At 47.0% G+C, this 132997-nt stretch overlaps 1 protein-coding gene, 1 long non-coding RNA gene and 1 pseudogene across 2 annotated transcripts; 1 reads left to right on the forward strand and 2 right to left on the reverse strand.

Moving 5' to 3' along the window:
• Positions 1-37637: 37637 nt before the first annotated feature.
• LOC146187591 (uncharacterized) lies at positions 37638-40215 on the reverse strand. The gene is made up of 2 exons (XR_014707945.1): positions 40039-40215; positions 37638-38322 (listed from the first exon to the last, which is right to left on the reverse strand). It is a non-coding gene; the product is annotated as an uncharacterized LOC146187591 (long non-coding RNA).
• A 5571-nt stretch (positions 40216-45786) lies between these two features.
• Positions 45787-120438, forward strand: LOC146187592 (uncharacterized). The gene is made up of 8 exons (XM_084607750.1): positions 45787-46247; positions 63452-63582; positions 85236-85325; positions 94609-94781; positions 101880-102063; positions 106773-106953; positions 107007-107189; positions 120248-120438. The coding sequence occupies exons 1-8, from the start codon at positions 45854-45856 to the stop codon at positions 120421-120423; spliced, it is 1512 nt and encodes a 503-aa protein (XP_084463876.1). The 5' UTR covers positions 45787-45853; the 3' UTR covers positions 120424-120438.
• On the reverse strand, positions 73232-74462 carry LOC146187593 (uncharacterized; annotated as a pseudogene).
• Positions 120439-132997: the final 12559 nt, after the last annotated feature.

Here is a 132997-nt window from a genome sequence, read left to right on the forward strand (position 1 = left end):
GAGCGTCCCGAGCGACATATGGGCCCCTAGCTGTTTCAGATTTTGAGGATCTTTACATCAACTACGTACTGCATGGCACACTGTCGCATTCAGAGTTTATCCTACATAGAAACGCGGTCACGGCGGCCGGGACCGAACTGGGTAGCCCTAACTACGGAACCAGCATGTGGACGCTGCAGCTTGTAATGCAAGCTAAAAGCTTGAATACCCATGAAGAAATTATAAACGCTGACGCCAATAACCTCCCACGAACAGAACAGATAGGTGTGCAGCGTGGTGATTTAAAGGAATAATGCAAGGATAAGCAAACCTGTACGGTGCCAAAGCACAGTGCCCTTGCTACTGTTGCCATGCTTACCAGCAACGCTCATTTGATGCTTGGTATGAAGAATCATCCGAGAATGCAATGATGTTTTGAGCGGAACACTTTCTACCTGGTTTACGTGTGCTGTTTACGAGCGACAAAAATCACATTCCACTTACCCGACTAAAAGTTGTTGTATGCACCCAAAGCTTTGCAATTCTCGACGCATTCCGCGGCTAATGTGCTGGGCAAATAGCAAATAGATATCAATCAACGCTGCTCATTTTCAAGGCAGCAACAACTTCGCTCGTGCGCTTTGAACGCGCTCTTGGTCTGGTACGGTGTGCAGGACAAGGCGATGCATGCTGTGTACGTGAAGTTTTTCCAAGTATTGCTTTTGTACTCACACAGCGCGTGCTCTTGGCAAGTATGGCAGTGGGGCGGCACCACAGTGCCGCTCCCGTGCTTTCCGCCTGCTCTGGGGCCATAGACGACTGCCGCGCCACTTTGATTGCTGTTTGTTTTAAACATGGCGGAGACCTATAGACACCTAATTTTTGGGTTCGTGTTTTATTAGCTGTAATGATGTGCAAAGTATTACTGTACAGAAAGCACCAGGTGATATCCACCTATGACCGCTACACAATTTATCATTGAATTTCTTTCCTCATCCGTTTCGATTTCAAAAGCCGTGTTATGGCTGTTACGCCAAAGTTAAGTCTAGGTCACGTGACGGGTGGAAAAAAATTGTGATATCCTGTGATGTTTAAATTCACTGCAACGCTGAAGCCAGCCTGCCTCAAGAACAGGAATCACAACAATTGAAGAGCTGGAGATTATACTGCGGCTCTTTCATGCTGTGCATGGCTTGGACTTGATTGTGATGTCACAGCCATCTCTCAGCTGCTGAAACCGAAACTGGCGAGAAAAGAAAATTGAACTGAAAATTATTTAGCAGTCGTAGGCAAAAACCACTTGGCGATCCGTATACAGGAATGTCTTACAAAAATGCCACCAAAATTTGGCGTCTATACTCCTTTAAGATGGTGGTCATGGGCAGAAAATATTTTTTCGCCAAAAACAAGCTGGGATAATATTCTTCATAGCAATACAATTTGCTATGATTTTTTAAAAAGAGATTCCCACAACCTGTATCAGTTGGTGTGGAATGAAACCGGCACCTTTACCTTAGCAGATCATGCTAGCCATAACAGCCTAGCATTATACTTGATGCATTAGCATGACAGGAAAAAAAAACAAACAGTGGTAGCATACCATATATACACCATCACAAAATCGAAGAACTTGAAGGTAAGCTGTCTAAAAATTGTAAAAACGTTTTTTTTTTTTGTGAAACTGCAGCAGCATCATACTTTGTACCGAAAAAAATTGTTGGCTTGACAAGCACTGGACCATATATATGCTGGTCTGCAAATATGAAACACCTTTGCCCACACGTACCAGCCACAGCTATCCAATGGAAACTAAGGCAGATTCAAAAGCACAGAAGAAAGCTGCAAGTTGCCTCCAAAGGATCCCTGTTTCAGCACACGCACCAAAGACAGGGAAGGACCTGGAAATCAGAACAATGCAATAAATGCCTACTCCTGGGAAAGGTAAGACGTGAAGGATTTTGTTACAACACAGAAAGTATAATGAATGAAAGTATGAATTCTGCAATTCATGGCAGTTGGTTGTGTCTATTATCTTTGCAAACATTTGTCGTCACTTCGAGTAAAGGATCCATTTCTCGTTCCTAATTCTGAGGCAGTTGCTGATTTGCTCCAAAATGAGAGCTTGATATACAGTGCTGGTTTTAGCGTAGATGTGGTTGATTTGTATAATCTCTTGCACACTCTCAACTCATCCAGTATGTTCAGCAATGTATTACGGAGGACAATGATGAATGCTGGTTCCAAAATGAATGTGGAACCTTAACCGGATCCTTTTTGGAAATGTTATCCTACTTCCTGAGTAACACGTTTGTTGAGTGAGATGGTCGACTTTATACGCAAAAATCTGGTGTGTGCATAGGTGCCAAGGTAGCTCCCATCCTCAGCGACATTTATCTAAGCAGGGTTGATATGAAAGTTGAGAATGATTTAGCCAGTTGTTGCATGCACATTTTCCGTTTCGTGGAGGATTTTCTGGTGCTAGCTAGCTCTGTGAATCCTGAATTTGTGTCAAATGTTCTTGATGTTTTTGCACGTAATGGGTCGGGACTAAGGCTCACGCATGAAGTCGCCCAAGAAACAGCCTTACAATTTCTCGATTTGTCTTTCCAACCCCACCATGTCTGTTGGCAGTATTAACCTAGGAGTGAAAAGCCCCTTCTGAATTACAGGTCATTCAAAGCTCGTAAAATGTAGTATTGTTACGGGATGCGTAGGCATGGCAGTGAAGAAATCTTGTCATCATAAAATGATGTCCAGTCTCTTAACTCAGGCGGACAAATGCAGGGAAGCTGGTTTCCTGAACTCAGTTCTCGTCTCGAGTGCAGACAAAGTCCTCTGCGCGCTAAAATTGTCTTCAAGCATGTGAGGGCGGGAAAGGGGTTCGGAGGAAGGAAGAAGAAAGGTAGTAGTCATGCCATATGTACACACGCTGTTGCACTGAATTAAAAGAGTAGGAAGCAAGCATAATGAAAACGTTCTGTTTCCTTCTCCTAACAAACTAGAAAGAGTGGGAACCGCGGTTCAAAGAATGAACGAGGGGCGCAGAAGAAATATGTGCAACATAAATCATGAAAATAGATATGTTCCTTGTAAGACTGGCATAGTATATCAAATGCCTCTGTCCTGTGGCCTTACCTACATAGGCCAGACTGTACAATGCATTAAAGTGCGGCTCATGGAGCACGCTAATTCGCTGAAAAAGAAAGAAACTAACCTAGCGAAGCACTGATCCACGTGCGAATGCACGTAATTTTTTGATGACAGGTTCATTCTTACCAGTGCACTACAGAAGTAGCGAAAGCTTTTCACATCAGTAAAAGTAAAGGGTGCGTGAGTACGCCTTTTGCCACATTATCTCCCCGGGAAATGAATATGCTGCACAGTGGGCAGCAGTTCTGCCGATGCACTCGTGCTTTTAAATGCTTTTATTTTTCCTTTTTACACCGGGGCCCGACACCGCCGCACCATGTTTACGGCCATCCTCCTGTTCCAGATGCTGACGTGCTGGCTGCCTTCCAGTGCGTGCCAATCCTCGGATTACCAGCCTTCAACTACCGCCTTCACCCTGAGTGGAGCTAAAAAGTGGAACCCGCCTTGGCTAGAACCCCCTCCAGTCACCGCGAACTCGAATCCAGCCCGAATACAGCACTTCGCCTGGCAACGTACCGCATCGCCAACGTCACCAGTCACAAGACCGGATCGGGCACTACTTAAGCAGAGCAGCTGCGCCAGCCACTTGGGGCCCGACACCGTTCGCCGCACCATGTTTACGGCCATCCTCCTGTTCCAGATGCTGACGTGCTGGCTGCCTTCCAGTGCGTGCCCATCCTCGGATTACCAGCCTTCAACTACCGCCTTCACCCTGAGTGGAGCTAAAAAGTGGAACCCGCCTTGGCTAGAACCCCCTCCAGTCACCGCGAACTCGAATCCAGCCCGAATACAGCACTTCGCCTGGCAACGTACCGCATCGCCAACGTCACCAGTCACAAGACCGGATCGGGCACTACTTAAGCAGAGCAGCTGCGCCAGCCACTTGGGGCCCGACACCGTTCGCCGCACCATGTTTACGGCCATCCTCCTGTTCCAGGTTGGTTACTTAAACCCTTGTAAAGAATGCCGAAGTAGCAACCGCTGCCTTGTCGCGGTGTCGTGCCCCAATTTTGTCGACTGGCGTGGTGTTATGCGTCTTAGTTGTGATATGCTGGCGCTTGGAATGTTGTCGCGATTATTACTCTTGCTGTCAGGCGATGTAGAACCTAACCCAGGCCCTCCCAAGAAGGATGATAAAGCTATCCTGGACGCTCTGCAGCGCCTTGAGGAACAACACGCAGCCTTCAGTACTGAGCTGAAACAGCTACATACTACCCAAATCACCCATGAAAAGTTAATATCCTCACTAACAAACCGCGTGCTTGCGCTGGAAACATCCCAACAGAACTTGAGCACACACACCAACCTGAACGAAACAGGCGAACTTAAACATGAGATAGCTGTCTTAAAGGCCGCAAGTATTGATACAAGTAATCGAATGCGACGAAACAATTTGCTCTTCCTAGGCCTTGAAGACACTGAAAATTAATCCTGGGCAGAATCTGAAACAAAAGTCTTGTCATTCTGTTCGAATGAACTTGACATCGAGATAGACCCAACCAGCATCGAGCGTGCCCACCGTTTAGGAAAATTTAATGCTGAAAAAAAACGTCCCATCATTGTTAAATTAGCACACTTTAAAACCAAAGACACGATCCTAGCCTGCGGTCCCAAACTGAAAGAAACAAGTTACGCCATCAGAGAAGATTTTGCTTTTGCCACACGTCTCGCTCGCTCTAAATTGATAAAATTTATTCGGCCAAAAAAATGCGCATTCAAGCTAAACGTTGACAAGCTTCATGTAGGGCATAAATGCTATGTGTACGACCCTGTGTCTGATAGCGTAATTGAGTCTGCAAAACAGCCAGCTGGTCGTGCTCAAGCCGAGCAGCTCTCCGACAAACCATCACAAAGCACCGATTGACACCCCGCAAAACATACTACGCCACTAAATCGCCCCGACCCTTCACGTTCCAAGCATCTCAATATCGTCTTCACTAACATACGGAGCATTTTACCAAAACGAGATAAACTGCACAGCCTTATCGACGACACTGGTGCTGACATTGTCCTACTAACAGAAACGTGGCTACACGAAGGCGTGAAAGATACTGAAATCCTCCCTTCAAACGGGAACTACGTTCTTTATCGTCGTGATAGGCGTGGACGGAGGGGCGGAGGAGTGCTTATCGCCATCCGAAACACCCTATCATCATCACTCATCTGTCACGACACCAAACTAGAACTAACCTGGGTATGCGTGCACAACTTCGGATTGAAAGAAATATTCGGCATTTGCTACAGGCCACCAGACAGCGATTCATCCTTCTGTGACTCCCTTCATGACGCATTAACGGCGATTAAAAACACATATTTGAATTCGAACATATATCTGTTCGGTGATTTTAACTATCCACATATAAACTGGGCTTCCCTCTCTGTATCTAGCCATTCACCTTCCAAAGAATCGAAACAATTTCTTGACTTAACACTGGACTTCAACCTGCATCAAGCCATCACACACCCCACAAGAGGTGCTCACACTCTTGACCTGTTACTGACATCTTGCCCTGACAACATTCACAGTGTAACTCTGCTTCCGGGCCTCAGCGATCACATGTTTCTGCACATTTGCACGTCATTACATTCAAATAGGCGATCACCTACGAAAAAATTAATCACTGACTATAAGCGAGGTAACTTCGACTCCATAAATAAGGAACTTTCATTTTTTTTCACCGACTTCCTAGGTTCTTATCTAATCAACACAGTTCACGAAAACTGGGAAAGTTACAAGTCAACAATGCTGCGACTAAAAAATAAGTACATCCCAACCATTGTCGTCAAATCGGATTCCAACAATATTTGGTTTGACAAAAACTTGAAGCACCTTCTTAGTAGGAAAAAACGGCTTTATCGTTCCGCTAAACTAAGCCAAAAACAAGAAGCATGGGACAGATACCACGCCTGCGCGAATAAATATTTAAATGAATTGAGTGCTGCGAAAGATAAATTTTTCTCTGTTGACTTGCTAACCATTCTCAGAACAAATCCCACCAAATTCTGGCGTATCCTCTCCCCTAAACATAATCTAATCGGTTCGATCTTGTAGGACCTGATGGCGAACCAGCAGATACTAATCGATGCGCAAAACTTTTAAATGACTACTTCTCATCTGTGTTTTCGCCTGTCAGCAATTCTACACCCACAGTCTTGCAAACCAATAGTCAAAAAGAAATGCCGGAAATTCAAATTAGCCCCGAAGGAATCTCCAAATTAATCAGTTCACTCAAGCTCTCATCATCTGCAGGATGTGACCAAATAAACAGTAAACTACTTAAAAACACTCTATCATTATCAAGCCAGATACTACACCTAATATTTACCCAATCTTTAGACACCGGAATCATTCCTGACGATTGGAAGATAGCCCAAATTGTTCCCATTTTCAAAACAGGTGATCGCGCATGCCCAGCTAACTATCGTCCAATATCCCTTACTAGCATATCTTCTAAACTTCTAGAGCACATTATATCATCAAGCTTAATGTCCCACCTTGATTCAATTAATTTCTTTTATCCTCATCAGCATGGCTTCAGGAAATCATTTTCATGCGAAACCCAGCTGGCAGAGTTCACCCAAGACATCCTTAAGGCCATAGACGATAACCTCCAAATAGATGCAATCTTCTTAGACTTCTCGAAGGCATTTGATCGCGTACCTCACAACCATCTGCTTGCGAAACTTTCGTTCCTGGGAATTCCTACTAATCTGATATGCTGGCTCGAACATTTTTTAAAAGGACGCTCGCAGTTCACATCCGCCAATAACATCCAGTCACCCTTAACAGATGTAACATCTGGTGTCCCTCAAGGGGCCGGGTTATCACCATTACTCTTCTTAATATATATCAACGACCTGCCCTCTAATATTCAATGCAAATTGCGACTCTTCGCGGACGATTGTGTCATCTATAATGCAATAAGTAGCCCAACCGATAACCTCACTTTGCAACAGGACCTTGACGTTATTGCATCATGGTGTGAAAAGTGGCAGATGCCTTTAAATCTTACTAAGTGCAAATCGTTGTCCTTCACTCACAAACACACCTTGACGAATCACACTTACAGCATTTCATCCGTCCCTATAACCGTTGCAAAATCTTATAAATATCTAGGTTTACATCTCACATCAACACTTTCTTGGGTCACCCACATTAGAACCATTTGCTCCGACACTTCACGCACACTTGGCTACCTGAGAAGAAATCTGAAATCTGCATCACCTAACATAAAACAACTCGCGTATGAAACATTTGTGCGGCCAAAATTAGAGTATGCATCATCCATCTGGCACCCATGGCAATCGTATCTCACCATCGAATTGGAATCAATCCAAAATCGTGCAGCTCGGTTCATCACTTCATGCTACTCAAGAGAAGCCAGTGTCACCGCCCTCAAGCAGTCCCTCCGTCTCTCAACACTAGAATCACGCCGAGTCGTTTCCCGCCTATGCTTACTTCATACATTTTATCATAACACAAGATCACGGCACGCTCTATTAACCGCCCCACTACGAACGTCCTCCCGGCTAAGTCACGGTAACCCGATAGCACGCATCAGTGGCCACACGTCTGCTTACAACAACTCATTTTTCCCCAACGCAATAGCACTATGGAATTCACTGCCTAACGACATCGCTGCATGCACTGATCACAAAACATTCCGCGAGAAAATAAAAATTCACCTCGCATAGATCTTGATCACTTCTTCGCTCTTTGTAGCGAGTATTGCTTGACATATCTTTAATAAATGATGTATCATTTGCTGGGAAACCCTGATATGACTACAACCCCCTTTATGTTTGTTTCTATGTTTGTTCTTTTTATTGTTTTGCACGTTCCCATCATCGCCGTTGTAAACCAATAAGCCCCCCCTTATGTAATGCCTTCGGGCCTTTAAGGGATCAATAAATGAAATGAAATGAAATGAAAAACTTGAGGTCGTTGACGTTGCGCATGTGCGCTGTTTCTCCGTGTGCGTATATATGATGTGATTCTTCCCAATAAAAAAAATCAGCTGTACGTTCAGCGCTGTTCGTGTGTCTCGTTTCGTTTATTTCTTGGTCTGTGTATGTTTTGCGCTGTTGAGCCACCATTAATTTCGATACTCTCCCGCTTTTTATTGCTTTGACTGTGGCGGTGCTGATCGAAATTCATGCCCTGGCCACATCAAAGTCATGCTGTGGGCTATCTTCATAAATAAAGTCAGTTTGATTCCATATATTAGCACCCTTGTGGAGCAACCGGATTTTGCCAGCACATATTTTTACAAGCGGGTGCACTCAAGTAAGTGCTACTCACCTTTTCATGAGGCACAAGGCATACCATCGGGAGAGGCCATGAGCAGAAGCTGCGACGAAGCCAAGATCTCACAATCGCCGTGCATCAAGATTATTTCGGTACACACTGAAGGGAAACAGAAATGGTTGCTCTTGCTGGGACAGGGCTAGCCGGGGCCAAACGGAGGCGTATTCGAAAATGAACTACAAAAGGAAAGCCCTTTCGTGCGAGCCGCCGGGACTGCTTTTAGGCGCACGAAAAAGGGCTCCCTAGTTCCTCTACACTTCACTTGAAGTCACTGATAAATAGACTCATAGCAAGATTACGAAAAAATAATTGAGATCGCTAAACAATAGCGCGTCGATGCAGAAAAAAAATTCCAAACAATTTGTAACGAGGGGGCAGCGGTGCAATGAGTTGGCGAGGCAAGTACGGAATGCAACACGTGCTTTGCGCTGTATTTCGCAGTACTCACGAAAGTTTGGAGAAAGCAGCAGGGATGCGTGCCACCCAATCTATTTTGCAGAATCCATTCCAGTCCGGTCAATCTGAAACAACGCGGCGCGAACAAGCCTCCTGCTTGCTTGTACTGCTTGTACCACTGCGCGCCAAAATTGAAAGGGGGAAAAAAAAAAGGCACCTGCGGAGGCGGCGATATAAAAAAAGCGTCTGGGTTCGAGAGTACACGCAAGCAAAAAACAAAAATAGGCAATTTATTACGTCACATCCGCCAGACTACAAACAACTCCTCCTCACCTACCTTCTTTCTTCTCGCGCATGCGCAGCTTATCAAGATCGCGCGGTGGCGACCGGCAGGTGTATATTCTAGACCGTTTTATCATGGCGCTGCCATTTTGTGTATGTGGCGCCATCTAGTGGCCGAGTTGTGAACAACCGCCATGCTGGTATGTGTGGTCCCATCCGCGGAACAGGCGACAATTAGCGGAAATTGGCATTTTGGAGCTTTCGTGTGCAAATTTTTGCTTTCTGAAAGTACCTAGATGAAAGAAAAAAAAAGTTTTCAGTAGCAGCGAAGCCATTCGGTCAGAAATGACAAAAAATTATGCTCCTGCATCAGGTCGGCTGAAGACTACAAGCCTGATTACAATTAGTGTGTAACGTTTATGCGGCACAGAGGCGGCGGCCCACCACTGGCAGTGATGGCAGCTTTCGATCTACTTTTTATTCTTAAATGATTTCTAGAGACGGCTTACCGTAACAATGTGAGGAAGAAAGAAAGCGAATATCTAGCCGTTTCATGTCACGGTCACGTTTAGGAGCAATGCTAATCGCGCTAGGTTTGTTGGGTCAACCGATCATTCATATACTCTTCACTGCTTGAGCGGCTACTGCGGAAGTTCCCACACCTCCACTTAGGTTCTATTCTTAAGTATCCGTCCATTTCGGATCCATTTACTCTACTCTGGCTACTTTTGTTGGGTGACAATAAGGCAGGGTGTTCAAGCGTCCACTACTAAGCAATCGGATTTCAGCATTACCTACATGATTCGACCACCTGTTTGCCAGTATGTGCGGTGAGTGGCGATGACAATTGTCAACAGCGGAAGCTGCTATCCTGCAATTTCTCTGACTGGACGTTAGTTGCGTTTGACTGACGCTGCCGTCATGCTGACATTGAAATACAAGATAAAATGGACAAATGTTACCTATGGAATAAAGACCCTAAATTATGTCCCATAATGACCTCATCCAAAGTTGCTTTTGTCAATAATTATATAGTCCATTTTTCGTCGCAAGGTTTGCTTACTGCAAGCAATCGCTGCTATTCCTATGATCATATTTCCATTTATTATCGGCAGCAAAATCTTACGAGATGCGTGTTTTCAAAAAAATATATATATTTTAGCGCTGTTTCACATAATAAGTTGACAACCAATTTATTAGTATATCGCTGTCTTCAAGTGGGACGGGTTCTTTCATATTTGCATTAACCTCAGGTGACTAAATCGAAATAGTTCTTCCTTACCTGGCGGCATCTCGTAAATATTTGCCGCAAGGAATATCATCCGCTTGTTGCCCAAAGTCTGCCGTTGTTGCACGGGTATTCAGTTTTTCCGGTCCCTACTCTACAAACACAGTGTTCGGAACTCGCACGAAAGGCTGCCAAAGCGAAACATTATCGGTTGGGGCTTGAATTCAGAAGCTGCTCGTCTTCGCCCAATTGAGTGAGTTGCAAGTGGAACAGTGTAGGGCAACACACGCGCATACCACCGCTGTTAATTTTTTATCTTCTGTTAATCATCTGATTTTGGTTGTTATTTTTTTTTTGGTAATGCAAACAACTGAGTAAAAAAAAAGATTTCGTTAACCGCGGCAGCTCTTAGCAGCTAAACTGCGGCCGGCGGAAATGAAACGATCAGGGAAATGAAGGAAAGAAAGGGGCGAAAGAAGAAAGAACAGGGAAAGAAAGCACATCACTCACATCAGCTAATCGGGTTAGATACTTTGCGGCTATTCAAGACACTCTGTGTGCAAAATACTGCAACGTGTGCCCTTTCTCCGTAGAATGCCCTGCCGCCCCCGCTGCTATCCTCGCGTCCCCACATTCCGGTTCGAGGGTATTTTCCTTAGCTTGTTATTAAAAGTAAAAGGATAACATTATATACACCTTGTATGGTTTTGTAAACGCAATAAAAAGGCAAATTATGAGCGCGTATGAAATAAAGGACGCTTGAGACAATCTGTAATGGGGGCAGAAGCGTGCAGCCGCGTGACGGCGCTAACTGCTTTCTTATTTCAAACCCTTTCTTCCCGTGGTAAGAAATCATTGGTCTGCGCGTTTATGATAACCCAGCCAATGTGAACCCAGCCATAGCCTCCTCTATTTTTTCATGCCCGCTCACTGAGGGGAGGAACAAAGCGCGCCGTCCGTACCGCCTAGTTCATGCGCTCGCCACCAGATCGCGCTGCCAGCCCATACCCTGTCCCAGTGCAGACGACGCTGCTTGCGCGCGCTCCTGGAGACACGTTTGGCGTTCGTATTTGACATAGAACTGTAAAATAAAATCGCACGTTGAATTGATGTTTGTACACAATGTGCATCGGAAGTAAGCAACACAAAACATGGTGTGGAAAGCCTGCCCTTCAACAGAAAGCGCCTAACTGTGAGATCATCGCTCACAGTTTGAGGCTCTTTCGTGACAGCGGTTTTATTTCAAATACTTTAGCAATGTCGTGTTTGTCTGTCGCCTTCATTGCAAAATTTGTGAATATTGGCCGAAAAAACTTTGTCAACAACAGCTGCAGCAGGTTCTCTTGGTGCCCTGACGTCGAGCACATCAAGATTTTGTGCTCGCGAAGTATTACAGCGGCATTATTCACAGCCTCCTTCAAAGGGTGATTCATGTGCCTTCTTCTTGCGAGAAGAACGCGGATAAATTTCTCCAATGCGTAGAGAGCCGCTAAAGGTTCTCCAGATGGGTAGATGAGTCCACCGCGGTCTTGGTGCTTTATCAGCGAATCCGAGGGCGCCGAAGCGTTTGGCTTTGTTAGCAGACTGACGCACTCCTCACAATCGATCTTTTCTTGTACAGCTCTTGCCAAGTAGCCGCCGACCATGGCCAATGCTGCGACATCTGGAGTAAGAAGCAGAGGCTGTTCTTGCTTGAGTCGCTCTGTGAGTTCTCTACATGCATCTGCGGGGAATTCCTCACTGGTTCCTTCCCTTCGGTTTTTCTGCTGCGGCAGCGTTGACAAGCAATCGCTGCCTTCTGCTGCCATTACGTTGCTCGTACTTGACGCCGACGCGATGCCAGTCTTCAGAGTCTTCTCAATACCTGAGAGAACAGCTCGAGCATCCGTTTGATCATTTGAACCGGCTGACTTCCTCAGCCAGCCAAAAAACGACTCGATTGGGTCAGACGACATTTTCCTCGTTAAAACAAAGTGAAAGCACATATCTTCAAGAAGATATCGAATGCACTCAACATTTGAGCGCGTTGTCATCACCAGGCCTTCGTAAGTCTCCTTGGTTAAGAAGTTCTTCACCAGGCACTGGCTTTTGAGATCGGCCAGGTAGTAGAGGAAGCTTGTTTCAAGCCAGATTAGCCGTTCATCGCTTGTGGATTCGAACTGCTTGCAGTCAGCATTATTCTGGTGTATGTGCTGGGTACAATTGCTCACGTCCATGAGCGTGAACCAGCGGTGCATGGTGTCCATGAATTCAACCGTCGGTCCGACACCGGCGAAACTTGCGTCGCATGTGTGGCCCGCTTGCTCTTGCAGGAGCTTCAGTGCAGCTGTCACGGCAGGAGACAAAACTTGAATTGCTCTTTTCACGTTCATTTTTTCAATATTTGTGGGGAATACGTGTTTTCTCGTTAGGAATCGAACTGGCTTTACAAGGCTGCCTTGCTGCATTTTGTACAGGCTCTTCAAGTGGCTCGCCGTTATTTCGCCGCCTCTTCCAATGTCACGCGACAAAAACTGCGATCGCACGTTTTTGATCAAGTGGCACTGATCGAATGCTAAGAAAAGCTTTCGATTCGGTGTTCCTGGGTGCTCAATGCAATGCGTGAGGGTTCCGGTGCACAGAAGTTGGAACGCTAAGACATTGATTTTGTGGTTGTCGGCGACAATGCGCACGACGAGAAATCCTATGTCTTCAACTTCCTTCAGGACGTGTCGCATGAGCGTGTGCAGCTCGCGGCCAGTGCAATTTCTCGTGAAAAAGTAGGCCACGGGTATCTTGAATGGAACTGAAAGGCCGTTGAGGACGAAGCACAGAAGTGAGTTGGCTAGCACAGGCTCATTTGTTGTTTCCTTAGGAAAGCTCCCACCATAGTCTACTTCGCCGATGAAGGCGTCCCTTTGTTTGTTGTAAAGTAGCCTCTGTTTCACGCGCATTTCGTCTACAATTAACGAGCACGCTCTGGCTTGCGATGAGGGATGAGAAGCGGGCTCGGATGACAGCCTTTGCTTCACGAGCTCCGTCACGCCGACTTCTCCACGTGATGAGCCCATGAAACGCTCCAAAGTACTTCGACTGGGCAGCTGGAGAATGCCTGTACTCCTTATATGCTCGTATGCGCGAGTCGAGATGTTCCGTAGAACCACAGCATGACGCACTGTCAGGTCAGACCACGTTGGTTTCGTTTTCCCGAAATTCTTAACTTGTTCCACTAATACTGATGCAGCCAAGTCTTTCTCCTGCGATTTCTCCACAACTTGGAGGAATGCATGAACAAAGCACTCTTCCCTGAGCATTTGCATTTCTTTTTTGCAATTGGCGACGGTGTTCTTGAGCCGCTGAATACGCGCGTTTAGATCTCGTTCTTTGCGTCTCCACTTTCGTTTCTCCACTGCCGAAACCGAGAATTGTGAGGACACCTGCACTGCTCTATCCATCTGCACAGTCGCGGTGATGCTGCGACCGCTAGCGCCATTTCTCACGGGTGGGAATGGTTCGGTAGCGGCGCAGTCCACATGAGACAAATCTTCAAAGGCGACGTCGACAGCCGGCAATTCGTCGAGCGGACGCGGACTCGACTGCGTTTGGTTGTCATCAATGACAGTTCGTCGCTTCGGCGGTGGTGGGTCGGCTAGCGCAGCAGCCTCGCGCTTTTTCACTGACGCGTTGCTTCTTTCTCTTTTTCTAGGAGGCTGCAAGTACGCCGGATACTCTTCAAAAATGCTGGGGATAGCGTCTTTCTTGAGTTTTCGAATTTTGCAACCTTCCTTGAAGTCAGAGGGGCTGAAGTGTCGGCTGCATACAGTCGAATAGCACGACGTCGTATTCGGCACCCAGTTTTCACGAGAAATGACTTTTAGCCATTTCGCGCTCAGTTCCGGATCGCTTGGTATTTCGTGAAACGATATGCCCGGTGTCCGTTGTTTACTGGATGAGTTGCAGCGTGGCACACAGCAGTACGGCATCTTGTCGGGCGCAGGGCACCACCACCGATTCCACACTGCATGCAGACAGAGAACAGATTGGGTACAGAAAGAAAGTAACACAAAGAAACGATAAGAACTATGCATCGTAAATCCCTGACTTTATAGTAGTAAAGCAGTATACGTTGCAACGACGCCAACAACTAACACGTGGTCCCGAAAATCTAGTAAACAAACGGTCGCTTCATTTGACACTGCTCACAATTCGGTCATGCATCCCTGATATTTGAAGAAAAAAATATAAACATGCTGCTGTCGCAAAACGCACACTCTTACCTGCAACCAACACGAGGAAAAAGACAGAACTCTGGCTTGACGGATCGTTTTGGGTGCTTCGATGGCCATCAACGCGTAGCTGTGTCTGGTATGCGAACGGGGTGCGGGGTAAACGGGGCATTAAAGCCCCTCTATCTCTGGAAAGTAGCGAAATTGTAAGATCTTTGCCGCCGTTTCCCTCTCCCTGCGCTTTCCTCCTCGCTCCTACACGCTCCCCTCTCCAAAGAGAGAGTGAGGGCGGGTTTTCTGGTTTGTCGTTGGCTGCCGGGCCCCCTGACGTGATAAACACGTCACCATACGTCATCAGCGCGCGCAAAATCTTGTTTTGCTTGTTTTTTATTTTCTCGCTGCCGCCATTAAACTGCCTCGTCGTACCGTTCCTGTGGCTTGCGCGCGTGCAGTTTCGTGCACGCGATGCCGTGCTGCTGCGCGTTTCAGTGTTTAAGTAGAACAGAAACAGAACATAGTATAGTAGAACAGAACGACTGCCGTGCTTCGCTGATTACCAACACGGCACCGGCAAGGTTAATTCAGTTGAAGAACTTTTCACAGTCTCATGTTACCGACGAACCCATCGCCAGCCGTAATAGAAATCGTAAAAATTGCTGAGAACTTTTTCCGCAGTAACAGAGACGGTCTCCTCAAAAATTCAATCAGCACTGCACAACTGCAGGCCCGGATAAAAGATAGCATTTCATTGGTATCTTGCTTCCCAGCCTGCCGCGATGTTGTAAAAGAGATTGTGAGTGTTTTCGTGAAAGTACGGATCCAGATTTTTGTCCGAGATGAAGCCTCCAAAATATCTCCAGTGACTAGTAGTAAATGCGGTAGCAAAAGCGTAGGCATGCGGGTCGCTGCAGCTCAGATTCGGTGACAGTATGCATTCGTGATTTCATGTTTTATTAATTTGAAACATTTGTGAAAATTGTGGTTTGAAAATCTGCATACAATTAATATTTTGCCTGTCGCCTGAATGAATCTGTAAATTGTTCAAAATTTCTGGTAACTGCTTGCATTTTTTAAAGATATTCTCGTGCATATCTGTAGCTTATAATCATCGAAATTAAAATTGGATTGTAGCGTGTGTGAAAAATGTTTCTACGAAAATTATTTGCTTGCACTTCGTTTTCATATCTTTTCATTTCGTTAAGGTTTCTCAGCATCTTCCAATTGTCTAACAGCGTTTTTCTGTGCATTTATTTTTATTTGAAAATGTGTGTTTTCAATTAATGTGCCTGCGCCAGTCTTAGGACCCTTTTCAAAGCGACCTGTGCTGTGTCAGTAAAATCAAAGATGCTACTTGGTTCCAATGTGCAACAGTGTTTACCGCTACATTTCTTCTGTATTTGGAACTGTGTATTTTGTATGCGCCACATCTTACGACCTTTAAAGCAAACCAGTATTGTGACAATAAAATAAGACCCTATTTTGCCTGAGTCACTTTGCCGATCAATTGATTTTGCGAAGAAATAAAAGCCACTTTTTTCACCTACACTGCCTCTGATTAGCAGCTGTAGGAACACTGCTTCATCGTTTTCTTACAGATGTGATTTGAAAATGAAAGCATACAACAATCGACGCTTTTGCTTGTAGGTTAGCCAGAAGCGATCGATGTTAGAATTCGCCGGTTTGCCGCTCACGCGCAAAGATGCAGATTTCTGAAGGGGCCATTCGCTCTCATTCAGGGTCATCTATCTGTCACCCAACACAGATGACACCATAATTGCCTGCTCAGTTTATTTCCCGTTCTTGATGCTTCAGAGTACCCGAGCGCGATGCTGAGTGAAAACATTTCTTGCCGTTTTGAGCGTGTCTTCTCCTTCCTTCTTTGTTATTGCGAACAATATGTGCCGCTAAAACCAAACATAACATTTTCAAATCGATTATTAGTTACCTGTGCAAAGCAGATTTAAAAGAACGCTTTAAAAGGCAGCACAAAAAGCCCCCGCCATTCACTATCATTGACCCTTCCGCGGCGCTCCTCGAGCGCAGGCAGGTTCAGCGTGCCGTGCGCAGCGGTCCCGCCGGTGGGAGAGTGAAATCAGAGGAGAATTGAGGAGGAAAGCAGCCGAAGGGAGGATAGTTTCGCTACTTTCCAGATAGAGGGGCTTTACGGGGCCACGGCCGGTCTCGAGGGAGAGGGCGCGCGCTCTTTCTTACGGCCTTCTCAATCGCCGCGGGAACAATGGGAACTTTTCTCCTTGAGTTGCGCTCTCCGCCACCGCAAGGGGCGCGACCTGCTCACTGTTCGCTCCGCGTCTGCTTCAGCGGTGGCGGGTGGTTTTTGCCTGGTTTCGCTTTGTCGCTCGCGAGTTTCGTGGTGAGTGCAGCCCCGAAATTAAAGAGCTCAGAAGGTAGATGCTGCAGCGGCATGTCGTTAACGTACCACACGTGAACGGATATGAAAAACACTGTCGTTCAGCAAGCGTTCGACAAGCATGGCATACATTGCGGCACGCTAACTACTTTTGTTCATTTTAATCCGAATTTTTCCCAAGCCTGTACACGAATGGGAACAAAACTGAATCAGCAGTGATCACATCTCAACTCGTCTGCAACAGCAAAACCGTCTTTCAGCGCTAGATGCGAAACCATTCATGTAGCACCGAAGATGAAAATAATTTCATAAAAATGTAATGTAAATTGCAAAACGCTTGCATGATATAAAGTATTAGTATAACAGTCAAAGTAAACGTTGTAGGCTTGAGTTTTAAGCGTTATTAGTATTCATATACTTGGCAATGTGGGGTATTATAAACATTATTTTAATTTTGCAAATAAACATTGTTTTAATAAAATTTTTGCGTGATATTGTACTTATTATGAAAACAAAAAATGATATTGATATTCATGACACCACTTGTGCTCGAAGTGGTAAAAAAAACCAATAAATGATGAAGGTGATACTCGATGCAGTGACTTACAAGAGTTCACCTGCTATATCGAAAGTATGCAAGAAACTTCTAAAGCGTTAAAGAAGGACACTCTCACTGAAGATTTCAAGCCTTATATAGTGACCCATTGAGGCTCTCTTCGGGAAAGTAAGGTTAATGTGCGGAAGGAAATGACATATACCAGATGCGAGGGCCGTAACAGCTAGCGGCACATGACATTGTCAAGACGGACGTTTCATCTGAGAGCAAAATGAAGGCACTGAAGGAAGTGATGGCATCTCCTACCATCCCATTTCCCACTGTCATATATTCCGGTTCACCTTACGTCGCTGGATATATCGTTTATTTAATGAACTTCGGGCGTGACGCTTGCGCTATTCTTCTTTAAACTAGCGAAAGAAGCAGCCCCATGTAGTACGCTCTTCTACAAGGACAATGCTCTAGTGGACTGCATTATCCGAAACCAGAGCTTGTTGCCCTATTGGACAAACTTCTTTTTTTTTTTCGAAAAAGCTGCCGTGCACCTACTACACACAAATGTTCTCTAAGTACTTAAGATCCTGATTCAGTCAGCATTTCAGAACTCAACACTGAGTTGCCAGAAAGGAATTGACAACAGCTATGTTATTAGGCCCGCTTCTCTGATATTTGAAACATTTCTCAGAATTCTTCTTCTCAATTAATTATACCAGGAAAGTGACAGAGAAGACCGAAAGGCCATTTCCTTATGTGCACAAGCCGTGCAGGAAGATTTTGAGCCTGAATTTTCTAGACGCAGGTCGCATTTTGATGAATTGATGAATATATAGTGCAATGTGTAACTTTGAAGGAAAATTTTTTTATTGTTTGCTGCTCTTTTCGATTCTGCTTAACTGTTTATGCCCATTTCTTTGATTAAAAGTAGTCGCGAGAATACATATACATCTTCGGTCTTTCAACCGACTGATATGTTTTGAAAGAAGCTAGAACAGCCCAGTCCACTAGACAAGTGAAATTTTTACTATATGAGTAAATTTTTGTTATTTACTGAATCTGAGACGCGCCATGAATTTTTGCCGGTGCCTCTTCTGATCTAAACGAAAACGGTAGCGGTTGACACAATCTCCACCCAGCGGTTCACCGTGCACTCACGTCAGGTTGTGCTACACCTGCTTAAAACATTCAAATGCAGATTGCATAGCCTGGTAAATTTATTTTTGTACAAAACTTAGAGGTAAAAAATGTTGAAGTGTACCTGAAGCTTCATTCGACCGTGCACGGCCGCACTGACGAAGGAGCGCGCGCGTGAGCGGATTGTTGACTATTTTATTCCTCGTACACGATAAATGTTCGATGTTGATGACGGACTTTGTATAAATCATAAGGGGCGAAATGTCAGGACCTGCCGGTTGCAACTGACGCGGGCGAAGCTAAAAGCGAGCGCGCGTTTCCCTTGCGCGTGAACGGCTGTAGCGGAGGAGCAACAGTGGGGCGGTGGCGACCCCACCGAGGCGCGGCGGGCGGTGGAAACAGACCCCATTGGAGAGGCCGTAAGAGAAGACAAGCGCTCTCTCCCTCGAGACCGGCCGTGACGGGGCATGGGGTGCGAGCGCCTCTCGCGGAGAGCCGAGGCGTAAATCGAGGAGGAAAGGAGAGGGCAACGGACGGTCTCCGCGGCGCCATTGCGCAGGCATGAAAAAATAGAGGGGGCTATGGTTGTACGGTGGCTAGATGGGACCTGAACTTGCAGAGAGCCGGCTCCGTGAATTGCGCATGCGCGCCCAGGACCAAAGTGGAAAGGAGGATATGTTGCTTTTATGGACGGATGTGACGTCAAATAGCTTTTAGTGCTTGTTTTTTTCTAGAAGTAAGCCTCAAACCCAGATGTTCACTGAGCCGCCCAAAGTATGGCCCAAACAAGGAAGGCTGGCGCGCTTTTCAGACAACGAGCATTTGCGCTTTGGGAGCCCTAGGCACCCTAGGTTGTCTTTCATGCGTCGGTCTGCTGCAGTTTGCGGGCCATCATCCCGGTAGATGCAAACTCGGTGAAATGCGGATTCAGTTCGTGGATTATAGCCTTAAATTCAAGGGCGCAGCCCTCGGTGCAGTCCTACTGACTGCGGTGAGTCGTACATACATGCCCGCGAACTCTAAGTAAAGTATTTGTCGTCTTTCTGCCATCGCCTTCCTTGCAGCTTCTTTAACGAGTTTTTGCACGGCAGCGCAAGCATGCGTTATCCTCAATTGACGTGGCGTAATCGCGCTATCGCACGACAGTCTCCGGGCGAAGGTGAGGAGACGACGAGACTGGCGTCCACGATCTCTTTTCATTGCGCTTGGAACAACTTCCATTCCTGCTGCTGTGCACCGATCGGTCGCCGGTTGCTGTTGTCTTCCGGATGCACTGGAGTATTGGGACATATGAGGCGACTAAAAGATAACGTAAAACTATTTCTGAGTTCGCTTATATTTGTTTGGGCAGTATAAGGCATTTTTGCGTGCGCCAGCGTGAACGCGCTGGTTTATAATCGGGGTTTTATTGCCTTCCTCGCAGCTTCAACCGATGGAGCGGCTCGGCCCATAGAAAATGTCGGGCTTCTTTCGGAAAACTGTTGGAAGGTAAGTGGCACTCATCTGTACAGACCATACGTGGTAGTGCTGCAATACATGAGTAATATCTGCGGACTGCTAAAAGGGGGGTTGCTGGCCAGCTGACAGAGTTTAAACGTAAGTAGGCCCTGTGCGGACTGAGCCTCGAAGTGCAACAAGCCTACTGCACAGCATGAAATGGCTACAAAAGTATGGTTATATACATGACCGAATTCATGTGCTTATTTGCTGAGACCTTCCACTGTCAAGTACTCACACTTATTTCCGTGTATGCAGCAATGAAAGTGACTTCATTACTCCTCAGCCAGCATAGGTTCATGCCTGTGACAATATCTGTCCTTTTACTGCCGAAATAACTGCATTGGTGGAACTCACTGAGCTTGTTTATATAGATTTAACACTTTGGATGCATGTTGCTACTGCAGAGTTCCCTAATATATATATATCTTTTGCCTGCTCCAACATAAATAGTTGGCAGTGCTTGGCTTCAAGCTGCTGCCAAGGCCATTGACAGCTTATTTGAAAAGAGAGCAATAATTAATCTGAGCTGGCATGTTTTGTGGGAGAGTGAGGCACCATTGCGAGTACCTCGTAATCCTGTCAAAGAGCTTGGCAGTTGCTGCTATAAGCGCTCTCCATTGCAGTTTCATGCAAGCCGCAGCATATTGGGCACTTAGTGCACAAGTGATTTAACTTAGTCTCTTTGTTGCTATTTCAGTGCTTTGTAAGTGTGCTAAATATTTGTATTTATGCTAGCATTGACAGCCAGTCTCGTTGCTACCTTTTTCCTTCTGCAGCAGGCACTCTCACTTGTTTTACTCGAACCAAATTCTATTGTGAGTGAGTTTGCTGAATTTATGCAAACTAAATGTAATTGCAGTATTACTCTCATTTATTTACATCTGCAGAGGCAACGAATTCTTGGTGGCGACGAACGAGTTCCCTCCGCCAGTTCGATTACACCTCCACCTCAGTTGTGCAGTGAGCTGCGACTGGTGTGACCAAATGGATACTCTCACTGCTTCCACAGGTTTAGAGCGTGCTCCCAGTTAAGTTTAAAACACCTTGCTTGCAATGTATTTAATCTTGTTGTGTAATATTGTCACCGTTGCTGATATGCTATTATTTGAAAATCATTCTGGGTGGTTTGGAACACATGATTTGCAATGGGGGGAGGTGGGAAGCACAAATGTGTGACTGCAATTTTTTGCCAGTCTAGCTTCTAGCCTTGCGAATTAAAGTAACAGATTAATACCTGAACAGGCCTGACATTTATTGGAGAATTTGTCATATAGAAGAAAACTTGATCCGGTGTGGAGGTAACACAGCTGTGGTTCTCCGAGAAAATGTTATCCGTGTGTGATGGTGTCTAAAACATGGCATTGTCTTAGGTAACTTGGCATGGAATCGGCCACTTCTTGTACTCTCTTGACAGCATCTATTGTACTATGTGCTAGGTGATATGCCTTCAGGGATAAGAGTAGATGGAGAATACCTCAGTAATCTGCAATTTGTTGATGACATTGCCCTGAAGCAGTCAGGATGACGGGCAGTAATGTGAGCAGGTTGTACGTCATGCTGGTCATGGAGGAAGTAAAAAAGCCTTAGAAGCAATGTAAAGTGTTCCGGAAATCGGCTGGTATGGATAGGCAACTGCAGATCTTTGAAGAGTGGTAGGGAGATTGTGCTAGAAAAACTCCTTGCTTTGTGTGTGTAGTGCCTCACGACCTCAAGCGTATTAAAATCTTGGAAGGATCCTAACAGTACCATAATCTATAAGAAAGGGGCTGTCAAGCACTTGCAAACTTAAACTGATCGGGTTACTGTCCATTGCCTACAAGATAATAGAATTGGGAAAATCTTGGACTTTCTATCAGCTGAAAGAGCAGCTGGCTTTCGTAAGGGCTGCCATGTTTTTTAATGTGTCTGCCCTGCCGCTGTTGTGTGCTGGATTGTAGCCTACATCCACATCGGATAGGAGGCTGTGCAAACAAACTGCTCTTTACAGAAGGAACATAATTTGAACTGCCCATATCATACAATGCAGCAGCAGTAGTGAAAAGTGCTCCACAAGAAGTGACTTATTGTAGAATGGTTGCTTTATTGCGGTAGCGTAAAAGGCGTCACCCTTGAGAAAAATCACAACCATGCCTTTGGCAGGTGACATGGCCATGCACTGATTGGTTGTCTGGTTCTGCGATGTCATGAGCCTACATGATATGGCCGAACTGGCTGGAGCTCATATTGTGGAAAAGCGCAAAAGAGACAAAGAATCGAGAAAAGAGAGGACGACGCTATCTGGAGCTGCTAACTCGGGCAGCTCCTTTGAGGTGAGAGGGTGAGGTGGAATAGAACCCTCCGAGACCCTTGGATCCAGTATCAGACGTGCTACTCCACATTCATACAGCTTGGTTAAAACAGAGCTTTATACCCATGTTGGGTGGTCTTAGGCACAATGTGGTAGATTATGGTTGTATGCTGATGATTATGTGTGAGATAATACCGGCACAAATTAAGGGATTAGGGCTTATACCTTTCAGGACCGCTTTAAGCCAATCGTTCATATCTGAATGATGGTTATCACACACTGGCAGACGTAAATTTTCGTGTTTGGAACATGTAGCCCCATTTAGGCAGATAGTATGACACAAGTAGTTATAGTAACTAGTTCACAGGGATGGAAAGGCACAGAATCTGTCACTTGTTTCTGTGGGCACCTGAACTGTGTCGTAAGGGAAGGGAGGAGGGAGTCAAAGTGGAAAGACAGAAATGGGTGCTGTAGTGGAGGTCTGTGGAGTAATTTTGACCACCTAGGGATCTTTAACGCGCGCTGACATCACATAGCACACGGGTGCCACTTCGTTTGCATCGAAAGCAGCCGCCAGCGGTCGGGTTCGGACATGGGTACTCCGGCACAATAATCTAGCATCTTAACCACTGCACTACCGCAGTGGGGCTATTGTGACAACCATAGTTTCTGTTTGTGTGCAGCTTGTTTATTTTTTTATTTTATTTTTTGTTCTTTCTGGCACAGTGTGACATTTAAAAAATTATTCGAAATAAAGAGGTCTTTGGTGCCATTCACACGATTCTGCTGCTTCTACTATAGTTTTCTTTTTATGAGAGCAGTAGCGAAGTCTCTTGAAGACAATTTTACTAGCTCTCACTTCAGCTCAGATGATGAATCAGTCAAATGCCAGCCTCGAACTTCAGCTAGTGGCCAAGAAAAGCTTAGTTTCAATCTCTAATCACTCTTGGTCAGTTACACGTGCTCATTTTGTGTTCTTACTGTTCTGTTTCCATTCGCTGGGTTTCAGCATCAATGAAAGCTTGGTACTGCTTGATATGGCTTCTCCAGAACTTCAAGTGTGGAACTTCTTCAAGCAAATCGAGTGGAGTTTGAACACCGAGCTCCTATTGCAGATTTTCAAATTTGATGGCAAACTCTCCCACCTTGTGGAAAACATATCACCAAATAATCCAGTCATAAATCCTGAAAGGTTTGGAAATGCCAATGCTATAAACTCTAAAATGAGTGAGTAGAGGAAGGCCGAGCTTAAAAATGGGTGTTTTCAGCAACTTAGCTATATTTCTGAGAGAACAGCACACCTTCAAAATGAACTTCAGAACGTAAATTATTACTTCCTTGGCAGTTGGGCTTCGCTGCATTTTGTTAGTGTGATGTGGAGAATAGGTACATGAGACTCTCAACAACTGCTGCAGGAAATCAAGAATGACTACTGTTTCCGAACAGCACTACGAAAAAAAGAAATCTGCCGATAGGTGCACCATATCTTTACTAGTAATAAAAGAGGCAGTGTAGCATACTTTTAGTATTCTGAATTATTTTTCTTGCTGGCTTATTTTGATATTCATGCCCCCTTTTCTTTCACTTTTTGGATTTTTTCTGCAAATTTCGGAGAAAAAGGTTTTTATGTTATGTATAAAGCCAAAACAAAAACATGGGCATTTATTTAATTGAGGATCAAAATACCTGCATTTTAGTATTATTTAATAGCAAGATTGTGTCAATATTTTATTTAATAAACAAATTACATGGTGCTGAAGGAGTTGAGGCAAAAAAAAAAAAAAAAGACTTCTTCATTTTCAAGCTGTAGTTTAAGAAATGAGCATTTTTCTGCCTTTTGTATATCCTCAAGATTTTATTACAATTTCTTGTTTTTATATTCATGTTTGACAATACTTTGTGAATATTTTACCCAGTGCTGAGAATTTATCTTATGTATTATGCTTATATTCACAATATTCACGTGTTTAGAGGGCATTTAAATAGCTGTATTTTAATTGGCTCATGTGCGTCATGTACAGAAGGTGTGATCAGAAATTGTCATCGAAAAACGTCCTTCATACTGGAACTTGCGTGTGAAGAGCTCTGGCAGGTGCGTGCTCTGTTGCCGCGTTGCAGAGAGGAGGAAAGGAGGCATCCTGGCTGTGCAAACCGCAGCAGAGAGGTGACAAAGAGGCTAATGGCAACCCTATGCATATTCGGGCCACTTATGCGCTTATACACAGGACCTCGGAGGATGGGCGTGTGGTATTCGATCTGTCATTTGACGTGTGTAACTAGAAGGCTGCATTCCCTGCACCGTACCTATTAGTCACATATTCTAATTCTGGTGCCGGGTTGTGTTCGCCTTAGCGATCTTAGAGCTCTTAAGCACTTCCTATATATATATTTTTTTTTTTTTTTTTTTTTTGTAGGTTGCAGCAAAGTTCTTTAAACACTTCATTTATAAAATAGCAAGGTGCATGTATGCGATCAAGGATCCACAAGGGAAGCTGCAGACGGGAGCTGTTGACGCTACCATGCTATACTCTTAAAGACAGATCTCAAGTGTCTCCTAAATTTTTATAACAAAACGAACATCCGCACAGTGTTTGCTGGAGATGCTTACAACCCTGCTGTCCTGTCCGAAGACAGGGGTACATGCATTACTGCCCGCCATATGCAAGGCCAGCCACAATTAAACATTCGTTACCAGAGTAACATGATTGCCTGGCTTTTTTGTGTGTGCACCTTTCCAATAAGTGGTCACGGGGTGTCACCATATTACCTGCTGGACTGCTTTGTGCATTTGGTGCTAGCACAGTGGAAGCAGATCCGGTTTGCAGCAGTCCAGAGAGGAGGAGCGAACAATATGGTGGCACCGAGTAACTTATTGGAAAGGTGTATATAGATTGCTTGTTCCTGCAAGATGAGAGTTAAACTGCTCTCATACGAACAGTTTCGATCCTCATTGAACTGGATCTACATTCAACTCATTGTAGATCGAGGTTGTCACATGGCAACTGTCAAGTGCAGTTGAGCTCGAGCCTGCTTGACTCAAGGTTGCTTCCTCAATCGCTCTCGAGATTTCAAGCACACTCAAAAGCAGTCATTGACACCCTCGTCATCAACGAGCTCTAAAACTTGAAAACGAATAAATGCAATAGAACTGCACATAATAACACATAAATGTATTAAAAGGCATGATAGAACATTCGTAGAACGGCTAATTTTATAATATTGACACCGTAGTCTACTGCCAGTGGAAGCTAAGGTGGCGTTCTCTTCGACTGCGTCAGCGAGGAAACTGTAGAGCGGAAGAGAAACTGCACTGTAGCACTTGACCGCTGGGAAGATAGGTTAGATGACCTGAGGCGCCAAAAGCGGAATGCTGCTGTGTACACTGAAATCGTGCAATCATTACCCCAATCTTAAATTTCCTTTTGAGACTCATTGCGACTGACAGCAGACGACGGACCACGTAGGAAATTTCTCAATGCTGACTGAAAACGCCCGTGTAGCACCGGATGCTTCAATCCTTCTTGAAAGCCTGAATGCAGATTGAGTTCAATGAGGATCGGAAGTGTTTGTGTGACAGAGGGATTAGTGTAGTGCAGCTAAAGCTTTGTGTTAGCTGGTGTGCACAAGTTGGGTGGCCGAGCTGTGTTAAATGGTATTACAATGCATATTTAGAAAACAAAACAGGGCACCCCAAACGGTTTATTCAACTTCTCAGATTATTTGGCATTACACACATTGTCTTGAAAGCAGTCCACAATATGGCCAGCACAACTTATGTCCTTGCTTATTTCAGATTGTTCATTTAAGAGAGCTAACATATTCAAGGGCTACTGACCAGGCTGACATTTTAACCAAGCCCGATAAGGCGTTGGACATGGTCTCTGCGAAATACTGCAGCGATGCACACACTGGAAAGCAACAGAATGCAAACCAAAGCTCTCATGGTCCTTTTAAAACAGCCAAACCTCCTCATCCTTTGCGCTGGCCATCGAACTTTGTCGATGAGGTACCAACAGATACTGCATCCATTGGTTTCTCTCTGACTGATGGGCGAGGGGTGTCACTTGGTCTGCTGATGTCACGCACTTATTTGTCTTGCATTTCGTTTTCACTCATGCATACACTCACACAAGAAAGAAGGCTTTTAGTTTCTTGCCCTTGTCTATGCATGCTTCAGCGTGTTCTGTGCACTGTGCTATTCATACACCAACGGCTGGACTCAAGTGGCAGCGGCGCGCACTTTCATACAGCCTGCACATTCGCCGCAGATATAATGGCAGCTCTTCTAGGCAAGCAGTGCTCTCTTCCCCGTGAAGTTAGTGCAGGATTTACCCAACCCTGGCCACTCGCTTCTGTGGCGGCGCCCGGTGTGCACCTGCGTTCGCGCCTTCAAGCGTTCAAGTGTTCAGTTTACGGAGTGAGCGAAATACTTGGAGAAATTATGTAGTCTCAATTTTGTGAGCGCAAAAGCGGTGCAGTGTAGGCTCAGGCAACAGTATTATTTAGCACATTTTGATCGTAGTAATACTTACTTTGTCTTATTTCTTACAGTGCGCAACATGTGCTAATTACCATCTGAATACAACAGTGATTTGGGTTATCAGTCTGCAGTAAGGCAAGTAGCAGCATACTATTGTAAAGTCAGTCCCATTATGCTGCACAAAAGCTGATTTTTTTCTTCCTGCTGTAACTTTGTTTCCTTCATGGTATGAGGGGAACTGTCAAAAATGCATTGACATGGCTACAGAAGCACGGAATTTATCACATGAACATTTTTGGCCTCTCGGGCCTGTTCTGCCAGGCCTGTTAAAATTAGTGGCCGAGCAAGGAGGAGTACCTGTTTTGCCTACATGCATTGTTTCAAATGATATGCCAGTGTGACGGCATCTTTTCGCTTTTGGGCACATTTCTGTCTGCTTCTGCACATGTACCAAAAGTTCGGGCGCCTTCACGTGTCTGCAAGTCAGGCTGGTCGTTGACCTGTTTTAAGTTGTTAGTGCAAATTAAAAAAAAAAAAGGTAACCTGCTCTTATTGCACTTTTTGTGCACTTTGAACAGCGCATTCACTGTAACTGCTTTTCCTGTTCTGAGGCGTGCGCAACATCACCTCGAAATAACAGGAGACATTCATCACCATCCTCATATAAGGATAGTAGGAAAGCCTTCAGACCCTTGTCTTTGCCTGCCACCTATGTTGCTAAGCTCTGCGGCTAGTTTGTAACGAAGCTAACTTCATGACAATAGTTGAACTTCTCGGCCGCAGTGTGCTTTTGGTATTTCCTTCGGTCCGGACCCATACATATGCTTTCTGCCATGCATTTGAACTTTATTTCCTCTGAACGACGTGCCCACGCCTGCAAGTTTGAAAAACTTGCGGTGTTTCCTTTCATCAATTTCCGAGTGATGGAGAACTCTGTTCCAATAATTTAGCTATATTTTATGCGAGTTTTTCCCTGGTTTTGGCTCTTCGGCAAGATGCTGATACACAGCCAGAGCCTGTAAGGATGGCTCACGGCCGGCACACCTATCATCTATAACTCTCAATACAGCGGCAAAAATCACTGCAGGTCGCTCTGAACGCTCAAGTTCATGACATCTCGTTGGCAAGAATCACAACCGGGTGAAAGTGCAGGCTTGCAGCCGCAGGCTTGGCCAGCCTCCGCTTTTTTATTTTTTTTTCCAGCTTGTTGCACACCAAATGACGGCATCACTGAGTAGACGCGTCAATGCCACACAGTGCCACGATTTCGCAGCTGTAGCAGACAGGAAGCACCCTCCATGCATAGGTCGTAAAGAGCGCACCGTCGCCACTCGAATCCAGCCATGGTACACCATGCATAACCATGAATACAGAAAACACAGAACATCCATACATGCACGGGCTTGGTTTCCTAAGAAAGGCCAGACGCCTCGCACCTATGCTTCGGCCACCCATTGAGCTCAGCCTCTCCCACTCCTCCTCCTTATTGGCATTGTAGCTGGATGAGCCGAAGGTCACTGGTGGTGCTTGGGTAGCAGAAAGCAAGAAAAAAAAAAAAGCTGCGGCGGTAGCTTTTTGATGGAAGGCAAAAAGCAAGGCACCCGTGTTTGTGCAATGTCAGTGCACCTTAAAGAAAGAACTCCAGGTGGTCGGAATTGTTGGGGACCTTCACTATGGCGTCTTTCATACCTGAGTCGTTTTTGGACGTTAAACCCCACAAACCAACCAGCAAGAAAAAAAATATAATGCCTGTAAAAGTCGGGGCCATAATGACTGCATTTGATGCGTTCTCGTAGCTGTTTTTACCCAGCACAGGGCAGCCAGCGTTTTCATTTTGTTGACCAAACCAACATGGCGGGCATAGTTTCTCAAAGCACTAAGAGATGGCGCTCCACATTTCGCGTATTTAGGGAGCCTACATGTACCAGCCCTACGCGTATTCTCTTGTGGAGGCTAGTCAACCAGGGAGGAGGGAGAGAGTCTTTGGTGATGGAAGGGAAAGAGAGAAACATACCGGTTTTGATGGTTGTAGCTCTGTTATTAACGAGTCTGCTGCAAAAGTATTTTTGGCCATCGCGCATTCTGAAGGCGCTGCCTCATAGACAGCAGGTTTGAACACATTTTCAAATCTAGGGTGGTTCATAAACAAGTTCAGTTTATGGAATCGCACCTGAAAACGAAAGGAGTGATTGAAGCAGGAGAAATGATAGCACCTTAAAATAGAACCAAAAGGTGGATGGGTTTTAAGATGCTTTGCAGCTGTTTTCCACTTGCCCAAAGGCAGTGCAGAGTTTTGGCCGGTGTGCAACGAGCAGTTGGGCGCATGGTTTCGCTGATGGCATGGCAGCTGCGTGCTGGTTGGTGACATTTTATACACAAGGTCTTGTAGACTTTGTGTCTAGTTGGAAAAAAAGAGGATTGTAGCAAATGAGCATTTATGCTGAAATAATTTTGTGAGTATCTTCAAAGAGCAGCCTTTTTTAAAAAATGGCTGCTTTCCATGAAAGCATGGCATTAGATTTTTGCTTTTCTAGATGGGGTTTTAAATTTTGTTTTGATGGTTTCTTGCAATTTTTTGCTTGTTCTTCACGACAAATGTATTTCCTTCATAGCTTGCAATAAAATGCTTCCATTGCAAATGAGCATTCCGTGTGTGTTGTGCTCTTTGGTCTCATTATTTTGAACTGTAATAGCCATGACAATCGGAAAACATTTGGGAGAACAGCATTGCATCATGTCTACATTATATTCCTGTAGAAAAAGAGAACGGGCATTGCAGTTGATGTCGATGAGACTGAAATCGACATTTGTTTCAGCTAAACTGTTTCCTCGATTTCGAATCTGGTTTGGGCTATTGCATGTCTAAGGCCCCAGCCAAATATTGCCCACTGCCTCAATAACAGCACATGCTCAAGGACCTAAAGAAACTACAAGATGAAAGTTTATTTTTCAACTCTTTGTGATGAGAGCAACTTTACAACAGGTAGAGGTATTGACATGGCACACAGGGATCGGGAATGCCAAAACCTAATGCGGTCTATGAAAGACGGCAAGCATGGGAAAGAGCTAATTAATTTTGACTGCTTGGTGTCCTTTTTATATGCACTGACATTGTATAGCCCGCAGGTGTCTTTACATCTTGCCTCTGCCAAAATGTAGCCATGTATTTAATCTTAATACCTTAGGATTAGCAGTTGAATGCATAGCCACAAAGTCACTGCTGCACATAGGTAGGAAGGTTTTGGACGTAGGAAGGGAGTAATGTTTTTAAGCCAGGTAGTCACTCTGAATCTGAACCATGAGAAACATTTCCCCAAGAGCGAAAAGAGGTGAATGTAAATTTGGAAGGTGCTGTACATATAATGTAATAAAAGGCAGCTTGCTATCATGTGATCATTTGAAAGGCTGAAAAGTGGATATTAACGCATTAGTTTAAAATACCTAAGCAAAGGACAGTGCAGCAGGTTATAGAAAGTAACATAATTTGGAAAACCTTCACAAACACAGATGTGGATTAAAGTACAGTTTCAAGGTAATCATAACAAGGAAGTAGTAATTGGCTATTATTGAAATGAGCAGGCCCTATTTGCCCTGGGCAGGTGGCGTCCTTGGTCCAAAAAGGTGAGGGCATAAGCAGGTCCTCATCTGATGGTTTGTGTGGGTGGTACTTCTATGCTGCCGCAACACCATACCATATGACACAGAGTGCTGGGCATCTTGCAGTAGAGTACCTGCAGTTGAGATTGCAGCACATGGTGCACATCTTTGAGTATGAAGATGCAGAAAACTGAAAAGAAGCATTAGAGTGGGACATGTAATCCAGGAAATAGGGCTTTTCAGCTAATCGATTAGGTTTCGAGGGAGTGAAACAAGCAAGGGATACCAGACACTGGGATGAAGAGATAATGTCGGCAAATGAGCTAAGGTTAGCGGCTGCAGCTAACGCATGAAGCAGCGATGATTGCAGACCATTAATTCCCTTCAGCATACCTAATGCAGGCAGTGATGATGAATCGAAACTCTGTTGCCAATTTATGAAATAACTATAGATATGTAACTGCGCCTGTGGGAAGCCACTTAGCCACTTGATTTTTCTTCCAAGTTTTTTGTTATGAATGGACAGAGTGAAAATGCGCAAAGGAAATAAATGCCAGACTAGGAATAAGTGTAGTCCTTCATTGAATGGCTCTAGTGTCGCATTGCTGAACTGTGGTTTAAAAGTTACTTGTGGCGAGATAAATGAGTCATACAGCCTCTGGGAGGCTTGCAGAGAGAGCTTAACTGAGAAGAGAGAACTCGAGAGAACAGCAGAGACTTGTGCGAGCACCGTACAACCAGCCGGTTCAAATGGCGCGCCGTTGCAACGGTTGAGTGACAGCGCTGCAGGTGGCGAAAACGTCCAATACCAACAAAAATTAATTCAGTAAAAGGAAACCTTTAGATAATTAAAATTCGCACTTGTAGTTTATGGGTCACCACCTCCTTTGTTTAACTGAAACTGTATAGTTTCATTTGCAACAATTTCAGATACGATGGTGCGTGCGCCATTATCATCATCATCGCCCCCTCCGCTAAATTATTTGAGTTGCGGCGCGTTACATGAAACGTTTTAAAAAAATGTTTGACGCGTTATTGACTCTGGTTATTCTCCTTCCAGTGCTTTACGGAGCCTGTGCTGCGCTTTATCTATTTGTTGCTAATGCTAACGAACCATAAAATGGCTGTGTTCTGTGTTTATACAGCACAGGCGACGCACTTCGCACGGTGAGCATCACTTTGGTAAGTCGAATAGAAAGCCAGCTGATTGCTCTTTGGAAGGAAATGAGTTAATATATTGATTTGTGGAACATTAACGTACTCGAGTGCCATGTTGGTAAGCATGGTGCCTGCGCTAGAACGGCGATTCTTCCGCGAATCGCTGTGTGAAATTAGCTGGGAACGATTTGTTTCGGGACGTTTAACTGTGAACATTGCGGCAAGGTTACTTTCTTGCTGCACTTGAGGTTGTCTGAGAGAAGTTCTGCTTGCCTGCGCAGAACTAAATAAAGCGCTCTGTTGAAAGTGTTTAGGCATAATGACTACAGAGACATCGAAGGCTTACGTTTGTGTCAGAAGTGCTTTTAATTAATTTTTAGTGTCAATGTGAGGCATGTAGCTTTCCCCTAGCAGTCATAAGATCACCGAGGCCAACGTCAGTTTTGCACTTGCATCGGACGCGCCTTTTCAGCACATGCTGCATGTATGCGCCTGTTATTGCTTTAATGTATGATGACTGTGGTAATAGTTTGCAGACTAGCTGAATATAGAACTGTGTTTCAAGTGTGTTGACCGCTCCTTAATAATGTGTAATGTTGATTTACTAGAAATTAAGCTTCGCTTTCTTTTTTTGGCAAATGATAAGGGCCTGACACGCTGTCCGTCAGTCCCGAGACGAGTGGTACGCTGTACAGCAAAGTAAATGTACTGCATTACCGAACGGGGTCACGTACTCGTTAGCTATGATTTTTATTTTTATAACTGTAGTGCACAACGTAGATGTAATGTGCGATCGCTTGGTTCTTTCCTAGTGTATTCTTGTAAAACAAATAAACTGGTCAGAACAGCATAGAGATGTGGCTTTAGGGAATGCATCGAAACAGGCTTGCCAAATGGCTTGCCTCTGTTCTCATTCTTGCTCAGATCCAAAGGCAGTACATTTCATTTATCAACTTAATTTTTTTGTAAGTTCAGTGTTTGACTTTACAGTAGTTGTCTGCATGTTAGGTAATCTGCCCAAGTATAGATGACTTGCAGCACTGTCACATTCTTGGTGGACCAGAGACATGAACGAACCCTGTTTGCCTGCCTAGCCTGCTACTAGCTACCTGCCCCATGGAAGATACCTATACCTGATTTACTATCATAGAGTATGTGTGACAGCCACCTGATAGCTCGCAGCTGCAGTCATGTTTTTATGTTCTACACCTGTGCACTGCAGTGTAATGCTCTATCACGCATTTTAAAAAGTACAGTATTTAATGGCTACATTTTCATCTACAATAATCTGTCACGGTTCCATCCACCAAGGCTGCACAACATTCATAGGTGCCCTAGTGAGGCTCAGAGGAGTTTTGAAAATTCTTGTGCAGTATTGTTGAATTATTACTTAAAAAATATTGTCCAGTGAACCAGTTTTAACTGTGAATGTATTTATTTTTTCTAAATTACTACCCACGCATTGTTGTTATTACGGCATTGTGAATTCACAAGATTGTTAGTCTGCTAGAGTTTCCAGTTTGTACAACCCATAGCCATTTAAACAAGAATTGCAATGGTGGCGCTGAATGGCAGCACTTACCTGCGAGATGGCTGATGCATTGTGAGGGCACCAGACATTCCCCTCATCATCTGCGGCGACTGACATCGATACTACGAAATCACAGTGGTTGCCAGTGTTCAGGTGCGAACTGCTCGGGGTCGCAGTCGTCAACAATTTCAAGCCACTACAAAAAGTGTTAATTGCATTGATTACATCTTTGCATGACAGCCGATGTAACCAGCATGAACTATGTCTTACTACAGGTACCATATGCTGTTACTTGCTGTACTGTACGACAGCACAGAGCACATGTGTGATTAGTGGGGTAAATAAAATAAATACTGTCTCCACTGGGAATCAAACCTTCATCCCTTGTATTCCTCACATACTGTACTTTGTTTATGGCAATAGAACATGAGTCAGCACAGATGCATTCTTGCAGTGGAATTATCTAGGCATAGCACTGCTAATTTTTGTTCTAATGTGGCACCTTTTATGGAGTTCACCGATTTTTTATTTTTTGCATCGTTCGTATAATAAACACATAAAAACCCTGCAGCACTATGAAAATTTGCCCGTAGCATTCAACTCGTGCTACAGTATGTGCAGTAAAGCTACCTTTGTCTTTGTGTGCAAAATTAATTTTTTTACGAAAGATTTACATTTTGCATGTTGATTTGATCAGAATATATTGGTTTTGAACAAGACTGGAAGAGGCTTTTCAATACCCGAGCTGTTTCATGTGCATGGTTGTTAACTACCATGCTGAACTTTGTAGTCAAGTACAATATGTGCATAGTGCCTATATGCATACAATATATGCATAGAGGCAGGTAGAGTTATTGTTTAGGTGTACTGTAATTATCAGGCTGTGCTAGTATCGTTACAGCTATGATATAAAAATTCGCATCAGGTTTGTAGAACTTGTATTGTGAACAGTGGTTATATGGTGTCTATGTATTTTATTTTAGCATAGCAGTGATATTGGTGCAAGTTCTGTCAAGTTTTGTTTTGTTTTGATTTTAACTTTGCTTATTGCCACTTGTGGACAGCCTTATCACACAGCGCTATTCAGGTTCTACTAGTGTCGAAGATCATTGATTTCACTTTTTTTAATAGACACTGAGGGTTCACTGACACATACGCTACCAAATTTTTTTGTTTCAACTGCTTCAATTGTTTTCCTTCCCAGTGGTGTTGTACATTTTCACAAAAATTTGCTTTCAAAGTGAAGTTGTCGACTTTCTTCCAAGTTGTGTGATATGCTGTGAAAAATGGCATGCGTGTCATGAAACTTGTTCCAGATTTTTTTTATCGCATTCTGCATGTACGAGTTTTTTCAACCTTCTATGAATGCTTTGTCTCAAAAATATTAAGTATTCAGGCTAACGTAGGATAAGGTTGCATTCTGGGTTCTGTTGTGCCGGGTAGCAGCTCAGCAGTCAGATTCTTTTACTGGACTTGCCTGAGAGTACGAGTTGTGTGAAGCCTGCACACAGGCCCATATCATGCCATTTGACGCAATTTTTACGCTTGACCGCCATCAGTTCAGAAAAGGACTGTATTGGGCTACTACGACAAACATTACCCCAGCTTGTTTTAGGCGGAAAAAAAGTTTGTGCCATGGTCGCCATCTTGCATGTTCTCATACACTTAAATTTCGAATTTGTAAAATTTGCTGTTCTCATCGTAGTTGTTCCAACAATATCCCAAGTTTTCCAGAAGTAAAGGAACCCAAGAAAATTGTTTTGGATATTAGAGAATATAAGCCATGCCAGAACAAAATTCTTAAATTTAGAAAATTTGCTTTTTGCAGCATTTACAGCTGTAAAATACAGAGTAAGGTGGTTCTAGTAAACGTATGACCTGTATTAAGAAAAAAGTACCACTCCGTGGCATTTATTTTGGGAAGTTAAATCACAGCACTCAGTTCCTTGCTCGCATACAGCCGCCCAAACCTTCAACTAGACTGCTCAACGGCCACTTTCAACAGTGATGCTGTTTAAGCTGGAGGTTGTTTCATCTATTCTGCGCAGCTTAATGTGTTCGCAGTAATGTCACCATGACCGGATGTGACATCATCATGACGTCACATCCAGTCATGTCTAATAACCAGAACTGAGGTCACCACATGACATCATGTCCGGTCATGACCGATGACTTCACGGTGCGATTCACGCATATATGAAGCTAACCTTGCCAGGCATCCAATCTCCCCAGTACTATTCACAGCTTGCTTAGAGGAAGTATTCAGAGACTTAGAATGGGAGCAGTGAGGGATAAGGGTAGATGGAGAATACCTCAGTAATCTGCGATTTGCTGATGACATTGCCTTGCTAAGAAACTCGGGGGATGAACTGCAAATAATGATTGATGACCTAGACAGGAAAAGTAGAAAGGTAGGCTTGAAAATCAACATGCAGAAGACTAAGGTAATGTTCAGCAGCCTCGGGAAGGAACAGCAGTTTACATTAGGTAGCGAAATACTGGAAGTGGTAGGCGAATATGTCTACTTAGGACAGGTAGTAACCGCAGATCCGGACCATGAAAAGGAAATAACAAGAAGAATAAGATTGGGATGGAGCGCATTTGGCAAGCACTCGCAGATTATGACTAGCAGCTTACCGGTATCGCTCAAAAGGAAAGTATACAACAGTTGCATCTTGCCTGTACTCACCTATGGGGCTGAAACGTGGAGATTAACCAAGAGAGTTCTACTTAAGTTGAGGACAACCCAGAGGGCTATGGAACGAAAAATGGTAGAGGTAACATTAAGAGACAGGAAGCGTGCACAGTGGGTCAGAGAAATAACTCAAGTTACCGACATTCTAGTGGAAATTAAGAGGGAGAAATGGACATGGGCCGGACATGTAGTGCGAAGAGAGGATAACCGATGGTCACTGAGGGTAACAAACTGGATTCCAAGGGAAGGAAAGCGTAGCAGGGGGCGGCAGAAAGTTAGATGGGCGGATTAAGAAGTTCGCAGGGGTGAAGCGGATGCAACTAGCACAGAACCGGGTTAAGTGGAGAAATATGGGAGAGGCCTTCGCCCTGCAATGGGTATAGTCAGGCTGATGATGATGAATCCCACAGACTTTCGGTAGAAGCAATGTTAGGTAACCCAAGGGCCGCCTTATACGCCAGCCTAATCATAGCGTCCACCTTGTTTTCCTCCGTCACGTCCATATTCATACAAGGCGTCTCATAAACTGTTCTACTGATCACGAATGCCTGTACCAAATGACTTGACTCCTTTTCCTGCAATCCTCTCTTTAGATTGGAGATTCTTTCAGTGAGCCTCATGGCAGCGTTTACCGTATTCTTTAGCTTTCCTAAGGCTTCCTTATTTTTCCTGTTAGTCTGCAAATACATGTCCTGTTGTAGCGTATCCTCCTCCTCCAATTGTCTGTCTCTACCCCTGGTGACACAGAGTAACATCGCACCAAGTGGTGACACACAAGCGATCTGTATCTGAAGAATGGTGGCACCTTAGATAGAGAAATGTTCGTGTCAGGCCGCACAACAAAAAACACTGAAATTGTGTGATTCAGCAACTTCAGCTACAGATTTTTTTTTATCGCACTAGCAGCAAAGAAGCCAGAAGAGTCTGTCAGAAGAAGCTCTGATTTCAGCTTTTAGCGATTCAGGTACTACAACCACCTGTAATGCCAACTAGTGGCCAAAGGTGCACATAGTTTCCGTACCCACTTGCTTTTGAGTATGTACACATGATCGCTATATGTTCTCAGTTTTATCTCTGTTTAGGAGGGTTTCCACAATCGTTAGCAACGATCTGCTGACACTGGCACACAAGCGTGTAGTTTTCACGTAGATAGGAACCTAGTGTATACTTGAGTGAAGGCTCTCCAGCTTATGATACAAACTATTTGTAAAAATAAAAATAAATATGATTGTACAGGGATTTTGGGGAAACCAACAGGTTGCTTGTTTTGACGGATGTTTGGAAGAAATGACTAAGTGAAATGCTTAAGTTCATAGGCCTCTTGTTTGTCCAAAACGGCCATTGTGAAACTTCACTGGCTGAAGCTGCACTGGAATGAGGACATCTACAGTGGTTTGCCTCCACCAGGAACAATGCTGTGAATCTGCTTCATAGCAGTGCTGGTGCTTCTCAAAGTGGCAGTCCTGTACAATGTAGACCAGCTGCCACAAGTAATGCACCGGTACATCAATCAAGTGCAAAGCCCTCACAGCCACATTAGGCAGTATTTGCATGTAGCTTCCCGAGAAGAGTTCAATAAACAGATATTTAACCTTAAAGGCACACCAGCTCAAATTTTGTCACCCTCTGCAAAATGTGCCAACCATAAACCACAAAAAGTTGACAAATGCACGAAATGAGTTGTGCTATGAGCAAAAGAAGACCGGGCTTAAAAATAATGTTTCTAGCAATTTGGCAAAGTTACGAGAATGGCAAGCCTTCACAATGAACCACGTAACACATTGGTTCCTGGTATTTGGCTTCACTACATTTTATTGGTGTAGTCGGGAGAATAGGAATTTCCAACTCGCAACAACCACCCCATCTTGATACATCAAGGCAACTGCTGCAGACATACAACAGATCCGAAGGCATGTCGCCTAGCACACATTACAATAGATGCTGTCAAGAGAGTGCAAGAAGTGGCCGATTCCATGCCAAGTTACTTAAGACAATGCCATGTTTCGGACACCATCACATACAGAGAACTTTTGCTCAGATAATCACAGCTGTGTTACCTCCGCAAGGGTCAAGTGTTGTTGTATATGACAAACTCTTTAATCCATGCCAGGCCTGTTCACATATCAATCTGTTGCTTTAATTCTAAAGGCTGAAAACTAGAGAGGCAAAAAATTGCAGTCACACATTTGTGCTTCTCCACCTCCCGCCACTGCAAATCATGCGTCCAAAATCACTCTGAATGCTTTCCAAATAATAACATATCAGCAAATGCAAGGGTGACAATACTCCACAACAAGATTAAATACATTGCAAGCAAGATATTTTAAACTTAACTAGGAGCACGCTCTAAACCAGTAGGAGTGAGAGTGTTCATTTGGTCACACCAGTTACAGCTCACTGCACTACTGAGGTAGCGGCGGAATCCAACAGGTGGAGGAAACTCGTACGTCGGCCCAGAGTATTCCTTGCCTCTGTAAATGTAAATAAATGAGAGTAATACAGCAATTACATTTAGTTTGCATAAATTCAGCAAACTCACTCACAGTAGAATTTGATTTGAGTAAAGCAAGTGAGAGTGCCTGCCGCAGAAGGAAAAAGGCAGTAACGAGACTGGCAGTCAATGCTAGCACAAATACAAATATTTAGCACACTTGCAAAACACTGAAATAGCAAACAAAGAGACTAAGTTAAATCACGTGTGCAGTAAGTGCGGAATATGCTGCGGCTTGTATGGAATTGTAATCAAGAGTGCTTGTAGCAGCAACTGCCAAGCTCTTTGACAGGATTACGAGGTACAGTCTTTGTCAAAAGTGTAGAGCCTAGGGGGTCTGCTTCTGGGCCAGTTCCTGCGGCTTGTAATGAATTTCCGGTATTCCAACTTTGTTGATGGCAAGAAGATTTTTTGTCCTACCCCCTTCAGTGGCCTCAACTAATTCTACATCAGTGCCACTATTCGGCTCAGAAGCGGACCCCCCGGGCTCTACACTTTTGACAAAGGCTGTACATGCAACGGTGCCTCACTCCCCTCAACAAAACGTACCACCTCAGGTTAATTATTGCTTTGTTTTCAAATAAGCTGTCAATGGCCTTGACAGCAGCTTGAAGCCAAGCACTGCCCACTATTTATGGAGGCATTGTTGCTGCTATCATTCCCAGTTTTCTCAAAGTGATGACACTGTTGGAGCAGGCAAAAGATATATATTAGGGAACTCTGCGGTAGCGACATGCATCTGAAGTTTTAAATCTATATAAATAAGCTCAGCGAGTTCTACCAATGCAGTTATTTTCGTAGTAAAAGGGCAGATACTCTCATGGGCAAGAACCTATGATAGCCGAAGAGTCACCCTCATTGCTGCATGCACCGATGTGAGTACTCGACAGTGGAACGTGTGAGCATATAAGCACAATAAATTCGTGCGGGTATACGCCCGTATCTTGTAGCAATTTTATGCTGAGCAGTAGGCTCGTTTCACTCCGGGGCTCATTTCGCACTGGGCCAGTTTACATTTATACTATCTCTCAGCTAGCCAGCAACTCTTCTTTAGCACTTCGTCGACATTGTAAAGAAGCTGGACTCTTGCACTGCAGCACCACGTATGGGCCGCATAGATAAATACCTTACGACAGTTTTTTGACAGAAGCACGACCGTTTCTATGGGCCCAGCCACTCTATCTGCTGAAGCTGCGAGGAAGGCAATAAAACCTCCTGATCATAAACCAGCGCGTTCACGCTGGCGCACCACACCAAAATGCCTGCTACTGCCCAAACAAACTAGGCCACAAACGAAGAATTTCAAAAAAAAAAAAAAAAAAAAGCAAATTACAAACTTCCGTGACTCTCGACTCACAAATAGTTTCACATCATCTGTAAGTCGCCGCGTACATCCCAATACCCCAGTGCACCCCGAAGACAACAGCAACCGGCGACCGATCGGTGCACAGTAGCAGGTATGCAACGGTTGTTTCAAGCGCGAAGAAACGGGATCGACGCATTTAAGCAGTCTCCACATGCCTTCGCCCGGAGACTGTCGCGTGATTACGCCGCGTCAGCAATTGTGACTACCGCATAGCTGCACTGCGTGTAAAAACTCGTTAAAAAAACTGCAAGACTGTAGCAGAACGCCGACAAATGCTTTACCTAGAGCTCGCGGGCATGTACGAAACACCATCATTCGCGTACGACTCACCGTAGTCGGAGGCTGCAGACAGGCCAGCGACAGGACCGAAGGCTACGCTGTTGAATTTAGGGCAACAATCCACAAACTGAATCAGATTTTCACCGAATTTGCATCTATCGGGATGATGCCCCGCAAACTACAACAAGCAGACGCATGAAAAGCGACCTAGGGCTCGCAAGGCGCGAGCACCCGCTGCCCGAAAAGCGCGCCAGCTTTTTCTCGGGTGCGGTGGCTCGAGAGTCGAAACGGGGTAATTGGCATCTGGGTTTGAGGCTTATTTCCAGAAAAAAGCAAATACTAAAAGTTGTTTGACGTCACATCCGTCGAGAGAATCAACGCATCCTCCTTTCCACTTTGGTTTTGGGCGCGCATGCGCAGTTCACGGAGCCGGCTCTCTGCAAGTTCAGGTCTAGATGGGTAGGTGTGCCGACCGGCAGGGCACAAAGCGTAGTTCCGCGTGCCTCCGCTTCATGACGACGAAACTGGCGCTGCTGTTCTCCGCCCGGTGCTCACCGGCGGATCGTCTGCTACTTGTCGCAATCGCATCGCGCGTTTTGTTAACCTCATTTTTGTTTAAAAACATTACTTATTACTTGCGTTATTAGTGAAAATAGTAGCTGAAACTAAAACTTTTGCGGTCTGGCATTGAAACAATAAACAGACGACACTAGCTACCTGTTTTCTCGTCTGTTTGCTGTCTGTCATGGTCCACATGCAAGCGCCGTAGCGGAGCAGGCGCTGCGCTTTTTGTGAGAAGTGATCGGAATGAAGACCAAAAAGGACACAACTTGTTTCGTACCCTTCTGCAAATCCGGCTACAAGTCATCGAGAAAAGGACTGAAAGTCTCGCTGTTTTCGGCGCCGCGGGATCCCGAACTGTTCAAAAGGTGGGAGCTTGCTCTTCATCGTGCCGACAAGAGGTTGCAGCCACACTTCGTTGTGTGTGAGCGGCATTTTGACCAAGAATGTATCGAACGGGATTACAAATATATGATAGAAGGCAACGCTGTTAGCCTCCCACGTTCACACCCACGATTGACGAAAGATGCCGTGCCTTCTGCCATGCCCGATGCTCCTGCTTACCTGTCAAGAAAGGTGACCGCAAAACGAAAGACGATGAATTCCACAGGCTGCCGCCCAACCAAGGCTGCCAGAAATGACAGCCACGACCTTGAGACAGTGCCGGACGATCCAGTACCTTCAAGCTCCAGTGAAGGTATCGCTACGTCTGTAACCGAAGTGTCACCTCATCCGGTTGATATTGACGATCACTACCTGCACGGTATCCCACAGCGGCTGGACACATCACTCTATTGAAAATTCTGGCGCCTCTGCGTTCTCGACTTGCAGAAAAAGCGGACAGAGCATCGTTCTGGTGAAAGTAATACTCCTGGAGCACTGTGCGTCAAAACTGCGAGCCACCGTGTCCGTGCAAGGCGCCGAAGCTGGATCTGGAAACTCGTGAACAGGTTGGGGACCTTTTGGCTGACGTGGATGCCATGATTCCATGTCAGGGCATAAAATGCAATGACCAACTTGACACCGTCCTCGCGAAATCCAAGAATATAAGAATCCACGGAAACACAACATTCAACTCCAAATGCGTCGGTATCGCCACAAGTCAAGGAGACTCCTGTTTGCATTGCCGATACGCAAAAAAGTTGCTCCTAAATCAGCTGTCGTACAAAAAAAAAAAAAAAACAAAGGACCGGAGGTCGAGGGAGCGCGAAAAGAAGAGAAAGCTTGTAACCGCAAAGTTCAAGAGACTGAAGCGAAATATGTTTACTCTTGAGACAAAACTGGAAGAGATGAGGAGGAAGAACTCAAAACTAGAAAGCTGCGCGCTCATGTCAAGAATAGAAAATTTGCCAGTAAGACAACAGTCACAAGTCATGGCCTGTTCAAATGCTTCAAAGCGGAAAAACACGAAGGGTTTTAAGTGTTTTAAGTACCAGCGCGAGTGGCTGCTCGAATGCTTGATAATGCGGATGAGGAGCAAACGGCTTTATGATTTAAAAGAACTTTTAGACGGGCTAGATGGTTTTCAGCTTCAGACGACATCCTTAGCGCAAAAAAACACACGCACACGAGAGAAAAGGCGGGACAAGGGACAAGCGCTACTACATCTGGTTTATTGCACTGAAAAGACCTGCAATATATAGGACAGACCACACATGCGTAGAACAACCAACACACCCCCCTTCACCGAAACCGCTCAAGAAATCGCATTTCTGCCCCCAACAGAGCGACAGACGTGTCACTAACACACCCTTCCCCCCTAGCTCTTTCTTATATGAAAAGCTTCAAGGAGTTCACGCGCCTTCTTATCTACGCTTCTGCCCAGAATCCGTATCTCGTTCAGCCGCGGCTCACACCCACTGCATCGAGCACAGTGCTCAGGGAGCCTAGCGCCCTTGTCAGAGCTCAAGGAGCGAAAATGTTGCGCCGCGCGGTCATTAACACATTTACCTGTCTGGCCTATGTAAGTGGGTGTGAGCCGCGGCTGAACGAGATACGGATTCTGGGCAGAAGCGTAGATAAGAAGGCGCGTGAACTCCTTGAAGCTTTTCATATAAGAAAGAGGGGGGAAGGGTGTGTTAGTGACACGTCTGTCGCTCTGTTGGGGGCAGAAATGCGATTTCTTGAGCGGTTTCGGTGAAGGGGGGTGTGTTGGTTGTTCTACGCATGTGTGGTCTGTCCTATATATTGCAGGTCTTTTCAGTGCAATAAATCAGATGTAGTAGCGCTTGTCCCTTGTCCCGCCTTTTCTCTCGTGTGCGTGTGTTTTTTTGCGCTAAGGATGTCGTCTGAAACGGCTTTGAGCACCTGCGCAAGGAGATCATGCTGCTGCCCGGCAGAACGTGTCTCCAACGGTACCTGCGCGGATTTTGAAGCTGATTCGGCTTCAACAAACGGGTGTTTGCTGCCTTAATTGAAGGACAAATGCATATGCATGACGGAGCAGCAACGTCATATGGCGGCATTATGACATCTCTTGAGGAGACATTCAGTCACTGCTTTACAGTCACTGAACTGAGGCGAGAAAGTCTCGCAGACTTCGCCTCTTTTCTGTAGCTCAAACCTCCGCCTATGATCGGTTGTGAGGAGCATAAGATTGAGATCACTAACAGCGTCGTCAAGTTTTACTCTATCATGCGCCTCCACTTCTTGGTCAAGAGCAAGAACCTGGCCTGTGAAAACGCGCGAAAAAAAAAAGAAAACACCTGAAATTGAGACGCGTGCTTTAAACGCATAGACATGATTTTGGGGTGTGTTACTTCACTGACTCAAAAACACTAATGTGTGCATGTCATTTATTGCACTTTCAAAAGTTCAGCTAGAAGATACCGTTTTGCAATACAAGCTTATGCACTCGTTTTATTTTATTTATTCGCAAGGTCTGCTTACGCCCATGCACACGCATAAATCACAGCTGAGCGCTGTGTTAATATGTATTCGCGTTGCCTTGTGATGGCGTGGAACATTTAATGAAAAAAAAATTAAGAACGAGGAAGTGACATAACAGTGTTTGGAGTTGCTTGCCTGAAAAATCGGGAACGCAGCAAACACGCTGTACGTAAAAAAACAGCCTTAAACTCGGCTCCCCTGCCTTTGTAATATGTTTACATCCCTTCCCTATTCCCGTAAGGCAGCTTGTTTGCAATAAACTCACTTGCACTTGGAAAAAAGTGAAGCGAGTCGCTTTCTGTCATGCGTGGCGACGGCCGGAGGAAACGGTCATGAACCGGGCTTTCGCTGGTGGCGCCACTGCGGCGTCATGAAGAAAAGGCACGCGTTACCCCCGCCGGTCGGCACACCTACCCATCTAGACACCATAGTTGGTTGGTTGGTTGGTTGGTTCACAGGAAGGGAAAGGCGCAGCATCTGTCACACTTGCTCTGTGGACACCTGAACCGCGCCGTAAGGGAAGGGAGGAAGGTGGGAGTGAAAGTGGAAAGAGAGAAGGGGGAGCCGTAGTGGAGGGCTACGGAGAAATTTCGACCACCTGGGGATCTTTAACGTGCGCTGACATCGCACAGCACACGGACGCCACTTCGTTTCTCCTCCATCGAAACGCAGCCGCCGTGGTCGGGATCGAACCCGGGTACTCCGGCACAGTAGTCGGGCGTCTTACCACTGAACCACCCCGGCGGGGCGAGGATCGGGCCCTAGCTACAGTGAACTAGTTCACTGTACCCTAGCTTAGGAGAGGCCCTGACGTCATTATTTTGAAGCCGGTCTCTCCTCCTCCTTTACCCTTTCTCCGCGACGCTCACGTACCTAGGGCAACGCTGTTGCTAGTGGCCCGAGTTTTCATAGCAACGCGTCGCCGTTGCTAATGGCCCGAAGGTGTCTTCGATTTGCCTGCACCAGCTGCACTAGTTCAAGTAGTGCAGCACCGCCGTCCTCGTTTTTCCAGTGCCGCGCGCGCCGTCTGCACTTCTCTCCTCGTTTTGTCAAGTTCTGCACGAGTTCTCGCTCACTCTGCACTCGCTCCAGAAGAGGTGCAGAAAAAGTGCAGCATGGCGTACGCTACGCCACGGGCGGTCTCGAGGGAGAGCGCGTTTCTCTCGCTCTCTCCCTCGAGACCGGCCGTGGCTCCGCTTGGCCAAGAGCAGACGACGCTGCGCATCGTTCTGCATAGCTTTTGTAAAGTCCGTCTCCTTCAGAACCCGGACGGTTCGCTGCTAACGGATCCGCAAATGATTGCGTATACAAGGTAGTTGGGCTGCATGCTGGTGATTGGCATTTTGTTGATGGAGGAGCGGTATTATATGTGGCCACATATGTAGTGGTACGTGGTCGCGATACGGCACCTTCGCGCGCGTTGTCCTATGTACTTTTTTTTTTTTTATCGCGTTGTGACCTCGGAAGACGGGTAGATGCGAACAGACATCAGTTGCGATCGATCGAGTTTCTGTCGTGCCAAGTGTGTGTGCCACAAGGCAGCTTGCGCAGCGACTATGCGACATCAAACTTTTCGCCCACGTACGGAGCACATAGAATGTCTGAGAGCGCAATGAGGTACAAATATACGTGCGTCAGCTAGTGCTTTTGGACAGAAGTAAGTTCGTGGAAACCAATCAAACGTCTTGTTAGGCAGTCTTAATTATTTAAACTAGTACTCGTGGCAACTGCTTACAACGTTAATTCTCTCGTACCCAGGCGCATGAATGGCACCTTCGCATTCGCAGACCGTCCGATATAACGATCGTGCGTCGCACGTACTTGGTCAATTGGTGTTAGTCGTTGTCACTTTCCGATCGAGCGCTGTAGGCCTACGGCAGCTGGCTTTGAAACTGGACGTGATCATGTTACAGCACGCGATGCATGATGCGCGCACGCGTCTGCTAGGTTGCAGAGTCCTACACTTGCGTACTCGTTTTGGCAGCTGCCGCCGCACGCCAGTGTCGGAACTGGCACTGCACGCTCACGTGACCACCTGGCACCGCTGCAGCACTTTTCAGAACTAGTGCAGCCAGTGCAAGCCATATCGAAGAAACCTTCCCTAAATTTTGACGTCACTTCTGCCACACTTTTTATGGGAATGCATTGGAAATGGCAAGGGCCTCTCCTAAGTTGTTTCCTTCCTCCATGTATTTTTATGACTAGGCTATAACTATGCTTCACTTTTCCGCCGCGGCCATGGGAGAACCAACGTTACTAGACGTCACGTGACCTTTTTGACGTCACTTTTGATTATTCGCCCGGAGCCGAGTGTGTTACTGCCTGAACCAGTTATTGTAGTGTAGTGGAGTGTAGAACTAGTGTAGCCAAATCGAGGAGACCTCTAAAGCACCGTGCTCTAAAGCTTGCTGGCAAGATGGAGGACCCCTCCTCGTTGTCAGCGACGGGGTCTTCATCAGGTCAGCAACAGGAAGGCGATCGTACTGGCGCCGACTGCGAGCAGGAGAGGCACAATGTGGAGCATGGAACGCTGTGCGGCGGCGTCGACGAAGAAGAACTGTGCACAAAGTCCGGCTTCCTGGAAGGGACGAGCGGCGATTCTTTTCAAGATGGCGACGAAGACGGGCGCATCGGCGGCGAGTTTCTGCTGTCCAAAAAAGCGGACGAGTGGGCGCGCAGTAGCGGCGACGCGTTGGCGAACCTGGTGTTCGAACTCCGGGCGGACGATGAGCTGTTTGGTGGTGCCGAGCGTCTGCTGTGTTCTCGAGACCTGTTCGAGGTGAAGGACGAGGCTGAACCGCCGGCTGCAGGTATGTTGCTCTCGTCGATCGGCGCGGGATGTATCGCACGTTCAAATGGTTCCGGAAACCGAGTGTGTTCTCAGTGCATCCGAAGCACCGTGATCCGAAACTAGTTAACTGCCATTCATATCCCGGGCATCTTGATTGAAAGTGCAGCGAAGCGCTCAGTGTAGTACAGTTGTGCACAACACTGAGTAAAAGTTTGTTTGCACTTAGATTTGTCTATCTTTCTTTGCCTCGGGAGGCAAAACAAAAGGCCCAAGCAAAACGTGGCTATGCAACCCTGGCAGCATTCACGTCAAACGCAGTTGGTGTCATACCATTGCACATTGTTCAGACACAATATAGATCATTTATGTATTTATTTATACATACTATTGGTCCAGCCTGGACCAAGATAGGAGTAGGCACAACATCAAATTTGAGGCAAACGCAGATCAGCAGGAACGGAAATACAGTCAATGCAGTAGAATCAATAAACCTTTGTCAACAAAATACAGTCATAAACTACAGGTGAAGAATAAAATATAGGTACTAAAGATTCTCTTTATGTAATCGATTCCTTTCAATATTTAGCAAGATGGATGGAAAATTGTTCTCGAGATTGTGCATTCATAACTTGGCTTGGCAGCCCATTCCATTCGGATGCTGTTATGGGAAAAAAATATTTGAAACAATCCCTGCAAAATCTCTCTATTTTGACATGTCTGCTGTGTTTATTGTGGCACATGCAGGTTCTTGTTTGGTTTATATAGTGGTCTTTCCTCACGTGTGCCTAACTATTAATTATACAATAAAAAAAAGATTGTCTTTTTTCCTTTCGTCTCTGAAAAAGGAGAGGCAAATCAGTTTTTGTATAAAGAGGGGTCACGGAATCGAACCTTCGGTATTGGGAGAAAATGAAGCATGTGGCTCGTCTCTGTACCTGCTCTAGTTTAGATATTGGCTTTTTGTGGTATGGGGGTGTCCCATATTTCGCATGTGTAATGGAAATAAAATGCAGCGTTTAACAGTCAATATCTATTTGCGGTGAGTAAGTTTCGAGAAGAGAGGATATACGAGGAACAATGCTAGAACATGCCATGTTACACATGCATGCCATGTTACACACAGCTGTTACATGTTACACATGCAAATGCAATATTTACAACAAAACACTGATCTTGTGCTAAATGAAAGAGTGGGATAAAAACAGAGTGCACCATCTTAGAAAACCTTAGGAACTACCATCTAGCCTGTTCTTCCACCCTTGTGAGGGGACGAGACTGTCATCAAAATGTAGGATTCAGCTGTGATTTCTAAATATTGCCTTGTTTTGCTTGTGACCTTAGTAGTGGGGAGGATTCACACTGCCTGTGAAGCCTGAAACTAGTGGCATTTGTAAACTGGCATTCTATCAAATTTGCTGTAGGATGTGGATGGTTTTGCTGTAGTATTTAGCCTAGTGTAGTTAGCTGTAGCATCAGTGCACGTGCAGAGTGGAACACTTGCAGTGTCACAGCAGTAATTACCACCTTCTCTTCATTTGCTATTTTGCATACATATCCTCCTGTGCGCAGTGCACCAGGGCTGAAACTTGATGCAATTTGCTCTTTAAAAACAGAAAGCAGGTTAGACTTGTGGCCTTGATCCTGCGAACAGTCCTTAGATGTTATGCCTGGCAACATATGGTAACTTTCGTTTGCATTATCTGTGGCACTCCTGCAGAATTGTTTGATGCGGGCCAGCATAGTAATAGCCTGTTGTATACTGACAACCTGCCAATCCGGCAGGGGGCGCTTGTTAAACAGCTATTAATAAATGTGTTGCGGCCGGCTAAGACAGTCGGGCGCCAGCGCTGGAACAGCTCACTTGTGTCATTCTTGTTGACGTGGACCGCTTGAGTCTTCCTGTGCGGACGCTGGCGCCTTGGGGTGTACCGGAACAACGCAGCCAATGCAGCGGACACCCCTTTGCGTGTGAGGAGTTCAAGGTATTTTTACAGAAGAATGGCATCCAACAGGTACTGGTGCCACCGTACCACCCAGCGTCCAACGGCGCAGTGGAGCGGGCCATGGAGACCATCAAGCAGAAACTGAAGAAGGCCAGATCGGGAAATATTTGTACACAGCTAGCTAGAATCCTGCTAACTTATAGGACCACACCGCACGAGGTAACTGGATGCTGTCTTGCTGAGCTGTTACTGGGCAGGAAGCTGAAAACAGCCCTTGACTTCGACCAGATCTCCGGAAGGCAGTCATGGTGAAGCAGCTACACGAAAATGTTCGCAGGAACCAGATGTCAGTTAGGGTGACTAACCTGGAGCCAGGAAGACAGGTATTCGTGCGGAATTTCCGACCTGGGCCGAGTTGGGTGCCAGCGGCGGTGGAGTCGGACGAAGGGTTTGCAGCAGTGGTGAGACTTCCGGATGGCCGCGTGTGGACGAGGCACCACTATCATGTACGAGCAGCACCGCACGCGGTTTTCCCGAGCACTTTGGCTGACAACGTCATTGCTGGGGAAGAGGATGTGCTGTCACCTGACACTGCAACTGCTACTGCTGCTGGAGACATCGCCTCAGGCCATTCTGAGGAGAATGCGAACTCACCGCATGAGTCTCCCTGTGCGGACGCTTGCGCCTTGGGGTGTACCGGAACAACGCAGCCAACGCAGCGGACACCCCTTTGTCGCAGCAGCCGAACCCTGTGGGCTGTGGTGCGATATTTGCCATAGACTTTTTTTGTTGTGGTTTGTTCTGTTCATGAACTTTTATTGTGCATGTCCCTTTCCTGTAAAGAGGGGAGGGATGTTGTATACTGAAAACCTGCCAATCTGGCAGGGGGTGCTTGTTAAACAGCTATTAATAAATGTGTTGCGGCCGGCCAAGACAGTCGGGCGCCAGTGCTGGAACAGCTGACTTGTCGTGTCATTCTTGTGGACGTGACATAGCCAGCATGTGGTTAAGCTGGCAACATATGGTAACTTTTGTTTGCATTATCTGTGGCACTCCTGCAGAATAGTTTGATGCGGGCCTGCATAGTAATGTCATGCCAAAGTGGTTTCTGGGATTGTTCGCTGCTTCATGTGGATGATTATATTGGTCTTTCTCATAAATCCTGCCTTGTTGAGAGGGGGGGGGGGGGATTTTTACCAGAATAGTGTGTTTTTAATTTTTTGTTTTGGGTTGTGCATGTGTTAAAGAAACTTCTCACCAAGTTTGGTTATCTGCGCAGTATAATTTTTTTTTTTTTTTTTTGCGAGATGGGGTGGCATTGACCACTGAAAGTGCCTGTGGACGTAGCCGCATAGCAGGCAAATAACTGAAGGCGGAGTGTATCCCCAAGTTAGAATTCGTTTTTTGCACTCTCTAGTCTAAAAGGATCTGCTATCAAGAGTACAGCAGACAGCTAAAAAGAAAAATAGGAAGGCAAATTTTGGGCTGGGGAAACAGCGGATTGGCCGGTAAACCGAACTAGAAGCTTGGATTGACTAAAACGCAGCACTTAACTTTCGGACGCTGTTTTCACACTACTGGGAGCCTGGCTAATCAAAGTGCTTGACAAGCTGGAGATGGAATATGGAGCCTAGACGAAGAGGCATGCCCAGCAAGCAACCAAGGAAAGCATTTTACAAGCGCAGACAGGGCGCTGGATAGCTGTAAAGCTGAAAAGAAAGAGGCATCATGATGGTTTGGTTTGTGGGGTTTAACGTCCCAAAGCAACTCGGGCTATGAGACGCCGTAGTGGAGAACGGAAATTTCGACCACCTGGGGTTCTTTAATGTGCACTGACATCGCGCAGCACTTGGGCGCCTTGCTTTTCGCCTCCACCGAAAAGCTGCTGCCGAGGCCGGGATTCGATCCTGCGTCCTTGGGAACAGTAGTCTAGCACCGTAACCACTGCGCCACCCCGGCGAAGTAATCGCCACAGAGCAGTGTCGTGCTGAAAAGGATGGCCTAACATATGCTCCAGGCCTTTTGATTGATTAATTTAGGCCCTAAATTTGAATAGCAAGCCGAGATATTAAACAAATTTTTTCGCAATTTGCACTTTTTGCGAGAGCACAACCGTTGCAAAAACTACCATTTCAAATTGTTTTTACCAAAGGTTGCTTTCAGGGGGGTTTCTGGACTAAAATTTTGTTGGGAACTAGATAAGGTACTTCTTGAATTTCCAATTATTCTTGAAGAAAAAAAAAAGTATCAGATATGTGATATATTGTCACGTGCTTCGGGGCATCAGGAAAGGAAGAAGAGGCTGGAGAGAAGAAGAAGAAACGGAAGACACAGTGGTGTGTGCTGGTGTTCCTTGCGTGACTCGCAGCGCTTTAGACTGCCAATAAACACCCCCGTTACGTACTGAGTACGTAACAGTTGTGGTGGAGGTGCGGGGTAGATCAACACGGATCCCAGTTGTCTTCGACGAAGCCGCCGGCTCGCTGGTTTGCCATCCCTACCATCTGACATGGCTCAATACGGCGACGCTGACCGAACAACACCTGTGGTGAGCAACTGGCAGCACTACCGCGAGCCGCACACATTTGGTGGAAAATCTGACGAGGACGTCGACGAGTGGCTAACCAACTACGAGCGGGTGAGCCGGTACAATCGTTGGGACGCGACCGTGAGACTAGCGAACATAGTGTTCTTCTTGGAAGGCACTGCCCTAGTTTGGTTTGATAATCATGAAGACTCACTTACCAGCTGGGATTGTTTCACAGAAGAGATAAAGGACTGGTTTGGCGACGGATCCGCGAAGAAGCAACGCGCAGAACAAATGTTGATGCAGCGGGCCCAGGCACCTGGCGAGACATGCACCACATATATCGAGGATATTGTGAAATTGTGCAAGGTGGTAAACCCTTGAATGTCCGAGGAAGATAAAGTGGGGCACTTGCTTAAAGGCATCGCTGTAGATGTCTATAATTTCTTATCAGCAAAGACAATTTGAACTCTACAGCTGACTTCATCAGGCACTGCCGCACTTTCGAAACCTTGAAGTTGCGCCGTATCACTCCTTGGGCGACTGGCCAACGTCACATCCGTTGCGAGCGTTGATGTCAGTGCTCCGGAGTCCATGGCTGATCTGATACGCCGGACTGTGCGGGACGAATTGTTGCGTGACAAAGACTCTGCGTGCCGGGACGAACACCAATATGACGGTTGCGCGCTGCAAGCAGAACCCGCGACCCCATCAACTTCCTGGACTCCGGCTTTAAATGCATCACTCTTTGGCGAGGGCTGACAGCATAACGATCAGCCACGGATCGCCCGAAGAACCACCTACACACGCCAGGTGGTTCGTCAGCAACGCCGTCCCGATTACTACTACCAACCAGAACCAGTTTCCGCGCGCATTTACTCGGATTGGTGGCGCCAGCAACCCGTGTGTTATAGCTGTGGCATGACCGGACACATCTCCCGGTATTGCCGTCGGCGGGGCCTGCTACCACAAGATCATCGACCGCTGCCCAATGTTTCTAATCATTTCGACACTGAATTTTATCCGACACCGACTCTGGATACATACAGCCCGGCACAGATGCGAAACGGATCGCCTGCTTCGAACCGCAGCTTGACGCCGCTAACCCAAAGACAGCGACAATCACCGCCTCCTCGGCGCCGTTTTTCCCCTTCGGGAATAGAAGGCGCCGGCCGATGGGGGTGAGGTCGCCGGCAAATAACGTTCCCAATACCTCTGCCTGTGTTTATGTTAAAGAATAAACTCGAAGTATCCATTGACGGCATCCCCACCATGGCACTAATTGACATTGGTGCAACAGTCTCTGTTATGAGCTTAGCATTCCAGAATCGATTAGGACATAAAGTGATGTTTAGCGTGAATCAAGCTGTGGTATTCCGTGGTGTTGGCGGTGAATCATTGGTGCCTTTGGGTGTGTGCTATGCGAAAGTTGTGATTAGGGGCCAAGCGTTTCGAACCGAATTCACAGTGTTGCCTCGTACCACACATGAAGTGATTTTAGGTATAGACTTTTTGCAACAGTGTGGTGCAACGGTAGACTGCCGTAGTGGACAGATCTCGCTTAATGCTGCGTTGACGTCGGCCCTTGTAGAAACCTCGTCGCTCGATTTAGGAGCGTTTTCTGTGTCTGAAGATACAGTTGTACCTGCGATGTCCGGAGAATTCATTCAAGTTATTTCATCTACGAATTTGTGCGAGAATTTCGACGCTGTAGTGGAACCTACAACGCTGGCCTGTGCGAAGAAGAGTGTCTTGGTGCCTCGTTGCATAGTTTCAGTCACCAGAGGCCACACCTTGCTGTGGACTGTAAACTATTCAGACGAGCCATCCGTGTTGCCTCGTGGCATGAGGCTCGCTCATTACGAGGAAGGTGTGTCGAATTACGTGGCGGCACTAAGTAACCATGCTCCTGAAGAGAAAACATCTCATTTTGCAGAGTCTCGAATCCAGGCAATGATAAACACAGCGTTGGGAGCACAGGAGCGCCGAATTTTGACAGACCTGCTCTCCAAGCATGGTTTGGTTTTCGACTTCGCCAGAGATCATCAACCACCGATTTCAAATTCTCGCATCCATCATTCGATTGATACTGGAATTTCTCGCCCGATCAGACAGAAGCCCTATCGTGTGTCTCCGGCCGAACGTCAGCTTATTGACGAACAAGTTCATGACATGCTCCAACGTGGCGTTATCCAGGAATCTTCAAGTCCTTGGGCAGCTCCAGTTATTCTCGTTAAAAAGAAAGACAACACATGGCGTTTCTGTGTGGACTATCGTCGCCTTAACGCCATCACCAAAAAAGATGTATATCCACTTCCACATATTGACGACGCAATCGACTGTCTTCATTCGGCGTCATACTTCTCCTCGGTAGACTTGAGATCGGAGTACTTGCAGATACCGATGAACCCAAGCGACAAAGAAAAGACGGCATTTGTGACCCCCGATGGTCTCTATGAGTTCAACGTAATGCCCTTTGGATTGTGCAATGCGCCTGCCACGTTCGAACGATTCATGGACACCATTCTGCACGGACTCAAGTGGAAAATTTGTTCGTGCTATTTGGACGACGTTGTGATCTTCGGCAAGACCTTTCAGGAACACAATAGCCGCCTCGCCATCGTTCTTGATTGCATTGAGAGAGCAGGCCTCGTCCTCAACTCTAAGAAGTGCCACTTTGGCGAACGCCAAACAATTGTTCTTGGTTACTTGGTCGATAAGGATGGTGTTCGGCCGGATCCTCAGAAGATTGCGGCTGTAACCAGCTTTACAGCCCCGAAATCAGTGAAGCAGCTTCGGAGCTTTTTAGGACTGTGTTCCTATTTTCGTCGTTTTGTGCCCAGATTTGCTGACATCGCATACCCGCTCACGTGCCTTATGCACAAAGATGCACCGTTCAATTGGACTACTGACTGCGACTCTGCCTTCCGCCACCTCAAATTCCTTCTGACATCAGGACCAATCCTACGTCACTTCTGTCCTGTCCCCATCAAAGTTCACACCGACGCTAGTGGCGTGGGCGTTGGTGCTGTGCTCATCCAGCGTCATGGCACCGATCAGCACGTGATAGCTTATGCTAGTCGTTCGTTGAGCAAGGCGGAGCGCAACTACACTGTTACTGAACAAGAGTGCCTTACAGTGGTTTTTGCGGTGCAGCAATTCCGTTCCTACCTATATGGCAATGTTTTTACCATCGTCACTGACCACCATTCGCTCTGTTGGCTCATAAATCTTCGTGACCCTTGCGGCCGGCTCGCTCGATGGGCATTTCGGTTGCAAGAGTTTAACTTCACTGTGGCATACAGAAGCGGCCGCCAACATGCTGACGCTGACTGTCTGTCACGCTTGCCGCTTTCATCAACTGGTAGTGATGATAACTTTGATGACTACCTGGCGCCTATCTCGGCAATGTTTCCTGACCCTCAGTTGTTCCAGACAGAACAACGCAACAATCAGACTTTGGCACCGCTCTTCTCTGTCGCTCATGATTCAAAAGATGCGCATTTCTGCGTTCGTGCCGGCCTACTTTACAAGAAGAATTTCAACTCCGGAGATGCACGCTTTCTCCTCGTCGTGCCGGAAAACCTCCGCATTCCCGTTCTTGAAATGATGCACGACGATACCACGTCAAGCCACTTGGGTGTCGCCCGGACCCTTCATCGCACACAGTAACGCTTTTACTGGCAGTTGCGTCAAGTGCCAGCAGTACAAGCTCCCTACTTCCCGTCCACCTGGACCGCTGCACCCTATTGCGCCTCCGACCACACCCTTTGAGCAGGTGGGCATCGACCTCTTGGGTCCTTTTCTGCGATCTTCTAACGGTAACCGGTATGTGTTGACCATCTCACTCGATATTCAGAAACAGCCGCAATACCCTCAGCCACTGCTTACGAAGTATCCCTATTTCTTCTGCAATTTCTCGTCCTGCGCCATGGCCCTCCTCGAGTTCTGATCAGTGACCGTGGGCGCCAATTTACTGCTGAAGTTATCGAAGAACTCTTTCGTCTATGTACCTGCGATTGCCGCCATACAACGCCGTATCACCCGCAATCGAATGGACTTGTTGAACGGACCAACCGCACTCTGACCACTATGTTGGCGATGTACGTGGACTCTGATCACAAGAACTGGGATGAAATCCTTCCTTTTATTACATTCGCGTGTAACACTGCACAGCATGAGACGACTGGCTACAGTCCATTTTACCTCCTGTATTCTCGAGTTCCCCGCAGTTGTCTTGATACCATCCTTCCTTTCTGGGGAAAATTGAGTGTGCTTTAAAGAATAGGGGCAGCCTTAAATTGGTGAAGAGAGTAATGGGCATAGGCGAAAATCATATGTATGCGCTAATGTACAAGGTGGGCAATGTGATCGCGAATATGGACAGGATAGTCAAAGTAGCCAAGGAGTTCTATGCTGATCTGTATAGTAGCCGAAGTATCCAAGACAGTAATGAGATGGGCACTAGTGAAAAGCAGTCAGAAGTTCTGTCAGTGATGAAGAACGAGTTTAAGAAAGCTTTAGAAACTATGAAAAGGGGAAAAGCAGCTGGGGAGGATCAGATAACTACAGATTTGTTGAAAGATGGGGGATATCGCCGCGAAACCTTCAAAACTGTATTGGTTGTTTTTTAACAGCCGCCAGCATACGGCCTTATCACTGTGATTCTGGATCGCATATCAGTTCTGTATTCTTTGTTAATGCTCGATGTCGCGAGTCGCACCTTTATCAGTTCCGTTGTAGTGCAAGACGCACCGAGATCTGTCGAAGATTCCGGCCACTCGTGTGTCTTTCTACAATGTTCCAGCTTGGGCTGGTAGCAGCTTGCAACATTATCTAGATTGTTCTGAGCAGCCTTTAAATTGAGCGTTGACGAGTGTGACGGGCATTCTTTGTTCGACGATCGATGAGCACATTTGTTGCTATCGCCGCCGCCGAGTTGCTTAGTTCTTTTGCGAGCGCAAGTCAGCCCAATAAAGAGTTTCTTCAGTGCAGTCATGGACTCTTCATTTGTGTCATCGACCTTAACACCACCACATGACATCTGGTGGATGTGCTGTCCTTGATCCTTCAAGCAAAGACCTGAGCCTTTTTCATTCGCCCTGGAAGACCAGCCTACAGGTCACCAAGCCAGCCACAGACTCTAAGGCCTACAACCTGAATACTATCTGCTGCCTGACCCCGTTCGGCTCCGGAAGGCATCAACTTTGGAAATGGCCCAGTCAACTGCACCAGTCATCTTCGTGCAGCCCAGGGAGCCCCCCATCTTCCAAGGATTGCCCAGTGAAGATGCGGAAGACTGAATGGACCTTTTCAACCATGGGGCAGAATTCAACGGTTGGAACGACGCCGCGAAACTCCGGCAAGTCTACTTTGTTCTTCAAGGACATGCCCGAGCTTGGTTCGAAAATCATGAGGAAGCTATGAAGGATTGGGAGATTTTAAAGGAAGCGTTTTTGACTGCCTTTGCAAGTTCTGTCCGAAAGGAAAGAGCTCAGGCCCTCCTTCAATCAAGAGTTCAACTCCCTAACGAGCCAGTCCTGGCGTAAGTTGAGGAGATGAAGCGTCTTTCGCCGCGCCGACCCTAACATGACCGTAGGTGAGAGAGTCAAATTTTTAATGCGAGGCGTTAAAGAATCTCTTTTTGTAGGTCTTGTCCGAAATACAGTCAATACATTGACTGTATTTTATGAACTGTGTTTTATTGACTGTACTTGCTGTTTTATCGTACTGGCCTGCTATTATAAATTTTGATGTCAAACCCACTCCTATCTTAGTCCAGATGGACTGATAGTATGTGCAATTAAATAAATAAATAAATCTGCCAAAAACCGTGGTGAAATTTGAAACGGAAGCGTCTACCATCGAGAAGATGTTGGACATCGTTGGACACCCGGATGCACCACTACGAGCGACCACTTCAGCCGGACTACTCAAGCAACTACCCCAGCGCATCTGCAAGCGGAGAGAACCTTCGGGACCTCATCCGGGAGATCGTGCGAGAGGAGCTCCGCCGATTGATGCCATCATTGCAGCAACCCCAGGTGATGACGCTCGTGGACATCGTCCGTGAAGAAGTCCAGCAGGCGCTGAGCGTTCTTCAAGCGATGGCTGCGACTGTTCCAGCACAAGAGGCAACAGCGATGAACTACGCTGCTGCCTTCCGTCGCCCTGCGCCCCGATGTGATGACTTTCCGAGCCCTCGCCGCTACCGTCCTGTTCCTGAAAACCGCCCCTTGGCTCCCGCCTGCCAAGCCGACCAACGACCCTCAAGCTCCAGGAAGTGCAATGCCTGGAGGACAGCAAACAGCCGGCCATTAGGCTTCCACTGCGATGAGGCCGGTCACATTCTGCGCCACTGCCCGTACCGATGAATTGGTCTCCACGGATTTGCAGCCGATGCTCCACGACCACGCCCAGGTGAACGACCGCAAGAAATCGACAACTATCTGCGTAGCGGTGATATTGCGTCACCAAGCCGTTGGTTCAGGTCTCCATCGCCATACAGGGCCCGCTTCGCGTCGCCAGGCCGTAACTACGATGAGAGTGTGCACGGAAGGTCTCTAAGCCCGTGCAGGGAAAACTAAATAGAGCAACCTTTGGAAGTGAGGTTGCTCAATGTCGAAAAGACGAACATACTTCGTCGCCGCCGACCGCTAACGACGGCACAGCCATTTCACCGCCTCTCCACACGGCATCAACGACAACACGACCAGAGTGCAAGCCGACACCACCGCCCAACGAAGTAAAAACTGTGTGCCCCGGCCACGACCTGAAGAAACAACGGAGCCGAGATTGAACACCAAGGCCCACGTGCAATGCGAGAACGCGAACAAATGACCTTGAAGTTGATATCGACGGTCGCAGAGTCACTACCCTAGCAGACACCGGAGCTGACTATTCAGTCATCAGTAGACCGTTAGCCTCCCATCTCAGGAAAGTTACAACCCCTTGGGATGGTCCGCTGATTCGCACCGCAGGTGGCAACCTGATTACTCCATCAGGACGATGGATCGGGATCACTGTTTAAATTAATAAGGACATCGCTCTAAACGTCCTCGATGGAGAATAGACCGTGCCTCCCCGATCAAGCGTCGTAGTTAGCGTAGGTAGCGCAAACATCGAAACCGCTGAAGGCATCGTCGAAGGAAATACCCAATTGCTCTTGGAACAAGGTGTCGGCATAGGCATCGCGAAATTCTGGAGAGGTCGAGCTCAGGTGCTGATGACAAACTTCACTGAAGAATACCGGCATCTCAACAAGGGCACGACGATCGCTTTTCTCGACGAATTAGCGGACCTCAAAGATGTATTCGCCATCCATGACCAAACCCTGGAAGACGCACCGGACCAATTCCGTCAGCCCACATTTGACATCAACCCTGCATTGACCCGCAGCAGGAAAGACCAGATTCTCAGTCTTCTTCGAAGCTACGGGGAGTGCTTCTCGTCATCATCGAAGGTACGACAAACACCACTGGCCAAACACCACATTATAACGGACGAGCACGCCCGACCTCTGCGCCAAAGCCCCTATCGTGTATCGCCGCGAGAACGCCAGGCCATACGCGATCAAGGAGGAAATGCTGCGTGATGACGTAATCCAGCCATCGAAGAGCCCCTGGGCGGCACCAGTTGTTTTGGTGAAGAAGAAAGACGGCACACTTCGCTTCTGCGTTGATTACCGCCGCTTGAATAGCATAACTAAGAAGGATGTCTACCTGCTTCCCCGCATCGACAACACTCTCGACCGGCTCTGCAATGCAAGGTACTTCTCATCAATGGACCTGAAGAGCGGATATTGGCAAATTGAGGTCGACGAAAGAGATTGCGAGAAAACCGCATTCATCACACCGGACGGTCTTTTTCAGTTCAAGGTGATGCCATTTGGCCTCTGCTTTGCACCAGCCACATTTCAACGAGTAATGGACACAGTCCTGGCAGGCTTAAAGTGGAAAATTTGTTTGGTATATTTGGACGACGTTGTTGTCTTCCCGTCAAACTTTGAAGACCACTTAAAAAGACTGCAGACAGTGCTGGAAGCCATCATGTCATCGGGACTAAAGCTAAAAGCAGAGAACTGTCACTTCGCCTACGAAGAACTGCGGTTCCTAGGTCACATCGTTAGCAAGGATGGTATTCGCCCAGACCCGGAGAAAACAGCTGCAATCGCACAATTCCCACCGCCTGCCAACAAGAAAGCTGTGCGTCGATTCCTTGGGCTGTGCGCTTATTATCGACGATTTTTCAAAAACTTTTCGCTCATCGCCGAACTGTTGACACAGCTTACAAAGACTGACGTACCTTTTAAATGGGAAGCGCCGCAAGGAGGAGCCTTAGACGAACTTAAGTGCCGCCTGCAGTGCCCTCCTGTACTTGGCCACTTTGATGAAAACGCCGAGACCGAAATTCACACCGACGCGAGCAGTGTGGGCCTAGGCGTCGTTCTCGTCCGGAAGAGTGCCGGAATAGAGAAAGTAATAGCCTATGCTAGCAGGTCCCTCACAAAAGCCGAAGTCAATTACTTGACGACCGAGAAGGAGTGCCTCGTGATCATCTGGGCCACTTCTAAGTTTCGTCCATACATATACGGCCGACCATTCAAGGTGGCTAGCGATCATCACGCGCAATGCTGGCTGGCTAGTTTGAAAGATCCCTCCGGCCGCCTTGCCAGATGGAGTCTACGACTTCAAGAATTTGGCTTGACTGTAGTCTATAAGTCGGGCCGGAAGCATTCCGATGCAGACTGCTTATCCCGCGATCCCGTCGACGTTCCCCCAAATGACGATGATGACGACGCCTTTTTGGGGCCGGTAAGCGCCAGCAGTTTCGCAGATCAACAGCGATGAGACCCTGAGCTGAAAGCGCTAGCCGATTACTTAGAAGAAAAGACCGCTTCCCCTCCTGCTGTGTTCAGGCGACATTTATCATCTTTCGCGTTAAGCAACAGCCTCCTCGTGAAGATGACCTTCGCACCCAACAGGACCGCGCAGCTTCTTGTGCCTAAAAACCTCCAGCAGGAAATTCTGCAGGCGTTGCACGATGAGCACACAGCAGGCCACCTCGGATTTGCGCGCACGTTGCATCGAATCCAGGAGAAGTACTACTGGCTGCGACTGCCTGCCGAAGTTGCCCAGTACGTGAAGACATGTCGTGAGTGCCAACGACGCAAGACGTCGCCTATCAGACCAGCAGGACTGCTAAACCCGATTCCGCCCCCAGACGTGTCCTTTCAAAAAATTGTAATGAATCACATCGGCCCCTTTCCAGCTTCGTCTATAGATAACAAGTGGATCATCGTGGCCACTGACTACCTTACCCGTTACGCCGAAGCAAAAGCAGTACCACATGGTACCGCGGCAGAAGTCGGCATAATTTTTGTCGAACAAATTCTTTTGCGGCACGGCGCCCCAGAAGGGCTCATCACTGACAGGGGAACGGCGTTTACGGCAGAGTTGACGCAAGCCATCTTGGAATACAGTCATACAAGCCATCGACGAACAACTGCGTACCATCCCCAGACCAATGGCCTTAGGGAGCGCCTGAACAAAACAATCACAGACATGATCGCAATGTATGTCGACGCTGAACACAAGACCTGGGACGCCGTCTTGCCTTACGTGATCTTCGCGTATAACATGGCAGTCCAGGAGACGACCAGAGCGACCCCGTTCAAGCTTGTGTACGGTAGGGAGCCCACAATGATGCTCGACGCAATGCTTCTGCACGTAACCAACGAGGACAACCTTGACGTCGCCGCCTACCTGCAGCGTGCAGAGGAAGCCCGAAGACTCGCCGACAGCCGGCGTTACAACTTACGGCGACGCCACGCAGAGTACAATCCAGGAGACAGTTTGGACACCAATTTGCCGTCGCGGACTAAGTGAAAAGTTGTTGCGTCGATACATTGGGCCGTACAAAATAATTCGCTGCGTCGGACACTGGACTATGAAGTCATTCCCAGCGGAACGTCAGCATCACAACGGCGACGCGAACGCCCAGAAATTGTAATGTTTTACAACTGAAGCCATATTACGTGCGTTAAAGAATCTGTGGTGTTTAAACTTTGCATTGTTTATGTTTAAGTTGCTTTGTTTTGGAACATCGAGGCGATGCTTTTTTAAGGGGAGAGTAACGCCGCGAAACCTTCAAAACTGTATTTGTTGTTTTTTAACAGCCGCCGGCATACGGCCTTATCACTCTGATTCTACATCGCGTATCAGTTCTGTATTCTTTGTTTGTTAATGCGCGATGTCGCGATTCACACCTTTATCAGTTCCGTTGTAGTGCAAGACGCACCAAGATCTGTCTCGAAGATTCCGGCCACTCGTGTGTCTTTCTACAATGTTCCAGCTTGGGCTGGTAGCAGTTTGCGACGTTATCTTGATTGGTCTGTGCAGCCTTTAAATTGAGCATTGACGAGTGCGACGGGCATTCTTTGTTCGACGATCGATGAGCACGTTTGTTGCTATCGTCGCCGCCGACTTGCTTAGTTCTTTTGCGGGCGCAAGTCAGCCCAATAAAGAGTTTCTTCAGTGCAATCATCGACTCTTCATTTGTGTCATCGACCTTGTCACAACCACGTGACAATATCATGCTAGAAAAACTGGCCACCCTGTATATACAATGCCTGGTTTCATCGACGATACCAGAGTCGTGGAAGAATGCTAACATTCTTAATTTATCAAAAAAGGGGCGCTAAGGATTTGAAAAATTACAGGCCAATCAGCTTACCATTACATATAAGGTGTTTACTAAGGCAATCACTAACAGAATCAGTACAATCTTAGACTTCAATCAAGCAAAAGATCAAGCAGGTTTTTGGTTGGAAAGGGTACTCCACTGTTGATCATATCCATATCATCAATTGATTACTAAAAGGCATTTGACTCAGTAGATACCTCGGTTGTCATGTAGGCATTGCAAAATCAAGGTGTACACAAGCCATACGTGAATGTGCTGGAAGATATTTCTAGCGGATCCACAGCAACCATAGTTCTGCATAAGGAAAGTAACAAAATTCCTATCACGAAAGATGTTAGGCAAGGATACACGATCTCCCCAGTACTATTCACAGCTTGTTAGAGGAAGTATTCAGAGACTAAGGGGAACGGTTATTGATAATGGTTGATGGAGAATACCTCAGTAATCTGCGATTCGTTGATGACATTGCCTTGCTAAGTAACTCAGAGGATGCAGTGCAAAGAATGATTGATGACCTAGAGAGGAAAAGTAGAAAGGTAGGCTTGAAAATCAATGTGCAGAAGACTAAGGTAATGTTCAACAGCCTTGGGAAGGAACAGCAGTTTACGTTAGGTAGCAAAGCACTGGAAGTAGTAGGTGAATATGTCTACTTAAAACTAGTAACCGCAGATCCTGACCTTGAAAGGGAAATAAGGAGAATAAGATTGGGATGGAGCGCATTTGGCAAGCACTCCCAGATTATGACTAGCAGCTTTCCGGTATCGCTTGTGGGGTTGTAATAGGGGGATAAATGCGTTTTCCCTGCTTAGTCGCGGCTGACAGTCAAAACCGCTGACCCCACCCAGTGATCGCGTGCGAGCGCACGCTGACCACTGGGGGCCGTGCTCTTGGTAACAAAGGAACAACACCTGCTGACAACAAACAGGCATTTATTGCTGCAATAACAGTGCCAACTAGCGATAAAACACGCTGCTCAAAGACTCACCAGCAAGACTACAGGCAAACGTTCACCCACGCTAGGGCAGGAGATAAGCTCAAAGTCCGGACAGGGCGACCAAGCGGGAAAAGTCACGCCAGGCTTCGCCTCGCCGGCGACTGCGTAGTTCCGTGAGGAGATGTCCGATGCCGAGTTCCCGATGCCGAAAAGCCTTGGCTTTGCCCGCGTGCGCGGTGACAGGATCAGGGGTGGCGCTTGTGCTGCCGCGACGCTGGCGCCATCACTCGATAGTTTATGTTAACCACCAATGTTAGCACCATTCCGCGATAGCTAGAGTAACTACCGCGAGGGAAAGCCGATCTTAAAGGGGACGATGGGAGATCGTTCCCCACACCCTCAAGAATAAAGTATACAACAGTTGGATCTTACTTGTACTTACATGGGGCTGAAATGTGGAGGCTAACGAAAAGGGTTTTAATTAAGCTGAGGACAATGCAGAGAGCAGTGGAAAGAAAAATGGTAGGGGGGTAACGTTAAGAGATAGGAAGTGTGCAGAGTGAGTCAGAGAAGTTTCTCAAATTACTGACATTCTAGTTGTAATCAAGAAGAAATGGGCATGGGCGGGACATGTAGTGCGAAGAGAGGATAACCAATGGTCGCTTAGGGTAACAAACTGGATTCCAAGTTAAGGAAAGCGTACCAGGTGGTGGCAAAAAATTAGGTGGGTAGATGAGGGTAAGAAGCTCGCAGGGGTCAAGTGGAAGCAGTTGGCACAGGGCCGGGTTAATTGGAGGAAAATGTGAGAGGCCTTTGCCCTGGAGTGTGTCTGGCTGATGATGATGAGCATTGTTTCATGATTCCGGTACTGGTGACATCACCAGACATTGTGTATACAGGGTGGCCAGTTTTTCATGGTAGTACAAAGAGAAGGTAACCGGTGGTCACTAAGGATAACAAATTGGATTTCTAAGGCATAGCAGGGGTTTTGTAGATGGCACAAGGCCAGGTTAATTGGAGGAATATGGGAGAGGTCTGGCCTATACGGATAATGTTGCAGGGCCATTCTGCATATATGTGTTTTCAAATAAATTGGTTCCCTCTGAGCTGTGCAGGTGCGGCAGTGCCAGGTGTGAGCAGTCAGATGGGCTTCCCCTGCACCCTGGAAGGGTGTGGGATGGTCTTTGAGCGCGGCCGCCAGCTGCGGGTCCACCTGCTCAGCCATGCCAGCAGCCGGCCATTCAAGGTGAAGGCCCTTCTTTGAGTGTTTGTAGTTTGTGCTGATGCAGAACAAATGCTTTTGATAAAAGGTATAGTAATTTGCAGCCCCACACATGAGTGGGCACACGCAGTGGCACCATCTGTGTTCTTTGGTGTGGACAGGCATCGTCAAAATTTGCTCGCATGTCTCGTAGCATGGATTGGACATGACACAGTGAAGAGCACACCGCTGGGGTGGTGCGGTTGTTACGGAGCTCGACTACTGTTCCCAAGGTTGGGGATCGAATCCCGGCCTTGGTAGCAGCTTTTTGATGGAGGCCAAAAGCAAGGCGCTGTGCGATGTCAGTGCACGTTAAGGAACCCCAGATGGTCGAAATTTCTGGAGTCCTCCACTACTGCGTCTCTCATAGCCTGAGTCGCTTTGGGACGTTAAACCCCACGAACCAAACCATCTGGCTGTCAAGTTTGGAGGTAAACGAGGTTCAGAGGAACATCTTCTGTAGTTTGGGAAACATAGATGTGAGCCAATTTGATGATTAGGGCAGTGCTTCTCCAGCACGGTCTCTGCTGTTGCTTGCATCCCATGTTGTGCACCATGGATTGAGTGTTTCTTCCTCACACACCTCGAGTGGTTGATACAACCTTCACCGGAGTGCAGAGGTGCTCAACATTCTTCTGTGGCACACTTAAGTCACAGTGCTAGCCGCACTGCAAGCGGTCAACAGCAGTTCACATGTTTCGTTTGCACAAAAGAATGTGTGCACAGTGCTGCTGCTGGCATGGTTGCATGCCTGCAGCTTCACAGGCAGACATAAACCCTGGGTTACTCAAGAGGTCAGCTGACTGGTTAATAAGAGGCAGTCTTCTAAACACTTAAGGAGGCATCATAATCCTAGAGTATGTGACATGTTACGTTATCTTGGAAAGGATATAAAGTAGCAAACAAGGTTGCAAAAGAGAAATATTTCTTAGAACTAGGTTAAGTTAAAGAACAACCCGAAAGAAATGTGCAAGTGCTTAAAAACAAACGGTAGAGAATCAAGTGGCATTCCGAGCCTAAACCATGGTAATGCATTAGTTACAGACTGTGTGAAGGCCTGCTACATTAAATACTTATTTCTAGTCTGCTTTCAAGACTTCATTCTATCATATAGCTGCCGGTTGCTCATAATGTTGTGCTTGAGCCTATGAGCGAACTCGTGACCTACAGTAGCGTTGTCAAATTGCTTGCCAATATGGATGTTTCCTCGGCAAATGGACCTGATGGCCTACCTTCCTACGTGTTAAAGGCCTGCTCCAACGTGATTGCCTATTTTCTGGTTTTGATATTTGAAAAATCCTTAGGTTCTTCGTCTTTACTTCAAGAAGGGAAAACTGCAAATGTAGTCCAATTCATAAAAGTGACCCAAAACACATTGTATCCAATTACAGACCAATTTCGCTCACAAGTGTAGGCAGTAAAACGATGGAACACATATTGTTACAGCACTGTAATAAATAATTTAGAAAACAATAGTTTTTTCACTGAATCCTAGCATGGTTTTAGATCTGGCCATTCGTGTTCAACACAACTCTTGGAATTCAGTCATGATCTTTTTATTTCATTTGACCTTGGGGTACAGATTGACTGCATTTATAATTGTAAAACGTCGCAAACAATGGTGGACAAGAACAAGAAAGACACAGGACGTGTGCTGACTCTCAACTAAGGTTTTAATGCCATCACCTGGCGCTTATAAAGCAAAAACAATGTACATCCTATGTTACACTAAAAGTCGATAAAAACAAAAGGCAGAAAAACGCGTGACGCTCCAAGGCCACCAGGAAAAGCTAACTATTTATCATTGGGAGTGACAGATTGTTTGCCGATACATTTTGGGTCTTGATTGATATGGAAGGCTTCCATTAATTCCGACATCTGATTGCAGTGCGTGTAAAGTATATCTGTGCTAGACCACAAGGCTGTGCAAATTTTCTTCTTTTTTCATTGTTTCACACTTTTTTCAGTGGCTTACCAGGTAAGAAAGGTTCTTGTTAATGTCTAGATTGCTTTTCTGCTTGAGCAACCTGTTTACATTACAGCCTACCGCATGACAGACTGTTGGGGAACGTGTGAAAATGTGTATCACAGAAGGCAGTGATGAGCTAGCATTTGTTGTGAAGCATGGTCTGTCAGTTGAAAGTTTCCTAGAACTATTCCGGTTTTACTTGTGTTGGACTGTCGTCTGTTGGCAGGGAAAACTTAGAAAGCAGGAGTGTGTACCGGGTCCAGCGTCGCCGCGGTCCTTAGTGAAGGGAACTATCGGGACTGTACCATAAGACCATGAGGTTTGTGGACTATGGACAGTTGTGGCTTGGCAGTGTGCATGGATGGCATTTTGAAGGTGTTTAGACATTGTGGTTCAGGGCTTGAATTTACCTTCGAGACACCATCCAACGATGAGTTGCAGTTCTTGGACATAGCGTATTTACTCGCATAAAGCTCGCACCCCAAACTTTGGGCGTCAAAAATCGGAATATTTTTTTCCCTCACATAATCATCGCACCACCAATATTACCACCTCGAGAGTCGTCTGCTAGTAGTAACAAGCGCCATCTTTGAAGTGCTACTGAACCTAGCTGGCCTCGTTGTGTGCACGCGCCACTAGGCGACGACAGCGTCATCATCGGTTATGCTCATCTTTTTTTTTGTTTTACCTCCATGATGCTCATAGCCGCCATTTTGTGATGCCTCGCAGAGGGCACCTGTTAAAGCAGGTGTTTGTGTGTTGTGTGCGACACCACGGACACCGAGCACCCACATTTAGCCGTGCGTGGCATCGCCGTGTCTGGGGAAAAGGGGATCCTGGTGGTTCTGCTGATGCCGAGTGTTTGGATCTTTAAGGCCCCTCGGCGGAGGCAACACACCACTTTGGCCCACACTTCCCATAGGCGGCACCTCTGGCCTGACCCAACCGGGGGAAATCGGCTGCCGCCTTTTCCTTTTTGCTTTCCTGTCTTCTTTCTTAGAACTGTCCTGTCTCCTCCTCTTTTCTTGGATTTTTCCTTTTCCAGGCGGCAAAGGTTAACCTTGTGTGGCTAACCACCCTGTGTTACGCCATATTTGGTTATAGTCAGGATGTAAGGCTGGCGTGGGCTGGACTTTCTCGGAAGCTCCTGTCTCGTCCCTTTGTTGGGCTCGGTGGTGGGTGGCCGCCACCCTGGCTGAACAACAACATTATTTTTATGGCTTCTTTACTCTCACATGATCGATCCCGATAAAGGCGTTTCACCGATGAAACCTCCAAATTCTTCCTGAAAAATCCAAACAGGTTCCCACGATATCATGTAGTACACAGGGACAACACCGAGGAAACGGCTAGACAAATCTCACCTTTCGTAGTGACCAAAACACTGATAGAAGTAATAGGTCAGGGTTACAACGTGAAGAAACTTCCGAATGGAGACCTTCTGTTGGAAATCTTCTATAATCATCAGCACGAAAAACTGTCTACATTTAAGTCTTTTGGTGAAATCTCAGTGACTGTCAGTTCTATCGTTCTCTGAACACTGTCCGCGGAGTGATCTCTGACGACGACCTCAGATACCTGACTGAAGAGGAACTGCTAGAGGGCCTAAAAGAACAAAACTTAACAGATGTGTATAGGATAAAAATAAGGCTTGATGACAAAGATTCCAACCAAGCGCCTAGTCCTGACATTTGCACAAAGCATCCTCCGTGAATCAGTCGAAATAGATTATGTGTAACTTCAACTCAGGAAATATATTCCAAATCTTCACCGTTGCTTCAAATGCCAACGCTATGGTCACGGCTCTCAGACCTGCCGCGGCCAGCAGAGATGTGCAAAATGTGCTTCCCGTGAACACGATTCCCAGAAATGTGAGGTTCAGCCACATTTGTGTGCCAACTGTGAGGGCAATCATCCTGCCTATTCGCGCACATGTCCAATGTGGAAACAAGAAAAGGAAATCATTACCATCAAGGTCAAAGAAAACATAATTTTCCGGGAAGCACGAAATCGTGTTCTGTCAAATAAACCTGCCTATTCTGTTGTGGTGCAACAGGGCACTGAGCTACAACAGACTCTGGCACCTGCCCAGGTTTCACACAGTGAACTGGGAACGGGGCCATCCGTGCCCTTGGTGGCTGCAGCCAGCGCTGCACCACCACCAGAAAAACAGGCTGCGCAGACCCCCAGGTCAGCCGGCCCCAAGGCCTCTCACCACGCGGTGAGGGCAAACACAAACATACCTGTGCAGTATGCACGGGCGTCCAGCGTATCAGAAGACACGATGGACACAAGCCAAGGCAGTCCTGTGCCGTCGATGTAGGACGGGCGGCGCAGCTTCTTAAATCGACAAAAAAGAGATAAGCCCCGAACCAGAGGGCCCGGAAGCAAAACTTAGCCTTCTCTACTCATTTAATACAAAATGGCTTTTATACAATGGAACTGCAGAGGACTTTTTATCCACTCACTCACCACTAGCCTTGTGTTTGCAAGAAACAAATTTAGGTCCCAAACATAAGAACATACTCAGAAACTATACAGTCTTCCGTTGTGACCAAGAGCAGGCTCTCAGGCTCTCAGGTGGCGTTGCCATCATATTAAAAAATGGAGTAGCAGTTCGAGATAAAACTAAAGCAGGGACCTTACAGGCTTTTAAAACAATAACTGTGTGCTGCATATACTTAGAGCCACACCTTAAATTTAGTATTCATGAATTAAAAGATCTTTTAAAGCAGCTTCCAGAGCCATTTTTATAGTAGGAGATTTTAATGCACATTCCATCCTTTGGGGCAGTAGAAAAACAGATACGAGAGGTGAAGTCATAGAGGATATTATACCGTGTAATAATATCTGTCTCCTTAACACCGGGAAACCAACCTACTGTTCATCTAGTTCAGGAAACATGAGCTGTATTGATTTATCTCTCAGCTCACCCTCTATTTTTACAGATTTAAAATTAGACATTTTAGATAACCCATACAGAAGTGATCACTTATCTGTACTAATCAGCTTAACATCTTCACCACAAATCATCCCATTCAAGCCGCGACGCTGGAAGCTGCATTTAGCCGATAGGGCACTGTTCCGAGTGAAGGCCAGCCTAGAAAAAATTACTTCACATAAATATAATATAGATGAACTAAATGATGCTTACACAAATTGCATCCTTACTGCAGCGCACATAGCAATTCCTCAGTCCTCTGGAGTGGTGAAACAAAATCACAAAGTCTGGTGTTCACATGAATGTAAAAAACAAAACGAAGCAAGGGGAGTTTTTCGCAGGTACCCAACACAGGATAATCCCGTAAAGGTTAAAAAAGCAATAGCCAAAGCCTGATACATCCGCCGCTGCGCCGAAAAATCCTCCTGGCAGAATTATGTAACATCAATAAACAGCTCAACAACATCGAAACATATGTGGGAACAGGTTCGAAAGCGAATGGCAGCTACTCTCCATTCACCATTCCCCTTCTAACAGCCCCTGGAGTACAGACAACTATACAAGAACAGGCCGACATTTTAGGTGAATATTTTTTTGCAGTTTCCAGTTCATCGGACTACACTCAAACATTCCTAAAATACAGAAACACAGCAGAGAAACAAAAACTCCCAACAAGTGGTGGTACAAAAGAACCATATAATAGCTTAATTACACTACAAGAAATAAAAAATGTCCTAGCTGCCGGTAAACAGACTGCACCTGGTCCTGACCAAATTCACTATGAAATGCTCGCCCACCTATCCGAACCTACTATAGAGGCACTATTAAAATTTTTTAACAAAATTTGGGTCATAGGAAAATTGCCAGAGGCGTGGAAAAAAGCTGTTGTCATACCATTTTTGAATAGTGGGTGGAACAGCGCGAAAAGACGAAACACAAGAAGAGACGCACAACAGACGAGCGCTAACTTGCAACTAATTTTTTATTAGGATGAAAGCAGTGAAACCTGGAAAGGAGCAGACATCTTCTGGTAGTTATAGGCCCATTGCTTTCAGCAGCGGTTTAGCAAAATCATTTCTGGAGGTGAGGCCTCCAGAATGAAGCCATCTGAACCTTTTGTCCTGTTTTCACAGGCCTTCCTGTGTCATGCCTCAACTTCGGATCATAACACAAGTGTGTGTCTTGTTGCCGACAGCCACAAAGTTCATCTTCCGCGGCTGCCTGAGTGAGAAGCCACCAAATGGAACGGACTGGCGCATGCGCATCCTGGGACAACTGCGTCAATGATAACGGACAGCACCGGCTATTTAAGCTCAGTCGTCACCAAGCCTTCGTGTGGGCACGGCGAGGCCTCCAGATCGAAGCCATCTGAACCTTTTGTCCTGTTTTTACAGGCCTTCCTGTGTCATGCCTTAACTTTGGATCACGCCACAAGTACGTGTCTTGTTGCCGACAGCCACGACGTTCATCTTTCGCGGCTGCCTGAGTGGGAAGGCACCAAATGGAACGGACTGGCGCATGCGCATCCTGGGACAACTGTGTCAATGATAATGGACAGCACCGGCTATTTTAGCTCAGTCGTCACCAAGCCTTCGTGTGGGCACGGCGAGGCCTCCAGATCGAAGCCATCTGAACCTTTTGTCCTGTTTTTACAGGCCTTCCGTGTCATGCCTTAACTTAGGATCACGCCACAAGTACGTGTCTTGTTGCCGACAGCCACGAAGTTCATCTTCCGCGGCTGCCTGAGTGGGAAACCACCAAATGGAACGGACTGGCGCATGCGCATCCTGGGACAACTGCGTCAATGATAACGGACAGCACCGGCTATTTAAGCTCAGTTGTCACCAAGCCTTCATGTGGGCACGGCGAGGCCTCCAGAATGAAGCCATCTGAACCTTTTGTCCTGTTTTTACAGGCCTTCCTGTGTCATGCCTCAACTTTGGATCACGCCACAAGTATGTGTCTTGTTGCCGACAGCCACGACGTTCATCTTTCGCGGCTGCCTGAGTGGGAAGCCACCAAATGGAACGGACTGGCGCATGCGCATCCCAGGGACAACTGCGTCAATGATAACGGACAGCACCGGCTATTTTATGGTTACAGAGGCCTGCTCTCGTTTGCTCAAGTAGGTGAAACAGCGGGACACTCAGCAAACTCCTGACCACTGAGGGAAGGAAAAAAGTTGCTGTTCTTCGTTACTTGCATCGCATCACACATGGGCTGAAGAATGTGGCAGGCCGATACGAATTGAATGTAGCTCTATCAGCTCCCATCAAACTAAAGCAGTATGTCCGGCAATCCAAAGAGAGAAGGAACGGAAAAAAGAAAAGGATGTGGCACAAGTTGTCACCTGTCGCATGGGGGTTGTTTACTGAATTCCACACCCGGGAACCCGGTACCGGGAGCCCGGTACATTGGGCAGACAGGACGTTGCTTAAATAAAAGGTTGCTCGAGCACAAAAACAATCTAGACAGTAACAAAGAGCTTTTTTACCTGCTAAGCCACTGCGAAAAGTGGAAACAGTGATAAAGAAGAAGAAAATTGGCACAGCCTTGTAGCGTAGCACAGATATACTTTACAAGCACTGCGATCAGACAACGCGGGAATTAATGGAAGCCTTCCATATCAGTCAAGACCCAAAATGTATCGGCAAACCATCTGTCACTCTCAGTGACAAAGAGATAGCTTTCCCTAGTGGCCTTTGAGCGCCGCACGTTTCTCTGCTTTTTGTTTTTATCTACTTTTAGTGTGGCATAGGATGTACAGGGTCGTCCACTTCTAGCTATAACACGGTCACCGCTTTCAAAGCGCTATCGTGTCGCCCCCAGCCACGCAATCAAGTTAAGTGGCAGGCTACGCAAAGCACCACCTCCGGGTCCCTCTGTGTTTGTATCGCATTGCTTCGATATGTGCATGCGTAGGACGCAATGTTGCTTTGAAAGCAGGGAGCGTGTTATAGCTAGAAGTGGACGACTCTGTACATTGTGTTTTTCGTTTATAAGCGCCAGGTGATGGCGTTAAAACCTTAGTTGAGAGAGTCAGCGCTCGTCCTATGTCTTTCTTGTTCTTGTCCACCATTGTTCGCGCTGTTTTACAATTATGAATGTTTACCAACTAGCCCAAATGAACATTCTGCTTATTGACTGCATATTTCTGGACTTCAGTAAAAGCATTTGATTCTGTTCCCCATGTTTTGTTGTTGCATGAATGATCTTTTCTAGATCTTCCCCCTTTGCTAATTGACTGGGTTCAGTGCTATCTACACGATCGCAAGCAATGCTTGTAATTAATGGCTCACAGTCTGATTATGTTGCGGTCACCTCTGGAGTCCCTTAATGATCTGTTTTAGGGGCCTTTGCTGTTTTTGACATTTATATTGTTACGGGGTAGGGATGAGACTCGAGGGATAGACGCATACGAGGTCGTATCACACAGCCACTGAGACTGCCACTCGCCGAACACTGGCTCCATCGTCTTCTTTATCACGCTCTCCCTTCCACGCACTTGCCACCCGCGCTAGCGCCGCCCTTCCTCCTCTTTCATACCGTAACATCTTTCCACCGAGGGGGATAGGGTGGGAGGGGAAGTGGGACAGGGAACTCACTGTGGTCGACCAAACACACACATGAAAACACAGACTACAAAGGAATGGACGATAACAATAACACACAAGGCCACACCAATACATCAATTGGAAATGTTCCAAAAGATCACAGTCGAAGTCTAAGTCCGGGGAAAGCAGTGTTCAGTCGAATTCTGTGGAGACCAGCCAGTAGGCACGGCAGTATCAAGTAAATCCGTCCCACGGCAGCGGCCACGCACTGAAGTGCAGTGGGGCGTAGAAGTAGACCAGCATTGGCGACGGTGAGCTTGAAGTTCACGGCGGTCAGCTCGAGCGATGCTTCCGCTGGTGGTGCGAACGGCGAGTCTGTCTTCTCCGCCACCACATCGATGATCCCTTCGGCTGAAAAGGTGCTCTCATATTCGGTCAGGTTGGCTGGATGCGAGAAGAGCGTAGGCTACTTGTTGACGCCAAAGCGGTTGGCCAACTTTTGTTCGACTGTGGTGTCCGATTTGGCCATCGGCGCCTGCAGGCCCCGCAGCCTCAATGTGGTGGCTGCACAGGCGTACTCAGGTTCCAGGTTCATGCATTGCTCACACCATGGCGTGTAGAAGTTGAGCATGTAGCGCATCTTGTTATCCACCTGATCAAAGTTGGACTGATTGAGTTTTAAGACGTTCAGCTGGACAATGAAACCCACGGCCTCAATGCCCACCTCTGTTAGCTTGGACGCTGTGTCCGGCTCAACCTTTGGCTTCTTGGGCTTGTCTTCGTCCTCCTCTTCGCCCTCCTTGCTCAATGAGGAGTCCTTATTCTCGGTCTCCACTTTCACAGACTGGTCTCCCTCACCACTGCTGCCCTCTGCAGTCTTGGTCTCGTCCTTGGTTTCTCCCTCGACGCCTTCAGTTTTCGTGGGCTCACGTAGCTCAGGCGCCAGCTTGGACTTGCCCACATCCAGAGCCGGGTCTTTCATCCCGGTGCATCCATATAGTGCCAAGTGAGACCTTCCCTGTAACCACGAGGAAGAAAACCAAGACTAAGCCTTCAACATGAGCACATCGATTTTTTGGACGCTTCGCTCTCCAGGCACACATCTGTCCATCTGAGCATCTCGGTGAGCTGCTGCAGGCGCTTCACATCTGCAGTGGAGGAACCGTCCTCCTATGCGAGGTGGTCGCCTATACCATGGTGTAGCTCTTGCTTCTTGAGCCATTCCCGCAGCTTCCTCTCAATGCACACCAGTCACTCCGAGTAGGCCAGACCACCATCCACCTTGACTACAGGTAACAAACTCTCCAGCAGCTCCCATTCTCTCCGCTCCCACTCGGCCAACAACCTCTCTGCTAGGCCTTGGATTTCTTTCGGGTGCCTTGTCATCAGCATCTCCAGTTCCGTGCTCAACTCTTGGCTTGGGCTTCGGCGTTTCCTCGCCTAACTTTTCAACCTTACTACTTCATCTTTTTGTTTGTGTGCCCGCATGGCCTCTACCGCCCTCCTGTTATTGGTGCGCAGTTTGTCATTCTTGGCCCTTTGGTCATACAACTCCCGACGCAGCTGCTGGGCTCCCTCGGCCTCCGCCTTCTTGTGTGAAAGCTCGCTGACCTCGTGGCTGTGGTCAGCGGGGTCAGACGGGCACGCAACTCCTCGGCCAAGTGGGCTTTCTCCTCGCAGCGCAGCTCTTGAGCATTTAGGTGATGCCGGTACTCCGCCTGCTCCGCCTCCAGCTCCATCTGATGCATCTTGACGAGTTCCTTCACTTTCTCCTCGGAGGCACAGGGTTGGGCAGCCTGTTCATGGGCCTCTTGGTCGAGCCTCTGCTGCAGGGAAGCATACGCAGCCTCCATTGTTTCGGTATGCCCTTGGGTATACCCAGGCGAGCGTCCGCCTCTTGGCGCTCGCGCTTCAGGGTCTCCCTGTAGGAGTGCTCCAGCTCCTCTTGCGAACGTAACCACTCACGCACCGAGGCCCATGCCCGCTGTAGCTCCACCTCCAGCTATTTCACCCGCCACTGTAGCTGTGCCGACCGCTCCTGACCAAGTTTCGGCTGGGCCTTGAAGTTCTCTCCATGTTGCTGCACCTTGCTCAGCTGTTTGTCCAGCTCCTGCCTCAGCTTCCTTACTTTGACGGTGTGCGAAAGGGTGCGCTGGCGCTCAGCCTCCAGGTTGCGCTCACGTTCGACCAGCTACCTCTGTAAGTAGGCCTCTTGATCGGGGCTCCGCTTCCGCCACTTGCCGGTCGCCTCAATGGCGAGACTCAAAGCGGTGGGGATCGAATCGGGGCGCCAGAGACGTACTTGACGCTGGACCTCGGGATCCTCGATGGTGTCAAGAAAGGCCTCGGTCCCGATCAGGGCCACGGCTTTCTGAGGCGCCTTCGGCAGTGACTGCAACATCAACTGCTTGATGTCTGCGGCGAGGTCCTGGAGGCTTTCCCCGGGGCCCTGCCGGTGAGCACACAGGAGCTAGGTATTATCTGGTAGCGGAGATCCACTGACAGTCTTGTATGGTGCAGGGCGGGAATGAGCCCCATCCCACCACCGCTGCCAGGAGTACACTTAGGATATAGACGCAGGAACAGAGACAGAAACAGTTACTCAAACACCGGCTCCATCGTCTTTTGAAATTGTTCATGATCTGTCTAACTAACACATAATTTCTAACACATCAACACTGGCTCCACATGGCCTTCTCTCGACCCTTGATATGCGTCATAATCACACACCCAATTATGTATTTGTCTAAAGGCACCTGTGCATGCATGGAGGAGACCATTACTTTCCATTTGTCAGAACTGAAATGCATGATGCACATCATTCCTGTAATTCAACTGCCTGCTATTTGAACTGTCCAGCATTGATGCAAGTTTCAAAAAACTGCAATTAGCAAATTAATCCAAGCAGGAAACCATGCCAAGAACTGCCAACAACTGTTTGCGAACTCAGTTCAGTTCAGTCGTTCAGTCGTGTCCGACTCTTCTTGACCCTATGGACTATGTCACGCCACGCTTTCCGGTCTCTCACTATCTTCCTAACATCACATAACCTCATCTCCAGCGCCTCGAGGATGCCATCTAACCATCGCGTTCGCTGCCTACCCCTTCTGCGGCGGCCCTCAACCTTTCCCAACATCAAATCTTTCTCCAGCAACTCCTCTCTTCTCATCAGACGACCAAAGTAGCTGAGCTTTAACTTTAGAATTTGACCCTCCAATGAGCAGTCAGGGTTTATGGTCGACAATATCGACTGATTTGATCTTCTGGCAGTCCAAGGAACTCTCAAGAGTCTCCGCCAGCACCACAATTCAATCGCGTCAATTCTTCGGCGGTCAGCCTTCTTCACAGTCCAAGTCTCGCATCCATACATCACAACTGGAAAGACCATAGCACGAGTTATACGGATCTTGGTTGGCAGACTAATGTCTCTGCTCTTTACTAGGCGGTCAAGGCTAACCATGGCTCTCTTTCCCAGAAACAGGCGTCTCCTAATTTAATGTATTGCAGTCTCCTTCCGGGGTAATCTTGGAGCCCATGAAGAGAAAATCTCACAGCTTCCACTTCTTGTCCCTTGATGCTCCAGGACTTGATAGGGCAAGATGCCATGATCTTTGTCTTTTTAATGTTCAGTTTAAGCCCAAACTTCTCACTCTCTTCTTGTACGCACATCAGAAGTCTCTTGAGTTCCACTTCACTTTCTGCCATTAAAATGGTATCATCCACATATCTAAGGTTGTTGATACGTTTTCCAGCAATCTTCACTCCAGCTGAAGACTCTTCCAGACCGGCCTTATTCATGATGCACTCTGCATATAGGTTAAATAGGCAGGGCGACAGTATGCAGCCTTGTCTCACTCCTTTCTCAATCGGAAACCAATCAGTAAGACCATGCCCAGTTCTGACTGTCGCCTCTTGCCCTTCATACAGGTTCCTGAGGAGACAGATGAGGTGAATTGGAACTCCCATCTCTTGGAGAGCTTGCCACAATCTGCTGTGATCTACGCAGTCAAACACTTTCGCATAATCTATAACGCAGAAGTAGGTGGGTTTCTGGAACTCTCTTGCTTTTTCCATGAGCCAGCGAAGGTTGGCAATCTGGTCTCTAGTTCCTCTGCCCCTGCGAAATCCAGCTTGCACGTTCGGAAGCTCCCGATCCACATACTGCTGCAGCCTACCTTGGAGGATTTTCAACATCACCTTGCTAGCATGCGAAATAAGCGCGATCGTGCGGTAGTTGGAACAATCTTTGGCACTGCCTTTCTTTGGAATGGGGATGTAAACTGACCTCCTCCAATCCTGTGGCCACTGCAGGGTTGTCCAAATCTTCTGACATAATGTATGCAGAGTGTTAACAGCATCGTGGTTGAGGTTTTGAAGCAACTCAGCTGGAATGCCATCAATTCCGCTAGCTTTGTTCTTAGCAAGGCTGGCTAAGGCCCATTCAACTTCACTCTTCAGGATGCCCGGCTCGAGATCAGTAGTCACAACCATCTTATGTTGGGTTTTCACATCCGGGTTCTTCTTGTACAGTTCTTCTGTGTATTCCTGCCACCTCTTCTTTATCTCTGAGGTTTCAGTGAGGTCCTTGCCTTGTTTGTCCTTTATTACGCCCAGCTTAGCACAGAAGCTTCCTTTGATATCTTTGATTGTCTTATACAGAGCTCTTATGTTTCTTAATTGGCTGTTGTCCTCAACTGCTTGGCACTGTATGTTCAGGAAGGCATTCTTATCTCTCCTTGCTATTTTCTGAAAATCCGCATTGAGAACCTTGTATCTTTCACTTTCCCCCATAACTTTTGCCATCCTTCTTTCCTCAGCTATTTGCAAAGCCTCTTCAGATAACCAGTTTGCTTTCTTGCATTTCTTTTGCTTTGGAACTACCTCAGTAGCAACTTCTTGTATTATATTGTTACGATACGGCAAGCCGATGAAGACAGGAGACAGAACATGACCGATGACGATGGTAGATGACGTTTAATGAATGTTCGCGGGCCTAGCGCGAGCGCTCCTGCCCGCGCCACTGCCCGCTTCTTCTTCCTTGTCATCCGTAACATGACCCAGGGCCACTGAGCGATCGTCCCGAACGTGGACGAGGAAGTTTAGCGATGTTAATGATTTTATGGCATGATGATGGGCGTGTCTGGATGCTTGAAGAAGAAGAGGAAGAAGGAATAGAACGGCTTGCCGGTACGATGTCTGATGCGTGGGTGATCCGCCTCCCTTGGAGCTGTCAACCATCCGTCACCAGAGTCCATGGGACCGATGGCTCGAGGTCACGTCGGGCAGCTTGGGCGGGGGTTGCGTGTTCGTGTCCATCGGTTCCTTCGGGTCATTCGGGTCTTTTGGGTCTTTCAGGTCCTTCGTCTTGGTTCTGATTGGTATGTCTGTTCTCCTTGTCTTCAGGTCCGGGCTGGGGGCTGGGCGGTGGTAGTTGTTCAGGTCTGGGCTTGAAGGGCTGGGGCGAAGCTGCTCGACGATGTCCCTGGGCCCTCGGTGATGGTCCCGGCTTGAAGATGGCGTCGATGCTCCAAGGCGAGGATGGGGTTGCCATACCCCGCACCTCCACCAAATGTTACGATACGGCAAGACGATGAAGACAGGAGACAGAACATGACCGATAACGATGGTAGATGACGTTTAATGAATGTTCGCGGACCTAGCGCGAGCGCTCCTGCCCGTGCCACTGCCCGCTTCTTCTTCCTTGTCGTCCGTAACAATATCAACAACATCAGTCCACATCTCTTCAGGCTCTCTGTCTTCTAGATCTAATACTTGAAATCGATTCCTCACTTCCACACCATATTCTAATGGAATTTGATCCAGATCATACCAGAAAGGCCTTCTAGTTTTCTGCGTTTTCCTTAATCGAAGCTTAATTTTGGCAACAAGAAGCTGACGATTGGTGCCACAATCGGCCCCAGGCCTTGTTTTTACTGCTTGTATAACGCTTCTCCATCTCTGCCGGCAAAGAATATAATCGATCTGATTCCTGTACAGACCGTCCGGTGAAGTCCATGTGTACAGGCTGTTGTGCTGTTGAAAATGAGTATTCGCTATGGTCAAGTTGTTTTCTTGACAAAACTCTACTAGCCTCTGCCCAGCTTCATTTAGCTCACCAAGACCGAACTTGCCTGTAATTTCGGATATTTCTTCACTCCTGACCTTAGCATTCCAGTCTCCTATGAGAAAAATGACGTCTGATGATGGAGTGCGGTCTAAAAGGCATTGCAGGTCCGCATAAAATCTCTCAACGTCATCTTCTTCAGCAGTAGTGGTTGGTGCATAGACTTGGATAACTGTTATGTTGAAAGGGTCACCTTAGATCAGAACTGAAATTATTCGGTCGTTTTTGGGGTTGTACCCTAGCACTGGTTTGCCCATTCTTCTGTTTACTATGAGAGCGACCTCATTCCTTCTCTTGGATTCGTGCCCACAATAAAAGACATAGTGGTCTCCGGAGTTAAATTCTCCCATTCCGGTCCACTTGAGTTCGCTGATACCCAAGATATCAATGTTCAATCTGTCCATTTCTCGTTTGACGACATCCAGTTTACCTTGCGTCATAGATCTTACATTCCATGTTGCTATGTGATATATCTCCTTGCAACATCGGACTTTCCGGTCGCTCCCCGACACATCCACAACTGAGCGTCCTTTTGGCTTTAGCCCAGCCGCTTCATTCGTCTTGGAGCTACTAGGAATCGCCCTTTGTTCATCCCCAGTAACCTGTGGGACGCCTTCCAACCTGGCGGGCTCATCTTCCGGCGCCATATCATTAATGCTATTGTGACTGGCCATAGGGTTTTCTTGGCAGGAAATACTGGAGTGGGTTGCCATTACCTTCTCCAGTGAATAACATTTTGTCAGAATTCTCTGCCGTGACCTGTCTATCCTGGGTGGCCCTACACTGTAGAGCTCACGACGTCGAGTTTCGCAAGCCCCTCCGTCACGACAAGGCAGTGATCCATGAAGGGGGTTTGTGAACTACGATTAGCCAAATGTTGCACAACATAGATGAGAGGTTACAAAATCTAAAAAACAACACATCCTACCTGTGGCGTGTAAGGTTTCACATCCTAAAGTGACATATGTAGCTATGAAGAATACTGCAGTGGAGAGCTCCAGACTAATTTGACTGCCTGGGCTTTGTACTTAGCGTTGACATCTCGCAGGAAACGGATGCATTTGCATTTCGCCTCCACCAAAGTGCGGCTGCCATCACTGGCATAAAACATCATGGCCTTGGGGCAAGTAGCTGAACATGCTGCTGAGATGTCGCAGCGTGTACGTACATGCTATAGTACACGTCAACCATTGCAGCAATACAGCTGTCACATGCACGGCAGATATTCATCTATTCATGTTCAACTTTGGACTGACAAGTTTAAAAGTGTACCATTTGTGTTTGTCTACCTAGCATAAGAAAGCAAAAGAAACTAAGGAAAAAAAAATTAACATAATACACTGAAAAAGCATTAACACATAAAGCATATTCGTTTCTTTATTAATGATAAAGTGGCCTTCAACAATAGTACAAAGCCTGAACATTTAGGAAGGTGCTGTGCCAGGTAGCTAATATTTTACAGAAGCCTGAACTATTTCACCAGTAGTAATGCACATCTCAGCGGTGTGGGTTTGGCACTTATTTTTCTATCCACTCCAACATGCGAAAATTGTATCATGTGCATTCCCAACAACTTTGTGCAAGGCCAGGTTAAATTATTGGCGTTTAATTTTTTTTTTCGAAGCTTCAAAACGCACAAATGTAAACAATAAGCTTGTACTTTGTAGAAATAATATATTGTCAGAGTTTTGAGCTCTCTGATAACAAATTGTCGATGACCTATTGTCGTCTAACTGTTTCACAGCGCGTGGGAATAAATTCCCATGATGCTCTCTTTACGCGACATTTTTACTTACCACTGCATCCAATAAACACTGACATGCACATGGAACATCGCCGATCATAAATGGATACACTGATGTCTGTCCGGCACACTCATCACAGCATCCCACTGAGAGCACAAACCGGCGCCTACACCTCCAGTCGTACAGCAAACAAGAATGACGCAACGCTTGGGCTAGAGACACGCTGGTGGTACTCAGCTTTTTCAGCGCCGCTTGTATGTATGCAAATTTGCAGCACCGCAAAGCACATTTCGAAGTCCCATTCCAAGACTTCTAATGGGAGCAGTTAGGGATAAGGGTAGATGGAGAATATGGAAAGGAGAAAGGTAGGCTTTAAAATCAATATGCAGAAGACTAAGGTAATGTTCAATAGCCTAGGGAAGGAACAGCAGTTTACGTTAGGTAGGGAAGCACCTTAAGTAGTAGACGAATATGTCTACTTAGGACAGGTAGTAACCGCAGATCCGGACCATGAAAAGGGAATAACAGGAAGAATAAGATTGGGATGGAGCGCATTTGGCAAGCACTCGCAGATTATGGCTAGCAGCTTACCAGTATCGCTCAAGAGGAAAGTATACAACAGTTGCATCTTACCAGTACTCACGTATGGGGCTGAAACGTGGAGGCTAACCAAGAGAGTTCTACTTAAGTTGAGGACAACCCAGAGGGCTATGGAACGAAAAATGGTAGGGGTAACATTAAGAGATAGGAAGCGTGCAGAGTGGTTCAGAGAAATAACTCAAATTACTAACATTCTAGCGGAAATTAAGAAGAACAAATGGACATGGGCAGGACATGTAGTGCGAAGAAAGGATAACCGATGGTCGCTTAGGGTAACAAACTGGATTCCAAGGGAAGGAAAGCGTAGCAGGGGTTGGCAGAAAGTTAGGTGGGTGCATGAGATTAAGAAGCTCGCAGGGGTCAAGTGGACGCAGCTAGCACAGAACCGTGTTAAGGGGAGAAATATGGGAGAAGCCTTCGCCCTGCAGAGGATGAAAGCACATTTAAACCTCAATATGAGCAGAAAGCGACACGTTACATGACACATCTCATCGCAGATTGAGGTGAGGGAACTTTGAAGAATCAAAACTGCATAACTACCGTCGTAGATAATCCACGTGACCAAATGAGCGGGCCACGGGCTGGCCGTCAAAACCGCGATTACATGCGCTTGCGCTCTGGTCGTGCTTGCCATGCTTGCCACCCTGCCGCTGTCCAACTCGCGTAACTCTATCATCATGCCATCACGTAGTCTATCACCCATTCTAGGCACTATTCTTGCCACTGTACCGTTCTTCGTAATTTCACATTTCACGTACGCTTGGACCCACCGTGCTTGGACTACTTGGACCTCGCACACCTCTTATCAACTTCGATTTGTCTACACTTGGCTATCGCTACCAAGTAACCATTACAACACTACAACACTACAATCTACACATCCGGCTTTTTCGACGTATCCCAAGTCCAAAAGGCCCATCCCCATCCATCTACCTTGCGTATCCCGGAGAAAAATGCATAGAGTTCGTCGGATGTTAAACTTGAACTCCACCGACCGGGTCCGTTTGCCGTACCTCTGAAAAATATTTCCCGGATCCGTCCGACTTATCCCGAAGAAAAACACACCGGATTCGTCGGAAGTACTTTTAAGACCATTGATCGGGTCTGTCCGATGTACCTTTAGCCACAGCCATTTTTAAAATGAACTGCAGTTTCCCTCTGCAGTGGGCTGTGCAGTGAAGCGTCATCAAAACGTGACGGGGCCGTTTTGTGAAGAGGCCCTTCTCGACAGTGTTTTGAAAATGGGAAACATTCTTACTTCGGTTTCATTAAAGTGCAGACTTCATTGTAAAGGTGTTCATAAGATAAAGTTACTGTGATGCAAATGGTTTCTGGCAGTTCTTTCAGGTCCATTCAATAATTGGAGCTTGGGGTTAATCGGACATTTTATCTAGTCCTTTGAAGGCTGAATTAACGAGAGTTGACAGTTCCAGCAGCGATATAACAGCCCCACCTGGCTTCATGCAGGTTCTTCCTGTACAAAAAACGTGTACGGGATCTTGTATAAAATTTACACTAGATTTTTCAGTAGGGTATGCACTTCTGTGCATTTCTGGATTTATTTGCAAATACCAAGTCAATTCTGAAATAAGATAACGGTGCTTGCGATTTTTAAAATTTTTTATATTTTTTTTTCACTGATCAGGCATTCGAAGGCATTTTTTTTCTTTTTCAGTATTCGCGCATCTTAGTTTTAAGTACAGTCGACGACCGATTTTTTGGACTTTCAGCGGACCACGAAAATGTCCTAAAAATCGGACAGTCCGAAAAAACAAGTGTGCACCAAAAACGCTCTATTTATTGCCTATTCTTCACTTCGAGGCCGGAAAAAGTCATGAATGCTTTTCTGCACCACGCTCCGCTTCTGTACTAACAGGTCCGCCTGAATTACGCTTGCATCAGCTCAGCTTGCGTCGGCTGCGCTGCTGCAGGTGAGTCGTCGTCGTCGCTCTCAGACTCCACAAGCACTTGGCGAATAATTTCTGCATCTGTGAACCCAGCACACAGTTTCAACTCGTGGTCCACGTCTGTGAACTCTCAAAACGAGACGGCCGATGGAATTTCGACACCAGCAGTGCGAAGGTCGTGAATGAGCTGCTCACTGCCTGACAGCTGCTCGACGACACTCTCCCCGTCCAAGGCAGCCGACTTTGTCATCAGCACAAATCCTGCGGGGCGGAAGCAATTGCGCAGCGTTGTGGGTGCCATCGACTTCCACGCATCAGCGAGCATACTGAGTGCTCCAAGCAAATCGACAGAGTAGGTTTTCCCACTGTCGAGGCACACCACCACCGTTGCCAACCACTGGATCACAACACCGACTCCGTTGAGTGCCTTCTCGCTGCCGCGTTGCACGCAAAAAAAAAAAAAAAAACATAAAATAAAACAAAATGTAGTTCTCGCATCAGCACGATCGCAGCTTGGCCTACTTGCTACGCTTGGCAAACACGCAGAGGAACAGGCAGTCAAAGCGATCACGCTAAAAGAAAAAAAAAAAAAAAAACACTCCGGTGGCGAGCAGCAACGTCCCGGAAACGGAAGCTGCTAGGCAAATAATATTACCTCGATCCAGCGTCAGTTTAGCTGAGGAGCGGCACACAAGGCCGGCACTGGTTTCGAGGCTATCGAAGGAAAAAGTAAACAAACAAGATGACGGCGACACCGCTCAAAATGTGTGGCAGTTGGCCCGGCTGACGCTTGGAATGTCCGAAAAATCGAATAGCCCTCCTTAGATTGTCCGAAATTTTGAGCAGCGTAATACATTGACTTTATAAGGTATGTCCTGGGGCCGGGAAAATGTCCGAATAATCAAGCATGTCCGAAAAATCGGTCGTCGACTGTATAGAGTTATAGAATATTTGTGGTGCACCCACATGGCGGCTGTGCTTGGCGCTGTTTGCAGTGTCATCTGAAGCTGTACAGCGCAGCAAAGCAGGGTGGTTATCGCGCATTGCTGCATTTGGCTCACGGAATGCAATATTTGTGTTGTGTAATGTGCTATATAGTCGTTTTGCTGTATTTTATTGCACGAAGTAAAAAAGAATTGCCACGGTTATGGGAGACCTACGGGGCGTGGGTGCTGTTTCCCACCGCAGGCGTGGATGGGCTAGTTTATGGAGTGCTTACCTACACGGTGTGAATGGGGCCATCAGAACTTGCACAATGGTTGATAATGTCATGATCGATGTGACTGTGTTTCCACAGTGTGAATACCACCAAATAGAAGTTTAACACTACCTCTTAGCGAGACTGACGTTTCTGGAACCTGCTAAAGGACTGGATAAATCGCAGTTAGGAGTATAGCCTCATGCGTTTAAAAGCACTCTATTGGCAGATGCTTCTTTTCAGCTTAAAGGGGGTAGGAAATGGCTAGAAAGGTCACTGATGAACGTTTTGAATGTGTAGAACAAATGCTTCCGAGCGTTCCTCCAAAGTACAACTTGCAACAAAGGCAGTGATTTATTATTCCTTTTTAAAAACTGCGTTTTTTGGAATTTGCGGGCTGCTCGGCTCTTGCGTGGCGGTGAGATTTGGAACTGTTCTGCCGTGAGTTCCTACATCACAAGTACAAAGAGTGACAGGTCACGACAGGCTACCATTGGCTGCAGCCTCGATGCCCACTACGTCACGGACATACTTCAAAGTCGTCTGCTCGACTGCTGCATGCACTGCATGCATGAACCCCAGCTCGGTGCTTCGGTTCGTGAGACGTTGGTGGCGTCCGACTGAGAGTGCGCGTTGGTGCAGGAGTGCGAAAAGAGCACGAGCTGGTCCGATTCAACACCTTACCAATTAAAAAGGCAGCATCAACCATCGTGTACCGACCGACGGCGCAGCAGCGTACTGTAGTCCTGTCTCGTCTTTGCAGCATCAACAATTTTTGTAGCGTGTTGATAATTAAATGGAACGTGCGTCAAAAAAGGTCAGCCCTCAGCGTGAAAGTACACAAATTCGCACCGCTTAAGTGCAGCACCGGATGCCGCCAGACTACCGCAGAGATGTCGTCCGCGAGCGCTGCGGTTGACGGCACTCCGGTAGCGCGCTGCTCCCTGGTCGTCGCTAGGCCTTGTTTCTATTGCATCGAAGCCACTGAAGTAGCATGCATACGAAAATGTAGCGAGGTGAAGGTGCACTTTATGTCGATGCTGCTGTTATTGTCAAAAATGTGCCTGTTGCAATTTGAAGTAGTGTGCATGCAAAAATGTAACGAGGTGAAGGTGCGCTCTATGTCCATGCTGCTGTTATTGTCCAAAAACGGGCCTGTAGCAATTGAAGTAGCGTGCAACGAGGTGAAGGTGCGCTCTATGTCGATGCTGCTGTTATTGTCCAAAAATGTGCCTGTAGCAATTTGAAGTAGCGTGCATGCAAAAATGTAACGAGGTGAAGGTGCGCTATATGTCGATGCTGCTGTTATTGTCCAAAAATGTGCTTATAGATGGATTACACTCTGTGGAATCACGCTGTTTCCACTGTGCCGATTGACCTTGATAACGGTGATGTAAGCAGTGAGCGCTCTTCACCTGACTTGATTCTGGAGGGTGTTTGAAATGTCACCATACAGCATAAAAATGTAACGGAAAACTGAAAGTGAAAGAGTATTTGGTTTTGCTGGATGACTATAGTTGTCCAAGAGTGCTTGGAAAGTGGAAACATTTTAATAGCGGACTATCAAGGGTGAAATGTGGTTGGCTGAATGTGTGTGCAGTGTCCAGTGGAGGGCTGTGTGTGGGCCTTTGCGACTGAGTACAAGCTCAAGCGTCACCTGGAGACTCACGAGGGCAAGAAGCAATTCACGGTGAGGGCACTTAGTTGGACACAAATTCATCCCCCCCCCCCCCCCCCCCCCCCCCCATATCATTAAACAGGCAACACTGGCAAGCTCCATCCCATGCCTGCTTTGTAGCTCTGTTAAACTCGATGTGATTAGTGGTGTCACCATGCTGCCGTTCTGACCGGCGGTGGCTGTTTATACGCTTCTACAACTGGAAGGGTTGAACACAACCAATGTTCCTTTGACGTCAAAGTTCATCAGCCTTCTCCCACTTTCATGCCCTTCAGCTCTTTCTTAGCATGCGCAGGGCAGAAACCACCTCTGCCCTCCTCCTGGCAAGCACCACATACCTGACAAGTGACCCATGAACGCGCATGCGCAGTGAGGCTGCGTAGCGAGGCACGTGGCGGAACACTGGTGCAGCTGGTTGCCATCGTTTTGCCGCATGTACAGTTGGGGCCTAGTCTAGTGTAGCTTTCCCTACAAAGCATCACAAACAAAAAGGGCACCTCTTCAGCACCACTCGCTGAGTATGCCTAAGGCCGCCAGAAAGTGTCGGGGCACCACTGCGTGCGAGACATCTGATGCGCCTGTGCTATAGAGCAGGTGGCCACTGTCTAGGCAGAAGCTGGCTCCAAAATGAATTATCATTAGCATATTGAGATGGCACGTTGTTCAGCTTAGGTCAGCCTGCCTAGACTGCTGTTCGTGGCTCGATGCTATCTTGTTTCGCGGTCTTGAAACCTGTCGTTTTTATATTTATCCCCCTCTCATGAATTGTTTTATGTATTCCCAACCTGCTAAAATCCCTCCACGGGATTGCAGTATGTATAGATAAATAAATAAAATAAAAATAGTGCATACATCTAATGCTTCATCAATCCAAACAACTGAGTCTGCGAGTGCGGCCTTTTAAATTGATGACAAATGATGTGCGATTTCCGCCACATGTAGCTCGGGAACTGCCGCCCCGGTGTCACTTTGGTTTTGTTTGAAAATTCGCATTTTAGACTCTTCTAATCAAGCGGCAATACTGTGCGGCAACCTGGTTGATATAAAAACAGTTACAAAAAACATGCAGCTTGCATTTCTATTGGCCAGTCAGAGCACATGACCAATATTGCAAGTACTGATTGGCTCAAATAGAACGGGCGATAACAGGCACCCGAAACGATGCCATTTTGTCCAAGCTTTTCCATCGTGTGTATCGCCATGCCTAGATATCTGACAAGATTCCGCTCAAAGAATCGCTATGCGAAGCAAAACGAAAAAGTGCCCATATGCATCTGAATGATCAAAACGTGCGAAAGATGCCCGGATTATAATCTACGGTGATATGCATGGGAAAAGATTCTTACAAATTTAGAACATTCTTAAGAAATCAGTATCATTTTGTCCACTGAAAATCAACTGCTTTGAGATGGAAGTGGACTGGGATTGAAATAAGGATATTTTCATGATGTAAGCAGCGCCAGCAGAGGAGCGGAATATGAAAGCTGAGAGCTTAGTATTAGCAAGCAATGTGCCACAATTTTCCTGCTTTAGCATTGTTACTGCCATGTCATACTTGTTCGTGCTACTCCCACGAACTGGATCTGTGTGCGCTTCCCTTGTGGCATGAGCGTTGTTAAAATATTGCCATTGTTGCTATGGAAATAGCGCCACCAATGTTACATTTTGGTAATCCAGACCTGTGCCGAGTTTCCATTATACTTGCACATGCTCGCATAAAAGCTCTGGTAAGCGAGGGATTCTTTCTGCCAGTTCAGGTATGCATGCATGCTACCTGTGACCAGTGCGGTTCTGTACTGAATAAGGAACACGCGTGTGTTTAGAATTTAGCTTCATTCGGTCTGAGAATATTTGAATTTGAATACAAATATAGTAAAACCTCGTTCATAGTTTTTCACCGGTCCGAAAAAAAAAAAAAACGCAACAGCCGGGAGAACGCAACAATGAGGAAGGCTCCAAAAAGGAATGAGAACGGTGAAGCTTTCACTTCAAACAATTTATTTCCGCAAAGTGATGTTAGGACTTAAAAAATTCAAGAATAGTGGACTGCCGTTTCTTTCGCTAGCTAGAAAACACCAGGCGCTTCTCAGTAGCCTGGAAAGCCGCATTGCTGTTCGCATCGCTTTGAGGTGCGACATACCTACGGAGGAGGTCCAGAGCCGCGACCTCCTTCTCCAAAGCTTGGATCTGACAAATCTTCGGAATCGTGTGGCTCGAGCTCGTCATCACAATCTGCGGCTTCACTCGCGACCGAGCTCGCAACAATATCACCGCTCTCTGGCACCCCGATGTCACGACGGCAGCATCCACTGCGACGTAGTCGTCATATGTGAGTCCCGTGGCACCCAGCGCATCCATTGCCTCAGTGAGCTCTTGATCGCAAGAGGCTGCTTCCGACTCCCCAGCGTCTGTGCCAGGAAATTCCCCTTCGCCGTTCGTGCGAAAGCCACACTGCGCGAAGCAGTGCTGGGCAGTTGATGCGGCCACTGCAGCCCATGCTGAAGCGACATAGTGCATAGCGTCAAGCACCGAAATGGTTGTAAGCTGCTGTCCACGATCAATACGCGCAAGACAGCGCTTCACAACACACTTCCGGTAGGAATGCTTCAGGTTCTTTATGACGCCGGCATCTAGCGGCTGCAGATGGCTTGTAGTGTTCGATGGGAAGAACACAAGCTTGACGTTCTGAAGAAACTGCGGGGCTCTTGGGTGGGCAGCACAATTGTATAGAAAAAGGAGAACACTCCTGCACTGGGATCACATGTTGTTGTTGAAGTAGCGAAGAAATTCTTCAAACAACGAACACCTCATCCACGCACGACTGTTACTTCTGTAGTGACATGGCAGCAGGCGAGTGTTCTTCAAGCGCCACGGGTTCTGATATTTGCCGATTACCCATGGTTTTAACTTATCGGAACCATCCATGTTGCAGCAAAAAAGCACCGTCAATCGCTCTTTGCTGTTTTTGCCTCCGTGACACGCTTCTCCTTTCAGGCTTAGGGACTTCGACGGCTGCACCCGAAAAAAAAGGCCCGTTTCATCGGCGTTGTAGATGTCACGAGGTGCATAGCCCTCAATTAGTATAGCAGATAGTGTGGCCTTCCAATCATCGACTGTTGCCAAGTTCACACTTGCTGATTCACCGCTTACTGTCTTGTACATGATGCCGTGCCTCTTCCGGAAACTGTCGATCCAGCCATTCGACGCCGCAAAGTCCGTGATGGCCAGTCTGTCGGCGATGTCCACTGCCTTCTCGTGCAAAATGCTGCCATCAGAGTTGACGCCGGCAGCACGAGCTTGCTTGAACCAGGTCAGAAGAGCCTCGTCGAGGTTTCCATACTTGGCCCCACGAGCCTGCTTAGCTTTCGTGCCGAAAAGCGCTGCATTGCCTTCAATCTCGGCACACTTTGAGACGATGCTGTTAAGCGTCGATGGTGGCAGACCAAGGTCTTTGGCAATATCAATTCTTTTCCGCGCTGGCTGCCTGTCGACAGCGTTGAGTGCGTTCAGCTTTTTCTGGAGGGAAAGTGCCTTCCGCTTGCGCGACGCCATCGAAGAACGTCAGATCATGATTGTTGGATACAAAGGACATAGGTTAGTTCGACTGGTTCACGACCGGTTTTGTCGTGGTCTGGTTTGACGGATAGATGGATGGATGAAGCTGAACCCTTTGAATCGGGCGGTGGCAGTGCACGCCACCGAGCCGATGTTCACGAGGCAGATGGCCATCTAGTGGCGGCCTCTCCAACTTGCGTGCGGCTTCTTGAAGTTAGTTCCATGCCAAGCCTAGCCAAGACTTCAAAAGTCAAAATGGTGATCGGCGCGCGTTGCCTCAGGCGGTGACCAGTTGCGACGTATCATGCGGGAACATTTTCACAGCTACAACGTAACAACGAGGATCCCAATACATTGGATCCTACAGGAGCAATGCCAGGGCCGGATGAAAGCGACGTAACAGCCGGGAAAGCGCAGCAGTGAGGAACGTAACAACGGGGTTCTACTGTACTCAGAAGCATGAGGTGCTTCCAAAGTCACAAAGAAAATGCAGATATTGAAAATATTGTGCCCATTTATCCTTCATTTGCTATGCGATTACATGCCTTCAAAGTGTGCTACAGAGAGTGCGGCAATTTTTTCAGCGTGCTTAGGCATGTATTTCATGTGCGAAGGCGTGACTGTTATGCTTACTTCTGTACGGCTGAACATCAGGTTTGAACCACTGTTGAGGATTTAGGTAAGACTAGGTGAAGTTTACATAATATCAATGAAAACTGAGCAAGTGTGTAAGGGGGGGGGAGGCTACCATTATGCCAGTATGAACCACTAACTAGCCCCATTTAAAGCTTTGCTACCCTTGAGCACTACGTTTTTTATTTCTTGAGATATTTGAGAAATTTTCAGGGTAGGCTCATAGTACAAACATTTGAAGAACTACCAAGTTTCATGGAGCTGGGCTTATTGGTTTTAAAGTTATAGGAGTATATCACGATTGTTTGCATAGGTCTCTTAGGACAGGCATGAAGAATTTGCAAAACGTGCTGGCACTGTGAAATTCGTTATGTTCATTCCTGGATAGTTACTCCAGGGTAAGACAATTCTCTTTATTCAAATTTCCTCGCTAAAAAATTTAAGCACGTTATACCTTCATAAACCAAATTTTAATTGTTTGTCATTAATTCCAGGCACAGTGTCTTGAAAAAATGAAATTGTCTTGCCCCCAGAAGTTTATTGAAATATGGAATAAAAAGAAATCTCATGAAGAGGCTGTCCTACGCAGCCACACTAGGCAAAAAAGTGATTCTGAGAAAACTGCCCTAGAAGGGGGTGAGAATGCTAACTTTTTTATTTGCCAAGATATCTGAATGAAATTTTTAGAGTGGGCTCATAGCATGGACACTTGAATAACTACTATGTTTCATAAAGCTGTGCACGCCGGTTCTCAAGATACAATGGTATTTCAAATAGGTCCAGGCTTGGAGAATTCGCGAAATGTGTTGGCATTGTGAAGTTCATTATGGTAATTTCCAGATAGGTATCACTGGGCAAAACAAGGCCCTTTTTCTAAATTTTCTTGTTTTCTAAGTTGCACTGTAACAGATGATGAGACGCTGCAGGCGTCGATGCAGTCATCTGCGGGACGCTTCGCCATGAGGATGGCCTTCACTTCCGTACACTCAACGCTTGTCGCATCTCGAGGCATCGTGAGCAACCACGCAACTTTTCACAAATTGCACGAAACCACTTAGAAGGCACAACAAGAGATGATAAATACGTCGATTGCAAAAATGTCGAAAGGCGAACAGAATGCACGAAGTACAAAGACAGCCAACAACGAGAGCAAAGAGTCGGATCAGACGACGCGCAGGGGTAGCCGGCAGGGACCATTTTATCAGCGGGAGCAACAGCCAGTAGCAGTCGCACAATCCCCTGCGTTCTCGCAGAGCAGGCGCTTTGCCCATTCGCAGCCTTGAATTCAAGCTCGGGAAACTTGAAAGCCGCCACTAGGCTCCCAATAGGAAGCAAGCCACGCTTTGACCGCACTGCCGTCACTGCCGCCGTGAGTGGCAAATGAAAGTGCAAGAATTCATTCACAAACAAAACAAGACCAAGATGGTGGCTCTCAGTTTGGCGGGAAAGCAATGGCGCACGCGCAAAGTTTGGGAATTTTCGTCGCTTGCTCGCGTCTACGCGGCTGCCGCCGCTTGTTATATAATTAATTTACAATATTTCTGCAACGAGTTGGGCATTAATTACAGAAAGGGTAGTTTATAAGGGATACTACCAGAATATATTATTTTCCAAGTATTGACTGTTTTGCGATTTTTCAGTTTTCATAGGTCGCGTACCCCTTAAGGGTGGCCGCATGTTGGCTTGTGGACCGAGACTTCCCTTAAATCCTTATTAGGTTTTTTATATATATATATATATATATATATATATATATATATATGCTTAGGATTATCAACTCGCTAAAGTTCGCTTCGCAGTTGCTGTGGGGAAATGATCTTGTCAAAAATCAGACATGAAAGATTTTTCTCTAAGGTGGCGACACGCAGATCTATCTATGTTCTTTGGTGCTTGCCACTGCTTGGAAATGTGTGATATATGCTCTTTGCCCGCATTGCACTAATGTTGAACCTTGAGTAAAACTTTTGTGCTCCCTCCGCCATTCAATTCAAAAGGCTCTGGAAGCGACGGCACACTCAGCTTGTGCCTTAATTAGTGTGAACCGTGCATGCAGCTGCAGCACGTGAGCATGGGGTCAGGGGGAACGCGTGATGTCGCAGCTTTTTAGGAGCAGTAGCTGCAGGCACCGCCCCTAGGTGCACCAGTTAAAGGGAAAAATATGCGCTTTCTGCTGACTTTGTGCAAGAAGTCTTAAGAAGGCCAGCTTTCATTGCTTCAGACATGATAGTTACGCGAAAAAGACACACACAAGACAGGGTGCGGGATGTGTGCAACTGACAGCTGATTTTATTGTACAAAGTTCCAGGGTGCGCACAGGTCCTTGAAAACCTTGAAAACCCTTGAATTTGAAAATTTCATTTTCAAGGCCCTTGAATATCTTGGAATTTTTTCTGCTCCTTGAAAATCCTTGAATTCTAGCGTACTGCATGCAAATGGTTATTAATCAGAAAAAAACGCAGTTAAAATACTTGCATTTTCAATAATTTGTTTCAGTATCTGCATTTCAGGCGTAAAAAATCAGTTTTTGCTATTATAGCCAACATTGCGTGACGGTTACCACATTAGAGCCACTCGCTCTGAAGCCAACTTGAGCCAATTCAATCCAATTTGATTTTGGCGCTTTGTTATGGTGGTTGATGGCATTGTATTTTTACGTCGGTTCTGCACCCGACTTGTTGCAGCTGAAGCAACCGACTATAAAGCTAATGTCTGGGAAATGCAAATTTCAAGGCATGTTGCTTCACAACGACGCTTACAAAGACTGAATTGCATCAGATACGACAAGTGAGCACCGGGCAAAATGCAGGCCTTACGAGTACGAGCCAACAGTCAGCCGTCCTGCCTCCTTCGCAATCGGGAAAGCTAGATGATGCTTGCAAGGCACACGAGCTGGTGACAAATGCAGAGATTCTGTGGACTTTGAAGGTTGTCACATCGCATTTCTCGTATCGGTCATCATCTGAAGTATGCAGCTATTCCAGCGTATGTTCCCGGACAGTGACGTGGCCAAAGCATTTTCTTGCGGAGAGCAAAAATGCGCCTACATGACGTGCCATGGTCTGAGGCCCTTCCTTTTATCTGCTTTGCAGCGGGAGATAAAAGATTGTGATTACTACGTGGAACTCTTCGATGAATCCACAAACGACTATCTCCAGCGGAAACAAATGGATGTTCACATCCTGTTTTGGAATTCGTCTCACAAGGCGGCAAGGAGGTACTATACCTCGGTGTTTATGGGGCACTCGACATTCGAGGACATCCAAGGAAAGCTGCTGAATCTGCTCGAGCCTTTTCCCCTTGAGAAAATTCTTCAGGTTTCAATGCATGGTCCCAAAGTTAACCTTAAGTTACTCAAGAATTTTCAAGAGCACCTGCATCAAGCATGCGAAATTCAACGTCTGGACATAGGGACCTGTGGCCTCCACACCATGCACAACGCCTACAGGGCAGGTGTTACAGCAAGTAAGTGGGGAGTTGACTGTCTGCTCTCCTGTTTGAGCGCGCTTTTCCATGGTTCTTCTGCAAGGAGGGAAGACTTCTCAGCAGTTACCGGTCAGGAGACGTTCCCCTGAACTTCGTTGCACACCAATTTCACCGGCTTGTACCGCTTGCTGTTGCACCGGTTTCACACCGGCTTCACACCGGCTTCAGCAGATACGTATGCTGAAAAGGCAGAGGCAGCTAATGATGTGAAGTAAATTGTCAGATCCAATAGCCCGAGGAAGGCTGCACGAAACAAGACTGAGGAACTGTGTAGCCTCAACGAGAAGATTCAGGAAAAGCATCAGGAGCTCCCCTGAAGTTGCCATTAGCACTTTTGCAGAATGGATTGCTTTTCGACATTGGTGCAATGCATTGCAGGGTGTTTTTCAAGACTGAACATTTTTTAATTATTTTGGCTTAGTGCAATACTGGCTTTATTATGTTGGCTCAGTGCAGTACAAGCTGTTCCTTGAAATGTTTCTTTTTCGAGTTTGTTCAGTAAAATTGCTACCTGATATTGAAAACTTTTGCATGTAGCATTGTGTTGAGTCTTTGAAAATACTCCAACTGGACCTTGAAATTCCTTGAATATCCTTGAATTTGCCTGTTTTGAATCTGTACGAATCCTGACAAACACTGCACATATTTGAACTACAAAAATGCACACTTAGACCTGCGCAGCCAAAGATAAGCAAGTGACAATCAGTAGACACCGAGACTCGAAACCTAGATCATGTTATCGAGGTAGGCTACCTCATGGTTGTACAGCACAACAGAAGATTCTCTGATACAGCCATTCTCTCTTTAAAAATACACTTCTATTAGTTAATTTGCTCAAATATGTGCAGTGCTTTTACAATAAAAGCAGTTGTCAGTTCCGATCGTCCCATACCCTGTCTTGCGGGTGTTTTTTTCATGGAATTATCATGGGGGGTCTGAAATATTGTACCACCAACTAGCCCGACGACACATTCTACTGCAGCTTTCATTGCAGTATAAAGTAGTTTGCCTGAAATTTGATGCAGTATCTCTTTAAGCAAAAAGCATGGTACAGTTTTGCTTGCACAGTAAGTAAACTAGCAACATGGGCACATAGAAATGGCTTCAGGTTATCCACGTCAGTAGCTGTTTTATTCTCACTTAGACGAGGTTTGCACACAGATCCCACAGTCTATCTCAGTGACATTGCTCTACGAGTAAAACATGAATATAAACTTCTAGGCTTTACTTTCGATAGGAAGCTGACTTTCCTCCCTCACATTAATGCACTCAAAAAGAAAGCTTTCCGATCTTTGAACATACATAAAATGCTGTCATATAAACGCTGGGGATCTGATAGGACATGATGTTGGCAGATTTATCACATTCGGGCTTAGACTATGGTTGCATAGTGTACGGGTCTGCAAGACCCTCGTACCTGAAACGAATCGGCCCAGTTTATAACTTCCTTCCTATGGCAAATTTGGAGGAAGAGATCTCCGACGGAGCGAGGCATTGTTTGTGATCCAGCTATTGAAATTGAATATAAAAGACCGCATTGTCTTGTTTGGATTTTTCGTCCCGATTATGTTTTACCGGATTTCGGTTGCAAGTGCCGCCCTATCACTCTGTCCTGTGTGTGCAGTGTGATGCTGAGGGCTGTGGCCAGAGCTTCACCACAGTGTACAACCTGCGTGCGCACCTCAAGCTGCATGGGCGGCCCAACTTTGCATGCCCAGGATGCCCGCGGGTGTTTGGCACCCGGCGCAAGATGGAGCTCCACCTGCGGGAACACCAGGAGCTGGACGCTCCCTACAGGTGAACATCCAGGGGGTTTAGAGGGGAGTAATATAAAAACGGATGCTTACAAAAATAAGAAATGGTGCTGACTGATCTCAACACCTGTCTATGAAGCACAGCATGAGGCATGCATTGAAGCCTTCTGGGGTTCCTCGAGGCAGAAAAACGAACCACTGCAGTAATGAATGCCTACGAGCTAGTCATGGGGTGTGGCCAGGGTGTTCAACCATAAGCGAACTGAAAGCAGGAACCAAACCCAAATTTTTTCCGCCATCTTAGAATTGAACCCGAGCCAATAGGAGGAACCGTTTCAAATCGGCTTGCGGTACGGTTCCTCCTTACTTTGCTGGCAACTTACCTTCATTATTTTTTTTATCGTAGCTTCAAAAATGCTCTTCTCGATTATTTCCAAAGCTCCACTGCACACCACAAACATCACAGTCATATTGAAAAATTGTCTCTTGCAAAAAGATGACAGAGAAAAATACGTATATTGCCACATGCGTAGCACCAATCCTTGTTGTTAGGCAATCGTTTCATCCCGAACGCAGGTGGCCGCTGCACTGTGCAGTGCTCCAGTTGTCTCATTTCAGTGCCTTCCTAGGCAGTGAAATAACGCATAATTTGCAATTTGAGTTACATATTGAAATAAATAAATATTTAGTGGACACCTGCCTAATTGGCAGGTCCTTGACCGCCTAGTAAAAAGCAAAGACATTAGACTGCCAACCAAGATCCGTATAACTTGTGCTATGGTCTTTCCAGTTGTGATGTATGGATGCGAGAGTTGGACTGTGAAGAAGGCTGACCGCCGAAGAATTGACGCGTTTGAATTGTGGTGCTGGCGGAGGCTCGAGTTCCTTGAACTGCCAGATGGTCAAATCAGTCGACATTATCGACCATAAACCCAGACTGCTCATTGGAGGGTCAAATTCTAAAGATAAAGCTCAGCTACTTTGGTCACCTGATGAGAAGAGAGGAGTCGCTGGAGAAAGATTTGATGTTTGGAAAGGTTGAGGGTCACCGGAGAAGGGGTAGGCAGCGAACGCGGTGGTTAGATGGCATCCTTGAGGCGCTGCAGATGAAGTTATGTGATGTTAGGAAGATAGTGAGAGACCGGAAAGCATGGCGAGATATGGTCCATAGAGTCACGAAGAGTCGGACACGACTGAACTGAACTGAACTAAACTGCCTAATTGGCAAAACCTGATTAGTTTGTCAAGGAAGCACCCAAGTGCATATTTCTTCAAGCTTCGTGGAAAGACTAATAAAACACAGTGAAAGTGCTTTCAACATTGTCTCTGGCCATTGGAACATGCAAAAGTGAAACTTCATGGGAGTTCGGGGGCAAATTGTGACAGCTTTAATCGGTTATATGCCAGTGAAGATAATCATTATTTCTGTCTGTTCTATCAGTTCTGTCTGATAGATTAGTTCTGTCTGTGGCCTCTTGCCCTTCATACAGGTTCCTGAGAAGACAGATGAGGTGAATTGGAACTCCCATCTCTTGGAGAGCTTGCCACAATCTGTTGTGATTGTGATCTACGCAGTCAAATGCTTTTGCATAATCTATAAAGCAGAAGTAGATGGGTTTCTAGAACTCTCTTGCTTTTTTCATGATCCAGCGAAGGTTGGCAATCTGGTCTCTAGTTCCTCTGCCCTTGCGAAACCCAGCTTGCACATCCGGAAGCTCCCGATCCACATACTGCTGCACCCTACCTTGGAGGATTTTCAACATCACCTTGCTTTGAAAATCCCCAAGCGCGGTGTGATAATCGAACCAGGCTTGCGCAATCAAGCCATCACGGGCACTCTGCCAAGTTCACTCCCCGCCACTGCAGGAGCTATCAAAAGATAAACGCCCTGAGGTTATTGCTGCCCAGCTTCTTGGCACGCTGCCAAGATATGAGCTGTGGATGAGACGATTGAAATGGAGTGGCGCGCGCAATCGACATGCAAGCGAAAACGCTTGGGTTTCTGCGCCGGTGACAGAAACCTTGTTTTGAGCTGCCGCGGTGGCTTGAGCGGCGAGGGACGCAGTTCCAACAAATTTTTCGCTCTGTCGCTGCCGCTCGTCGCTGAGATTGCTCAATCGCTTGCATGTGAGCGAGCTGGCCTTAACACTTCTTTTTCCCAAATTGTCGGGCGCAAAAGTGGAGGGTGGGTTCTTTATGCGAGTGGGTTGATTACGCGACAAATACGGTATCGTTTTTTCGCATCGTAAGTGCCGTCACAAGCCGATTTCTGTACATACAATTATCAATATATCAAACTATTTCGCTGTCCCCTTTGAGTTTGATATATCCGGGTTCGACTGTATATGTTGTGGTTCCCCACACCATTATACCATAGAACAGTTTTGAATAGAAAAGTGTATCATACAAAAGTTGCTTTATCCATAGGGAGGTGATATGAGCTACTTTGTATGAGCAACCAACGGTTCATGCGAGGTCAATATTAAATGGTTCACGTGTGGTGTCCATGATAATTCTTCCTGGAAATTAGTAATTTTTGTTCTTTAGCCGAGGAAAGGCATTGATCATTAAACTTGGGTGTTATTGTAGTCTGTAATGGTCTATTGACTGAGCGAAATACGATATAGACTGTCTTTTTTGAATTCAGTTCTAGCATATCTTCCCCGAGCCACCGGGAGAGGTGCATAAGGTAGTTGTTCACTTTGGTTTCCAGTATTGTTATATCCTGTGATGCGAAAAAAATTTTAGTATCATCTGCATACATGATAACTTCTGGCGATTCGGGTATTTTTACGGTATCATTTATATAAGTTAGGAAGAGCAACAGTCCCAATATAGATCCCTGCAGAACACCCTGAGTTAGTTTTAGTTGTTATGAACTCGAGCCATTTATGCGTACAATCTGATAGCGATCATAAAGATACGAAGAGAAAAGTTGCAGAGCAATACCGCGTACACCATACATAGATAATTTCTTTAGTAAGATGCTGTACTGGATAGAATCGAATGCTTTTTTGATATCCAACAAAAGTCCCACTGTGTATTTTCTATCCTCTATGTTAGAAATTATTCTATCCTTAATGTATAATAAAGCCTGCTCGGTAGATTTTCCTTTTCGAAAACCTTATTGACTCTCTGTAATAATGTTGTGCTTATCAAAAAATGATGTTAGTCAGCTATGAATGACACCTTCAAATCAGAGCAAAACAGCGCAAACTTCACAACGGACAGAGAAGGGCAGACGAGCAATATTTTTGATAGCATTGAGAGCACGGATATAGGGCGATAATTTGCCAGGTTCTCAGTTCCCCCACCTTTATTTACTGGAGTGACTCTTGCTATCCAATTTTCGTGGAAACACTCCTGTGAATATGCTTAAGATTTTTAATATAGGCCAAACAATCAGATATCACTGTAGATATAGACTTCAACTCTATCGGGCCAATGCCGTCGATTCCAGTGATTCTAAGTGTAGTCTTGCCGATGTGTTTCTTTTGGTCGGCAAGATTGCCGCTTCATCCCAGCCTATCTCGTGGCTGGTGGACAGCATGTGCTCTGCAATTGCATATTTTGCTGCGCACTTCTTCCTTACGCCGCCCTCTTCGATAGACTCACTTTCCTGTCGTAAGATAATCTAGGAGGTGGTCAGTTATGGCTTATATGCTTGTGCTAACATAATTTGAGGTGGTGTATGTGAAATTTATTTAGGGCGTGAGCAGGTCCAGAAATCCATAACGCCGCAGTGGAGGCCAAGACTGCCATAACTAGCGTTTACGGATGCTGGAACAGGCACAAGGGTGGCCTGTTTTTCTAGCAAGATACCAACCCCATCCTTCAACAAATCTTTAGTTATCTGATCCTCCCCTGTTGCCTTCCTCTTTTCATTGTGTATAAATGTAGGATGTGTTTATAACCCATGCGGTGAAGCATCCTTAAGACGCAACTGGTCCAATGAAGTTGGAGTACTCGAAGGAAGCATATGGAGTTAAGAGAGAAAAGTATGAGTACCGTAAAAACCGGAATATAGGTCGATTTAAAAAAAAAAAAATTGTGCCGAAAGGTCGACCCTCGTCTTATATACCGGTGATTGGCAGAAAAACTACGGAGGTCTTGCAACAATGGGTGGCTGAAGTCAACAGCTTCCATCACATCTCCATCACCATCGCCATCAGCAGTAGCGCGGCGTGGCATCGCCATTTTGCGTTTCCGTTGTCTGGAGCTAGCAAGCCCGTTATACTTTGTGGCACGGGCAGAGGCTCTTTATTTTTCTTTCCTTTTGCATGCCTCAGCATAATATATGTCTGGAGCTAGCCACCATAGTCTAGAGTTATTCTGCTAAAAGCCAGCTTTTGACTTTTTTGCTTCAAAATGAGCGGAAGCCGACGACAATTCATCGTCGCCTTCAAGAAAAAGGCGATTGAGTACACGGAGCTTCACGGTAACCTGGCGGCACAGCTTGAATTTGGAGTATCCGAAAAGAGCGTTCGGTACTGGCGGAGTCAGAAGCTGCGTATTGCTACTTGCAGCAACCAGAAGAAAACATCATTTCATGGGCGGACTGCACCGTATCCGAAACTAGAAGCCAAGGTTGCGGATTTCATCCGGGAGCTGCGTGCAAGGTCGCTGCCTGTGACTGCCGAATGCATCCGCGTGAAAGCGGTAGAGATTGCGCGTGCCTCGGGACTCCCAAGGACGCAGTTCAAGGGCTCGCCATCCTGGGTGTGGCGCTTCATGAAGAGGAAGGGCTTTGCACTACAGCGCCGTACTTCTGTGTGCCAGAAACTGCCCGAAGAGTGAACACAAACTCATCGAGTTTCAGCGCTATGTGATTGCGCTTCGGCACCAACGCGAGTACATGATGGGACAGATTGGAAACGCCGACAAAGCACCCAAGTGGTTCGATATGTCCTCAAGCCAAACTGTTTACGAGAAAGGGGCGAAGCAGATCAAGCTTCTAACTACGGGAAATGAGCACTCGCGATTCACTGTGATGCTCGCGTGCACAGCCGATGGGAATAAGCTGCCCCCTTTCATCATTTTTAAGAGAAAAAAATTGCCGAAGGAGGAGTTCCCACGCGATGTCATCGTCCGGGCTAATGAAAAGGGCTTTATGAATGAAGCGTTAATGCTGGAGTGGATCCGGCTCATCTGGAAGCGGCGACCTGGTGCTCTCTTTGAGCGAGCGAACATGCTCGTTTTCGACTCGTTTCTAGGCCACCTCACAGCCGACGTAAAACGGGCCCTGTGCGGTGGCAAGACTGATTTCGTGGTCATACCTGGTGGGCTGACGTCTGTGCTGCAGCCACTAGACGTTGTGCTAAACAAGCCTTTTAAAGATAGAGTGCGCGAGCTCTATAATGAATGGATGCTGGGCGACAACCCGACCACCCCTATCGGCCGCCTGCGACGTCCACCGCTTGTGACTGTCTGTGGTTGGGTGTCGTCGGCGTGGAAATCTCTGCCTGAAGAGATGGTGCTAAAGGCATTTAGAAAATGCAGCATCAGCAACGCGCTGCACGGCACAGAGGATGATGCTCTGTGGGACGTGGGCAGTGACAAGCACTTGTCATTCGACTAGAGTTTGGACTACTCTGATGACCCTGAGTAAACCAACGCTTGCGCGCTTCGTGTCTTTTTTGTGTACCGTACGCCTGACCAATTTTTCAATAGTATCGGCCGACCATCGACCCGCGTGCTTGTCAGCGCCTTATTATTGGTGCTGAGTGGTGAAATAAACGAGGTACGCGCATGTGTACACGTGCGCTTACTCTCGCTTCTTTTGCTGCTCCGTGCCATGATGATAAGGTGCTGACAAACGCGCGGGTCAATGGTCGCGCGATACTGTTGAAAAATAGGCCGGGTATACATACGAGCAGCATTAAAGTGAAAATACTGTCACCACTGTGCAACCGGTTGAGTCACATTTGTTTCAAGATAAGGGTGTCTTTCGGTACTTTTGCCATTGAAAAAGATTTTTTTCATTTTTAGAATTGGTCAGTTAGGGGGTCGACCTATATTCCAGTCCGACCCATAGTCCGGTTTTTACGGTAGGCGTTGGTGTGACACCGTCCCAAAATAAAAGTCTGGTGATGTGCGCTGCAGTGTCTCAGATGGTGTGACTGGTCACATCAGTTGCAGAGAGTTGTCCCACAAAGCCTGAGAGATGGACAGTGGTGGGCGAATGGTGGGAGAGGTGGGTGGTCAGCCTGAGAGATGGGCGGCGAAACCATTGCCACCCATCGTGGGGAATACCCTGCCCGATGAACTGAAGCTCATTTTAGGATGCTCTTCACTTTGCATCACAAGCTTGAAATTAAATTCTTTGTGAATTTGCGTGTGCGCACAGCGTGGAAAATGAGGTTGTCAGGCTGACGGGTGTGCCTACCCTTCCAGCTTTTTCCAAGATTTATGGGTAAACATGATAATCGGAGCACAAGAGTACTGCACCGCATTCGGTGCCCCTTTTGGGCAGGATTGTGACCTGTTGCAACATTTTGCCCGAGCTGCGTCTAGACGCTCATACCGCCTACTGGCTTCCCTCAACACTATGCCCCAGATGGCACAGCAGGCAGTATACCACCACCCACATCACATCGGCCATGCAGCGCTTCACACATACCCTCGACCTTCATGCTCTGATATGCGCTCAGCACTTTTGCGTTTGCGGCACAATTTTTCTGCTGGTTCATTTCGAGGAAGCAACGAAATTTCGCTACTATTACTTTGTTGTACTGAGGCTAAAAATATGTGGTGTTCTGTGGACACGAGATGTTATGAAAACTGAAATACTTGGTTAATTGAGAATTTCTTTGCATTAAAGTTTGTTACATCGAGGTATAGCTGTACACAACAAGCTTGCCACTGTGGGGCTCCCTTTTTGTTATTTGATGATGTACGGCCTTACATGATTAGTGAGAACAGCAGTTGCAGTGCAGTTGTTGAGCTGCAGTGTGCAGAAAAAAAGCATTTGTTTTAGTTTAAATTACCTGCATTGATATTTGGGAATGTTCGGTTAGATTTGCATTCCCTTTGTGTGTGCAGATTTGATGTTTCATGACCCGTACTGTGATGCAGTGTTGCAGCCACTCCTTTACAAAGTGCCTCTTTTGAGCTCACCATGTAGCATCTTTGTGAGGTGCAGGTGCCCCTGGTCTGGGTGTGGCAAGGCATACTACTCGGCCAACACGCTGGCCTTACACGTGCGTGTCCACCAGCACCGGCCCGAGGAGCTCTGCTGCCCCTCGTGCGGCCGCTCCTTTGCCAGGGCCTGCAAGCTGCGGCTGCACCTGCGACAGCACACGGGCGAGCGACCCTACGCCTGCCCAGTGAGAGTCATTCTCCACATTTCATCTTGCATTCTGTAGAAAAGAGAGTGACCGTTCTTACTTAAACTTTCTCTCTTCATCTTGAGAAACTATGCTAAAGCAATGGGAACACAGTGCAGTCCACTTATAACAATATTGAGAAAACCGGAAAATCCAATGGTTATAACCGATTATCAGTATATCTGGAATAGTGGAAAAAAAAAAAAAAGAAAACAAGACAAAAATATTACATTCACTTATTTTCTCATGTGTGAAGGCTTGTCTGCTTACCAGTAATTGGGTTGAACAACGCGAATCATCGTATAGAGCACCGAACACTTTATTACAGTATACATAAATAGCCATAAATTAACTTAAACCTGCTTAAAAAAAAGTTCAAAGTTAGGGCTCTCTTAGGGGAGACCCTGCGGTTTAAACTAATTTTGGCAATTTTATTTTATTATATTATTTATTTATTTATACCTCAAGGGCCCCCTTGTGTACGACAATAAATGGTGACAGGCTTGTGTTGCACATGGTTATGTTGAGACAGCTTCCCCAATGGCAGCCTTGAAGCGTACAGGATCACCGACGAGTGCTAGATGGCTGGGAAGGCCATTCTAGTCATAGCGGTGCGCACGAAGAATAATTCACGAAACATAGCTGTGCGGGCATGTGGTGGAATGACGCTGTTAGGATGGCCTCTACAAGGTATTCGATGCACTGGTTGGATGAGTTGACTGTGACGAGGTGATGCATAAAAAAAACGTATGATAAAGGCAGAGGCGTGAAATTTGGAGACAATAAGCGAGAGCAGGAAGTTGTAACTAAGATTTCATGGTGGTGAGGCTGGAAGTGTACGAGTAGTTTGAAAGAATGAAACGGGTGGCACGGTTTTGAACAGATTCAAGAGCTTTAGTAAGGTTAGAATGGTGTGGATCGAAGATAGCACTGGCATATTTGAGTTGAGGTCGCACAAGGGTTTTGTAAGCTAGTAGTTTTACACAAGAAGGTGCCATTGGCAGGTTACGGCGGAGGTATCCAACAGTTCGATTTGAGGAGTTAATTATGTGGTTTACATGGCAAGACCATGTTAAATCATTAGTGAGGTGAACAGCAAGGTATTTGAACGAATTGGTTGAAGCAATAGTACTATTGTTAATTTTATAAGTAGGGGGAGTGTAGTATCGGTGGCGGTGGAAAGAAATCTGGAAAGTTTTAGAAGTATTCAGCGACATCAGCCACATAGCGCACCAATGCTGTATGCGAATTAGACCATTCTGGAGGGCAGAAGGATTGGACAAGTTAGTTACAGCGTGGTAAAGTGCACAGTCAGCGAAAAGACGGATGGTAGAAGATACTGAAGAAGGGAGATTGTTAACACTTTCCTGTCCATGGGAAAAGGGGTCGTTTTTGGGTGCTGTCATTATTTTTTTTTCCTTTAAGAAAACTTGCTTGGTACAGGAGTGTCTGGTATCAAATTGTAGAGGAGGAATTTCTCTTCACAATGGGTATTAGTGAGAATCCATATATTTATTTTATAAGTGATCAAAAAAAGAACTATCAGCAAAAAATTGTAGTTAAAAAAAACAAACAAAAGTATCAAAGTTTCTTGATATAAATAAGAAAAAAATTTTCAAAATATACGCTTTCTACAACAGAGACCAATGCAACATTGCAGCAAATTCTAGCTTTCCGTGAGCTGTGTGTGCATGTGTATTCGCTGAGTTAGGAAAGAAAATAGTAGTCGATGTCAACTACGCCGAGGTCGACCCCTGGCCGTCCTCTAGCGGAAAACAAGACTCCCTGCGATGCTGGCGGCAAGTAATACTATTGTTTATTGCAGTTTGTAGCAAAAATACAATTTTTTTTGCCGTGGGACCGAGGCTAAAGGTGACGTACAAGTCACCTGACTGGGCCTTCGGCACCACAATTGACATGTGCAACACAACGCAGCAGGCACAGAGCAGCACAAAAAGTCGTCACCCTGCAGATAACAGCTGTGACCTTCAAAACAGCGATCTTTTTCGATCAGCGCACAGCAAAAGAGGAAATTTTTGGGGAGCGAACGCGAAGCTTATCGAGGCATAGCTGTCCACGTTCTTGGTCGGTTTGATGTAGTTACCCTGTCAGTGCTATACTCTGAAGAGCTGAATTCGTCTTCCGAGTCATCACTGCTGCTGTTCGCATCCAAAAACAAGCTCTCCGATGCGTCAACTTCCGCGGAAACGTGAAACGCCCGTTTCCGCGCAGCGGGAGCACGTGACGTCGACGTCATGATGTGAACAAGGAGCGCAGACCACCTGACTCCAGAGACCATCTGAATGGGTGCGGCACGGTGGATGAAATAAAACCAAAAGCAAAACTGAAAGAAGGGTTCATCTATGCTTCTATTTCCCACTGAATGACTCCGCTCATCAAGAAGCGCTTCGAAAGCGGGAAAATTTGACCATCGGGTGACACTTATCGGGGCATGGCTTTCGATGTTCCGGGTCGCTTTGACGTAGTTTCGCTGTCGGTGCTAAAGTCTGAAGTGCTGAATTCGTCAGATTCCGAGTCATCACTGCTGCTGTTCGCATCCAAAAACAAGCTCTCCGATGCGTCAACTTCCGCGGAAACGTGAAACGCCCATTTCCGCGCAGCGGGAGCGCGTGACGTCGATGCCATGATGTAAACAAGGAGCGCAGATCACCTGACTCCGGAGGCCATCTGGATGGCCGCAACATGGCGGAAAAATTAAATCAAAAACAAAACTGAAAGTAGGGTTTCTTTAATTTCCCTTGGATAACGCCTCTTGTCAAGGAGTGCTTCGAAAGCGGAAAAATTGGAATCGTGAAAGCATCGATAGCGGGCTATCATTGGGAATAGGCGCTGACAGGAATATGATAATTTAAATTAGAGTAAGGGGCCAAGGACAGTGACTTGGGGCACACCTGAATGAACACGTGAAAAGGAAGAACAATGGGTATTGGCAAAGAGAAATTGCATGCGGTAGGTTAAAAAGCCAACTGGTAGATGAAGGTTTAACCGAGATAGTTTAAGCAGAAGGCGGGAGTGAGGTACTTTGTTAAATGCTTTCTCGAAATCTAGAAATATGGAAACAGTAGGGATGTTAAGATTAGAATGAATGTCATGAAGGAAGTGAACAAGTTGTGTTTCACATGAATGTCCTCTACGGAAGCCATGCTGGTTTGGGTGAAAGAAGTCAACAGATGACAGAAAGGAAGCGACATGGGAGTAAATGACCTGTCCCATGAGTTAAGAGCACACGCTAGTTAATGAAATCGGTTGGTATTTACCTGGGGATGATCAGTCACCTTTCTTGGAAGACTGGAATGACCTTCCCAATACGCCAGTCAAGAGGGATATAGCTGGAATCGAAGGACTGCTGAAAAATTAGGGATAAAATAAGGCTGCAAGCTTGTTTAGTGTTTTTTAAAACTTTGGAATTGATTCCATCAGTGCTGGAGGATAACAAACACTTTTGTGACTCATTTTCTCGTTTTCTCGAGTGGATAAAAATATGAAATACTTCATAATACACAAAATGATCGCCAGTAATAGTGTCACTATAATTCTATCTACGTAACCAAGAGGAAAAACAATATGTTTAAAAAACGTCTCGGGGCTCCTTTAAGGGGTATGTGACGCCTGCAGACGGTGCATGCAGGCCTCACCAGTACAGGGACGGTGCACTTTTGAGGCGATAGTTTCACTCGTGATGACCTTCTTCAGAGGCTAGTTGGAACTTAATTGGTTCACAGGAAAGGTGCAGTGTCTGTCACACTTGTTTCCTTGTTTCCGTGGACACCTGAAGCATGCTGTAAGGGAGAAAGGTAGAAAGGTGGGAGTGAAGGTAGACAAAGAGAAAGAGGAGCCGTAGTGGAAGGCTACAGAGTAATTTTAACCATACCTTTAATGGGCACCTTTAATGTGCACTGACATCGCACAGCCTCTTTGTTTCACCTCCATTGAAACGCAGCCGCTGATGGTCAGGATTGAACTAGAGTACTCTGGCACAGTAGCCGGACATCTTAGCCACTGCACTACAGCGGCAGGGAAAGCCACAATCACTTTGGGTAGCTATGTTCCCACCGTCAAGGTCAAAGCTTAGCTGACGTGGGAAGTAGCTTAATGCGTCGCGAGACACATGGTCGCTGGCTACCCGGAGGACATTGCATTGCGAGCTGAAAGTTTGCGAAGAAGAGAATGGCGTCTTGCAGAACGGCGCTAAGACGATGCTGCAAGGTTGGAGCAACGACAGCGCTGATGGCATCATTTCTGCGTCCCCATGCTTCAGCTATCGCTTTAACCGAAGCTAAACCACAGCCAATTTTTTTGGCATCAAGACGCGGAGCCCACGTGGCAATATACGCGCTGTTTGATGCTTGTACTGCTTTAAGATATGTTTATAAAGTTACTTAATTTTCGTACCTCCTTATTTTTGAAGGAAACCAAGTGCTGAAAATACATAATATGGGCACTTTCCTAATGCATGGGGAAACAATTAATTTTGGCAGAAAGAGTAGCAGGAATGTTCGTAATGAGAACGCATCAGCTTTGCAGGATTTTTGGTCATACGACATCTGGATTATATGAACGGGCAGGGCCGTGAAAGTTGATGCTGTACTGTGCTACAAAAACCTGGATGTAATGAACTTGACTGTATACAGGGATGTTTCCAGCCAGTGTGCTCACACTTTCTGCAAAAGAGACAATATTGATTGCAGGCGTGCTCATGGACCTTTGCCAGTGCCAGCAAGCTGACGCGACACATGCGCAAGCACACTGGCGACCGGCGCTACGCCTGCCCTGAGCCTGGCTGTGGCAAGGCTTTCATGCGGCCCGAACACCTGCGCGGCCACCTGGTGGTGCACTCGGGGGGACGCCCCTTTGCCTGCACCCAGCCAGGTGAGAAGGGGGCATCTTCTGGTCCCCATGCAAAAAAATTGGATGGTGTGCAGGGTGCCAGTCACGGTTTGCGGCCAAGTCCAGCCTGTATGTCCACTTGAAGAAGCATGGTGGGGCTGAACAGCAGCAGGAGCGGCTCGTGTACGGCTGTCCCATGGGAAACTGCACAAGCCGCTTCCACAGCCGGCTGGCCCTGCAGGAGCACATCGAGCACTCACATGCCCTCCTCGTATTGGGTGAGTGTATTCTGATCAGGATGGATATGATGTCACAGCATAGGCTACCACTTAACATATGGCCCTGCTTTAACCAATTCACGGGAATGCAAGGGTCCTGGCACGCTGATTCTGATATCACCCTCCCGTATGAAAAGAGAGGCCTTCTGTTAGGCACCTCTGTTAGGGCGTGCGAATATTGGAAATTTTATGGCTCATTATTGTCGTCAGCAAAAGTTTCCTGCTTTTTCGGCGGCTTTGGTACTTAAAAAATAAATAAACCTTGTTTCCCACTAGGGAATCGAACCTCCACATCTTAAATCCCTAGCCCAGTGCTTTAACACTGCGCCACGCCCCGGATCGTGAAACACTTTTCATAATTCTCTAGTCCTGTCTTAACGCTACGTTTTTCGCTGAACCATGTCTGACCAACTGGCCCCACAATATACGCTGGTAAACTTCATAATTCCCCTTGTCTACAGTGAGAATGATAGCGAGATTCTCCGAGTGACAGATACTGCGCTTTCTTTTCCTGTAGACGAATTATAGAACGCCGGCGAACTTTAATGCGTTCAATGAAAGGCTGGTTGTGTTCGACAAGGGGCGCACTTTGTACCGTCACGACAGGTAATGGCGTCACAAGGTGATTAATGCATATATGAAGCTGACCGCATCGGGCGTCTGATCCAGGCGTCCGTGCGCCATTTCATTTGCCGCTTCCTCGAACTTCACACCACACAGCAAACAGAAACAGACCCAGATTTTTAGGCATCAGCAGTGTTTGAAATTGATTCACATAAGGAGCGTCGGAAAAGAGAGCTCAAATGCTCAGCAGGAAATTTAGCCGCCGGAGGAAGTAGCCTTTGTAGATGCTGCCGGAGGGTCCCTTCGGTGGGTTGGGTAGGCCGATCACCCAGACGTGTTTCGTGGTCTGGGACAGCAAAACTGCTATATGAAATTACAGTCGTGGGTTGATTGCCCCCAGCAGGCGAATCGAATATTATACCAATCTTGCGAACTGTACAACTGATTTGGACTCCGGCGCACACTGGCGTTGCCGGCAACGAATCCGCCCATGCCATGGCTCGTGGGCTCTACCACCAAGCTGACGGCAAAGAGCGGGGAGCGTAGAGTGTGCCAAATGTTACACTGAAATTCTACAGCACTATCAACTGAGTAGGCAGGTGGCTGCTCCGCCAGCCCCTACCCTAAATTGCAGGCAGGCTGTCGCCTGGCGTCGCCTTCAGACAGGGACATTTCCACACCCGCTCCTGGGGAGCCATGTGCTCGCAAGAGAACGATCACAATACTGTATAAATTGTGGCCTAGGACGCCGTTGGCCAACGTCTGCCTGCCTGCGTCCAAGGCGGGGCACCGCCATCCATCCCAAGTGACAGAGGGCTGGAGCTCTTTCATCCGCTGGTTTAAATAAAAAGTTCTACTCTATCTCTTTCTACAGGATAGAAAAGGCACAGTATCTGTCACAATTCTCTGCGTACACATGTACCATGCTGTAAAAGGAAGGGAGGAATGTGAAACAGTAGTCACTCTCTTTACTCAAAGCACCATTCACTGCCATATTCACAACAAATGTGTAGCAGAATGCGGCACTCAGGCTTTCGTCTTTCACCACTTTAGTCGCCAAAGTGTCCGTAATTTTCTCACAGCTGTAACGAGCCATGTAAGTATGAGAGCTGAAGAAAAGCTATTCGAATAGGAATATGGGAAACAAAGCGTTCGAATATCGAATATCTGATGGGGAACAAAAAAGAAAAAAAAAGAAAAGAATAAAAAGCAAACATTGCTCATCTTGCTTATTACAGGAATGGTATTTGCAAAAACTAGAATTGCACACAAGTTTGCACAGTCGAACCCGGATATATTGAATTTTGGTTATATCGAACTCGCGGAATATCCCCTTGTAAATCCCATATAAAAGCATAGGAAAGCCGCGTCATATATCGAACTCAATTTCACCAGTCGTTCGATATATCGAACTCTGCACCACGCACTCGAAAGTGTGCCTTCCCCGAAGACGATAGCATCACCCTCGGCCGTTTGCCGCTTGATGTTTTCAAGCCAATGGGGAAGGAATGAGAGGGGACAGTTCGGCGACAGCTGGTCTTGGGCAGCGGCGCGTACAGCATGACTGGAGATGGCGACATGCGGGCCGCGCGGCTCCGCAAGCTGATCGCGGATCGCGATCAGCTTTTTTTTTTTTAGTGCTGGAAACCCTTGTGACTGCTGCCCACACCCAGTTTTTTTTTCTTTTAGCCCTACAGCCATGCTACAGCCATGGTGGAAATCCGACCTGTGAGAACCCGACCTTTGCAGGTCATTAGTTGTTCGAAACTTTAAGCCCTCCAAGGAGCACAGCAGGGTTAGCAGAGCCTCTTCCAAACGCACACCCCTGAGAGAGCCGGGCGCTGGGCCGGGGGACGCTTGTACCCATTTTACCGGTGGGTGTCCGGCGGTGGGTTTCGAACTGGCCACCTCCCGCAGTCGAGACGGGCGCCCAAACCACTCGGCCTTGACGAGGAGCGGCGCGCAGCGGGGTTTATGGAGCTTCTCCCAAACGCACACCCCCTAGAAAAGCCGAGCGCCAGGCCGGGGGACGCTTGTACCCATTTTTACCGGTGGGTGTCCGGCGGTGGGTTTCGAGCTAACCACCTCCCGGTCTGTGCGTGCCCGCCACTTATGCCGCCGCCAGCTACTGCGGTGGCGACATTTGCGGTTTGTGGGCCACACGCCGCTGAAAGCTTTTCACGGCATGAGCCCGACAGAAAATCGAGACGTCACCGAGGTGCAGACTGCGCGTTACGCGCGAACTGCTCATGATGCGTACATACAGCGCGGCTGGCTATCGCGGAGCCAACAATGTGGGGCAATGCGTAGTGCTCAAGGTTGCGGTCGCAGTTCGCACGTTCTTATCATCCCCAGTGGCACAGGAAAGTGTTCGGACCATCCGAAATTTTGCACATTGTACACAATTCACTCTGGCCGGGGAATTTCACAAATTCGTATCCACCGAACTCGTGTCACCGAGATTTTACCTTTGAAAATTTGTTTTTTTGGCACATGTTAACTTGTTTGTATTAATATTTATATTGTTACGGTACGCAGTGAAAGAGACGATGACGAAGTGCTGGGCTAGTAGAGAAAGACGACGCTGCAGCTACGTCTGGTTCGCCTGTGAGTGTGTCCCTGACGGTGAACTGTTGCGGCTACGACGTATCATCGCCTCCTAATATCTCGACGTGCCTCGTAACATCTTGGTGGAGCTGCTGGGTTAGACACCAATACCACAAGCTGGATCTCCGTAGCGGCCGCCAACTTGGGGCTAGCACTATGCAGTCCGACACAGCTACCTCTACAGCGGCACAACCAGCGCCCACTGTCGTCGTTGCGCAGCCTCGTGATCCGGGAACCTTTTGCGGCACCGATGACATCGACGTCGAAGACTGGCTCGCTATGTACGAACGAGTCAGTAAGCACAACCGATGGGACGCAACGTTGATGCTTGCAAATGTCATTTTCTACCTGGCTGGTACGGCGCGCGTCTGGTTCGAGATGCACGAAGAAGATCTAACATCCTGGGACATGTGCAAAGAGAAGCTTCGAGATCTCTTTGGCAAGCCAATCGGACGCAAGCTTGGCGCTAAAAAGGACCTGGCATCGCGAGCACAGTCGTCGACCGAATCATATCTGTCGTACATACAAGACGTACTAGCTCTATGCCGCAAAGTGAACAGCGCCATGCCCGAGTGTGACAAGGTGGGCCACATCTTAAAGGGCATTGCTGACGACGCTTTTAACCTTCTATTTTGCAAAGATTGTACGACGGTCGACTCCGTCCTCTAGGTATGTCGGCGGTTTGAGCAAGCTAAACATCGTCGTATTGCTCCCCGCTTCGACCGCTTGCCAAACACAGTTGCTACGTCTTCGTGTGAAGATCTGCCAACACTGCAGCAGCCGTCCCATGAGCCAAACTTGACCAGGACCGTTCGCAGAGAGCTGGAGGCAATGGCCCCCGTCGCATTCACACCTCAGCCGGCGGATGCTACTATAGCACTGATCCAAGCTGTCGTTCGCCAAGAATTCGCGAATGTGGGCCTTAATGTGAGCGTAAGCCTCAGCTCTGGTCAGCCGTCCGCACAGCCATCTGTCCAGCCCACCACTCCGGTGGTAGCTGCTGCGGCTCCGACTGCGCCCTTCCCGACGCGATACCCCGAATCTACCCGACGCTACCGCAACCCAGAAGAATGGCGGACCTTGGACAACCGACCCATCTGCTTCAACTGCTCACGTGCCTGCCACATTTCTCGCCATTGCCGCAGCCGTTGGGTTCCGCCACCTCGACCTCGCTACTATCATGATCGCAGCACCACCTACGGACCACACCCAACCTCTCTCCGTGATACGCCCTCTCGTGACTTTAACCCGCCATCCCCGCGCATGTCCAGCCGATCGCCGTCTCCCCAGACCCGCCGTTCCCGCTCGCCCTTACCTCACCATTCCTCGTCCCCTCACTTCTCTGCCCTGCTCCCGGAAAACTGATTAATGCAGCTCCCGGAGGTGAAGCTGCATTGACGACCCGGCCCGAAAATCCTCTGCTGACTCTCGCTCATCGCCGCAATCTTCTAGATATCTGTGTAGATGGTGTGCCTGTTACCGCCCTCATTGACACTGGTGCCCAAATTTCCGTCCTCAGCTCTTCGTTTCGCCGCCGTCCCAAAAAAGTTGTCACACCCGCCTCTTCATCAGCCGTTCGTTGTCGCCGATGGAGGCGTCGCTGCCGTCGGGGGACTTTGCACTGCGCGCGGGAGCATTTGTGGTCGAACTACCCCTGTGCTCTTCACTGTAATCGACCGCTGCCCTCACGATGTGATCCTCGGCATCGACTTTTTAACGGCGCACTCTGCCCTGATTGATTGTTCAAGTGGCCTCCTTCGCTTAGACCTGCCTTTCTGCTCCGACCGCACAGATATCAAGCTACGCCTCTGCTCCATCGAGTTTGTTCGCCTACTGCCCGAAGCTGCCATGTATGTTCCTTTGGCCCCGTTTCCTGCTATTCCTGATGGTACATACGTCACTTGTCCAATCACCGATGTTGTTCTCCACCGTAACGTCATACTCCCTCACACTGTCCTGGCCGTCACGGATAACAGAACCTATCTTCCCGTCCTTAACTTTAGCCGCTCTGTCCAAGTTTTGCCCCATGGCATTGCACTCGCTGACTTGCTTCCGTTGGCTGACTGCGAAGTTTCTGCCCTCAAGCCTGTGCCTCTGTCTGAACCCCCTGTATCAGCTTCTCGTTCGACCCTTTTTACTCCCATGATAGCACCGGATTTGACACCTCAGCAAGCCAGTGCTCTCTCCGTCCTTTTGCTTTCGTACAAGGACATTTTTGATTTTGCCGACCGACCTTTGGCCCAGACATCTGTCATTACCCATCGCATAAATACTGGTGATGCCAGCCCTATTCACAGAAGGCCTTATCGAGTCTCTCTTGCTGAGCGCCACGTGATACAGAAGGAGGTCGACAAGATGTTGACAAATAATATTATTGAGCCTTCCTGCAGTCCCTGGGCGTCTCCTGTCGTTTTAGTCAAAAAGAAACTTGGAGATTCTGTGTAGATTACCGCCACCGCAATCAGATCACTAAAAAAGATGTTTATCCGCTCCCGAGAATTGACGACGCCCTCGACTGCTTGCATGGTGCCAGCTATTTTTCCTCGATCGACATGCATTCCGGCTACTGGCAAATAGCTGTCGACGAACGGGATCGAGAGAAAACCGCATTTGTCACCTCGACGGACTATACCAATTCAAGGTCATGCCATTTGGCCTCTCTAACGCTCCTGCGACCTTCGAGCGCATGATGGACTCGCTTCTCCGTGGCTTCAAGTGGACAGCGTGCTTATGCTACTTAGATGACGTTGTCGCTTTCTCCAATCCAACAGACAAGATCGAGTTGGCCGAGATATCAAAGCTAATCAATAAGCGCAAGGTGGCCGACATAAGGAAGTATAACATGGAGAAAATTGAGCATGCTGTAAAGAACGGGGGAAGCCTTAAAGCGGTAAAGAAGAAATTGGGCATAGGCAAAAACCAGATGTATGCGATAAGGGACAAGGCGGGCAACGTGATCACTAATATGGAAAAGATAGTCAAAGTAGCCGAGGTGTTCTATACAGATCTCTACAGTAGCCAAAGCAGTCAGGACCGTAATGAGATTGGCGGTAGGGGAAAACAGTCAGACGTTCCACCAGTGACGAAGGACGAGGTCAAGAAAGCACTAGAAACTATGAAAAGGGGGAAATCGGCTGGAGAGGATCAGATAACTACAGATTTGCTGAAGGACAGGGGGGATATCGTGCTAGAAAAACTGGCCACCATGTATACGCAGTGTCTGGTGTCATCGACGGTACCGAAACCATGGAAGAATGCAAACATTATCCTCATTCACAAGAAAGGGGACTCTAAGGACCTTAAAAATTACAGACCAATCAGCTTACTGTCTGTTACGTATAAGGTATTTACTAAGGTAATCGCTAATAGAATCAGGACAACCTTAGACTGCAATCAAGCAAAGGATCAAGCAGGGTTTCGGAAACGGTACTCCACTATCGATCATATCCATACCATCAATCAGGTGATAGAAAAATGCTCGGAATATAACCAGCCCTTATACAGAGCATTCATTGATTACGAAAAAGCATTTGACTCAGTTGAAACCCCGGCGGTGATGCAGGCATTGCGAAATCAGGGGGTAGACGAGCCGTACGTGAAAGTGCTGGAAGATATATATAGTGGCTGCACAGCAACCATAGTTCTGCATAAAGAAAGTAACAAAATTCCCATAAAGAAAGGTGTTAGGCAAGGAGACACAATCTCCCCAGTACTATTCACAGCTTGTTTAGAGGAAGTATTCAGAACTTGGAATGGGAGCAGTTAGGGATAAGGGTAGATGGAGAATACCTCAGTAATCTGCGATTTGCTGATGACATTGCCTTGCTAAGCAACTCGGGGGATGAACTGCAAATAATGATTGATGACCTAGACAAGAAAAGTAGAAAGGTAGGCTTGAAAATCAATATGCAGAAGACTAAGGTAATGTTCAACAGCCTCGGGAAGGAACAGCAGTTTACATTAGGTAGCGAAATACTGGAAGTAGTAGGCGAATATGTCTACTTAGGACAGGTAGTAACCGCAGATCCGGACCACGAAAAGGAAATAACAAGAAGAATACGATTGGGATGGAGCGCATTTGGCAAGCACTCGCAGATTATGACTAGCAGCTTACCGGTATTGCTCAAGAGGAAAGTATACAACAGTTGCATCTTGCCTGCACTCACCTATGGGGCTGAAACGTGGAGGCTAACCAAGAGAGTTCTACTTAAGTTGAGGACAACCCAGAGGGCTATGGAACGAAAAATGGTAGGGGTAACATTAAGAGATAGAAAGCGTGCAGAGTGGGTCAAAGAAATATCTCAAGTTACCGACATTCTAGTAGAAATTAAGAAGAAATGGACATGGGCAGGACATGTAGTGCGAAGAGAGGATAATCGATGGTCGCTAAGGGTAACAAACTGGATTCCAAGGGAAGGAAAGCGTAGCAGGGGGCGGCAGAAGGTTAGGTGGGCGGATGAGATTAAGAAGTTCGCAGGGGTCAAGTGGATGCAGCTAGCACAGAACCGGGTTAAGTGGAGAAATATGGGAGAGGCCTTCGCCCTGCAATGGGTATAATCAGGCTGATGATGATGATGATGTCGTTTTCTCTCCCACTTTCACAAGTCACCTTGAACGGCTTTCTACGATACTGGCAGTCTTTCGCCACGCCGGTCTTCAACTCAGCGCAAAAAAATGCAGCTTCGGCCGCCACCAGATCAAAATCCTGGGACATTTGGTTGACGAAAATGGTGTGCGGCCCGACCCTGATAAAGTTTGTGCAGTCCGCGAGTTCCCTACACCACATAATACAAGTGATGTGCGAAGTTTTCTCGGGCTCTGCTCCTACTTCCGTCGCTTCATTCGGAACTTCGCTGACCTAGCACGTCCCCTTACCTCCCTTCTGCAGAAAAACGTGAATTTCTCGTGGAGCCGTGAACAAGCTCAGGCCTTCACAACGCTCATTTCTGCGCTCACCGCTCCTCCTGTACTGGCGCACTTCGACCCGTCTGCGCCTACAGAACTGCGCACCGACGCTAGCAGACATGGTATTGGCGCCATCCTTGCCCAGTACCAGCACGGCCACTCTCGTGTGATTGCCTATGCCAGCCGCCTTCTATCTCAGTCCGAGCGCAATTATTCCATTACGGAGCGCGAATGCCTTGCACTTGTTTGGGCGTTGACCAAATTCCGCCCTTATTTGTTTGGGCGGCCCTTCAGCGTAGTGACGGACCATGTGTTGGTTGTCATCACTTAAGGACCCTACTGGCCGCTTAGGTCGCTGGGCCTTGCGATTACAAGAATACACGTTTACTGTTGTGTACAAGTCAGGCCGCCTACATCAAGACGCCGACTGCTTGTCCCGCCACCCCGTTGACCCTCCTGAACTTCCTGACAATACTGCTGACGACTGCGTTTTTTTTGTCCATTTCGAACTTTCTCCACATCGGCGTCGAACAGAGTCGTGATCCTTCCCTGCGTCCCATTATTGATCACCTGCGCAACGACAGCACCGACCCGCCCATCAGTATGTTTGTGCTGCTTAATAACACATTATACCGACGCAATATGCGCCCAGATGGTGTAGACCTTTTGCTTGTTGTCCCTACACATTACGCTCTGCTGTTCTTGCGCACCTTCATGATGCTCCTACAGCAGGGCACCTAGGAGTGTCCCGCACATTCGACAATGTTCGACAGCGATTCTACTGGCCTGGCCTCTACCGCTCTGTTCGTCGCTACGTCGCCGCCTGTGAGCTGTGCCAGCGCAAGAAGACCCCGGCTCTTCATCCTAGTGGGCCCCTGCAACCACTCGCAGTTCCAACTGAGCCCTTTTCTTGAGTTGGTCTCGACCTGCTCGGGCCATTCCCCACATCGACTTCAGGGAACAAATGGATTGCCGTAGCGACCGATTACGCCACCCGGTATGCCATAACCAGAGCTCTGTGCCTCCGACGTTGCAGACTGACGTCATTGCATCACGTCATCTTGCTTCATGGTGCTTCTCGTCAACTGCTCACCGATCGCGGTCGCTGCTTCCTTTCTAAAGTTGTTAATGACCTTCTGCACTCATGCGCTACACACCACAACTTCACAACGGCCTACCATCCACAAACGAACGGTCTTACTGAGCGCATTAATCGTACCCTGACCGATATGATGTCAATGTATGTTTCCGACCATCACCGTGACTGGGACATCTCCTTACCTTTCATAACATTCGCTTATAACTCCTCACGGCATGATACCGCCGGATACTCTCCCTTTTATCTACTCTTCGGCCGCGACCCTCTACTTCCCTTCGACACCTTACTGCCTCTTGACGATTCCTCCTGCAGTTACGCTTCTAATGCCATCGCCCGCGCTGATGCCGCCTGTCATATTGCTCGAGACCGGCTTCGTGCGTCCCAGCGTTCTCAAAAGCACCGTTACGATCTCCAGCACCGTGACGCCTACTACCCTGGCGCCTACTACGCCCCCTGGCTCCCTCGTACTCCTCTGGCTCCCTTCTCGACGTGTAGGCATGTGCGAGAAACTTCTGCCCCGCTACGTGGGCCCTTACCAGGTCTTGCAGCAACTTACCGACGTGACATACAAGATTATCCCTGCGAACCGCCACTCTCCGGCAAACCATCATCCAGAAGTCGTGCATGTCGCCCGTCTCAAACCTTATATCTCGCGCTCACCTGTGTAGTCTACGCACCGGGACAGTGCTTCTTCCGCGGGGGGTATTGTTACGGTACGCAGTGAAAGAGACGATGACGAAGTGCTGGGCTAGTAGAGAAAGATGACGCTGCAGCTACGTCTGGTTCGCCTGTGAGTGTGTCCCTGACGGTGAACTGTTGCGGCTACGACGTATCATCGCCTCCTAATATCTCAACGTGCCTCGTAACAATATGATGCACACTTGTGTTCTAGTCTTGTGTTACTTTACACATTGCTGCTGCTCTTGTTTTTATATTATTATTTTTTATCGTACTACTTATCTTTGTGTCTTAGGTTACTTCTATGTGGGTTAGTCTGTAATTTCAGCATAATTGTTTTTTTCCCTTTGCCTCTTTCGTTATATTTGTTAAAACATTATATTTTTACTTATACAATTGCTGTTACCACCTCCCTTTCAATACTCGTCTTTAATTAGTTCAGGAGGTTCCATTACAGTGTTGTCACTCAGTTCAGTTCAGTTCAGTCGTTCAGTCGTGTCCGACTCTTCGTGACCCTATGGACCATATCACGCCACACTTTCCGGTCTCTATCTTCCTAACATCACATAACTTCATCTGCATCGCCTCGAGGATGCCATCTAACCATTGCGTTCGCTGCCTGCCCCTTCTCCGGTGACCCTCAACCTTTCCCAACATCAAATCTTTCTCTAGCGGCTCCTCTCTTCTCATCAGATGACCAAAGTAGCTGAGCTTTAACTTTAGAATTTGACCCTCCAATGAGCAGTCAGGTCTTATGGTCGACAGTATCGACTGATTTGATCTTCTGGCCGTCCAAGGAACTCTCAAGAGTCTCCGCCAGCACCACAATTCAAACGCGTCAATTCTTCGGTAGTCAGCCTTCTTCACAGTCCAACTCTCGCATCCATACATCACAACTGGAGAGACCATAGCACGAGTTATACGGATCTTGGTTGGCAGACTAATGTCTCTGCTCTTTACTAGGCGGTCAAGGCTAGCCATAGCTCTCTTTCCCAGAAGCAGGCGTCTCCTAATTTCATGACTGCAGTCTCCTTCCGTAGTAATCTTGGAGCCCAAGAAGAGAAAATCTGTCACTGCTTCTGCTTCTTGTCCTGTCCCTTGATGCTCCAGGACTTGATAGGGCAAGACGCCATGATCTTTGTCTTTTTAATGTCACTATGGAACCTCTTTTCACATTTATTATGTATGTAATGTTATCGTGTGCACAATACACTTGAACATATTATTCTATTTTGAAGTACCGACACAACTGACATATATAGGCTAAGCATCTAAGCGAGTGTTTGAGCAACTACAGAGCTGCCAGAGCTTTATTAGCAATGTATGTGACCAATTTATTTCAGTTTAGGTTTGATATAATTATGATGCCCACATATTTATACTCTTCCACTTTCTTTATTGCCTTTCCGTGTGTGGGCAACTCATTGGGGCTCTTTTGTTTGTCACAGTCATGCTGACCGTTTTTTCTTTGTGTTATTTTTTTCAAGCAAGGTTGCCTAGCATTTTGCACTCCTCTGCAAACATGCTGATGCTGCTGGTCGTTGATTGTGGGACGCCATCTTTTGCGACGCACCTGCAAGGTAGCTTTCCAGCCATGCATGATGTAGTTTCGGAAGGATTGGGTCAAATGCTTTGGACAGGTCTAGGAATATAAGACTGGTTTGACTGCGTTCAGTTAGTCAACAAGGTTGACGACTGGGCGAGTTGGTAAGGATTCATGGCTGGTTTAAAATGGTTCGGCTAGTATAGTAAATTTTATGCATCTCTATGAACACAATGACTGCCATGCTACTTAAGTCTCATGCTGAATGTGTCATTAACTAACATGCAAAGGTTTTGTTAAAGCTATAATTGAGAGTACCAAAATAGTGAAAAGAATAAATGAGCTAAATAAACTCGGGGACATGTACCAGATACCAACAACCGTTCTGGCCTATTACAGTGCCGCTGATGGCAACGCCGCTACAAGCATGGTGGTGTTTTTGGTTGTGTGGTTTCTTTTTCTGAACACATTTTAAAAGCAAATCAAGCAAGAATAAAAGTAGCTGTAAAATAATAGGCTGTTGCTACGATATGAACACAAAATACCTCTTTATGGCTCTGTAGTATAGTCACGTGCTCTGGTGTGTTCACTTTAGATGCTAGAGGACACTAGCAACTAGCAACTAGAGGACACAGTATGGCGCCACCATCTTCTAAAAACCTGACTTTCCTAATCAATTTAAAATATAAATTCCGGGTTAAACTGCGAGTTCTCTCGACACTGCCATCAAATAAAAGACCTATCGGTATTTTTATACTCGTCTGCGGCAGTAAAGTGTTCCATTTAATGCATCAAAGTTCACCGGCGTTCTATAATTGGTTTACAGAAAAAGAAAGGTGCAGTATCTGTCACTTGCAGTATCCTGCTACTGTGATCCTCACAAGAATTATGATGTGTGCTTCACGATCCCGGGCTGGCGCAGTTGGTTAAAGCGCTCGGTTGGGGATCTGAGGGATGGAGGTTCGGTTCCCGGTGGAGACAGGATTTTTCGGGATTTTTATTACCCTGATGACGATGTTGGTATGATTGACAAATGGAATGCCACGGAATCTCGTGGGGAAGTGGGACACTTCTCGCGGATGCTCGCTGCTAACGCATGCGTGCGCACGCTAGCGAGTCGTGAGCCAGTAAAGGCTTTTGCCTTAGAACTGTCCATATTACATTAACACGTAGTTGGTGCATACTTGACTTGGTAAAAACATTGTTCCGAACCATACACACCACAAGAAAGAAGACGAGACACAGGCGTTGTGTCTCGTCTTCTTTCTTTTGATGTATATGGTTCAGCGCAATTTTTTTACCAATTCAGATTGCCCTAGTTATGAGCAATAAGCATTTCTCATACATGTCATTAAGGATGGTAAGATAGTTTCATTGTATTTATCTTGTCTCGCATTTCAGAAATAACGAATCTTGGTAAACATCCAGGGATGTTTTGTCTAACCTTAAAAAGTTGTTAGTTATGAACAGCCCTAAGTGATGACACACAAGTTGCCATCTGTACAATGGCAGGGCACCGGTGTCATTTACTGCAAGTCAGGTTAATTTGCCTAGCTTTCAAGGTAGGCAACAAATGAGATGCACTGTGGCTGAAGATAGGGGCATGCAGTGTTGCAAACTGACTGTAAGAAAAACTGTGGTGCAAATGAAACCACTTTGCAGCTGAGGACGATGCAGCTGAGGAGGAGGGCAGTGGAGGGGTGGTGCTCCCCCCACGGCTGGTGCAGGAGAACCAGAGCGGCTCAGCACGCACGGACTTTGCCAGCCACCACCGCAGACGGAGCCTGCTACCAGGTGGGACTGCATTTAGCTCAGTTGTTTGTTTTGTACACTTTTGACGACTGTTATAGGGCATCTCGGTGGATTTGAGACCCCCATCTGAGATCGCTTGGATGTAGGGACATTTCTCGGTTATCGTCTCAAAAATTTCAAATTGACTTTTACTAAGAATCTTTAACACGTTTTCTGCAACACAAATTGGGAATAATAAAAAGTTGGTCCCACTACACAAGAGCGTAAATTGCTGGTCAAGTTGATTCATATTGCGTGTGAAGATGAAACCAATGTAGAAGGATGGAAGATAAGGAGAGGAGGCTACAACTCACTGGTGGTGTGTCTCTTTTCTTGTCTTTCTTCATACACAAAGGCAGGAGCTGATGTAAACTACATCACCTATGCTGGTTTGTGCCATGTTGCTGAGTGAATTATCGATGCTCAGTTTGTGCTTGTAGCCTGTTAACCTTTTTATTTTTCTTAATTTTAAGTCAGCCACCTTGCTGACTTGAAAGTAACAAAAGTTTTTAGATACGTTGACGACTATTTAATCTTCCTTGACTGTGTTCTGGTTCTTTTGAATCACTTGCCACTAACACACTAAATTTCATACGCACAGGCTTCCCGCCTCTAATCATTACTCATGAGTTGCCATCAGCGGACGGTATCCGGTTCCTTGATATTGACCTTTTATTCCAGGATGATCAGATTTACTGGAAATATGCACCAACAAGCCACTGTTTCCGTATGATTGTGCACACTCCAAACTTGTTAAGAGGGGAATTGCAAAGTTCATCATCATCATCATCATCAGCCTGATTATGCCCACTGCAGGGCGAAGGCCTCTCTTATATTTCTCCAATTAACCCGGTTCTGTGCTAGCTGCATCCACTTGACCCCTGCGAACCTCTTAAGGGGGGATGAGGGTCTTAAAAACTTCTTTTTTATTTCTTAACCTATCTTGCTGAAAATTGCCATGGTGATATATCTTTGAATGGTGATTCCAAATATGTATTTAGATTTGAAATACCTCATCTAGACATGAAAATATGGCAAGATAATGTACCGCACATAGTGTCTTTTCTTACGGGCCATTACGGCAATTTCTTAATTAAAAAAACTGGTTTTAAAAATATGCTGTCATTTCCAAGAGCCTACTGCACATCCTAAAGCTAAGAAAGTTTTTAAGAAGTCATTATATAGGTAATGAATGAATAACAAAGTTGGGAGAAAAAAAACAATGTGGGAGTAATTAGTTTACATCTGATCTAATTGCTAGTCTATCAGACTTTATCGAAAACGGAAAGCTTTAGGATGTAGCTGAGATTTTACTGAAAAAAATGATACCAAGTTCAATAAAATCCGTGCATGCAAACATTATGAAAAGTTCCGTAAGGCAAGGCTTTTTACCAAATAAACAAAGCTGAGAAAACTGCATTCAAAGTTTTAGTCACTGTGCCACTTTTGTTTTCCAATCACATGGAAAGATTTAATGCTTTAGCATGCAGCCCAGTTATTGGTGAACAAAATGACACCAAATTTACATAAATCTGTTCATGTAATGGCTGTGAAAATCTACCTATGGCATTGGCACTTGACAAAAAAAGATGCTCAGAAAGTCACTTGCTACAGTCTCTGAATCTTAAAGGGGGAGGCTACCTTTGAATACCAACTTTGTTGTTTCTTGAGATAATTGAATGAAATTTTCAGGGTAGACTCATGGCACAGCCATTTGAATAACTGCAAAGTTTCATGGAGCTGTGCACATTGGTACTCAAATTAGAGAAGTATATCAGAATGGTTCACATGGGTTCCTTGTTCCATGCCTGGTGAACTTGCAAAATGTGTTGGCACTATGAAATTCATTATGAAGGTTCCTGAATAGGTACCACAGGGCAAGACAGGGCCCTTTTTTTTAATTTCCCTGCCGAAAACTTTTAGCAGTGCATTGAAGTTAGTGCCACTAATTGTACTTGCATTAGCCTAATTTTGATTGTTTATTATAAATTCCAGACTCAATAATTTGAAAAAAAATGAGCTTGTCTTGCCCTCGGAAATTTATTCAGGCACACAATAAAAAAAACCAGGTGGGAATCCGATTAGCGGTTCCAGAAATATTGCGGGAATAAGCAACCATACCATGAAAAAAATTCATTCTGAGAAAATGGCCCTTGAAGTTTAAAACAGCATTTTCAAGTCTAAAGTTTGTTTTTCACTGCAGCACGTTATGCCTCCACTTCCCCGATTCCCTCGGAAAGTGCATTTTCATGCGAACAGCGGACGACGCTGACGACGCGTTATCGCTTGCGATGACAGACGCGATACGGGAGGCCGAGATCGCCGAGGTTGATAAGGTCGGTACAGCAGGCACGCTTCAAACACCGGCTCCTTACGTTGACGCGAAAGATACGCAGTTGGAAGTGGCAGCGCAGTCGGTCTAGTAGTGATGTAGCAGAAGCAGCACTAATAGAAGCGTCTCTGCGCCCGTTGACAACGCTTTTCGCTAACTTCGCGATTCGGACGGCATTCACAGAACGACGACGTATGCAGTGTTTTGAACTTCTTAGCGCGCATCGTGGCCGACCGTGCAATAATCCACAAAGTGCACATAACCGTTCAAAACACGCCACCAGAATTCGTAACGAGCGATGATCACGGCGATATCAAAATGGTGAAACGTGGAGCGATTCAGCGAGCGTACAAAAAACGCCAGCTCAGTAGCAAGCCGGAGCAGACGACGCGCCGGGGAGGGGCCAACGCGTCAGCGCGCGCAGCAGCCAATAGCAGTCGCGCGATCCCCCGCGTTCTCATGGAGCGCGCGCTTTGTCCAATCACAGCCCGAATTCGAGACGCGGGAAGCTCAACAATCCCTGTGAGGCCCCCAATCACAAGCGAGCCATGCTTCTGCTACGCCGCGGACGCCGCCGGCGAAGGCAATATGGAAAAGGGCAAGCATTCACAAACAAAACAAGACCAAGATGGCGGCGCTCGGTTCAGCGGCAGAGAAATGGCGCGCGCGCGAAGTTTGGGTACTTTTGCCGTTCGCTCGCGACTCTGGGGCTGCCGCGCCCAGTTGTATATTTAATTTAAAGCAGTTCCACGATGAATTAGGCGTTTATAATTATATGAAAGGTAGTTTATAACATATACAGCCGAGATATGTACTTTTTGAAAAGCCGACTTTTTCGCGATTTTTAGCCGTTCTAAGACCCGCGTCCCCCCTTAACCTCATCCACCCACCTAACTTTCTGCCGCCCCCTGCTACGCTTTCCTTCCCTTGGAATGGAATCCAGTTTGTTACCCTAAGCGACCATCGGTTATCCTCTCTTCGCATTACATGTCCTGCCCATGCCCATTTCTTCTTCTTAATTTCGACTAGGATATCAGTAACTTGAGTTATTTCTCTGACCCACTCAGCACGTTTCCCATCTCTTCCCCTACCATTTTTCGTTCCATAGCCCTCTGAGTTCTCCTCAACTTAAGGGGTTACGTATACTTGCGCGAAGAAGACGGGACACAAAAAAGACACATATACGACAAGTACGGAGCGCAGCTTCCAACTGGTTTAAGGGGGGAGGCTACCTTTGAATACCAACTTTGAATACCAGCGGCAGAGAAATGGCGCGCGCGCGAAGTTTGGGTACTTTTGCCGTTCGCTCGCGACTCTGGGGCTGCCGCGCCCAGTTGTATATTTAATTTAAAGCAGTTCCACGATGAATTAGGCGTTTATAATTATAGGAAAGGTAGTTTATAACATATACAGCCGAGATATGTACTTTTTGAAAAGCCGACTTTTTCGCGATTTTTCGACTTTCAAAGCCCGCGTCCCCCCTTAATTTTGAAAAGGCTGATACATTTATACCGGCACTGTGCAAACACAAGAAAGATAAACGCACTGCCCACGTAGCATCCCGCCGCCAAGTGTTCTACCAGATAGCAAACGTCTAAAACTGATATCCTTCGATATACAGTAATCAAATACAAGAAAAGGATACGACACGGACAAAAGGGAAAATGAAGCATGAAGTAAACGATGAACATATAACATTTCTTAGCAAAAGCAGTGTCAAGGAAATAAGAAACGAGAAAAAAACTTTCCCCATCTTGTTTTGCCTTGTTCTGGCCTTTCGGCATCTAATTATTTCTTACTTTTTGACGCTGCTTTTGCTACGATGAGCAAATTTTACACATTGTCCGATTTTTTTTTTCTTGTTTCTTATTTCCATGACACTGCTTTTGTTAAGAAATGTTATATGTTCATTGTTCACTTTATGCTACCGAAAGCGATTGGTAACGCAGCTCATATTTGACATAGACAGGGGCATGTCAAGGGCCATAAACCTCAAAACTACGCTGGACATGCTGTACGGTGCATGGAACGAAGTGGCACAGTCGACAATAAGAAATTGCTTTGCTGATGCTGGCCTAGCCCCATCCACCAGCGAGACTGAGCCCAACGACGCCCACGATTCTGAAGGTGAAGCGGACAATTTCGACGAGACGACATGGCGTCAACTGGCGGTTCCGAATGTTACGTTCAAGGACTTTATTGCTGCCGATGACAACTTGGCTGTGGCGCCCGAATTGACCGACCAAGAAATTGTCGATCAGCTGCTTCCTACAGACGATGCTACGAGCAGCGATGAGAGTGAAGAAGAAGGCGAAGAGCTTGCTCTCAGCAGCACCGAGGCCGCCGATATGGCGAGGAAATTGAGAAGGTACCTTGAGAACCTACCTGTGGTCCAATCAGTTGACATTGGGAAAGCGCTGCACAGTGTCGATTTCGTTGAGAAATTTATTCTATCGAATAGTGTGAAGTGCTGCCAAATGAAGATTATGTCGTTTAATAAATAAATCAGTTCTGCGTGGCCTAAATCCCGATTTGCGTGCTCATTTTTGCTTGGCAGTGCAAAATGAAAAATAAGGTTTCGCGTGCTTATACCACGCTTTAAAGAAACAAAAATGCTTTTTTTTCTGCTCTGTGCTTTTCATTTTAGGGTAGCCTTTACTTGGGTTTATGAACAGAAGTTTTTTTTGTAGGAATTTATGTGTAATTTTACAACGAATATCGGATATAACAAACGAATTTCCGTGCAAAATGAGACTTCGTTATAACGAGGTTTGACTGTATTTGATTACTGTATATCAAAGGATATCAGTTTTACACGTTTGCTATCTGGCAGAACACTTGGCGGCGGGATGCTACGTGGGCAGTGCGTTTATCTTTCTTGTGTTTGCACAGTGCCGGTATAAATGTATCAGCCTTTTCAAAATTAAACCAGTTGGAAGTTGTGCTCCGTACTTGTCGTATATGTGTCTTTTTTGTGTCCCGTCTTCTTAGCGGAAGTATACGTAACCTTTCAAAGATGAACCAACTCGCCCAACAAGGGGGGACATGGCTCTTAAAGCTATTTTTCTTAATTTTCGACCAAACTTGATAAAACTAGGTAGTCTGATTCAGTTTCTTGTGCTGATTTCAAATATGTAACTATTTTTCTAATTGGCCAGTTAGTTCAAAAGATAGATGAAACTAATTGTTCACAATTTGCAGAAACAATGAAAAAGTAACCACACTAAAAAAAAATTCATATTGACACTTTGCTAGGTACTAGAAAGCATAATGTATACAATGTTAGGAGCACTTTTTTGATAAAACAAATATTAGCGATGTTATAGCATTTCAAAGTCCACCATTCAAATGTGGGTGCCCTACTGTCTGACGTAGTGCTAAAAATTTTTAAAACGTAAATTGCAAAATCTACTCCTAAAATTGTGTGCTTTGCACTTTTAGCTACATGCCACTACAAAAATTATGGTTCTACCTCCATTGAAGGCAGAGATATCGCTTCTGCAAATAAGCAAGAAGTCAAGAATCGGTGTTTTGAGAAACGAGAAAAAAGAGATTGGCTCTCTTTTAATAAAAATGTAGAGAAAATATTGCAATATTTTGCAATGTAAGTGACTAGAAGGCACCAGGGATGTAGTCAGATTGATTGTGGCCACCCAAATGGGGTTTTTTGAAAGCGTGCTGCATGTCCGCAGTGGTCTTGCACTTGTTTGCAGATGCCACTGCTCGGCGGTGGTCTGTCACCATCTGAGAGTAGGGTGGTGTATCTCAGGTTGTGCCGTTGCAGCGATCTCTGGAAGAGAGCGAGAGCAGCCTCAACTTCCATTTAACCAGCCTTCTTGGTGTTGTTTTTCTGGCATGCATGGGTCTCCTTCCAAGCCTTGTATGCCGGGTCATCTTCCCTTGGGGCACGCTCGCAACCAGCGCAAAAATTACTCAGGACCACGTAATCGAGAATCAGTCCTGTAAACAGCTCGATGACCGTGCCGACGCCGATATGGGACGAGTGGCGGCGCGTCATCCAGGAACCGTCGTATGACACAGCAATGCTTCCGGGGTTTGCAACCTGCAGTTTATCATATAGATCCCGGACCGATTGCACGCACAGAGATGGTTGCTTCTCGGCAGCAAGAGCTGCCGCTGGCGCCAGCTTCTTCTTCACATACCTTTGCCAAGTTTTGTTGTGGAGGCCACGGTGCGAAATGTTCATGGTCGCAAAAACGTCATTGAGTGCCGTTTGTCAATTCCCGGTGGCTTGCATCGCGCGCGCAGCAAGGACGTTCACAACGAACGGGCTGCACTTCTCTTTTCCGTTCACAAGGGGCGAGCTCCACGCCGACGCAACATCACCGCAGCACGCACACTCGATAATAATCTTTATGGCGAGGCCATATTCACGTTCACCTTTCCCTACCGTGACGCTACCGCCGCACACCTTGCACTTCGCAAACGACATAAAGGCGCTCATTGAGTCCAAACTGATGACAACGAAGCCCGTCTCGATGTCCGATGGCGCGGCCGCAACATCGTCAGCGCGAGTGAAAAAATCCATCTTTCGCTTGGTGGCCGGTGTTGAAGAAAGAACTTGTAGCTTTTCTTGGGCTTCCATTTCTCTCTGCAACAACTCCGTACGCTGCAATATTTCGGTGTCGCGCCGAATGCGGCTGCTGTCCGGAATGCATTCACTCGTCGGCGATCCGGTTAGGCCTAAGTCCACTTCGGTACTGTCCGCGGCTGTGGCATCACTTGCTGTCGGCGGCGGACTATTCTCGACGCCGGCCGAAGGAACTGAGCGCTTCTTGAAGTTGTAGGCTGATCGTTTCTTCTTTTTACCAAACTTGTGACTCGTGGCAAACTTTGACGTTGCTTCCGACATTGTGCCGCACTCGTCACAACCCTACGACTGAAGAAGGAGTGACGCGTCGCCTGCGGAGGAGCAGACAACGGGAACTTTGCGTGGCCAATCACAGCGCGCTTTTCAATCGTGTACTAGCTCGATGAGTAGAACCGCGCGTTTGGACTTGCTCGGATTTCAACGTCACCAATAAGCCGGCGGAGGCACTTGTAGCGAGAAATGGGAAAAGAAAAGCCGCTCTTTCCAACGAGACTAAGATGGCTGCGATCGCACGTGTAGAAAACGAGCTACGCGCCTCGGAAAAAAATAGTTCTTTTGCGGATTTCAGCTGACAGTGATGCTATAAATTGATTCTGTGGCCCAAATACTGCACCGCGAGATATAAAACCTGGTGAATTAAAGGAATAATAGCTACAGATTCTGAAAATGTCAGTTTCAAAAAATTGCTTTTTTCGTGATTTTTTCGTTTCAAAGAGCCGTGTCCCCCCTTAAGTAGAACCCTGTTGGTTAGCCTCCACGTTTCAGCCCCATAGGCGAGTACAGGTAAGATGCAACTGTTGTATACTTTTCTCTTGAGCAATACCAGTAAACTGCTAGTCATAATCTGCGAGTGCTTGCCAAATGCACTCCATCCCAATCTTATTCTTGTTATTTCCTTTTCATGGTCCGGATCTGCAGTTACTACCTGTCCTAAGTCGACATATTCACCTACTTCCAGTACTTCGCTACCTAATGTAAACTGCTGTTCCTTGCCGAGGCTGTTGAACATTACCTTAGTCTTCTGCATATTGATTTTCAAGCCTACCTTTCTACTTTTCCTGTCTAGATCATCAATCATTATTTGCAATTCATCCCCCGAGTTACTTAGCAAGGCAATGTCATCAGCAAATTGCAGACTACTGAGGTATTCTCCATCTACTCTTATCCCTAACTGCTCCCATTTCAAGTCTCTGAATACTTCTAAGCAAGCTGTGAATAGTACTGGGGCAATCGTGTCTCCTTACCTAACACCTTTATGGGAATTTCGTTTTTTTAGGCAAAACTATGGTTGCCGTACAGCCACTATAGATCCTCCAGTACTTTCACAGTGAGGTTTATAGAAGAAAGGCAAACACCAGGGCCGCCTCTTACTAGCTTTAATCCCCGGCTGTCCCCTCGATTCTCAATCTGCCAACATGGCCATTCTTCGTGTGCCCAAGTCCCAAACCTCGTCTTCATCCTCTTCGTTCAGATTCCCTCGCGAATCTGCACCACGCTCTGCGCCCTGAGGTTAGACGGCTCGAAGCCTAGGAACAAAAATGACTTACCTTGCCAGTAAACACGTTTAGAGACAAGAGAGCGTTCAAATGAAAATTTTGCACTCACTTCAAAAGTGATTTATTTAAAGAAATCTGTTATTTTCTGCTGGTGCGTGCAGCACACACGACTGATCAGAAATGCCTCTACTCTTTCAACTTTGCGCAACACCTCATCGGGCACATCACTACACCGAGCGACGAAAGTGCGGACTTTATTCATATGGATCAAAACGTCCGAGTGCGATATGGTCTCATCTTCTTCGGTGTTCAGTGATCCACAGTTGTCTTCCGTCGGGTCGTCATCGTCACTGGACACGTCGCGAACGCTGTCAATGATCTCTTCGGTCGTCAACTCCGCCGACATTAGTGCTGCGCTGTCGCTTTCCACGTAGTCGTCGAATGTTTTTCAATCTCGGTCCACAGGTCTTCCGGGCCGTTGTCATTCATCTCCAGGTCGTCTTGATGCACAGGCGCTTTGACAAGCCCTGCTTTCCGCCAGCAGTTGCTGGTGGTTGACGCCTTCAAATTCCACCAAGCTCCCGTGAACATTTCCGCTGCCTGGCGAATGTTAACTACAGTTGGCTGCTTCAGGCGCAGACTGATAATCAGCCACTGTACAAGGCGCTTACGAAATTCTGCCTTCACACTCTTTATAATGCCTTGATCTAGCGGTTGCAGCAAAGATGTGTTGTTTGGCGGCAGAAATTCTAGGCGAACGTGTGTCAGGCGAACATTCACGATGTGAGCAGAGCAGTTGTCAACAACCAAAAGAATATTTCTGTCATCCTTCCTCATTTGATCATCGAGTTTGATGAGCCACTCGGAGAACAATTCTCTGGTCATCCAGGCACGTTTGTTCGCACGGTAGTCGTACGGTGTCGACATGACATTCTTCATGCAGCGAGGCTTCGCATACTTGCCGATGACGAGTGGTTTAATCTTCTTCGTGCCTGTTGCATTGCAGCAGAGCAGAACTGTTTAGCGAAGATAAGACTTTTTCCCTCCCTTGCACTGCTGTACTTTGAAGTGCATCGTTCGATCTGGCTGCAGCTGGTAAAAAACCGCGGTTTCGTCCGCGTTGAAAATGTCGTCTTCACAGTGCGACTTGGCCACCTCACGAAAACAATCATTTCGCCAGGAATCCGAGGTTTCTTTGTCAGCTGCCTTTTCCTCGCCTGACACTACCTGCGTAGTTATTCCGTTCCTTTGATTGAAACGGAAAAGCCAGCCCGCACTTGCTTCTAACCCAGTTATTTCAAGTGCATCGGCAAACTTGCGTGCCTTTTCTTGCAGCATTGGGCCAGACACGGGAACGTTTTGCGGTCTGGCGTCTTTAAACCACGTGAGGACAGCCTGGTCTACATCCTGAAAGTTTCCTAGACGCAGCAGTTTCCTCGTAGGAGCAAGTTGAGATTCCCGGTGAAGTTTTGTAACCTTGTCACGGTCCTTCAAAATGGTCGCGACAGTAGATGGGGCAATGCCACGCTGCCTGCAGAGGTCATTTTATTTTTTCCCTCCGTCGATTTCTCGCAAAATGTACACTTTTTCCTGCAGTGAAAACTGCTTTCGCTTCTTCTTGGCGCCATCGTTGGCTGCATTTATCATCGATTTTTCGCAGTAAGGCCACTAGCAACAAAAAACGCCTGTTCACGGGTACGTGAACACGAACGTCCGACCAACGAAGGTCACAGAACACAAAGAGGAAAAGCCACACTGTCATGACGACACACTGTCAGTCGGTGTCGTCATGCCCGGTGCTTGCCACCCCTTGACTTCTCCATTTGACAGACATGGCAGGAACGGCAACAGCGGAAAATGTCTCGCTTTATGCCGGCTGCAGTCACCGATTGACTCAGTTTCTGGAAACCTTGGATCCACTCAGATGACCAGCCAATGGTTTGTCATGAGAGAAAACGCAATAGAGCGCCGCTCAGACATTGAGGAATAGCCACTTCAAACGGTTCATGGACTCATCATCCGTGGCTATGTATTTCAGCGCGAGCCCGTCATGGCCCAGCAAATATGAATCCCCGAGGCACGCCGCGACACACGCTGGCTCGTGCCCCCCTGCGCCCGCTCAATACAAGTAGCGTAACGGCGCTGCGCCTGCTGCAATACAAGCAGCGTAACGGCGCTTCGTCTCCCAGAGACCGTCGCTGACATCGCGACAAAATGGGTGATTCTGCTGGACCGTCGTAGCTCTTCATGGCTGAAAACGATCCAGTCATCCCAAAGGAGAGACTCGTCCCCCCGCAAGTTCGCAGCAAAACTTCCGCTGGCATCGTCGTCTCAGATGTGCTCACAAAGAGCTTTCACCTCGCCTGCTTTGCGAAGCGCTGCTTACCCGGATAGCGGAATGTGGAACCCGTCTGCGGGCATCCCCTCCGTGCCGATCTGTGGCTCATCCGCTGTTTCGCCCCCTTGGCCTGCTGCTTAAAGACGCCGCTGCGGGCGTGTGGGGCACGGGATAGCGCGTCAGCTACCACGTTCGTTCTCCCCTGTAGATACTGCACCGAAAAGTCGAAATGCTGTACTGGGAGAGAATGGCGCGCCAGCCGGCTCGCAAGTTCACGGAGCCGCATCAGCCAACTGAGTGCCCTGTCGGGGCGGTTTCCAGAGGGAGCCCCGGCCGACGCCTCGCCGTTCCCCGAACAGAAATGACTGCTATCGGGGTGCGGGTGCTGTTGTGCGGAGATGCCGTCAGCGGCGGCGTCGCGCACATTGCTTCCGCAACGGCGTAAAGTTGAAACAGCGGACGCATATGGTCAACGTTCGCACCGCAGGGTGGTCCGAAGAACCATGTAGCGTGCTCCAGTGCCTTTGCAGAGTGCCACGCAGGGGGCGGCAGGCATGGCGCATAAGCTTGATCGCCAAGGCGACCGGCTCGGCCGATGTGCTGTCCAACGACTCATGGAGCCAAGGACAATTCACGTTGGGCGCCAGTTGTAGTTTCTACTTGGTCGGAGGCCACCAACCACCGCGGGTTCGAGCGTCGCGCGAGCCGAAGCCCTGATTAGCCGTCACCACGCACACACTGAAACACCGCAGCGCGCACTCAACCTCCACAGGGAGGAGAGCACCTTCGCTGCAAGGACACAAGCCTCCAAGTTCACAAAGGAGACGTTTATTGAAACGCCATCCTCCAGCAGCACACACACACGCACACACACATACACACATATACAAACGCACATACACACACATACGCAGTCATCGTGTTCCGGGAGCACGCGAGGAGCAAGGCTCCCCTGCACGCACGAAGTGACACGGAGTGCGCGCCGCAAGCACGCAAGGGCGTGCTGTGATCTCTCTCTCTCGCAGTGACCAAAGGGTTCCTTTGAGAGAGAGTGGGCAACCACCGCAAGGTACGCCTGTCGCGGATCGTTGGATCACGATCGACAGGCTCGAGTTGCGCTCTCAGGTATGACCCGGAGCAGACGAACTCGAGTACACACTGGTCTGCGCGGACAAAGGCCGGCAGACGAGACAGTAGCGTACGCACCTTGCGATGTCTCAGAGGGGTCTCTCCCTGAGCTCCGCTCGGACGGTCGCGCGAGCGCGGCCGTCGAAGCGGTGCCGTGTTCCCGCCAAAAGGCGCCAATGGGAACAGCCACTGGGACGCCAGGGCGGAGCTGTGACCCGAATGACAGTGACAAGTCGTCCGAGCCTCTCTCCGCCGCCTCAGGCGGGAGAAAGGGAACGAGGAGAACAACGGGGAATTGGGCGGCGGCCGCGCAAAGGGCAGCCGCAGTAAGCCCGAATCCCACAAATGTCTGCCAGGTCTGAAGAAGAGGAAGACTTCGAGGAAGAAGGCTTCGAGGGTTTGCGTGATACCTGCTCTCGAACGCGCAACACTACCTCAGCTTCAGCGCCCCACATTCACTCTAAGACTGACTCAATATTAATAAAGCAGATAGCTGAGATAAAAGTAAACCCAATTCTGCGTAGTCATGGTATGTACTAGGATCTCCAGCTGGCAGATTGAAATTATGACAGCACTAATTTTTGTACACCTGATTGTGCTTAGCCATTTCTGTGGAAGGAAAGAGGCCTCCTCTCTTCCGCGGATTTCCCGTGTTGTTGTGCAAGGGGTTGATCGCTTCTCATGTGAAGCAGTGGAATGATCAGCAAAATGCCTG

The sequence above is a fragment of the Amblyomma maculatum genome, chromosome 6, assembly GCF_055883805.1.
Source record: "Amblyomma maculatum isolate TAMU_Amacu chromosome 6, ASM5588380v1, whole genome shotgun sequence".
Lineage (NCBI taxonomy): Eukaryota > Metazoa > Arthropoda > Arachnida > Ixodida > Ixodidae > Amblyomma > Amblyomma maculatum.

Excerpts from the sequence above, each read along its gene's own strand:
- LOC146187592 (XM_084607750.1), top strand. The coding sequence starts at position 45,854 with ATGGAGGACCCCTCCTCGTTGTCAGCGACGGGGTCTTCATCAGGTCAG. Across the intron at positions 85,326-94,608 it reads AGGGCAAGAAGCAATTCACG|TGTGATGCTGAGGGCTGTGG; the intron begins GTGAGGGCACTT and ends CTGTGTGTGCAG. Across the intron at positions 107,190-120,247 it reads ACATGCCCTCCTCGTATTGG|CTGAGGACGATGCAGCTGAG; the intron begins GTGAGTGTATTC and ends ACCACTTTGCAG.